This window comes from Atractosteus spatula, unplaced genomic scaffold (assembly GCF_055471065.1).
Source record: "Atractosteus spatula isolate fAtrSpa1 unplaced genomic scaffold, fAtrSpa1.hap1 Scaffold_18, whole genome shotgun sequence".
Lineage (NCBI taxonomy): Eukaryota > Metazoa > Chordata > Actinopteri > Semionotiformes > Lepisosteidae > Atractosteus > Atractosteus spatula.
This window is the reverse complement of record NW_028296741.1, coordinates 50,899-195,077: the sequence shown is the minus strand read 5'-3', so window position 1 is coordinate 195,077 and position 144,179 is coordinate 50,899. Positions and strand designations below refer to the sequence as shown.

At 40.8% G+C, this 144,179-nt stretch overlaps 2 protein-coding genes and 11 non-coding genes across 13 annotated transcripts; 7 read left to right on the top strand and 6 right to left on the bottom strand.

Moving 5' to 3' along the window:
- Nucleotides 1-2,290: 2,290 nt before the first annotated feature.
- Nucleotides 2,291-2,362, bottom strand: trnat-cgu (transfer RNA threonine (anticodon CGU)). Its single transcript has one exon. It is a non-coding gene; the product is annotated as a tRNA-Thr (tRNA).
- Nucleotides 2,363-11,512: 9,150 nt separating this feature from the next.
- On the bottom strand, nt 11,513-11,600 carry trnay-gua (transfer RNA tyrosine (anticodon GUA)). Its single transcript is given in 2 exon segments — nt 11,513-11,548; nt 11,564-11,600. It is a non-coding gene; the product is annotated as a tRNA-Tyr (tRNA).
- Nucleotides 11,601-30,268: 18,668 nt separating this feature from the next.
- Nucleotides 30,269-30,340, top strand: trnaa-cgc (transfer RNA alanine (anticodon CGC)). Its single transcript has one exon. It is a non-coding gene; the product is annotated as a tRNA-Ala (tRNA).
- Nucleotides 30,341-31,672: 1,332 nt separating this feature from the next.
- On the top strand, nt 31,673-31,745 carry trnak-uuu (transfer RNA lysine (anticodon UUU)). Its single transcript has one exon. It is a non-coding gene; the product is annotated as a tRNA-Lys (tRNA).
- A 2,547-nt stretch (nt 31,746-34,292) lies between these two features.
- On the top strand, nt 34,293-34,364 carry trnat-cgu (transfer RNA threonine (anticodon CGU)). The gene has a single exon. It is a non-coding gene; the product is annotated as a tRNA-Thr (tRNA).
- A 3,939-nt stretch (nt 34,365-38,303) lies between these two features.
- Nucleotides 38,304-38,397, top strand: trnai-uau (transfer RNA isoleucine (anticodon UAU)). The gene is made up of 2 exons: nt 38,304-38,341; nt 38,362-38,397. It is a non-coding gene; the product is annotated as a tRNA-Ile (tRNA).
- Nucleotides 38,398-61,469: 23,072 nt separating this feature from the next.
- On the top strand, nt 61,470-61,541 carry trnaw-cca (transfer RNA tryptophan (anticodon CCA)). Its single transcript has one exon. It is a non-coding gene; the product is annotated as a tRNA-Trp (tRNA).
- A 17,959-nt stretch (nt 61,542-79,500) lies between these two features.
- On the bottom strand, nt 79,501-91,134 carry LOC148808995 (uncharacterized). The gene is made up of 2 exons (XM_088909335.1): nt 90,539-91,134; nt 79,501-81,981 (listed from the first exon to the last, which is right to left on the bottom strand). Exons 1-2 carry the CDS (start codon nt 90,831-90,833, stop codon nt 79,871-79,873), a joined length of 2,406 nt encoding a protein of 801 aa, XP_088765461.1. The 5' UTR covers nt 90,834-91,134; the 3' UTR covers nt 79,501-79,870.
- A 13,939-nt stretch (nt 91,135-105,073) lies between these two features.
- Nucleotides 105,074-105,167, bottom strand: trnai-uau (transfer RNA isoleucine (anticodon UAU)). Its single transcript has 2 exons — nt 105,130-105,167; nt 105,074-105,109 (listed from the first exon to the last, which is right to left on the bottom strand). It is a non-coding gene; the product is annotated as a tRNA-Ile (tRNA).
- Nucleotides 105,168-112,828: 7,661 nt separating this feature from the next.
- Nucleotides 112,829-112,886, bottom strand: LOC148808993 (U7 small nuclear RNA). The gene has a single exon (XR_016087721.1). It is a non-coding gene; the product is annotated as a U7 small nuclear RNA (small nuclear RNA).
- Nucleotides 112,887-122,052: 9,166 nt separating this feature from the next.
- Nucleotides 122,053-122,730, top strand: LOC148808992 (uncharacterized). The gene has a single exon (XM_088909333.1). It carries the CDS (start codon nt 122,053-122,055, stop codon nt 122,728-122,730), a length of 678 nt encoding a protein of 225 aa, XP_088765459.1.
- Nucleotides 122,731-125,929: 3,199 nt separating this feature from the next.
- Nucleotides 125,930-126,023, bottom strand: trnai-uau (transfer RNA isoleucine (anticodon UAU)). The gene is made up of 2 exons: nt 125,986-126,023; nt 125,930-125,965 (listed from the first exon to the last, which is right to left on the bottom strand). It is a non-coding gene; the product is annotated as a tRNA-Ile (tRNA).
- A 794-nt stretch (nt 126,024-126,817) lies between these two features.
- Nucleotides 126,818-126,889, top strand: trnat-cgu (transfer RNA threonine (anticodon CGU)). Its single transcript has one exon. It is a non-coding gene; the product is annotated as a tRNA-Thr (tRNA).
- The last annotated feature ends 17,290 nt before the right edge of the window (nt 126,890-144,179 follow it).

The following is a 144,179-nucleotide window of genomic DNA, read 5'->3' as shown; positions in this document are numbered from 1 at the left end:
TAAGGATTCCCAAGTGTTTCCATTACAGTTGCCCACTCTACCAACTGAGCTACCGAAAGGATATCAGGAGCTTCTCTCTGGCACATACTGCCCAATGTAGTGAAATGTTCCGGATGAGTAAAATCCCAGATCGACATTGTTTCCAACTCATTTCCTTAGTATTTTTTACCTTGAATTTAAGCCACAAACCAGGATTCTACTGTATAAACTTCCGGGGATATTAAAACATGTTTGATGGGGCATCAATCATTCCAGGCGGAAATTTACTCCTTTTTTTTTTCTTGGGGGAAATGAGGAACAAAACTAAATGTCATTCTGTGTTTCTTAGAAGCATTATCGCAGCTAATGCATGTAATGCCTTTAGTATGTGAAGGTGAGAGTTCAGTTATGCCAGGGAGTAAAGAGAACTGAAATTTAGAAAATTCATATTTAAATAGATTGCAAATCTTCAAAGTGTTCTGTCACTGCAAAATTATTACAGGGGTCTACTAGCTGCCAGACGTGCTTGTTTTGGGACTATTTCCAATAAGTATCCCATTGTTGTGCTAATTAGAACCACAACAATGCTCCTGAGTCCTGAGCACCTGAGCTGGGCTCTGATTTTGTTCATCACGACTTCTTGTTGCAGTTGAGCTCAGAGCTAGAGATGATCTCCATATTCTACCGCAATAACTAGTCTGAAACTTAGTAAACAGTACACAGTTTTTAACTGAAGTCAGGTTGTTAAAAAATTAAACCAGCACCCTGTCACCGAAACGTACCCCGGTCTTCCGCGCGACAAGCGGGGGTACTCAACACTGTACTAACAAGGAACGCTTGTCCGTAGTTGAGCATGAGTTATGATTACTGTCAGCAGACATTTCTTAATTTCCAATGACTTTTTCTTCTGCTCTCAGCTTTTTAACGGTCATAAATGCTCAAGAAGTAATTCATTTGAGTTTGAAGTCTGTCTCTGTTACCTTCGGTCCTGATAAAGAAAAGCCGTGCGTGGGAGACTCCCTCTCTGAAGAAGTTTGCCGTCACCCTGCAAGAGAAGAGAGCCAACATTCACCGAAACAACCACTAAGACAATTAACATTAAACACGTGAAATGCGAGATGTTGTGGAAATGTTTTCTACTTAGAGATTCTGTCGTTTCTACTCTAACGAGACAGGCTCTTTGTCGGAAGTAAGATTTGAACAAACGTCTCCAGGGGAAACTGCGATCTTAACACAACGCCTTAGACCACCAGCCATCCTGTCTGTAGTTTTTATATTGTATTATGTTTTATTTATTTCTACTTGTTGATAGGGGGAAAAAAAGTGAAATCATGTAATTTGGGAACTGTCTTTTTTTCATGGGGAAAACTAGTCTGAGCAAATGTTCAAAAGTTAAGAGCAGCGCTCAATAAAAACCATCAGAAGCCGAAAGCGCTACTTATGTGGATCAGTATATTCTGATGCCGGTGCTTCTGCAGAAGAAATAAGAAAAGCTGAACTCCCGCGGTGTTGCCATTACGGCTACTCTGGCTGCAGCTGCTTTAAGATCTACTCAGCGGGCACAGAAAGTTGAAGGAGGTCAGACTGGTTTGCGCTGTCTAAATAACAGTGTGCGAATTTAGACTTATTTAAATAAGATTGTTTACAATGTAATACAAGCTCCAAAAACGTTAATACTGCACTGACTGCTATTTGAAACGCCTTCAAAAAATGACGCGTAATAGAGATTGATGCAGCTGGCTTTTATGCTTCACAATACATTGCAATCAGGAAAATAAACCAATTAGAAATATGCAATACAACGTCTTTCAGTTCGGCTATTCTTATTTCTTCTGCAGAACAACTGGTATGGGAATGTACTGATCCGCATAAGTAGCGCTTTAGGTTTCTGATCGTTTTTATTGAGCGCTGCTCTAAACTTTACATTTGCTTGTGCTAGTTTTCCACATGAAAAAAATAGATTTCCCTAATTACATGATTTCAGTTTTTTTCCTCATCAACGAGTAGAAAGACATAAACCATATAATTCAATATAAACACCACAGGCAAGTTGGCTGGGGGTCTAAGGCGTTGCGTTCACGTCACAGTTTCCCTTCGGGTTTTTTGTTCGAATCCCACTTCTGAAAAAGAGGTTTTCTCGTTTTTCTCTGTGAAAAGCCAATCAAGTTCTTAACAAATTTCATATATTAGATTTCCGCAATACGTTCTGGCTTTAACAGGAAACTGTGCGCTTCCACAGAAAGAGTAACAAGAAGAGACGTTTCCATGTTACTTGTCGACTTAGATAAAGGAACGTGGCGGTGAATAAAAGAGGCACGGACGGGGTTCGGACCCGCGATTTTCGGTTTACGAGACCGACGCCTTACCACTTGGCCACCGTGCCGTCGCTGGGAGGGGGTCAGCTTACTATATGTTGAATCAACCCTAGTAATTTTACTGTTGTAATAGAGGAACAAGAGGCGCAGTCGGTAAAATCGTTCAAAATCGTTGATTCATGGGTTGTTTGTGTCCTTTCTGATCCCTCTAATCTTTTAGTAGGACAGTGCAAGCAGGACGTGATAGGGTACAGTGACTCCCAATGTCATATGAGCTTTGTGTAATTTAGCTTTCTTAACGCTATGGGGCTCGATTCAGATATCGCTGTGAAAGCAAGGGACGAGCAAAGGTTTTTTTCTAAATTGAGGGTGATCTGCTCCCGAGTAATTATAAACACCTAGCGTTTACTGTTTACTGTTGTGTTACTGTGATAAAGGAACACCGCACTTTATCAAAATACTGCTGCTTCCTAATTTTACATAATGGTATTTAGACCGGGGAGAGTGACTGCATTCCAAGAGGCTAAAAGTTGATTTCACAAAGCCCCCATTTAATAAAATACATTAGAAACCGCAAGGAAAACAGGATGTTTTAATAAGTCTTCTCCTGGTTTTACATTATTATAGTCTTTCACATTTGAATGCATACCTTACCATAAATCTTACCTAGATTACAGGCAACGCAAACAGTTCTTAATGCACGAAGTCTATTTATAGTTGACTTTCTGCTAATCACATCTAATAGTTCATGAATCTTCCTGCCCATCATGTGTCTGCTAACCAGTTTCTCCGTTTTCTTTCTCCTGTCATTGTCAGCGAGCACATCAAGGTGGGAAAAATGTAACAGGGAAAAAGAGTAGCTGGTAGGAGTGGGATTTGAACCAAAACCTCGATCTGGAGACAAGATTACCCGTGAGAGCTAGAAAAACACAAGTATTTTATCATGGTGCTTTGGTGGTGGTGGAGGGGAGTCCCCATTACCTGTAAAGCGCTTTGAATGATGCTTTAGAACACTCAACCACCCTGACAAGTGATGGATGAATGGAGGTGCATTGAATACACCAGTAGTTCACTAACCTGAGTTGCTTTGCTGGAGAAGTGCCATGTTACCTGTTGTAAACGTCAAACGTACAAACGTGTTGTACTTTCCAACCTTTGAGTAATATTTTCCAGAGCTAGAGCGCAGTTGTCTTCAAAATCTGGATTACCTCAAAAGCAATGATGTCTGTGTAAAACAGATTGTATTTTCGGGAACCGACGTTGTATTGCATATTTCTAATTGATTTGTTTTCATTATTGTAATGTATAGTGGAGCATAAAAAAAACATCTGCAAAAATCTCTATTACGCGTCTTTGGCATTTCAAACAGTAGCGAGAGCGAGGATTAAACCCCCCTCCTGGCGATAGTTGCCTCACACTCTGAACAACCAAGTCCTGCTTATTCCCGCTGTGGGTCGCGGATGGTGTGTTTTGGTATTTACTCGAAATTACGGAGGATACATGGGACTGCATTTACCTGATAACATACCGTGATCTCTAGTACCTAATGAGCTTTGATAATTCAGCTTGCTTATCGCTTTGGGCTCAATTCAAAAGTTGCAGTGAAAGCAGGAGCTGAGCAGGATTCTGTTTAAATGGAGCCAGATCTGCTCACGACCGGGGAAACACTTCAGCATTTACTAATTGAAGACCACAATCCGCTAAAACACCCCTGTTTCTTAGACTAAAAGAAGCTAAAAGCATTTTTGAACATGGGTTATATTGTAAATACTGTTATTAAAAAGTTTATTTGCATACTGTCGGTTATTTAGACGGTGCAAAACAGGCTGCCCTTATAAAACTTTCTGTGCCCGTTTTGACCAAGGAGAAAGTATTTCTGATGGAGCGCTATGCGAAAAGATTTAATAAGCTTTACCCCTGCCAATGATTCAGCATGAAGAAGTAAAAGTTTAAAGGGAAAAGCAGCTCGCTAACACAGCCAATATTAAAAGTGATCTCGGCAGATGTTGTTCCCTACATAAAGCTAAAAGTGCCAAAGAGAATTTCTGTTGAGAAAACAAAATATTTTTTTTGCCTTGATGTCAAGCTGACGGCCTGTCTTTTAGAAAGTCTATTTCTAAACACCTCACGCAGCCTCTCAACAGACTAACAAAAAGAGCTTTTACTGATCGTATTGCATGTCTTAAAACACTAACATTTGGCAGTGGTGGGATTCAAACCCACGCTCCCAGAGAGACTGGAGCCTAAATCCTTTACCTTAGACAGCTCGGCCACGCTACCTTCCGCCATGCCCATCTTCCTCACATTGCTGGCTTGGACTGGGGGGCTTCAGCTCTTGTCGTCGGATCTAATGATATCATGACATGTGGAAGTGACTGCACCTTCATTTTCCAAGATGCTTTCAATAGCACAAACGCTACTTTCACCGGCACAAACGTGGCAATAACAAAGGAGGTGGGATTCATCCTTTGTGCTGTTTGTAGGGGCGCAACTCTACGGCGATTTACTGACTTGAAGAGCAAAAATCAAAATCCTTTGCTACTACTGTTGCTTTTTTCATAGTTTCTTCAAATCCTTCATTTGAACGTCGATTTTGAAGGATATTGATGATAATACCACATAAATTGTGGTTTTCTTGTGATCGCCAAATTTATTCAAATACCAGCCTTTTTTACATTTCCTTGCGTGTTTCACAAGGTATAATAGCCCCCCTCGCATCCTCAGCTAACATATTTTAAAATTACAATAGATTATACAGCATGTATGTTTACATTTAGATTAAAATTAAAGTAAATATACCAGAATACATACAGTGCTAACCCAATAATTCTTGTCAGGTTCTTCAACAAATCTGCATTGTTATTTTAACATGTTTCAGCTGAGGATGCAACAGGAGTATAAATGAATTTTCCCGCCAGCCATTCAAAGACCAAATTCCATGAGTGAACATTATTTTCTCAGACATTGCCGGCATTGGACTTTGCCGGTGGTATTGAATTATGTCCACAACTGTTGTAGTAGTTCCTTCTTGAAGTTCGACACGTGCAAAGCACTCATAATATCATAGGTGTTAAAGTTTGCTGAGTCTATTTAAGTCATGGTGTGTATCCCTGCCTATCATTGGGAGACGGGTAGCTTTTTTACACTCAGATTCCAATCTTCAATGCTTTGTGTGAGAGCTTACATAACTTTCATTTTCTCACATTTTCTGACGACTGTTCCAAAGGGGCACCGTGTCAATTCTGAATACTTTTAAAAAATCTGCCTGCATGTTTGATTATTGTCATTTAATTTAGAAAAAGTTCAATATTGATCATAACTAAAGAAAATAATGATCACGAATAAAAAAGGGATAAAGATGCCAGTTGATCTTGAATCACAGCTGGGTAACACGGGCTTCTGTTCTGATATGGTTATACGAGAAACAGGAGGAATCGCCAATCTCCTATAGAACATGAGTTGAATCAGGAGTGAGACATGTCGTATACTCGTGCATATGTCAATGCCTGACCTACATCATAAAACTAACATTAAGTTGTCAGAGACATTCATTTACATACAAACAAGAGACAGACCAAGTAATAATTCTACATTAGTTCAGGTGGGTAAACCTGAACTAACTAACTAATAAACCTATTAATAATTCTACATTCTACAACTAACTAATAAACCTATTAATAATTCTACATTAACGTGTCCTACACTGATCAGACTAATTGACATGGTCTGATTCAGAGCCTGTGCAGTTCGTGCTAATTACAACAACGACAGTTCTGAACCCTCATCACCGAACTGAGCACAAGTTCAGCTGTTCTCCAGTTTTGTTACGCAAGTTTTTTCATTGCAATTGAGTTCAGAGCTGGAGCTGATCTCCAGATAGTGCAGTGTTTTGGGTAAGTTGTCGAAATTCGCATGAGGCTGCAGACAACTTACCCAAAGTGTTTTCTATAGCTTTCAGGTGCAGTTCATTTATATAAAAGAATGTAAGTGGTATAAACGCAACAAGGCAGACGGCAGTCCAACCTATAATTTTCTAACGCGAGGCCTGACGCATTATTCATTACGCCACTGACCCTGCTATTGTAGTGCTAAAAAAACACGTTTTCTACATTTATGTCTGTTTAAAAATCACTCTCTAAAAAAGACAAAGGGTTTGTGTGTTGCGCTAAAATTCCACTTCATTTCGAATGCAAATAAAAACCGTTTTGTTCCAAGAAATCATAAATTTGTCACATCCTTCGTACTATACTTCTCTCTTGTATTAGTAAAGCATTTTGATTTAAACTGAACAATATATGAAAGGTTTCATTTATACACTTACACATAATAAGTATACGAATAAATACTTGGAAGAAGCCGCAGCTCAGGTATTAGAGAGATTTAAAATCGGATCAGATGATTTAGAGTCCAGACTGCAAACCAACAGCTGACACAGGTCTTTTATAGAACCGTTTTGATTTCCTCTACTTTGTCCCCGTGACGTCATTGTCCTGCTCGCAGCCGAGCCTGACACACGTCTGGTTTTTGTCGCTGGGCGCACACCCTGCGGTCCATGTGGGTCCTAATACCCCAGTACAATGACGGAACACTAAACTGTAAACAGGTGCCGTCCTTCGGCTACGACGTAAAACCGAGGTCCTGACTCTCTGTGATCATTCAGAAGAATGGTGGTGGTGGAGGGGAGTCCCCATTACCTGTAAAGCGCATTGAGTGGAGTATCCAGAACAGCGCTATATAAGTGTAAGCAATAATGATTATTATTATTATTATTATTATTATTATGATGATGTAAAATGCAATAAAAAATATCAAACTTTGATTGAAAATAGGTTAATGTAAAAACTGAGAAAGCTAATGGTTTTATAGGGTTATATCTACTTTTTTTTTTAAAAGCGAAGTCTGTCGCGATTGTGAAAGTTAGAGAAGGTGTACCAGCGGGTGCCTTCATATCGCGAGCATCAGTCTCGCCCGTAGCTGCGAGAAAGTTAAAAGCGCCCAAGTGAGCTGTCTTTCGTCAAAGTAATTGCCGGAGCAGTAAGACGCAGAACACCATCCAGCAGCTGTAGACGATGCTCGGGGAAGAGTAAATTCTGTTTTTAGCACAGGGAGTGAGAATGAGCTCAGTCCGGCTCCCAGCACAATCCATCCTGGTTTGGTTACAGTGCGTCTGAGGCTCTTTGGATCGTAACGTAAAAAAAAACAATTGCTCATATCGTGTGACTTCCACGACAGGAAGGAAAGGTACAGATGCAGCCATTCAAAATGCGCGGGCGATACCGCATTATTTTCCGGTACGCTGTACGCAGTCTACCGCAAGCTACCGGTAAATACCGCGAGTTACCGGTAAATACCGCTAGCAAAATAATAGTATCCGGAATTTCCGCAAGGTGGAGCTAATAAAGCTCAACCTCTCATGTTTGAGCTGTAGCCATCAAAGTCTTTAACGAAGATATTAATAATAGTATTAATAATAAATGACCTTGGACAAGCTGTAAACTCAAAGTATTGCCCTGGTCCACATTCTTTTTTTCATTGACCGTCTTTGTAAAAGTAACGCCACAGCATTTCGCAATCACGCATTTTTTTCCAATCATGCAAAGTACAGTGATTCACCATGCCTTTCACATGCTCATAAAAGAGATTGATTTAGGGACATAAACATATTACCGTATGCAAACTGTACTGTATACAGTATGTATATGTATATTTGGATTGATTAGAGATATCAAGTACATACAAGTCATTTTTTAAATGTTGTAGTTCGTCTTGAAAAAATGTTACGAGTACATCATCTATCAACAATTACACAGGTTCTGTTTCCATATTGCGGATTTTGGTTACGTAATATTATTTTCTAGATTTCACGTTGTGAATATATGATTTGGGCAAACAGAGCCGCAAAGAAGTACATTATGGGTTGTTGTTTTTTTTTGCAGTTTTATCTAGAACAAGCGATGCTTAAACCTTTGTCTGATTCTTGTGAAACTATCCACACGACAGTTACAGTACCTAGGAGTTGACTTCAGTGATGTCACTGATGGGATGTTTCTAAAAATCCATCCTCTGTAAAACGTCTTCTCTAGTTGTCCTGCATATGTATTCGCTAATGAAGCTGTGTGTTCTGAGCCTGGATCTCTACATTTCTGTATGAACCACCTTAGAGGGCTAAAGACAGCTTGTGTTTAAATTGAGTGTAAGGCAATTTATGCTTCTAAAGTCATGGTCAGCATTTTTGTACTGTGCTGTAAACTTGTTCTGTGCCTAGTCACATTATTTTATAGCGTTTTCATAGCGTTATCAAATCTGGTGGCGCTGTGTTAGTTTCCTGACTCCCATGTCACATGGTCTGTGATTGTAACCTGTAATACCGGTTTAATTCGTCACAGCCAGCACTCCGGTTGTAAAGTAGAAGCAGGCGAGATTTCCAGCGAAAAACACCTCCCCCTTCTTCAGGTGTGAGGGTCTTCTGCTCAGAATGAAACGCTAAAATGTAATGTAGGCTCTGAATGGGTTCTGACTTGCTTTAACAAAATATGTTTACAAATCCTTTCACCTGGCATTTTCGTAGTTAGAAATTATGGAACGCTCTGTTAAAAGCAAGGGAGTTTTTATGTCCGTTGCAGTTCTTTTGCAACATGAATATAATTATATCGTTATTAATTTCTTGAGATACGCGATTCCATATTATATTCCCTTTTAATCAAATTCTAAAAGTATGCTTGTTGACTCCGGTATCGCGTTAGTTAAAGACTTCGATGCTTAAAATGTTTAGGAGAAATGGAATACTGGTGTGTATGTTTTCTTTAAAGTACCGAGACCAGCCATATACTGTATGTTTAAGTTCCAAAATTAATATCGTTTATGGACTTCACACGCGTTGCAGTATGCTCCTATTCTTTTTATGCTCAGGCACTAAGTAAAAGGAGATGCTTCATATTGCTTGACTAATTTTAAAAACTAAGTTAGAAATGCAGACGCTCCCTCGGTGCGCTGCTCTGGTGCGCCGGCTCTTACACAGTGCCTGTCTGCCGTAAGCGTTACAATATACATACCCAACACTGCTTGTACCCATCTGTCATGCAAATAAAACACCTTGAATTGAATTGAATTGAGGGGAGAGGGGGGAATACTAAAGGCAATACTGGCTCAATACCCTCGATGGGCTTTGACGTGCTAATGCGTTGGTTTAACAGTCCGGGTGTGGCAGGCTTCCAATGTCAACTCGACTCGATTGGAAGACAATGAACGTATTTTGTGATATTTAGAAATATAAATTTGTTTGGTGCGAGTGAGGTTTTATTTAATCTCTGACCAAGGGAAACGTTTCATTTTTTCAAAGAAATGTTTGTTAAAAAATAAAGTCATAGTTCTATGGGATTCAATCACAGACCATGTGACAAGGGAGTCAGGAAACTACTCTAACACACACCGCCACCGGATTTAATAACGCAATAAAAACGCTATAAAATAATGTGACTAGGCACAGAAAAAGTTTACAGCACAGTACAATAATAAATGCTGACCATGACTTTAGAAGCATAAATTACCTTACACTCAATTTAAACACAAGCTGTCTTTCTGTATGAACCTCTAAGCTGGTTCATACAGAAAATGTAGAAATGCATTAGCCTGATTATGATTAAAAAACACATAATTAAACACGCGTTTGCGATTTAAATCAGAACACGATTTAAATCAATATAAATGTTTATATTGTAACGCATACTGTCCAGCCTCCATTTCTCTATAAAAATTTACTCTGTTGCACACACACACACAATAGAAGGAGGAACCGCTGTCAGAAGGGAAGATATGTTCAAAATATCGCAAATATCGTTCATGTTGCGATATTTTGAAATATAAAAGTCAATTTATTGTCCATAATATCGCTATTCTATTTTTTCGAAGAAATGTTTGTTAAAAGAAAAGTCCGGCACCAGCTGGATTCGATCACACAACCTCCCAGTTGCTAGTCACGCACCTAGACCAGTCGGCTAGAAGACAGCTCGCATGAACAGGCAGGCGAAAAAGCCCTACACAGCCCTGTCGCAGCACACGAATACCGTTATTAAATTCTTTAGATACGCGATTCCATATTATATTCCCTTTTAATCAAATTCTAAAAGTATGCTTGTTGACTCCGGTATCATGTTAGTTAAAGACTTCAAAGCTTAAAATGTTTAGGGAGAAATGGAATACTGGTGTGTATTTTTTTCTTTAAAGTACCAAGACCAGCTACAGTATATACTGTATGTTTATGTTCCAAAATTAATATCGTTTATGGCCTTCACACGCGTTACAGTATGCTCCTATTCTTTTTATGCTCAGCTACTAAGATTTCCCTTCAGTGGTAAAATTCAATATCTACAACGGGCACAGCAAAGACGTTTTTACTGTAAGTCTTTCTACGACAGACCAACGGACCACGAGTGCCCCTGTCGGTCAACCAATCACGTACTGCGGTGCCACGCGTCATCTTGCGTCATACTGAGCGACGTCACCTGCGGTACGTGTCTGTGACGCGCACTTTGAATGGCTGCATCTGTATCACTTAAAAAAATCAGAACTGAAGATTTGGATCCTGGGCCTCAATTTGATCAAATTATTAAAATAATAATTATCAAAATATCAGACTGTGTTTCTGCAACATTTCGTGCACAGTACGCCATTTTAATCTAAAACAGTCACAACGAGGGCTTTACACGCAGTCTGGGGTATTTTCCCCTTTTATATTTTTGCCACTTTATATCGAACCTGTTATACTCCCAGAAGGGCACAGTAGCTTGTACTTAATAAAAATGTACAATTCACCACTGGTATAAACAGATGTGTGCCGTGTTTGCCTTTGTAAGCATTTGTTTAAAAAATAAGTTCACAATACGATAAAAACACAGAAAGCATAAACTTTATAGTACAACGATACAAAATCAATACCAAATCATTATGCCAATTAAATACCTATCCTTTGAAAACAGAGAACACCTTTATATCTACAAAAAAACTTGACATTGGTATGCATTTTTGGATTACAAAGCAGACAGTGTAGTCCCTTAATTCAAAGATCAGATCTTGGCCAAAACAAGACAATCAGACGTGGGCTGAATTCGGAACAGGAACCTCTACATCGTCGTTTATTGAGCTTTTGATCAATGTCTGATTGAAACAGATTCCTTTTTTAAAGAGCTTAACTCTTTGATTAAAGTACACAAGAAACACCTTCCTTCGAGCCGGAATCGAACCAACGACCTAAGGATACCCCGCTGATTTCTTTACAGTCCTCCGCGCTACCAACTGAGCTATCGAAGGAATATCAAAAATTACTCTCTGGCACATACTGCCCAATGTAGTGAAATGTTCCGGGTGATTTAAATCCCACTTCAACATCAAGTTTCCAATTCGTTTCCTTAGTCTTGTTTACCTTGAATTTAAGCCACGAACCAGGATTCTACTGTATAAACTTCCAGGGATATTACAAAATGTTTGATGGGGCATCAATCATTCCAGTCGGAAATTGACTCCTTTTTTATTCTCGAGGGATCATATTAAACATTTCATTAGTATGGAGAGGAGGATCACCATGAGACACAAAACAGTTTATTTCTGTCTATTAGAAAGTAGCGTTTGTGCTACATTAATAATATTTTCGTGGAAATAAAGAAGTTGTAAATTTTAAAATTTATATTTGAATCGAAATGTGGTTTTGAATTAAATATTAGCGCGTTCATGTAATTAGTTTGTGTTTGTCATTACTATATATATATTGCCATGTTACTAGGATTTGTAACTGAAGTTTACTAGTTGTGTTTTTTATGATGATTAGACATTTGTTGATTACAATATTGTATATAATCTATAATTTGAACTATATTTTTCATGTGTGAATATTTGTATATTTTAAGAATACATTTCTAAAATAAATCATTGGCTTTATTTACTAGTTTCTACACCTATAAAAATCTTTCTTTGATGTATAATAGACCTTTAACTATATATGTATTATAGTCTTCTAAATTTATCCGTATAATAGAACTTCAACCATTTATGTATAATAAACATATAATCATAGATGTCTAATTGACGTATAACGATATACGTATATTAGAATTTCATTCTAGACCAGTTACGGAGCACATTTACACGTCTAAGGTATGCGTTTAATAGTCGTATATTCTATATCTTTTGCCCACTGGGATGTGCCGATTTTAACTTAGCAAACCAAGATACACATTTTCTAATGAAGCCTTAATTAAAAGACAGTTTGTTTCTCGAAAGCGTGTTATGTAAAAAAAGAGAAAAACGAAAATATATGGATGACAATCTTTCAAAGCTGAAGATGTTACTTTTGAAAAATTGACATTTTATGTATGCAGATGCATTCGCTGGTTTTAGAACTTTGCTGTACTTCCTGAATCATTTTCAGTATTATAAAGTGGGTGTAGATTTTTCTTTCAGGTTAGGACGCGAGTGTGTACATGTGTTTGATTTTCGTTTCACTGATTCTCATTGAAGATTTGGGAATTAACGACGAAAGAATCAGTTGCCTCGGAAAGCAGAAGGTTTGGTTCTCAACGATATTGAAGACACGCCCATGTAGAGCAGCGGGTGATGTTTTGTACTATAAAAGACCAAGTGCTCAAAGTGACGTCTGCATTTACCGTTTAGACTTTTCATCTCGGGCGCACTTTTAGAAAGCAAAGATAGAGCAGTTGTGTTGAATCGCCATATGACAGCTGTCAGCAAAGTGGCGCAGCGGAAGCGTGCTGGGCCCATAACCCATAGGTCGATGGATCGAAACCATCCTCTGCTATGTACGATTGATAAGCACACCAGCAGTTTAATGAAGTGCATTAAAACTGATTTTTTCTCTCGTGTGTATGCAAGCTTTACACTTAAGGTACTCTTTCATCTTTACCAATAGCAGATGCCCAAGTGTATCTTTGGTTGTTCTGCGATCCTTCATAGTTTCCTCAATTCCTTCAAATGAACATCCATATCAAAGCAATTATGTATATATATATATTACAATTAAGGTACATATTAAAAATATCAACGCACATTTGTATAATGTTAATTAATAATGATTAATAATGATTGTCAAGGATTGTCAAGTTCTCCAACAAATCTGTGTTCTAATTTTAAAATATTTTTGCTAAGGATACAACGGGTGTATAAATGAATTCTCCCAACAGCCAGTTAAAGAAAAATTCCACACGTGAAGATGGTTTTCTTGGACATTGACTTAGGTACTTAATTGTTTACTTGTTGTAGTTGCACACGAGTAAAACACGAATATTTCCTGCAACATTCAAGAGGGTTTGCGAAGAAATCCCTTCAATTTTAAGCGGAGATTATGTTTACATCATCACAATCTGAAGCGCATCCCTGAGTGCGTTTGACCCACCTGCCCTTTGTTTAACAGCTGCACAAGGACACATTCACGTTGCTTTTCACAAATCACTGGCATTTTTTTTGCAGCATTTCTTCTGTCCTGAGAAGCAAGATTTGTATTTTATCTTTCAGAAGTTGTATGAATTTCTTGAAGTTCAGAAACAACTTGTTCCAGAAAAGAAATGAACACTTGCTTCAAAGTAAATCAAGACGTATATGTCTCTTGCTGTATGTGCTCTTATCTGTCCATCTCTCTCTCCTCTTCTCTCACTCTGGCAGTCTGTGCAGAGTATCTGAAGGAGATGTAACACCACTTGGAAAAGAAGAAAAATTCTCAGGAAAAATTCTCAGGAAAATTCTCAGGCAGAATAAAAAATCATTATTCTCTTCTCAGTCAGATTCACAGCTCAGACTCACACTCAGACAGGATCTCAACTCCGTACTGCTCTCTATCCTCACAATCCAGAACCAGAAGATATTCAGACAATCAGTGCTGCTACATGAACAATATCAGACAGAACAGCCTTGACTCATGTCACATTTCCCTTTTTTATCCTTCCTCCCAGCCCTCTTAGAGACATAAAAGAGCTCCTGGTTCTCCTCTCTGTGAACTGGGCTCAGGGGTCACTGATCTGGCAGTTGTGGGCTCTGATCCAGGTCGAAAGCAAAAAGGTTCTATTAACGCTTTCCAGGACTTCCAGCCCTTCAGTATTATTTTCTTTACTGTATGTCAGCCTCCCAAAATGTTTATAAATGTTTTATAACACATATGAGTGTGGAATTATCTTATTATTTATATATAGTATTTATGTAATAAACACCAATAGTGACTCTATGATCAGTATATTGATTATTTGTAGCCGATGGTCCGATGGTCGTGTCTACAATAGTGACCATTTGACCAGTCTGTAGCTCTGAGCAGTGGGACTCAGATCACACAGAAGACCTGTCTGTGTGTGATTCCATACCAGCCCTGGGATTCAGCTACTCTCACAAATGTCTCATAGACCGTCTTATACATTTACAATTAGATGAAGTCATGTAACAGTTTTACAGATTATTTAAATAATCAGACAGCAGTTTTGGCAGTGGACACATCTCCACATGGGGGAAAGAAACTGAAATATATGTGCTCACTGTAAAGTAGGAAGAGGTGGTCAGACAAGCAAAACAACTTTGCAGATAATGTGAAGTGACATTGTTTTGTGTCAATCAGCTCACAGATTTCACTTCATGTGCCTTAAGCTGTGCAATTTGTATGGTTGTTGAATGAGATTGATTTCTTCACAAGCCCAGTCAATTGCCAGTGGAGAGCTTGCCAACGCACACCTTCATGAAGACTCTCTTTAAGATTTCATTGTCACGTCGCCTCCGTTGCATAAAATAGTAGCTCCGACACTAAGAGAAAGGATGAGAAATGGCGTTTATCAAGCGATTGCAGTGTTTGTTTGACTGAGGATCCTTGTGTGCTGAACTGGCCTCTGGAGAAGTGTAGTGCAGTAAAACAGAAGGTTTGTGTCACTCAAGATTGTTACAGAACAGAACAATACAATTACAATACTTTTATAAGAGTAAATATTACTGGTGCATCACAGTTCTTATAATGGTGAAAACAGGAGCACCTTCTCTACATTTTTGACTGAAGTATTTAAACAGAAAGAAATACTATCACTATGCAATTCATAAATGCAATTGAGCTCCTCTAAATGTTCTAGTCTGATGAAACAATGTATAGAATTAGGTGACAATATCGGAATTCATTCAAATGCACAAGATTAATTTTCAGCAACAAAAAAAGGGCTTGGAAATATTTTACAAGAATGAAACCTTACATTCACCTAAATAAACATTCACCCTCTACATTAGCAGAGAACAGTAGGACAGAAGGTTAGTGTCACTGGACACTGTTAGAGAGGCCAATCTCTTCTCCCTCATTATGCAGGCTTACCCACTCATGATGAACTGTCCTCCAGCGATACTCAGCTGCCATAATCGACACAGACATGACGTTCATGTACATATTATACCTTAATATGGCACTTATTTACAATAATTTGATCAAAACAACTGGTGAAAAAATAATAATCAAATATATCTTTCCTTCTTTTAGTAGATAAAGAATTAGTCCAAAAAAGAAGCATTTATTCCTTTCCTTTCCTACCAGCCCTTACAAGTCACCCAGTTTTTAATTTAGAGCTGGATTAAAGCTCTAGTCTCTTTGGGGGTGTGAGTTGGAATCCCACTGCTGCCAAATATCTCCAACTATCTCAGTGTTAAGAAGCAAAAAACACACATTTGCTGCAGAAGGAACAGGAGAATTTGTGCCATTCAGCCTTATAGCGTGATGTCATTTTCTCATGCTCATTTTTAGATGCTTGTGATCGAATCTATTATTATTATGAGTGTGCTCACCCTCCATAAAGGTAGCACAGATATAATGTGCCACGTTTTCAGAGAATCGCATTAAGTGCAGGTCAGAAGAAGGCGACAAAGTGTCCGCTAGGCAGTTCAGCAATTTCAACGGTGTTCTCTGTTGTTTAGGTCCAGAATGACACCTGTTACAACCAGGAAACACACAGTGTCAGGCATCAAGAAGACTTCCCAAAACCATGATCCTCTCCTTGATCTGGTGATGGCATCCAGACATTTCCTGCAACAAAGCCAGGATATGGTCTTCAACAACACGAGTGAAAAGCTAATTCCCAACCTTTGCAATCCTTTGCAAAGAAGGACCGCATGTGCTCAATGTTAAATGCACTGTTCATTATTAATAATAATAATCTTTACTTTATATAGCACCTTTAAAGCTGGCTTTTCAAAGCGCTTTACAGAATCACAACAATAAAGTTAAAAAAATACAAAAGATAAGCAGGATGAGAATACACAGTTAGAGGAGACAATAGATGGTGGTATTAAATACAGTAGGAACAGAGGGGTAAAGAATAGTTCATTAAAGGCTCTTCTAAAGAAGAGGGTTTTGAGTCTGGATTTGAAGGAGTTTAGAGAAGGTGACTCTCTGATATCCTCGGTGATAAAGATCCAGAGCTTTGGGGTAAAACAGGAGAAGGCCCTGTCACCCATAGAGTGTAGATGGACGGGGGAACAGATAGGAGACCAGAATTAGAAGAGCGAAGGTTGTGAGGTGGGGAGTAGGGCGATAACCCAGACAGGTACTGAGGTGCCAAGCCATGGGGAGCCTTATAGGTGAACATGAGGATTTTGAAGTTGACAGGAAGCCAGTGCAAGGACTCCAGGACAGGAGTAATGTGATCACAGTCCGCTGCTAATTTCTTTCTTGTGGCTGCTGGTTCATTTTCAACTGTGGACTCTTAAGAAGTCCTTTATTTGACTTGATCAACACCAATCCCTAGAGGATTTTGAAAGGTTGAATCAAAATGATACATGACTCTGGTGGGACTCGAACCCACAACCTTTGAATGACTTCATTCAATCAAGGCCTAGAAGTCCAATGCACTCACCATTGCGATATAAAACAGCTACAGAAAGCTGTAACTCATGCTTCTCCTGTTGTCTTTAAATTAAGCTCCATAAATATTGACAATGAGTGACCTGTTGTCTACGAAGAGATACTGCTGGGATTCGCACCCAGGGTCTCCTGGTTTTTAGTGAGGCATCTTAACCAGCTAAGCAACGGTGACAAACCTGCTAAATGTTATCCACAACTTCAAACACCTGTGAGAAACAGGCACCTGCAGTGTTTCGTCTGCTGGCTCAACAGATAATCCTTTTCGAAGTTTAAGGAGAGGATTTCTTTGTCAATTCAATTAAACATTTTAGAAATGCTGAACGATTGATGTGTTTCACGCGCAGAAATATTTTATTGTTACGTACTTTTTCTATGCAGTTAGTTCTCCTTCAACTCCGCCCAACAACAGAGGTCGTTTTTAATACAGGAGTAAAGGCACATTGCACATCTGCAAAACATCACGTACAGGTTTAGGGAGAGAGAGCGACATCAGTTATTGGAAGGTTGGAAGTTTCGGGTCACTTTTTTATTATAGATTCAAGCAGCCCTGAATACCTTTTCAAGAAACATTTCAGAATCCCAGTCACATCCTGTATGATTGCTACACAGGTCTACAGTATACAATCAGAATACTGTTTGTGCATTATATAAAACACACCGCCCAAAGCATTTCTAAAACAGGAATTACATGTTCCTGAATGCGCCCTCCTTTATAAATAAAATAAAAGGTCTGGAGCCTGCTCCAAAGAAGCACTATATTCAGAGCTGACAAAGATGTGATAGGAAACATCTCGGAAAACGAAGATGCAGTCATTTCCACGCGTCGCACAACAAGAGCTGAACCCACCCGACGTTCTCCAAAAGAGTAAGGTGTTGGGAGTGTGGCTGGGTGGTCTATGTGCTGGGTTTGTGCTCCATTTTCTTCGCTGGGTTAGGTTTGAATCTTGCCGCTGCTAAGTGTTGGTGGGTTAAGACCTTCCTTCTATTGCGACTTCAATGGGTAAAAGCTTTGCTTGACAGTCTGTCGAGAGACTGAACTAGATGTTTCAAGATAGTCTTTGTCAGCTTAACATCAAGGCATGAAAAAGCCTCATTTTGTGTTCCCAACAGCAATGCTCTTTGGTCCCTTCAGCATTATGCAGGGAACAACATCTGCCGTGATCACTTTTGAGTCAGTGTGAGTCGTAGTGTGCCGCAATTGTTTTTAAAATTGGTTTTGTAGGCATGGTGCATTTGTCTGTGAAACTTGAATGCTGTGCTTTTTCACGCAGAATCATCGGCAGGAGCAAAGCTTATTCAATCTTTGCGCACAGCGCTCCATCAGAAATACTTTGTCCAAGTTTTGAAGAGATTGTGGGATTCTCTGCACACGTTCAGATCTCGTACCTCAGACAATACCACCATTCGATGGGAAATTGATTCTGCTTCTTGCAGTTGTTCCTGTGGTTGCAGTAGTTACAAAGTCTCACTTTCTTCCACCTTCTGCTATAGTATTCACTGGGTGAGCTTCATCATTTGGCTCAGAAAGGTCAACTGTGCTTCGGAAAAAATCAGCTGCAGTGTCGTTATTTTGTCGGTGAGTATGGCTGTCTTTTAAAGCACATGAAAAACACGAGTTTGTGGATTTCTCCAAATAGCAACGAATTCAGTTGTGCAGTGCTTTACTGCTTTCAGAGGGTCTTTTATCGACGCTGCTATAGTAGAGAAGTGACATAATCACAAACGCAACCATTTGTGCTGGCTGTTTCACTAAGTATTAAGCTTTTTCAACTATCACATGATTTTAACTAATTTAACATCATCTCCAGGAGAGCACCTCGCACTGCTCACTGAGCTGATGTACAGTATGTGCCCATTTCTCAAAAATTAAATATCATCTGAACTGATTTTTTCTATTTTAAATGCATTCCTACTCTTTTAATATTTCAGTTAAATCTTGAAGTTCTTTCCATTGAAATTAATCCTAGTCCCGATGAAATATTCCAGGACATGGTATACCTTGAATAATGTTCTTATAGGTTTCAGTTTGGAAAAGTGCGCTTTCCAGAAGCTACCGAAACCTCTAACGGTCGCACAAAGCTTAATGCAATAGCAACGTTTGGGGTTGAAAAAGAATATCACTTGCTATGAATACGAACACTGTTACGGGAGGCGCGTAAGGACTATTTTAGCTCAGATCATCAATTTATCTTACATTTCTACTCCATTAATATCACTATTGAGTGCTGAAGGTAGGTCCTGGCAATACTTCATGAGATCTTCTTAAGAAAACTTAAAAAAATATATTTCCAGTGCTGCACAAAAAGTAAAAAATACTGATTATGTGCAACTGATAAAATCTCTCTTCCAGGGCTGTTGTAGCCACATGCAAATTACTTTATCAGCTTTAAAAGTTTCTTTTGCATTTATAAGACGATCAGCATGACACTCAAAACATACCTGTATTCAGTAAGCGCTGAGTCTGCTGGCTGAGCTAGTTGCCTCCTCACACATAATAGCAGCCCTGAAGCTAAGATAAATGAAGAGAAATTGCTTTTAGTGGGCACTTTTCATATCCGATGAGCTTGACATCTCCCAAGGGTGACGGAGTTCTTTTGCGACACTGCTTTTCCCTTTTTTCTTCTTTCTGTACTCTGATGGAAAAAAAACGAGAAAGCATGTAAGGGGAAAATGTATTTTTTTCATGGAGAAAACGTGCACCAGGAAATGTTTGGTTTTGAAGAAGTGATTTAACATGATATATGACCTAATTAACTGTAGCAAATGCTCACACTGCAAGGTCTGCTTTACTACAAGAGAGAAGTAGAGTGAAGATGTCATAATTTCACTGCGTTGTTGAAGAAAACATATTTTTCTTTAATTCTAAATAAATCAGAATTTCAAAGTGACACACAAACCCTTTGTCTGTATTAAAGAGATGATATTTTAAAACTGATAAAAATGTAGAAAACACGTTCCTCACTTAGAAATTTTAGATGGGATGGTGTATTACTAGTTGCAACGCTGAACTCACCATGGTGCAATTCAGTTACATGATTGGCCAGTGGTTTAATGGATAACGCGTCTGATTTTGCATCATGAGATTGTAGGTTCGACTTCTTGTGTGATTTTAAATCATTTTAAATCAGGCTCCTCAGAAATAGATGTCCATTATGTGAATGAACCGCACCTGAAAGCAAACGTTGGTCAGGTTTCCTTCTTTCCAGCATGAAATAGCAAATCGTTACAAAAAGCACCAGCTAATGGCCAATAGCATTTGTCATTTTAATTAACATGAATATACTGTAAGGTCTTGGTACATGGGATTGGATTTCATCCACAATTTAAAAAAGGGCAAATTATATTTACAGGCTTCAGACACTTTTACAATACAAAAGTGACCTAAAACTCTGTAACTTTCAAGTTAGTTTGAACCTGTAATGAAAAAGGGGCCTGAAACTTCCATTCTGTGATGTAACTGTCTCTAAAGTCGGACGTGATGTTTCACGGATGTGCAGTGTGCCCTTTCTCTTGTCGTGTTCAAAATGACTTGCTGTGTAATTTCTTGAATGCGTGTTCTGTACTGCTCTGTTATTTCATTTAGATTATCTATGTGGTGTACAGATAAAACTGGACTGCATGGTGTAATTTCTGGGTTCGGCACCAGCTGAACCTGAACATACATCAGCCGATCTCAACATGATTTGAACAAACAACTTTCTGATGGGGTAGCAGATGCACTACTGTTGCACCACGAGGTCACGCCCCATAAGTGCTTTTAATTCCCCCAAGGAGAAAAATCAGCGTCCCTGAAAAAATTTTTTTTTCATTCTCTCCTGTGAGAAGCGCCGCTCTTCCAACGAGGGTCTCTTCTTCCCAGACCACAGATTATTCTTCCTGTCCAGCTCTCATACAGAGAGCAGACACACTGTCTCCACTAATGTGTTTACTACATTTATAGATCTGACCCCCTTACAGCCCTGATATTCCTGGACAGGATCCCATATTGAGCAGTATTTCTCGCGTTGTGAACTTACAGTGTGTACACAATGTACTTTATACACAAAGTAAGTGTTTTCGTAACTCTTGGACGTTTTGTGAAAATATTACTGGCATGCCAAAATCGCCCCCTCAACTGAACAGTCCCACCCCCCTCAGTTTTGGATAAAAGGTTTGGACAAAAAGTTTTTGAACACTTTCACTTACTTAACTTGTGCCATAAAAAAATAGTTGTACTTTGTCAATAGTCAGATAACTATACTAACCCCGAATTCACAGTTACTACATCAGACTGTTTGATGTGCAGGAGGGCTATCCATCCAGGAACAGCACGTTACATAGTGTCTATGTTTTGGGGTGTCAACATTATTATGACCTTATTTGCTCAGGTGGACCAATGGCTTGCAGTAGTTTATCCTTATACTTACAATCGTTATATAACTAGGACTGTAGTTATAGAAGTTTGTACTTTCTGTTGGTTTTACAATGATTTCTTAATGATTCAGATCCTCGTTACCGTTGATCTTGTTGCAAAAATGAACACATATGGTTGATGCTCCAGGCAAAAATAATCACTTGAGTTCTGATGAACGTGGAACTGTTCTTCATCACTAAATACCAGATTGCTTGTCGTTATCTTCTAACATAAAATACTAATCAGTGGCATGCTTGCAGGAATTCACTTGGATGGTTGCAACGGCTCCGTTTAAACCAAAATATCACTGCCCCCCTCAGGATTTCAGACCCCCCCTACAGATCATTCCCCTGGCGCCAGTCCTGGGTATAATGATGAACATAGCTGCCTTGCAAGCAGTGAATACGGGTGTGATTCCCACCTGACCCATCGACAAACCTTTTCCAATGAATCTTTGATCAATTTAAAAAAGTCTTGAAGCTGGTAGGTTAGGGAAGAAGCACTGTTTGAGTGCACTGAGAAAAATGTGCTACTGTGCTGTGCTGCTCCAGTAGCGCAATTGGTCAGGTTGTGGTGCTTTTGTAGTGGAGTCATACCAAGGTTGTGAGCTCAATCATCACGTGGAGTAGGTTCCGTTTTCAGCTGCAGAAACGTGCTGTTGAATTTAAGTTGGTTCTTGTGTTACTTTTTTCCTCTCGATGGAGCTGTATTAATGCAGGCACACCTGCTTCCATGTCAAGTTATTTTATCGATGCTCACAAAGCAACACACTGCAGACACCTCTGATATTGTCACTGCTTGTGGGCCACATGTTCCTGCTGTCAGCCTACCATGATCATACACCTATAGAAATATTACTGCTGTAGAAAGGAGCGAACAAACGAAACAAAAGCACACCAAGTTTAAAAAGGTCAAAATATGTCAAAGCCCTTTCTTGAAGAGGGTGGGGTTCGAACCTTTTTGTGCAGAGTATAATGTATTAAGAGGTTATTGCCTTAACCACTAGGCCACCTCCGTACGCATTTTGCCCCCCTCCGGACATGAGTTGGCTTCTTTCCCAATACTCAAGGGTAATTTTCCTCTTCCACCTACAATTTCAACATTTACCTTGGGAGATGTCAAACCACAGAGCCTGTGCTGCGCTTCAGTGCCGGCTGTAGTGGACATAAAAAGCAAATTGAGCTCCTTGGACATAAGCCATTTCTCGTCACTTGCTCAGCGAGCAGGCTCAGCGCACACTGAATGCAGGTGTCTCAGAGCAATTGAGATGTGTCCAAGTGGCTGTTAAAGGGAAATCTGATGCCAGTGCCATGGCTTAGTTCTCCGACAGCAGGCGAAGCGGCGCGCCGGTTGGAGTATTCTCGGTCGCATTTAATGGGAACGTCATGGCAGCGTCAGCTCAAACCACCAAATGGAGACAGGCGTGCCGACAAGCTGACCCTGCTGATGTGGGATTAACAGTAAGGTAAGAGAATGCTGTGGCTTAGTTGGTTAAAGCACCTGCCTAGTAAGCAGAAGACCATGGGTTTGAATCCCACTGGTTCCTGTCTTGCCGCACATTTTATCATTATGGACAGCAACATGCTTCTACATTAAATTTAATGGAAGTGTTCATTTAATTTTTGGAACAACTTATTTTAAAAAAAATCCATACAAATTGCGAAAGATAAAATACTCATCTGTTTTGTCAGTGCAGAGGAATTGCTGCCAGCTGGCAAGGAAACGAAAACGATTTTTTTGTCTTTAGCCAAAAACCTGTGAATGTAGAAAAAAGGTGACGTGCGTTAGTTTCTATGGCACAGTCAGTCAGCGTATCCTTCAGTTAAACATAACATTGGTAAATCAAAAGTCCCCAGAGACGCATTTCAAAATAATCCGACCTCAACACCGTCTCCCCTAAATGTGATGGGGTTTCTTTGGATGTCCTTAAGCATCCTGATAGTTGCACAGATTTCAAACTTTTGGCACAAGTCAAACTACAAGAAGTTACTAATTGAGCGCCTAAGTCAATATCACCGGGAATGTGACTATGTAAACTTAAATATTATTCAAAATATTGCAATTTTGTTGTAGTTTAAAAAGATACTTTAGCTGGGGATCCTCAAATGATGAGGGTAGAAAAGAGAACTATTCGACGCCATCAGGAGTGCTTAATGTGTGATAAAAGTGTTTTTTAATCACAAAGTGAAAATAGTGAATTTGTCTTTCACTTAGGCGTTCATCAAAAGCTCGTTAAACAATGAAGGAGAGGCTCCTGTTCCGAATTCTCTTCGTGTCTCATTGTCTTGCTTTGATTTTTAAAATGTACACTGTTGACTATTCACTTTTCCTAACACGATTAAAGAGCCAAGTTTAGTTCAGAGGTAAAGCATCTCATGCATCGTATGAAGCTCTGTTTTCTATCACCAGCGTCTCCACTCTAGATTTCTTTTTAAGCGCGATATCTTTTCTGTGATTTCTTTCATTTGAATTCCCTCATGTGTGAATTTCAGCGTTTTAAAGAGATGCAATTTTTAAAACAGACAAAATGAAAGACTTATTAACTAAATACACATAGAAAACCTGCACCTAATTGAGAAAATTTGGACTGGGGCGATGTATTATTGTAGCGGCGCAGGCTCACAGTGGTGCACTTGAGGAATGCGGTACAAGGTTCCAGTGACGCATTGGATAATGCATCTGATTACGGATCAGGAGACTGTAGGATCGTAATGCTCTTAAACCCAATACCATAACCACAGTGTGTTCAGTCCTACACAACCTTTCTATCGACTGAATAAGCCTCCTGTTCCATCTCCATCTTCTTCCCGCACATTCCGGCTATTTTACCACCGTTATTGTTGGACCACAGTCACAGATACATAAGGGACACTATTCTGAAGAACTGTCTTAAATAAATAACATTGCAAAAGGTAACAATAAGGGTTTCTTAACGTAACCTTACATTTGGCCGTACAATACAATTTCTGTACCCTCAAGTTAAAAAAAAATCGTACTGCTTTCTCCTGAAAAGTGTAGTGTAGTGTCAAATACAAGTGTAGTGTCAAATCACAATAAATAATACATCAAATATACTAAATTAACACCCAGATATGACAGATATGACAACACACAGCTATTACAGAACACATTGAAGACTTAAGCCCTTTAAATTTGTATTTCCTTAATTTCCATTCTCTTCCCTCCCCAGGATAACTGAAAACTAACTATAATAAAGACGATATATGCATTACTTGTAATACAGCTACTAATAAAGATATACATGGAACTTAATTATTAGTAAATAACACTTTTATTAATAAAAATGAGTATTGATAACATTCATTGTCAATACTTGTGGTATCTGGAAAGCAATTTTAGTTAAATATAAAAATAATTTTCAAGCAAGTGGTGCATAAGCTTGTTACTTAATGAGTACATTATTTCCATTACATTCAAGACAGTTCTAATGTGATCAATTGTTCTGCTTAGTCTGCTACTGAGTTGCTTAAAACCTATGAAGAGGTGGTTTAAGCTAGACTCCTAATGCAGTAACATCTAATGGGCAGCAGCTGTTATTTTAGGTTTGATGCAATTGAGAACAGGTTTAGTACAGAGCTGCTGACAAATTTCAGCGGAGTTTATTGCAATTGACCCATTGTAGCTACCAATCAACAGCAAGGAAAAACAGACTTCACTTGTGCCTTTTAAAAAAAGGGAAACAGAGTAGTAGTTTATGTGGTAATTTCAGGTACAATGTAAGAACTAAAGTTAACTAGTCCCACAGTAATGCGTGGGGTCCTATCAATAGAAAAAAAAAAATGTTGTAACCCGAAAACACAACAAACACAAAACGTGAAGTCTTCCAGGAACCTAGGTAAATCCCTGTAGTAGTCTAACAACTATGAAAAAAAAACAAATGCAACAACTTCAAAAGAAAAAGAAAACAAAACATTAAAAACAAATCTGGGGAACAACAAAAACACAAAAGCACAAACACAAAAGAGTCTAATGCGAGAGCTTTTTCAAGTCTTCAGTGCTCCTCTCGTCATATTTGTGTACAGGTCAGCTGGAGGTACACAGCTGATGGTAATTTAAGTAGGGAGCTGCGTCAGCATGCATGGGCTTCAAAGGAAAAAGTCAAGGTTTATTCCATGCTGAAAAGAGAAGGAAACACAATGTTTTAGCTGTGGAGCCTTATTTGATTATGACTCGAAGTAAACCTTTACTTCTTCGTTTGATGTTAATTTATCTCCATCAGATACCTAAGATTATCTCAACTCGAAAGTTGCTTTCAGTAGCTAAAGACACATACAACCAACATACAAATTACACATCTTAAGTCACATGAAGAGAAATCCTTGTACTAAATAACATAAAACTGTCGCTGCAAATTATCACCAAGCTGTTTTATGTGTCTGACCACCTCTTTCCTACTTTGCAGAGAGCACAATTATTTCTGTTTCTTCATCGCTATTTTACTGTCTCTTTCCCCCACGTGGAGATGGATCCACAGCAGAAACTTTTGGTCCGTTCCTGTTACTCTGTCCGATTGAAAGAGCTGTGTTAAAGGCACTCCCATCTCTGCAGGAAAGTTATTGCTGCTCTCAACACAATATACTGCAGCCAAATGTGATAGCGATACTGTCACTGCCTGTGGGCCACGTGTTCCTGCTGTCAGCCTATTATGTCATGTCCATCCACACCAAGAAACATTACTGCTGTAGCACAAGAGTTATATAGGCGCAGTCAATAGAGCATGAATCTCTTAATCTCAGAACTGTGGGTTCAGCCCCCACATTGGGTCCCTCTGTGTCAATTTGATCCCCCCAATCCTCCTAGCATGACCTGATGGCGTAACAGTGATACCCAGTGCCTTCTATGACCTTTGCGTAATTCAGCTTTCTTTCCACTTGATTGAGATTTTCATCTGAAATCATCGGCCAAACAAGAGTTTGTCTAAATCGAGGGAGATCTGCTCACAAGTAAGTATTAAACACTTCAGCATTTACTGTTCGAATACAACACTTTGTCAAAACACTGCCGCTTCTTAAGCTAATAAGTAATGGTTTTTGAGCACGCATTGTATTGTTAATGCTTATATTAAAAAAGCATAAATTCACATAATGGAATTTGGAATGAACAAAGTAGTCCAGCCCCTTTACAACATTACATACCCACTGATTAAAGCTTAAAACTACAGCAGCAGGAGTAACAATAATGGCAACAACATGTTTGGAGTTCGGCATTTCATTTATTCTGCGGAAACATCGTATCGGAATGAACTGCCCGAGATAAAAGAGTAATTGCGGCTTCAATTCGTTTTTACAGAGCATTGCGTTGTTCTGTTCATACTGACTATACGCTTTAAATTTGTCATTTACTGCAAGCGTTGCTTTTCCAGGCTTTTCGGAAATTCCTCGCATTTGAGCCAGCACTAAAATATTTCATTCCCGTCGTTGAATACATCGTGGAAACGGTATTTGCAACGGAATGTTGACACACATGAAACCTTTTTGTTATTCGGTTTGAAGTTTCAAAATGAAAATAAAACGGGGGTCACTTCATAGGCTTGAAAGAAGTCCAAGCAGCATAAAAACCCGCGAATTCTCACAAAGGCTGCACCTTTCTTCTGCTGCTTTTATAAATCAGCCTTAAACATTTGAATGGACACCTAACTGCCTTACTGCTGCTAATCACATTCACGTGTTTACGAAGCTTTTTTCTGTCCGTTATGTTTTTGCTAAGTAGATTCTCCGTTTTCCTCGTACTGTGATTGTCAGCGAGCACAACAAGACTGAAACAGTGTAAAGGCAGGTAAAAAAGACAGGGTAAAACGCCTGACTGTCGGGAGTGGGATTTGAACCCGTGCCTCTATTTGGACAGCGAAACACAAAGCTTAAAAGACACGAAGTTGTGAATTCGCTGTTTTAAACCGCTCGACTATCCTGAAGAAATGGGTGCTGATTGTACCAGTTGCATCCGATTTTCCGTAGCTTTAGGACGATTGATACAACTGGACGAAAACAATTTGTGGCGTTTAGCATGACATGGAAAACGGTACTGGAGCATTCGGGTCCGGACTACCAGACTCAGAAACAGTTTTTACCCCCGCACTATCAAACTATTAAACTCCCAGCCTCTCTCACTCTCACCTATGATCTGAACCTCACAGTGCCTTCTTTCTTACCAAAAACCCAAACACACATTGAAAATCTACCTCTACCATATATGTCAAAAGCTCACTCCCCATAATTTCTATCCCTTTATTTCATTCTTTTGATGCATGTTTTTGCACATCACCTGTTACCTTTTTGTTGTTTTGCACACTGCCTGTTGTTGTTTTTTGCACATCGGCTGTTGTCTCTGTCTTTCTTTTGTATTACAATTGTATTGTTGTTGTGTTGTTGTTTTTTTTTTGTACTACTTATGTCCGAGAGCTAGCTAAATAGCATTTCGTTATACCATATACCTGTGTATAAGTATAATGACAATAAACTTGAACTTGACATAGTCTTGCAGGCAGTATATTATTTTATCGTTTACTCGTTTAAAAAAACACGGTCTTCTCGTTCCTAAGTCATTTAGTGCTTTCGAACGTTACTTCTAACCTGGACTGACAGCTCACCCGATCTGTTTGTGATCAGACCATGGAGTGCGGGGCTGTACCAAGCGCACGTTCCTTCCCAATGCTGAGGCGATCATTCGGGAGATGGGTGTGAAGAGAAACAAGCTTTGTCGACTAAAAAACAAGGCAGGATATGCAAGAATATTAATCACTGGCGACAGTTACGTTCTCTTACTATTGAGACTCCTACATTGCGAGTTTTTTGAAGACTTTGAAACTAAAGGAAAGCCGAGACAAATAAAACAGGCACAGGTGGGGTTTTAACCCAAGATCTTTGATTTACGAGACCGACGCCTTACCACTTGGCCACCGCGCCTTCGAGCAAACATGGGAATAATGTTGTTCAAATTATTTTTTTCTGAATCTGGTTTACATCGCCTGGAGGCAGCAACAACAATAAAAGGGATACTTAACAAGGAGATATGCTGTAGCAGTGTCACTCCAACAGATGCTCCTGAAGAGACTGGAGGTTTAAGTCAGCTCCTTAGAGCGCTTGGCCGCGTTGCTCTCAACAGCGGCTCTTCAGCTCTTGTTGTTTGACCTAGTGGTTTTATAACGCGTGGAAACGGCCGCAACTTCATTTTCTGAGATGCTTTCTCTCACGTGGTGAAATCTCGACCTCTTTGGCATCTCTGGCTATAGTTCTTCTGTAGAGCAGGCTTTCACACCTCTGCTTATAGTGCCCTTGAAGTCATTTTATTTTTACAGGAAGACGCATTCCCTAACGATCTCTCCTGTTTTAGAAATGCTTTATAAGGCGTGTTTGATTCAACGGACAAACAGTATACTAACTGTACAATGCAGATCTATGCGGCATTCGTACTGGATTTTAGTGGGATTCTGAAATACTTCTTGCAAAGGTATTCAGACTTTCTAGAACCTATAATACAACCACAGACCTGAAACTCCCTAGCTTCCAATCTCTGATGTTGCTGTCCTTAAACTCGGACGTGATGTTCTGCAGACGTGCAGTGTCCCTTTACTCTCATTGTTTTCAAAACGACCTCCGTTGTCGGGCGCAGTTGAAGTGGAACTGGCCTGACTGCACAGGAAAGTACGGAATGATAAAATGTTTCTACGGCTCAAAATGTCCCTTTAGACCCTCGTCATGTCTCTGTGAGGAACGGGCAGGTAGAGAGGTTTAACAGATGCTCATGATGTTTCACACGGGGTGTTACCTGTTGTAGTGTTTCAAAAGATGTGTTAGCGGACCACAGATTATCTTGAAAAGATTTGGGTTTGTACTGGCTGGGATTCAAACCCGACTCAATTATTTGGAAGGCGCCTGTACCACCAACGCACTTCCGAGAAGCACCTGCAAATTATCACAATCCTCTCTCTCACCTACAAAGTTATGGAGACACAGACGTCCAATGAAAACTAATTTTATTCACTCAAGGCTACACTCTTTTGTTGTGATGTCATTTTAATTAATATTAGCTTTGATAAGGTATCGTTTTTGCCTCTTAAAGTTAAAGCTCCTTTCTTCCTGGTATAGAAATAACATGTTCCGTCTTTGTTTAAAAACACCACTAAAAGTAAATTATTCAGCTCTAACGCCGTTGTGCATTGACAAGACATCTCAAAAGGACTTATCAAATAAGAACACGATCCTTCCGGTTACCATTCCTGTGGTTGGGGCGTTGTTTCACCCTTTTATGTTCTTCTACAATATTTGCAGACAGGGCTTTATCACTCGGGTTGTACAGAACAAGTGTGCATCGGTCCATGAAAATCATCAGTAGTGCTGTTTTTCTATGCATAGTTTAATCAAGAGCACTTAAAAGATGCAAAAAGCTTTCAAATAAAACAGAATTAAAAGACAGTCGAGTAAGTTGGTAGAAAAAAAGCACTCCCCCGTCTGGGAATTAACCACCGTCGCACGTGTGACTGAATACAAAAATAGTAGATTAATTTGTGCCCAGTCTCTTGAAGCTTCAATGTGATTATTTTTCCTTCCTTATTTCTTCATTCCCATGAATTTACTCTGTAGTAGAGGAAACGCGAAAGTGGGAAACTGCATGCATTCTTCGTGAGTGATGGATTGTGATCAGTGAGCATCTGCACATGCCTAAGTCTCTTCCATTTCCCTTCGCATCGGGGATGTAGCTCAGTGGTAGAGCGCATGCTTCGCATGTATGAGGTCCCGGGTTCAATCCCTGGCATCTCCAGGTGCTTTATATTACAGTACTCACGTCGCAATCTTCTGTTGAGTGAGAACTCTTTGCTCGTGTTCAGAGAGAGCCAGGTTTACACAATTAAATGCAGGCACACTCGACGTGCTGCAGAGTTGCGCTGCTGTTTTAAATGTACCTCATTTAGTTCTGTTAAATACTAAATTATTTGAACTAATAATTTAGTTCAAATTCAGGAAATCCAGAGATTGCTTCACACTTGTCGTGGCTGTTGCAGAAAACACCTGTTGAATCTCACCCGGGATTTCTTGAGAGATCATTCATCGAGCGAATCCTCCTTCTGAACTCCTCACTAAACTGAAAGCTTCACGAACTTTTCACTACGTGTCCTGTACTGTTACAAGTGCTCTCGTGTAGATGTGAAGCACAGCCACAAACACGCTTTGAACTTTTTCCGTTTGTTAAGCAAAATGCAAAAGAGCATGACAAGTATTGATTGTATAAAATATCCATGGCACAACTCGAGAAAGTACTGAAGGACTACACATCGACTTTTGATGATTACAAGAGATTCAAGAAACACAACGGTCCGCACCTGGGTTTGGATCCTGAACGCTAGAGTTAAAAGAACATAAGCGACGGATATGACCTATAAACTCTCTTAATTGTCTTATAGTTTATGAAATAAAACAATTTCTTAATAATTTCTAACTGTTGATAGACGATTTATTCAATTTTAACAAAATCACAATTGCAAACTTTTTCGGTTAAACTGTTATTCACATACTCTAACGTAGATAAACGTTAGTGTCTTCCGGTGTGTGAGCCAATTTCTCCCAAAAATATTTGTTAGTCTGTCGGGAGGCTGTGCAAGGTGTTAAGAAATACAATTTCTAAAAGACTTTAGAATTTCTAAGCTTAACATCAAGGCAGAAAAAATGCTGTTTTCTCTACAGAAATGCTCTTTAGATTTCAGCACTGTTGCAACTCCCTTTATAAAGGGTGTGCACACATATACAACCAAGGCATTGAAAGTTTTTTTTTAATTATTGTTCCAAAAAATGTTCCATTTGTTTTCTTTTTAATGTTGTTGATTAAAAGATTTTATTAAATGTGAAAAAAATCTGAATGTGAAAAAAGGTCAAAATGCTATTGAAAAAAAAACAGTAATGTGAGGAAAGATGGATTGTGGGAGCCCCTTAACTACCCATGTCATGCTGTATTTCTCACTCATTCTACTGGGAGTGGTGCCGTCGCTTCTGGATAATGTCTGTCAGTGGTCATCCCAGACGGGTCAGGTATGACTGCTCTTCGGCACAAGAGACACGTGACTTGCGAGGATCCCGACAGTGTCGATTTTCGTTCAGAGCCCGGATAGCTCAGTCGGTAGAGCATCCGACTTTTAATCTGAGGGCCCAGGGTTCAAGTCCCTGTTCGGGCGGTTGTGCCGTTCTTAAGTCTCATGTGAATCTCATTCTAAATAGTCTTTTATCTTTCACTCTTCTAGCTGTACTGTGGTTATTTTAAATGTCCATTACTTGTATTTACTGTAGTGTATTTAGTGTTTCATTTCACAAACCGAAAATGTTCAATAGATCTTGTCACTCTACTCCACGTAATCATCTAAATTAAATCACAGTAGAGTACAGAACACGCAGTGAGGAGCTCACACAGTGAGTACTCTTGAATACGACGAGAGGAAAGGCACACTGCACATCTGCAGAACATCACGTCCGAGTTTACAGCGACAGCAGAGGTTAGAAGCGAAGTAGTTTTTTATTACTCGCTCGCTGAACGATCTCTCAAGAAACCTCGGTTGAGATTTAACGGGTGTCTAACGATCACGTTCAAAAAGGTGACGATAAGTTTTTTTTTAATTAGGTAGCCTTAATGGCAACACAGTGTGAGTAATCTTAAAGCAGCTGCAGATGGAGTAGCCGTAATGGCAACACAGTGCTTTGAGTTCGGCTTTTCTTATTTCTTCTGCAGAACCAGTGGTATCGGAATATACTGATCCGTATAAGAAGCGCTTTCGGTTTCTGATCATTTTTATTGAGCGCTGCTCTAAACTTTACATTTGCTCGGGCTAGTTTTCCCCATGAAAAAAAGACATATCCCTAATTACATGATTTTTCATTTCATGATTTTTCTTATCAACGAGTAGAAATAAAATATATACTTCATTATAAGTACCACAGGCAAGATGGCTGGTGGTCTAAGGCGTTGCGTTCAGGTCGCAGTTACCCCTGGAGACGTTTGTTAAAATCTCACTTCTAATAAAGAGGTCTTTCTCGTTAGAGTAGAAACGATAGAAGCCTTAAGCGGGAAAAAATATCACAACATCTCGCATTTCACGTGTTCAATGTTAACTGTCTCAGTGGTTGCCTCGGTGATTGATGGCTCTTCTCCCTCGCAGGGTGACGGCAAACGTCGTCAGAGAGGGAGTCTCCCACGCACGGCTTTTCTTTATCAAGAGCTGAGACAACAGAAACAGACTTCAAACTGACATGAATTACTTCTTGGGCGTTTATGATCGTCTTTAAAACCTGAGAGCAGGTGAAAAAGTCTTTGGAAATGAGGAAATGACTGCTGACAGTAAACAGAGATGACGCTCAGCTGCAGATAAGCGCTCCTGGTTAGTATAGTGCTGAGTACCCCCGCTTGTTGCGCGGGAGACCGAGGTACGTTTCTATGACAGGGCGCTGGTTTAATTTTTTAACAACCTGACTTCACTTAAAAAGTGTGTACTGTGTACTACGTTTCGGACTAGTTACTGCGGTAGAATATGGAGATCATCTCCAGCTTTGAGCTCAACTGCAACAAGAAGTCATGCTAAATGTAGTATAGTGAGTAGAAATCGCGAGACAACAGAACGAGAGAGTAGAAGGCGGGGATATATGGTGTAAGGGCGTGATCTGTGTAGTTAATAAAGTAGTTAAAATAATATAAAAACGTCTCTTTATTAAAATACACATTTATGGCGACGAGAGATGAGTGCTTGACGGACTCAAAGCGAGCAGAACACTGCAGATTTTAGTTCTCTTGCTGGTAGAAACGAACTTTTGAATTTTCGGACTTTTCGTTTAGCTTGCGCCATGGAAGATATGGCAGCCGCGCCGAGAAGCTTTGCTTATGCCCAGCTTTTTCCACCGCTTCCACTGAACCTCGGAGCTCCAGATTTGTATACGGAATACAAGATATGGATGGAGTCGTACAGATTTTTTTTTAAACAGCCAGTGGATATACAGAAGCTCAGGATGCCGTGAGACGTGCTACATTACTGCACTGTATCGGGGCTCCCGTGCAGCGGATTTTCGCCAACCTCCCTGGAGAAAAAGGTACATATGAACAGACTGTAGCTGCCTTAGACGCGTACTTTACACCGCGGAGAAATGTGGTTTTGGAACGGCATAAATTTAGGCAGAGAACTTAGTCTCAGGACGAATCTGTTGATGTTTTTGTGACTGCACTAAGAGGACTGGCTAAATCTTGTGACTTTGGAGTATTGGAAACTGACATGTTAAGAGATCAACTTGTGGAAAATGTGCACATAAGAGACTATAAATTGCTGCAGGAGGAAGGGCTGACTTTAGAAAGAGCTCTTACAGTCGCTAGATTCATGAAGCAGCTCAAGCAGAATCAAGAATGCTTTCTGACTACAGTGACACTGAACGGGACGCTCGCTCAAACTTTACAAATAAAAGCCGAGCAGCAGGACGCAGTCATGCTAGAGAAATAGAAGAACAGGGGACGGCTGACATTACATGTTACAGGTGCGGACTAACAATGCACAAAGCAGATAAATGCGGAGCGTGAACAGCAAAATGTCTACACTGTAAGAAAACAGGACATTATGCACATGTCTGCAGAACATCACGTCCGAGTTTAAGGACAAGTATCCCTTTTATTGTTGTTGCTGCCTCCAGGCGATGTAAACCATATTCAGAAAAAACTAATTTGAACAACATTATTCCCTTGTTTCCTTGAAGGCGCGGTGGCCAAGTGGTAAGGCGTCGGTCTCGTAAACCGACGATCGTGGGTTCAAACCCCACCTGTGCCTGTTTCATCTGTCACTGCTTTCCTTTAGTTTCAAAGTCTTAAAAAAACTCGCAATGTAGGGGTCTCAATAGTAAGAGAACATAACTGTCGCCAGTGATTGGTATTCTTGCATATCCTACATTGTTTTTTAGTCGACAAAGCTTGTCTCTCTTCACACCCATCTTCCGAATGATCACCTCAGCATTGGGAAGGAACGTGCGCTTGGTACAGCCCCTCACTTCATGGTCTGATCACAAACACATCGGGTGAGCTTTCAGTCCAGGTTGGAAGTAACGTTCGAAAGCACAAAAATTCTGACTTAGATACGAGAAGACCGTGTTTTTTTAAACGATAAAATAATATACTGCCTGCAAGACTATGTCAAGTTCAAGTTTATTGTCATTATACTCATACACAGGTATATGGTATAACGAAATGCTATTTAGCTAGCTCTCGGACATAAGTAGTACAAAGAAAAAAACACAACAATACAATTGTATAACAAAAGAAAGACAGAGACAACAGCCGATGTGCAAAAAACAACAACAGGCAGTGTGCATAACAACAAAAAGGTAACAGGTGATGTGCAAAAACATGCATCAAAAGAATGAAATAAAGGGATAGAAATAATGGGGAGTGAGCTTTTGACATGTATGGTAGAGGTAGATTCAATGTGTGTTTGGGTTTTTGGTAAGAAAGAAGGCACTGTGAGGTTCAGATCATAGGTGAGAGGTGAGGTGAGAGTGAGAGAGGCTGGGAGTTTAATAGTTTGATAGTGCGGGGGTAAAAACTGTTTCTGAGTCTGGTACTCCGGACCCGAATGCTCCGGTACCGTTTTCCATGTCATGCTAAACGCCACAAATTGTGTTCGTCCAGTCGTATCAATCGTCCTAAAGTTACAGAAAATCGGATGCAACTGGTACAGTCAGCACCCATTTCTTCAAGATAGTGGAGCGGTTTAAAACAGCAAATTTACGGTTTTGTGTCTTTTAATCTTTGTGTTCCGCTCTCCAAATAGAGGCACGGGTTCAAATCCCACTCCCGACATTCAGGCGTTTTACCTTGTCTTTTTTACCTGCCTTTACAGTATTTCAGTCTTGTTGTGCTCGCTGACAATCACAGTACAAGGAAAACGGAGAAACCGCTTTGGAAAAACATAACAGACAGAAAAAAGCTTCGTAAGCACGTGAATGTGATTAGCAGCAGTAAGGTATGCATTCAAATGTTTAAGGCAGATTTATAAAAGCAGCAGAAGAAAGGTGCAGCACAATGCAATTTGTGAGAGTTCGCTGTTTTTTATGCTGCTTGGATTTCTTTCAAGCCTATGAAGTGACCCCCGTTTTATTTTCATTTTCAAACTTCAGAACCGAATAACAAAAAGATTTCATGTGTGACAGCATTCCGTTGCAAATACCGTTTCCACGATGTATTCAGCGACGGGAATGAATTATTTTATTTAGTGCTGGCTCAAATGCGAGGAATTTCAGAAAAACCTGGAAAAGCAACGCTTGCAGTAAATGACAAATTTAAAGCGTGTAGTCAGCATGAACAGAACAACGCAATGCTCTGTAAAAACGATCTGAAGCCGCAATTGCTCTTTTATCTCGGGCAGTTCATTCCGATACGATGTTTCCGCAGTATAAATGAAATGCCGAACTCCAAACATGTTGTTGCCATTATTGTTACTCCTGCTGCTGTAGTTTTAAGCTTTAATCAGTGGGTATGTAATGTTGTAAAGGGGCTGGACTACTTTGTTCAGTCCAAATTCCATTATGTGAATTTATGCTTTTTTAATATAAGCATTAACAATACAATGCGTGCTCAAAAACCGTTACTTATTAGCTTAAGAAGCGGCAGTGTTTTGACAAAGTGTGGTATTCGAACAGAAAATGCTGAAGTGTTTAATACTTGCTTGTGAGCAGATCTCCCTCGATTTAGACAAACCCTTGTTCGGCCGATGATTTCAGATCAAAATCTGAATCAAGTGGAAAGAAAGCTGAATTACGCTGGGTACTGGGTATCACTGTTACGCCATCAGGTCATGCTAGGAGGATTGGCGGGATCAAATTGACACAGAGGGACCCAATGTGGGGGCTGAACCCACAGTTCTGAGATTAAGAGATTCTTGCTCTATGGACTGCGCCTATATAACTCTGGTGCTACAGCAGTAATGTTTCTGGGTGTGGATGAACATGACATAATAGACTGACAGCAGGAACACGTGACAGTATCGCTATATTTGGCTGCAGTATATTGTGTTGAGAGCAGCAATAACTTTCCTGCAGAGATGGGAGTGCCTTTAATACAACTCTTTCAATCAGACAGAGTAATAGGAACCGACCTCAAGTTTCGGCTGTGGATCCATCTGCACATGGGGGAAGAGACAGTAAAATAGCGACGAAGAAACAGAAAGAATTGTGCTCACTGCAAAATAGGAAAGAAAGAGGTGTTAGGACACGTAAAACAGCTTGGCGATAATTTGCAGCGACAGTTTTATGTTATTTAGTACACAGATTTCTCTTCATGTTCCTTAAGATGTGTAATTTGTATGTTGGTTGTATGAGAACAGTTTATTCTAAAGTCCTGTCAATTAACAGTGGAGAGCTACCTGGTGCACGTCTTCAAGAAGACTCTTTTCAAGGTGATTACAAGTTTCTCGAACAAATCTGCGTCATATTTTTAAAATAGTTTAGCTAATGAGCAACGAGACTATAAATGAATTCTCCCACCCTCCATTCGAAGATAAAACTCCATGTGCGAGTCGAAGTTTCCTTGAAGCTACAGATGTTCGTCATTATTGGATATCCCCGGTGATATTGACTAAGGAGCTCAATTCTTACGTGCTGTAGTTCAACGTGCGCAAAACACTCATATCCCCTGCAAATATCGGCAAAGTCAGTGATATTCTCAACAATTTGTGCCATTGCAATTCGTGCAATTCGTGCCATACTTTTTCGCAATGTATTCTGACAAGCCAAGATCAGAGGGTCATATTTGAAAATTGGTGCATTAAAATGTCTTGTACTTCAGGATTTTGAAAGTCTATTACATTGTCTCTCACACCTCGGTGTCAGAATTGTGAGACGTTTTTATAATCAGGGGGGAGGGCCGTAGCAATAAGCAGAAAGCACAATCACCTTTTTCCCAGTGCAAGTCCATGTTATGGTGAGTTTTTAAAATTGGTTTGCGATTTTTTAAAATATATTCCATACAAAAATATAATTTGGACAGTCGCTATTTATTTGGATATTCCCTTTCACTGAGGATGTCTACAGTATTCCAGCCGAATTAGTACTGATCAAAGAGAGCCATCTACAGGCGAAAGGCGACATAACATCACAGCAGCAGCATTTAAGGCGGAACGAAAAACGCGAATAAGAAGCCATCTTCAGCCTTGTAGCAGACCCTGGGAGGCACGCTCAAAATATTCATCTTTCCCAGTACTTCAGAGTCATATTTAGAGCGCTTTACTGCAATTTTATGTGATTGATAGGAGATGTGAAGCCATCGAGCCTGTACTGCCATTTCTCATGCTTTCTCTCAGTGTCGGAGCTGCAATTGCGTGTAAAGGAGGCGACTTGAAAATGAAACGTGTAATCACCTTACAGAGGGTCTTCACGACGGAGTGCGTCAGCTAGTTCTCCATTATTGTCAATTTACTGGACTTCTGAAGAAACCTAGCTACAACGAAAATACAAACTGCACAGTTTAAGGCACATGAAGAGAAATCAGTGTGCTGATTGACTCAAAAAATGTCGCTACAAATAATCTGCCAGGCTTATTTACTTGTTCGACCACCTCCCTCCGTCCCCCTTTGCTGTTAGCACAATTCTTTCAGTTTCTTTTCTTGTATTTTCCTTGCTTTTTTAGTGTTCCCCATGTGGAGATGGATCCACAACCGAAACTGTTTTCACCCTGTGTTTCTGCAGCGTCAGTCTGTATAAGGATCAGAACTTGCCCAGCTCCAGTGGCGCAATCGGTCAGCGCGCGGTACTTATACAGCAGTGCATAGCGGAGTTATGCCGGGGTTGTGAGTTCAAGCCTCACCTAGAGCAGTGTTTTCAGCTACTGAAAGCAACTGTCGAGTTTAGATACTCTTAGGTATTTGATGGAGATAAACTAACATCAAATGAACAAGTAAAGGTTTATTTTGAGTCACAATCAAAGAAGGCTCCACAGCTGAAACATTATGTTTCCTTCTCTTTTCAGCATGGAATAAACCTTGACTTTTCCTTTGAAGCCCATGCATGCTGACGCAGCTCCCTACTAAAATTACCATCAGCTGTGTACCTCCAACTGACCTGTACACAAATATATGAGAGAGGTCTACTGTGATGAGAGGAGCACTGAAGACTTGAAAAAGCTCTCGCATTAGATTCTGTGTTTTTGTTGTTCCCCAGATTTGTTTTTAATGTTCTTTTTCTTTTGAAGGTGTTGCGTTTGTTTTTTTTTCATAGTTGTTAGACTACTACAGGGATTTACCTAGGTTCCTGAAAGATTCTCGTTTTGTGTTTGTTGTGTTTTCGGGTTACAACATTTTTTTTTCTATTGATAGGACCCCACACATTACTATGGGAGTAGTTAACTTTAGTTCTTACATTGTACCTGAAATTACCACATAAACAACTACTCTGTTTCCATTTTTTTAAAAGGCACAAGTGAAGTTTGTTTTTCCTTGCTGCTGATTGGTAGCTACAATGGGTCAATTGCAATAAACTTATATACAATAAACTCCGCTGAAATTTGTCAGCAGCTCTGTACTAAACCTGTTCTCGATTGCAACAAACCTAAAATAACAGCTGCTGCCCATTAGATGTTACTGCATTAGGAGTCTAGCTTAAGCCACCTCTTCATAGGTTTTAAGCAACTCGGTAGCGGACTAAGCAGAACAATTGATCACATTAGAACTGTCTTGAATGTAATGGAAATAATGTACTCATTAATTAACAAGCTTATGCACCACTTGCTTGAAAATTATTATTATATTTAACTAAAATTGCTTTCCAGACACCACAAATATTCACAATGAATGTTATCATAACACATTTTTAGTAATACAAGTGTTATTTATTAATAATTAGGTTCCATGTATATCTTTATTAATAGCTGTATTACAAGTAATGCATATACAGTCTTTATTACAGTTAGTTTTCAGTTATCCTGGGTAGGGAAGAGAATGGAAATTAAGGAAATAAAAATTTAAAGGGCTTAAGTCTTCAATGTGTTCTGTCATAGCTGTGTGTTGTCACATCTGTCATATCTGGGTGTTAATTTAGTATATTTGATGTATTATTTATTGTGATTTGACACTACACTTGTATTTGACACTACACTTCTCAGGAGAAAGCAGTACAATTTTTTTTTATTTGAGGGTACAGAAATTGTATTGTATGGCCAGATGTAAGGTTACGTTAAGAAACCCTTATTGTTACCTTTTGCAACGTTATTTATTTAAGACGGTTCTTCAGAATAGTGTCCCTTACGTATCTGTGACTGTGGTCCAACAGTAACGGTGGTGAAATAGCTGGAATGTGTGGGAAGAAGATGGAGATGGAACAGGAGGTTTATTCAGTCAATAGAAAGGTTGTGTAGGACTGAACACACTGCGGTTATGGTACTGGGTTTAAGAGCATTACGATCCTACAGTCTCCTGATCCGTAATCAGATGCGTTATCCAATGCACCACTGGCCCTTGTACCGCATTCCTCAAGTGCACCACTGTGAGCTTGAGCCGCTACAATAATACATCGCCCCAGTCCAAATTTTCTCAATTAGGTGCAGGTTTTCTATGTGTATTTAGTTAATAAGTCTTTCATTTTGTCTGTTTTAAAAATTACATCTCTTTAAAACGCTGAAATTCACTGTAGCGGCGAGGCTTAATAATAAGGCAGAATTAAGTGTTTCTGAGCTTCCCAAATGAGGCCCCATTTCTCTGTTCAACTCTGTGGTGCAGCCACAGAGAGACCATTAGTGCAGGGTGATTTAAGGTCCTAGGACAGCTCCCAAAGGGGGATGCACTTAGCTAAGCCTGGCTGTCATGATCAATGGTCATCCATTGGCGCCTATCTGTCTAGGGAGTGCCAGATGGACATCTGGACTGCATTCCTAGGTGTCAGGAGTAAATGACTCATATCTCACCTTGATCAACCAATCAGGGACTGGTAGGGCTGAGTAACCCACGTGGAACTCTGATGCCCATGGAACTTTCAGCCAATCAACGAGCTGAAGTTCCTCCAGGTAAAAACGAGATTCAGTAAGATTCAGAAGGGATTCTGGAGAGGATTCTGTGGACTATTCTAAAGGGAATTCAAAGGAGAATTCCAGGGCAGGACAGCCCAGGAGCAGAAGGCTCCCAAGGGCAGGACATTCTCGCAGCGCGCCTCCTGACCATCCTGAGACTCAGCCCAGACAACCACGGAACGGCCAGTGTGTCCGAGTGCCAGAACTCTCCTTTGTTCTAAGAGTCTAGAGCGGAGGTTGCCAGAGAATAACCAGAGGATCCACCCGAGGTTAGCGCCAGCAGCAGGCCTCGTGAACAGGTCGGAACTGTGGACAGCTGAATCACTATTCAGAACTAGCTCTTCATCAGGACCGAACCGGTCCTCTTCCTGACTTGCTGGGACCCACAGTCATCTTTTCTCCTGTGCGCAAACTTTGCTAGTTAAAGCCAACACTAACTAGCCGGTCAGTGAGCATCAGCAGCGCACCGTCGCAAGCCGCGCAGCACAGCATGGCACACAGCCAGAGAGTGCGGATTGGACAGTAACAGCCTGCAACTGTTTCTTTGAGCCTGCAGGAGATATGAATCCCCAAAGAAATTGGATGAGTATTCAACTTCAATGCATTACAGCTCGAGAATTCAATTGTTATCCAAACCAGTTGATATCAATTTAATTCCTAAGAGTTATGTACTTGTTTTGAGTATCTAATGTAGAAGTTATAACCAAGTTCATTTACGAAACGGTCTAAATGAATGATATACTGATCGTATGTCCTCTTGATGTGTAACTCTTCGTAACTAAATGAATATATATCTTTTGTATTCTGATAACCCTCTCGATAAGATCTGTTAGGTTATGCATATTCTATGTATTAATAAATGTATCCTCGTGTATTAGTACCTGTGTGTGTGCGTTGTTTGAGTTATGTCGCATGGTTGGGTTCTAAAGCCATCAAAAGAATCAACTTTGTGATTTACTGCTACAATTAATAATTGTCTCAGTAAATGCCCAAACCCTACAGAACTGGTGCCTTCAGAGAGCCACAACGTTACATATTTGGCGTCCCTGAGCCGGTTTTCTCTTACATCACACATGAGGGAATTCAAACGAAAGAAATCACAGAAAAGATATCGCGCTTAAAAAGAAATCCAGAGTGGAGACGCTGGTGATAGAAAACAGAGCTTCATACGATGCATGAGATGCTTTACCTCTGAACTAAACTCGGCTCTTTAATCGTGTTAGGAAGAGTGAATAGTCAACAGTGTACATTTTAAAAATCAAAGCAAGACAATGAGACACGAAGAGAATTCGGAACACAAACCTCTCCTTCATCGTTTAATGAGCTTTTGATGAACGTCTAAATAAAAGACAAATTCACTATTTTCACTTTGTGATTAAAAAAACATTTTTATCACACGTTAAGCATTCCTGATGGTGTCGAATGGTTCTCTTTTCTACCCTCATCATTTGAGAATCCCCAGCTAAAATATCTTTTTAAACTACAACAAAATTGCAATATTTTGAATACTATTTAAGTTTACATAGTCACATTCCAGGTGATATTGACTTAGGCGCTCAACTATTAACTTCTTGGAGTTTGACTTGTGCCAAAAGTTTGAAATCTCTGCAACTATCAGGATGCTTAAGGACATCCAAAGAAACCCCATCACATTTAGGGGAGACGGTATTGAGGTCAGATTAATTTGAAATGCGTCTGTGGGGACTTTTGATTTACCAACGTTATGTTTTACTGAAGGATACGATGACTGATTGTGCCATAGAAACTAACGCACGTCACCTTTTTTCTACATTCACAGGTTTTTGGCTAAAGACAAAAAAATCGTTTCATTTCTTGGCCAGCTGGCAGTAATTCCTCTGCACCGACAAGAAAGATGACTATTTTATCTTTTGCAATTTGTATGGATTTTTTAAAAAAAAGTTGTTCCAAAAATTAAATGAACACTTCCATTAAATTTAATGTAGAAGCATGTTGCCGTCCATAATGATAAACTGTGCAGCAAGACAGGAAGAATGGCACCACTAGGATTCAACCCAGGATCATCTGTTTACAAGGCAGGCGCTTTAACCACCTAAGCCACAGCACTCACTCATCCTAGTGTTAATCCCACATCAGCAGGGTCAGCTTGTCTGCACACCCGTCTCCATTTGGTGGTTTGAACCAAATCTTTGAGCTGACGTTGCCATTAAATGCGACCGAGAATACTCCAACGGGCGTGCCGCTACACCTGCCGTTGGAGAACTAAGCCACTGCACTGGCATCATATATATCCCTTTTACAGCCACTTGGACACATCTCAATTGCTCTGAGACACCTGCATTCAGTGTGCGCTGAGCCTGCTCGCTGAGCAAGTGACGAGAAATGGCTTATGTCCAAGGAGCTCAATATGCTTTTTATGTTCAACGGGGTGTCCAATAAGCCTGCACTGACACGCAGCACTTGCTCTGTGGTTTGACATCTCCCAAGGTAAATGTTGAAATTGTAGGTGGAAGAGGAAAATTACCCTCGTGTACGTGGAAGCAGGTGTGCCTGCATTAATACAGCTCCATCGAGCGGAAAAAGTAACACAAGAACTGCCTTAAATTAAACAGCAAGTTTCTGCGGCTGAAAACAGAAACTATTCCCTGTGATAAGTGAACTCACAACCTCAGCATAACTCCACTATAAAAGCACCACAACCTGACCAATTGCGCTACTGGAGCAGCACAGCACAGTAGCACATTTTCCTCAGTGCACTCAAACAGTGCTTCTTCCCTAGCCTACCAGCTTCAAGACTTTTTTAAATTGATCAAAGATTCATTGGAAAAGGTTTGTCGATGGGTCAGGTGGGAATCACACCCAGATTAACTGCTTGCAAGGCAGCTATGTTCATCATTATACCCAGGACTGGCGCCAGGGGAATGATCTGTAGGGAGGGGGGGGTCTGAAATCCTGAGGGGGGCAGTGATATTTCGGTTTAAACGGAGCCATTGCAACCATCCAAGTGAATTCTCGCAAGCATGCCACTGATTAGTATTTCATGTTAGAAGATAACGACAAGCAATCTGGTATTTAGTGATGGAGAACAGTTCCACGTTCATCAGAACTCACGTGATTATTTTTTCCTGGAGCATCAACCATATGTGTTCATTTTTGCAACAACATCAACGGTAACGAGGTTCTGAATCATTAAGAAATCATTGTAAAACCAACAGAAAGTACAAACTTCTATAACTACAGTCCTAGTTATATAACGATTGTAAGTATGAGGATAAACTACTGCAAGGCATTGGTCCACCTGAGCAAATAAGGTCATAATAATGTTGACACCCAAAAACATAGACACTATGTAACGTGCTGTTCCTGGATGGATAGCCCTCCTGCACATCAAACAGTCTGATGTAGTAACTGTGAATTCGGGGTTAGTGTAGTTATCTGACCATTGACAAAGTACAACTATTTTTTACGGCTCAAGTTAAGTAAGTGAAAGTGTTCAAAAACTTTTTATCCAAACCTTTTATCCAAAACTGAGGGGGGTGGGACTGTTCAGCTGAGGGGGCGATTTTGGCATGCCAGTAACATTTTCACAAAACATCCAAGAGTTACGAAAACACTTACTTTGTGTATAAAGTACATTGTGTACACACTGTAAGTTCAGAACGCGAGAAATACTGCTCAATATGGGATCCTGTCCAGGAATATCAGGGCTGTAAGGGGGTCAGATCTATAGATGTAGTAAACACATTAGTGGAGACAGTGTGTCTGCTCTCTGTGTGAGAGCCGGACAGGAAGAATAATCTGTGGTCTGGGAAGAAGAAACCCTCGTTGGAAGAGCGGCGCTTCTCACAGGAGAGAATGAAAAAAAAAATCTTTTTCAGGGACGCTGATTTTTCTCCTTGCGGGAATTAAAAGCCCTTATGGGGAGTGACCTCGTGGTGCAACAGTAGTGCATCTGATACCACATCAAAAGGTTGTGTGCTCAAATCATGTCGAGATCGGCTGATGTATGTTCAGGTTCAGCTGGTGCCGAACCTGGAAATTAGACCATGCAGTTTGATTTTATCTGTACACCACATAGATAATCTAAATGAAATAACAGAGCAGTACAGGACACGCATTCAGGAAATTACACAGCAAGTCATTTTGAACAAGACAAGAGAAAAGGCACACTGCACATCCGTGAAACATCACATCCGACTTTAGAGACAGTTACATCACAGAATGGAAGTTTCAGGCCCCTTTTTCATTACAGGTTCAAACTAACCTGAAAGTTACAGAGTTTTAGGTCACTTTTGTATTAAAAAGTGTCTGAAGCCTGTAAATATAATTTGCCCTTTTTTAAATTGTGGATGAAATCCACTCCCATGTACCAAGACCTTACAGTATATTCATGTTAATTAAAATGACTAACGCTATTGGACATTAGCTGGTGCTTTTTGTAACGATTTGCTATTTCATGCTGGAAAGAAGGAAACCCGACCAACGTTTGCTTTCAGGTGTGGTTCATTCACATAATGGACATCTATTTCTGAGTAGTCTGATTTAAAATCACACGAACCCGGTAGAAGTCGAACCTACAATCTCATGATGCAAAAGCAGACGCGTTATCCATTAAACCACTGGCCAATCATGTAACTGAATGGCACCATGGTGAGTTCAGCACTGCAACTAGTAATACACCATCCCATCTAAAATTTCTAAGTGAGAAACGTGTTTTCTACATTTTCATCAGTTTTAAAATACCATCTCTTTAATACAGACAAAGGGTTTGTGTGTCACTTTGAAATTCTGATTGATTTAGAATTCAAAGAAAAAGATGTTTTCTTCAACAACGCAGTGAAATTATGACATCTTCACTCTACTTCTCTCTTGTAGTAAAGCAGACCTTGCAGTGTGAGCATTTGCTACAGTAAATTAGGTCATGTATCATGTTAAATCACTTCTTCAAAACCAAACATTTCCTGGTGCACATTTTCTCCATGAAAAAAATACATTTTTCTCTTACATGCTTTCTCGTTTTTTTTCCATCAGAGTACAGAAAGAAGAAAAAAGGGAAAAGCAGTGTCGCAAAAGAACTCCGTCACCCTTGGGAGATGTCAAGCTCATCGGATATGAAAAGTGCCCAATAAAAGCAATTTCTCTTCATTTATCTTAGCTTCAGGGCTGCTATTATGTGTGAGGAGGCAACTATCTCAGCCAGCAGACTCAGCGCTTACTGAATACAGGTATGTTTTGAGTGTCATGCTGATCGTCTTATAAATGCAAAGGAAACTTTTAAAGCTGATAAAGTAATTTGCATGTGGCTACAACATCCCTGGAAGAGAGATTTTATCAGTTGCACATAATCAGTATTTTTTACTTTTTGTGCAGCACTGGAAATATATTTTTTACGTTTTCTTAAGAAGATCTCATGAAGTATTGCCAGGACCTACCTTCAGCACTCAATAGCGATATTAATGGAGTAGAAATGTAAGATAAATTGATGATCTGAGCTAAAATAGTCCTTACGCGCCTCCTGTAACAGTGTTCGTATTCATAGCAAGTAATATTCTTTTTCAACCCCAAATGTTGCTAATGCATTAAGCTTTGTGCGACCATTAGAGGTTTCGGTAGCTTCTGGAGAGCGCACTTTTCCAAACTGAAACCTATTAGAACATTATTTAAGGTACACCATGTCCCGGAATCGTTCATCGGGACTAGGATTAATATCAATGGAAAGTACTTCAAGATTTAACTGAAATATTAAAAGAGTAGGAAAGCATTTAAAATAGAAAAAATCAGTTCAGATGATATTTAATTTTTGAGAAATGGGCACATTCTGTACATCAGCTCAGTGAGCAGTGCGAGGTGCTCTCCTGGAGATGATGTTATATTAGTTAAAATCATGTGATAGTTGAAAAAGCTTAATACTTAGTGAAACAGCCAGCACATATGGTTGCGTTTGTGATTATGTTACTTCTCTACTATAGCAGCATCGATAAAAGACCCTCTGAAAGCAGTAAAGCACTGCACAACTGAATTCATTGCTATTTGGAGAAATCCACAAACTCGTGTTTTTCATGTGCTTTAAAAGACAGCCATACTCACCGACAAAATAACGACACTGCAGCTGATTTTTTCCGAAGCACAGTTGACCTTTCTGAGCCAAATGATGAAGCTCACCCAGTGAATACTATAGCAGAAGGTGGAGGAAAGTGAGACTTTGTAACTACTGCAACCACAGGAACAACTGCAAGAAGCAGAATCAATTTCCCATCGAATGGTGGTGTTGTCTGAGGTACGTGATGTAAACGCGTGCAGAGAATCCCACAATCTCTTCAAAACTTGGACAAAGTATTTCTGATGGAGCGCTGTGCACAAAGATTGAATAAGCTTTGCTCCTGCCAATGATTCTGCGTGAAAAACCACAGCATTCAAGTTTCACAGACAAATGCACCATGCCTACAAAACCAATTTTAAAAACAATTGCAGCACACTACGATTCACACTGACTCAAAAGTGATCACGGCAGATGTTGTTCCCTGCATAATGCTGAAGGGACCAAAGAGCATTGCTGTTGGGAACACAAAATGAGGCTTTTTCATGCCTTGATGTTAAGCTGACAAAGACTATCTTGAAACACCTAGTTCAGTCTCTCGACAGACTGTCAAGCAAAGCTTTTACCCATTGAAGTCGCAATAGAAGGAAGGTCTTAACCCACCAACACTGAGCAGCGGCAAGATTCAAACCTAACCCAGCGAAGAAAATGGAGCACAAACCCAGCACATAGACCACCCAGCCACACTCCCAACACCTTACTCTTTTGGAGAACATCGGGTGGGTTCAGCTCTTGTTGTGCGACGCGTGGAAATGACTGCATCTTCGTTTTCCGAGATGTTTCCTATCACATCTTTGTCAGCTCTGAATATAGTGCTTCTTTGGAGCAGGCTTCAGACCTTTTATTTTATTTATAAAGGAGGGCGCATTCAGAAACATGTAATTTCTGTTTTAGAAATGCTTTGGGCGGTGTGTTTTATATAATGCACAAACAGTATTCTGATTGTATACTGTAGACCTGTGTTGCAATCATACAGGATGTGACTGGGATTCTGAAATGTTTCTTGAAAAGGTATTCAGGGCTGCTTGAATCTATAATAAAAAAGTGACCCGAAACTTCCAACCTTCCAATAACTGATGTCGCTCTCCCTAAACCTGTACGTGATGTTTTGCAGATGTGCAATGTGCCTTTACTCCTGTATTTAAAACAACCTCTGTTGTTGGGCGGAGTTGAAGGAGAACTAACTGCATAGAAAAAGTACGTAACGATAAAATATTTCTGCGCGTGAAACACATCAATCGTTCAGCATTTCTAAAATGTTTAATTGAATTGACAAAGAAATCCTCTCCTTAAACTTCGAAAAGGATTATCTGTTGAGCCAGCAGACGAAACACTGCAGGTGCCGTTTCTCACAGGTGTTTGAAGTTGTGGATAACATTTAGCAGGTTTGTCACCGTTGCTTAGCTGGTTAAGACGCCTCACTAAAAACCAGGAGACCCTGGGTGCGAATCCCAGCGGTATCTCTTCGTAGACAACAGGCCACTCATTGTCAATATTTATGGAGCTTAATTTAAAGACAACGGGAGAAGCATGAGTTACAGCTTTCTGTAGCTGTTTTGTATCGCAATGGTGAGTGCATTGGACTTCTAGGCCTTGATTGAATGAAGTCATTCAAAGGTTGTGGGTTCGAGTCCCACCAGAGTCATGTATCATTTTGATTCAACCTTTCAAAATCCTCTAGGGATTGGTGTTGATCAAGTCAAATAAAGGACTTCTTAAGAGTCCACAGTTGAAAATGAACCAGCAGCCACAAGAAAGAAATTAGCACTGGACTGTGATCACATTACTCCTGTCCTGGAGTCCTTGCACTGGCTTCCTGTCAACTTCAAAATCCTCATGCTCACCCATAAGGCTCCCCATGGCTTGGCACCTCAGTACCTGTCTGGGTTATCGCCCTACTCCCCACCTCACAACCTTCGCTCTTCTAATTCTGGTCTCCTATCTGTTCCCCCGTCCATCTACACTCTATGGGTGACAGGGCCTTCTCCTGTTTTACCCCAAAGCTCTGGATCTTTATCACCGAGGATATCAGAGAGTCACCTTCTCTAAACTCCTTCAAATCCAGACTCAAAACCCTCTTCTTTAGAAGAGCCTTTAATGAACTATTCTTTACCCCTCTGTTCCTACTGTATTTAATACCACCATCTATTGTCTCCTCTAACTGTTTATTCTCATCCTGCTTATCTTGTGTATTTTTTTAACTTTATTGTTGTGATTCTGTAAAGCGCTTTGAAAAGCCAGCTTTAAAGGTGCTATATAATGTAAAGATTATTATTATTAATAATGAACAGTGCATTTAACATTGAGCACATGCGGTCCTTCTTTGCAAAGGATTGCAAAGGTTGGGAATTAGCTTTTCACTCGTGTTGTTGAAGACCATATCCTGGCTTTGTTGCAGGAAATGTCTGGATGCCATCACCAGATCAAGGAGAGGATCATGGTTTTGGGAAGTCTTCTTGATGCCTGACACTGTGTGTTTCCTGGTTGTAACAGGTGTCATTCTGGACCTAAACAACAGAGAACACCGTTGAAATCGCTGAACTGCCTAGCGGACACTTTGTCGCCTTCTTCTGACCTGCACTTAATGCGATTCTCTGAAAACGTGGCACATTATATCTGTGCTACCTTTATGGAGGGTGAGCACACTCATAAGAATCATAGATTCGATCACAAGCATCTAAAAATGAGCATGAGAAAATGACATCACGCTATAAGGCTGAATGGCACAAATTCTCCTGTTCCTTCTGCAGCAAATATGTGTTTTTTGCTTCTTAACACTGAGATAGTTGGAGATATTTGGCAGCAGTGGGATTCCAACTCACAACCCCAAAGAGACTAGAGCTTTAATCCAGCTCTAAATTAAAAACTGGGTGACTTGTAAGGGCTGGTAGGAGAGGAAAGGAATAAATGCTTCTTTTTTGGACTAATTCTTTATCTACTAAAAGAAGGAAAGATATATTTGATTATTATTTTTTCACCAGTTGTTTTGATCAAATTATTGTAAATAAGTGCCATATTAAGGTATAATATGTACATGAATGTCATGTCTGTGTCGATTATGGCAGCTGAGTATCGCTGGAGGACAGTTCATCATGAGTGGATAAGCCTGCATAATGAGGGAGAAGAGATTGGCCTCTCTAACACAGTGTCCAGTGACACAGTGTCCTACTGTTCTCTGCTAATGTAGAGGGTGAATGTTTATTTAGGTGAATGTAAGGTTTCATTCTTGTAAAATATTTCCGAGCACTTTTTTTGTTGCTTTAAAAAAATCTTGAGTGACACATACCTTCTGTTTTACTGCACTACACTTCTCCAGAGGCCAGTTAAGCACACAAGGATCCTCAGTCAAACAAACACTGCAATCGCTTGATAAACGCCATTTCTCATCCTTTCTCTTAGTGTCGGAGCTACTATTGTATGCAAAGGAGGCGACGTGACAATGAAATCTTAAAGAGAGTCTTCATGAAGGTGTGTGTCGGCAAGCTCTCCACTGGCAATTGACTGGGCTTGTAAAGAAATCAATCTCATTCAACAACCATACAAATTGCACAGCTTAAGGCACATGAAGTGAAATCTGTGAGCTGATTGACACAAAACAATGTCACTTCACATTATCTGCAAAGTTGTTTTGCTTGTCTGACCACCTCTTCCTACTTTACAGTGAGCACATATATTTCAGTTTCTTTCCCCCATGTGGAGATGTGTCCACTGCCAAAACTGGTGTCTGATTATTTAAATAATCTGTAAAACTGTTACATGACTTCATCTAATTGTAAATGTATAAGACGGTCTATGAGACATTTGTGAGAGTAGCTGAATCCCAGAGCTGGTATGGAATCACACACAGACAGGTCTTCTGTGTGATCTGAGTCCCACTGCTCAGAGCTACAGACTGGTCAAATGGTCACTATTGTAGACACGACCATCGGACCATCGGCTACAAATAATCAATATACTGATCATAGAGTCACTATTGGTGTTTATTACATAAATACTATATATAAATAATAAGATAATTCCACACTCATATGTGTTATAAAACATTTATAAACATTTTGGGTGGCTGACATACAGTAAAGAAAGTAATACTGAAGGGCTGGAAGTCCTGAAAAGCGTTAATAGAACCTTCTTGCTTTCGACCTGGATCAGAGCCCACAACTGCCAGATCAGTGACCCCTGAGCCCAGTTCACAGAGAGGAGAACCAGGAGCTCTTTTATGTCTCTAAGAGGGCTGGGAGGAAGGATAAAAGGGGGAAAAGTGACATGAGTCCAGGCTGTTCTGTCTGATATTGTTCATGTAGCAGCACTGATTGTCTGAATATCTTCTGGTTCTGGATTGTGAGGATAGAGAGCAGTACAGAGTTGAGATCCTGTCTGAGTGTGAGTCTGAGCTGTGAATCTGACTGAGAAGAGAATAATGATTTTTTATTCTGCCTGAGAATTTTCCTGAGAATTTTTCCTGAGAATTTTTCTTCTTTTCCAAGTGGTGTTACACCTCCTTCAGAAACTCTGCACAGACTGCCAGAGTGACAGAAGAGGAGAGAGAGATGGACAGATAAGAGCACATACAGCAAGAGACACATACATCTTGATTTACTTTGAAGCAAGTGTTCATTTCTTTTCTGGAACAAGTTGTTTCTGAACTTCAAGAAATTCATACAACTTCTGAAAGATAAAATACAAATCTTGCTTCTCAGGACAGAAGAAATGCTGCAAAAAAATGCCAGTGATTTGTGAAAAGCAACCGGAATGTGTCCTTGTGCAGCTGTTAAACAAAGGGCTGGTGGGTCAAACGCACTCAGGGATGCGCTTCAGATTGTGATGATTTAAACAAAATCTCCACTTAAAATTGAAGGGATTTCTTCGCAAACCCTCTTGAATGTTGCAGGAAATCTTTGTGTTTTACTCGTGTGCAACTACAACAAGTAAACAATTAAGTACCTAAGTCAATGTCCAAGAAAACCATCTTCACGTGTGGAATTTTTCTTTAACTGGCTGTTGGGAGAATTCATCTATACACCCGTTGTATCCTTAGCAAAAATATTTTAAAATTAGTACACAGATTTGTTGGAGAACTTGACAATCCTTGACAATCATTATTAAATGAGCATTGTACAAATGTGCGTTGATATTTTTAATATGTACCTTAATTGTAATATATATATACATAATTGCTTTGATATGGATGTTCATTTGAAGGAATTGAGGAAACTATGAAGGATCGCAGAACAACCAAAGATACACTTGGGCATCTGCTATTGGTAAAGATGAAAGAGTACCTTAAGTGTAAAGCTTGCATACACACGAGAGAAAAAAAAACAGTGTTAATGCACTTCATTAAATTGATGGTGTGCTTATCAATCGTGCATAAAGTGTACATAGCAGAGGATGGTTTCGATCCATCGACCTCTGGGTTATGGGCCCAGCACGCTTCCGCTGCGCCACTCTGCTGACACCTGTCATGTGGCGATTCAACACAACTGCTCTATCTTTGCTTTCTAAAAGTGCGCCCGAGATGAAAAGTCTAAACGGTAAACGCAGACGTCATTTTGAGGACTTGGTCTTTTATAGTACAAAACATCACCCGCTGCTCTACATGGGCGTGTCTTCAATATCGTTGAGAACCAAACCTTCTGCTTTCCGAGGCAACTGATTCTTTCGTCGTTAATTCCCAAATCTTCAATGAGAATCAGTGAAACGAAAATCAAACACATGTACACACTCGCGTCCTAACTTGAAAGAAAAATCTACACCCAGTTTATAATACTGAAAATGATTCAGGAAGTACAGCAAAGTTCTAAAACCAGCGAATGCATCTGCATACATAAAATGTCAATTTTTCAAAAGTAACATCTTCAGCTTTGAAAGATTGTCATCCATATATTTTCGTTTTTCTCTTTTTTTACATAACACGCTTTCGAGAAACAAACTGTCTTTTAATTAACGCTTCATTAGAAAATGTGTATCTTGGTTTGCTAAGTTAAAATCGGCACATCCCAGTGGGCAAAAGATGTAGAATATACGACTATTAAACGCATACCTTAGACGTGTAAATGTGCTCCGTAACTGGTCTTGAATGAAATTCTAATATACGTATATCGTTATACGTCAATTAGACATCTATGATTATATGTTTATTATACATAAATGGTTGGAGTTCTATTATACGGATAAATTTGGAAGACTATAATACATATATAGTTAAAGGTCTATTATACATCAAAGAAAGATTTTTATAGGTGTAGAAACTAGTAAATAAAGCCAATGATTTGTTTTAGAAATGTATTCTTAAAATATACAATTATTCACACCTGAAAAATATGTAGTTCAAATTATAGATTATATACAATATTGTAATCAACAAATGTCTAATCATCATAAAAAACACAACTAGTAAACTTCAGTTACAAATTCTAGTAACATGGCAATATATATATAGTAATGACAAACACAAACTAATTACATGAACACGCTAATATTTAACTCAAAACCACATTTCGATTCAAATATAAATTTTAAAATTTACAACTTCTTTATTTCCACGAAAATATTATTAATGTAGCACAAACGCTACTTTCTAATAGACAGAAAGAAACTGTTTGTTTTGTGTCTCATGGTGATCCTCCTCTCGATACTAATGAAATGTTTAATATGATCTCTCGAGAATAAAAAAGGAGTCAATTTCCGACTGGAATGATTGATGCCCCATCAAACATTTTGTAATATCCCTGGAAGTTTATACAGTAGAATCCTGGTTCATGGCTTAAATTCAAGGTAAACAAGACTAAGGAAACGAGTTGGAAACTTGATGTTGAAGTGGGATTTAAATCACCCGGAACATTTCACTACATTGGGCAGTATGTGCCAGAAAGTAATAGTCGACATTACTTCGATAGCTCAGTTGGTAGAGCGGAGGACTGTAGAAAAATCAGCGGCGTATTCTTGGGTCGCTGGTTCGTTTCCGGCTCGCAGGAAGGTGCTTTCTGTGTACTTTGATCAAAGAGTTAAAAAAGCGAATCTGTTTCAATCAGACATTGATCAAAAGCTCTATAAACGACGAAGTAGAGGTTCCTGTTCCGAATTCAGCCCACGTCTTATTGTCTTGTTTTGGCCAAGATCTGATCTTTGAATTAAGGGACTACACTGTCTGCTTTGTAATCCAAAAATGCATACCAATGTCAAGTTTTTTTTGTAGATATAAAGGTGTTCTCTGTTTTCAAAGGATAGGTACTTAATTGGCATAATGATTTGGTATTGATTTTGTATCGTTGTATTATAAAGTTTGTGCTTTCTGTGTTTTTATCGTATTGTGAACTTATTTTTTAAACAAATGCTAACAAAGGCAAACACGGCACACATCTGTTTATACCAGTGGTGAATTGTACATTTTTATTAAGTATAAGCTACTGTGCCCTTCTGGGAGTATATCAGGTTCGATATAAAGTGGCAAAAATATAAAAGGGGAAAATACCCCACACTGCGTGTAAAGCCCATTTTAGATTAAAATGGCGTACTGTGCACGAAATGTTGCAGAAACACAGTCTGATATTTTGATAATTATTATTTTAATAATTTGATCAAATTGAGGCCCAGGATCCAAATCTTCAGTTCTGATTTTTTTAAGTGATACTTTTCCTTCCTTTCGTGGAAGTCACACGATGTGAGCAGTTGTTTTTTTTTTACGTTACGATCCAAAGAGCCTCAGACGCACTGTAACCAAACCAGGATGGATTGTGCTGGGAGCCGGACTGAGCTCATTCTCACTCCCTGTGCTAAAAACAGAATTAGCTCTTCCCTGAACATCGTCTACAGCTGCTGGATGGTGCTTTGCGTCTTACTGCTCCGGCAATTACTTTGACGAAAGACAGCTCAATTGTGCGCTTTTAACCTTCTCGCAGCTACGGGCGAGACTGACGCTCGCGATATGAAGGCACCCGCTGGTACACCTTCTCTAACTTTCACAATCGCGACAGACTTCGCTTTTTTAAAAAAAAGTAGATATAGCCCTGAAAAAAACATAAGCTTTATCAGTTTTTACATTAATCTATTTTGAATCAAAGTTTGATATTTTTTTCATTTTTTATTGCATTTTACATCATAATAATAATATTAATCATCATCATCATTTACACTTATATAGCGCTGTTCTGGATACTCCACTCAATGCGCTTTACAGGTAATGGGGACTCCCCTCCACCACCACCATTCTCTTGAATGATCACAGAGAGTCAAGACCTCGGTTTTACGTCTCAGCCGAAGGACGGCACCTGTTTACAGTTTAGTGTTCCCGTCATTGTACTGGCGTATCAGGACCCGCATGGACCACAGGGTGTACGCCCAGCGACAGGAACCAGACGTGTGTTGGGCTCGGCTGCGAGCAGAACAATGACGTCACGGGGACAAAGTAGAGGAAATCAAAACGGTTCTGTAAAAGACCAGTGTCAGCTGTTGGTTTGCAGTCTGGACTCTAAAAAGTATAGTATGTAGGATGTGACAAATTTATGATTTCTTGGAATAAAACGGTTTTTATTTGCATTCAAAATGAAGCGGAATTTTAGCGCGACACACAAACCCTTTGTCTTTTTTAGAGAGTGATTTTTAAACAGACATAAATGTAGAAAACGTGTTTTTTTTTAGCACTACAATAGCAGGGTCAGCGGCGTAATGAATAACGCGTCAGGCCTCGCATCAGAAAATTATAGGTTCGACTGCCGTCTGACTCCTTGCGTTTATACCACTTACATTCTTTAATATAAATGAACTGCACCTGAAAGCTATAGAAAACACCTTGGGTAAGTTGTCTGCACCCTCATGCGAATTTCGACAAATTACCCAAAACACTGTATTGTCTGGAGATCAGCTCCAGCTCTGAACTCATTTGCAATGAAAAACCATGTGTAACAAAACTGGAGAACAGCTGAACTTGTGCTCAGTTCGGTGATGAGGGTTAAGAACTGTCGTTGTTGTAATTAGCACGAACTGCACAGGCTCTGAATCAGACCATGTCAATTAGTCTGATCAGTGTAGGACACGTTAATGTAGAATTATTAATAGGTTTGTTAGTTCAGGTGTACCCACCTGAACTAATGTAGAATTATTACTTGGTCTGTCTCTTGTTTGTATATAAATGAATGTCTCTGACAACTTAATGTTAGTTTTACGATGTAGTTCAGGCGTTGACATATGCACGAGTATACAAAATGTCTCACTCCTGATTCATCTCACGTTCTACAGGAGACTGGCGATTCCTCCTGTTTCTTGTACAACCATATCAGAACAGAAGCCCGTGTCACCGAGCTCAGATTCAAGATTGACTTGCATCTTTATCCCTTTTTTGTTCGTGATCATTATTTTCTTTAGTTATGATCAATATTGAACTTTTTTTAAATGAAGTGACAATAATCAAATATGCAGGCAGATTTTTGAAAAGTATTCAGAATTGTCAGGGTTCCCCTTTGGAACAGTCGTCAGAAAATGTGAGAAAATGAAAGTTATGTAAGCTCTCACACAAAGCATTGAAGATTGGAATCTGAGTGTAAAAAAGCTACCCGTCTCCCAATGATAGGCAGGGATACACACCATGACTCAAATAGACTCAGCGAACTTTAACGCCTATGATATTACGAGTGCTTTGCACGTGTCGAACTTCAAGAAGGAACTACTACAATAGTTGTGGACATAATTCAATACCACCGGCAAAGTCCAATGCCGGCAACGTCTGAGAAAATAATATTCACTCATGGAATTTGGTCTTTGAATGGCTGGCGAGAAAATTCATTTATACTCCTGTTGCACCCTCAGCTGAAACATGTTAAAATAACAATGCAGATTTGTTGGAGAACTTATCATCAATATCCTTCAAAATCTACGTTCAAATGAAGGATTTGAAGAAACTATGAAAAAAGCAATAGTAGTAGCAGAGGATTTTGAATTTTGCTTTTCAAGTCAGTAGATCACCATAGAGTTGCGCCCCTACAAACAGCACAAAGGATGAATCCCACCTCCTTCGTTATTGCTGTTTGTGCAGGTGAAAGTAGCGTTTGTGCTATTGAAAGTATCTCGGAAGATGAAGGTGCAGTCACTTCCACATATCATGATATCATTAGATCCGACGACAAGAGCTGAAGCCCCCGACATTTTCCAAGCCAGCAATGTGAGGAAGATGGGTGTGGAGGAAGGTAGTGTGGCCGAGCAGTCTAAGTTGCTGGATTTTAGGCTTCAGTTTCTCTGGGGGTGTGGGTTCGAATCCCACGGCTGCAAAATGTTAATGTTTGAAGACCTGCAATACGATCAGTAAAAGCACCTTTTGTTAGGCTGCGGGAGGTGTTTATACATAGACTTTCTAAAATACAGGCTTAACATCAAGGCAGAAAAAATATTTTGTTTTCTTAACATAAATTCTCTTTGGCATGTTCAGCTTTATGTAGGGAACAACATCTGCCGAGATCACTTTTGAGGCAGTGCACATGATAGTGTACTGGCAAGTACATTTAATATTGGCTGTGGTGGTGAGCTTCTTTTGTCTGTGAAACTTTTAATTCTTCACGCCGAATCATTGGCAGGGGTAAAGCTTATTAAATCTTTGAACATAGCGCTCCATCGGAAATACTTTGTTCATGGTCAAAAGATTTCAGAGGATTAACTTCATGAATTCACATAGCATAACTTACAGGAAAGATTTAAAAGGGGAATTGATTGTGCTTCCTGATGTTGTTCCTGTGGTTTCTTTGGATACAAAGGTGAATGTTCTTTGACGTTCTACTAGAGTATCCACTGGGTGGGCTTTATCAATCAGCTCGGATAGGTCATCAGTGCTCCGTCTCTGGAAAATAATCAGCACTGTCGTTTTCTCCTGTACTGTCTTTTAAAACATATAAGATCACGAGTTTACAGATTTCTCCAAATAACAACTATACATTTTAACCCAGCGCTTAGCATTCCTTCAATCTAATAGTTTTACTCTGGGTAAAAAGCAGCGCAATATACAAAGAGATGATATTCAAATATTTCAACGTTCTTATTGGATTACCTGTATGGAGATATCGCTCAGAATTCCTAATATGATTTTGAGTTCAGTTTTGCTTTACTACTTTCAGAGTCTTTTATTGACCTTGCTGAAGCAGAGAAGTGACATAATCACAAATGCGACCTACCTGTGCTGCTACCTGTTTCTGGTTAATAATGATTATTGCGAGGAAAAAAAAAACAGCTCCTTGCATTAAGAGCAAGAGCAACAAACGCGCTCGCTTGTTGAGTTGGTTTTTTTCCGTGGTGCTCTTCCTCAGATGCAAAGTTATTTGGCGAGCAAGGACCTCTGAGAAGGAGCCTGAATCCGTCAAAAACTCAGAAATTCTAATATCGCACTACCGTCTTGTGTACAGAGACCTGCTTCTTCCTTTTTGAGTGTTTTGGTGTTTAAGAGCATGCTTCTTACCTCGAATGTTAGTTTCAGGAGATGTGTTACCGGATCACAGATCATCTTAAAAAGAATGGGGGATGCACTGGCTCAGTTATTTGAAGGAACCTATACCACCAACACACTTCTGAGAAGCACCTGCACATTTTCGCAATCCTCTCTCTCACCTACAAAGTTATGAAGACACAGACGACCAACAAAAACTGATTTGATTCACTCAAGGCTTCACTCTTCTGTTGTGATGTCGTTTTAATTAGTGTTAGCTGTGATGAGGTGTTGTTTCTGTCTCTTAAAGTTTAAGAGTCTGCTCCTTTCTTCCTGGTATAGAAATAACATGTTCCATCTTTGTTTACAAACACCACTGTAAATTATTTGTCCATCTCTAAAGCCTGCGTGTATTGACAAGGCAATTCAAAAGCACATATTAAATAAGAACACGATCCTTCTTGTTACCATTCACGTGGTTGGAGCGTTGTTTCGCCCTTTAACGTTCTTCTACAATATTTACAGACAGGGCTTTATCACTGGAGTTGTGTGCATCGGTCCATGAACATCAATTGTACTGCTGTTTTTCTATGCGTAATTTAATCGCAAGCACTTAAAAGATGAAAAAAGGTTTCAAAGAAAACATAATTGAAAGACAGTGAGGAGGTAGAAAAACGCACTCCCCCGTTGAAGAATCAACCACCGTCGCCCATGTGACTGGATATAAAAATAAATTATTCATTTTGCCCAGTCTCTGGAAGCTTCAATGCGATTATTTTCCCTTCCTTATTTCTTCATTCCCATTGATTTACTTTGTAGTAGAAGAAACTCGAAAGTGGGAAACTGCAGGCATTCTTCATGAAGGGTGGATTGTGGTCAGTGAACATATGCACATCTTTAAGTCAGTTTCACTATCTGTGCCATAGGGGATGTAGCTCGGTGCTAGAGTGCATGCTTTTCGTGTATGAAGTCCCGAGATCAATCGCTGGCATCACCAGGTGCTTTATATTATTGTGCTCACATCGCAATCTTCTGTTGAGTGAGAACTCTTTGCTCGTGTTCATAGAGAGCCAGGTTTACACAATTAAATTCAGTCACACACGAAGTGCTACAGTGCTGCTCTGCTGTTTTAAATGTACCTTCAAAGCATTTCGTTCTGTTAACTACCAAATGATTTGAACTAATTTGACGTCATATTCAGGAAATCCAGAGAAGGTCATCAGACTTTTAGTGGCTGTTGAAGAAAACACCTGTTGAATCTCACCGGGGATTTCTTGAGAGATCATTCAGCGAGCGAGTCCTCCCTCTGGACTCCAAACATTTTGGGTTAAACTGTTATTCACATACTCCAACGAAGAGAAACGTTAGTGTCTTCCGGTGTGTGAGCCCATTTCTCAAAAAAAAGTTATATAAATTGAATTGTTCTACTTTTTAGGCTTGCATAGTCTTATTAATATTTCAGTTAAATCTTTTTTTTCTGTAGTAACACCAGTTGATATTAATATTAGTCCTGATTTATAATTTTTTGTCATGGTTGATCTTAAGTAATTTTGTAATTAGTTTCAGTTTTAAAAAATCGCGCAGAGAAGCTACCAAAACAGGTAATGTTCATATAATGTGTAATGCAATAGCAGCATTTTGGGTTGAAAACAAAAAGTATATCTTGGTATGAATCCTAACACTTCATAAGCGGCGTTCTAGGACTTCTCGCTTCAGATAAAGTTGTCAATACATCATCGATTTCTACTCAATCAATATCAGCAGTGTTATCGCTACCGAGCGGTAATATAGATCCTGGCAATACTTCGTGAGATCTTCGTAAGAAAATCCAAAATACTATGGAAGCAATCAAATTTATACGTTTCTTATACAAATTGTGGTTTTCTGTTAATTGCCAATTTGACTGTAATTACATCTTAGTTTACAGATGTCTTGCATGTATCACAAGGTATAATAGTCGTGTGCGTCATCAGTTAAAATGTTTTAAAAAGTACGAGAAAAGTACAACATGCTTAAGAATATTTATGGTTACATCCATATTACAATGAAGGTAAATATACCAAGATATTAAAATACAATTGTACAGTCCTAACTTAATAATGCCTGTGAAGTTTTCCAACAAATCCGAACTGTAATTTTGAAATATTATTGCTGAGACTGATAAGAGAGTACAAAGATCAAATTCAATGAGTGAAAATGCACCCGTAGTTCTCTAAACTGAGTTTCTTCCCTGAAATGACTTGCTTGCGAAGCACCAAGCAGCCTTGAACGGATCGCGGAAATCAAATATACAGTACAGATGGATTCAGAGTGTGCTTTCCAACTTTTGTGCAACATTTTCCTTTGATAGGGCAGAGTTGTCTTCACAATCTGGGTTAAATAAAAAGGAGTGACGTCAGTGTTAAACAGCTTTCCTTTTTGGGGAACAACGGTTGTGTTCCATATTTCTAATTATTTTGGTTTCAAGATCGCAATTTAGTGTGAAACATAAAAGCCAGCTGGATAAGCTTTATTAATTTCCCTCACGGGATCAATAAAGTATCTATCTATAAATCTCTTACACGTCATTTACAATGGCCTTTCAACTAATAGCCCGTGCAGGGACCAAACTCTAGCTGTTGGTACAGTACGAGTTGCGTAAGGCTCTGTAACGCGCAGATGAGAAACCAACCTCTGCTTTTTCATTATATACACAGTGAGCTATATATGCGAGCTTACTGCCTCCTACGGGCTCTGTATTTGATTGCGGTACAAGACCGGCCGTGGAGATAAAGTGAGACTGCTTTGTACCTTAAAAGGCTCATAGCGTCCCTGGGAGGGCTCAAACCACCACCCTTTCGGTTAACAACCGAGCCACAAAGACTCATGTACAGCTTAACACTTCTCGGTCTCGGTGAAAGTGATACACTCCGTAAAATTTCCAGAGATTCATTTATTTTTAAAGGAAAATCACCAACAGCGGCCGAGAGCTACTGGAGTTTTTTCATTCTATACTGCGATTTCTGAAGGGTACCCTGTGAAAATACGAGTTTTGACGAGAAGGGATGGACATATAAGGTCAGAAGGCTTGGGGAACTGAACTTTAAGGTGAAGACTGCGGGTTCAGTAGCAGCAGAACCTGATCAGTATCAGTTGACTCCGATATACCTTGAAAATGAACTTGGGGATTTAGAGTCAGACGTGCTACCGTTGCACTATGGGGTACTTAATTTAAAAAAAAAATAGGAAAACAAATCAGTGTTCCTGGATCTGTAATTGAGAACAACACCTGCACAAGAGCTGCGCAGGAAGAATAAAATGTTGTCTGGGAAGAAGAGACTCTCTTCGGAAGAGCAGCGCTCTTCACAGGAGATTTTTTTTTGTGAGGCTGATTTGTCTCCTTTGAGGAATTCAAAGACGCTGATGACCGCGACCTCGTGGCGCAACGGTAGCGCGTCTGACTCCAGTTCAGAAGGCTGCGTGTTCAAATCACATCGAAGTCAGCTGTTAGTTTTTCAGGTTCTGCTAGTCCTGAACACCATGCAGTTGAGTTCTATCTGAACACCACATAGATGATCTAAACAAAATAGAGCAGTACAGGACACGCAGTGTGGAGCTCACACAGCGAACAGCCTTGAACACGAGAAAAGGCACCGTTCACATCTGCTAAACATCACGTCCAACTTTAGAGACAGCTACATCATAGAATGGAATCCCGGAAGTTTCAGGTAACTTTCTTTTTAAAAAATACAGGTTCAAGCAAACCTGAAAGTTAGGGAGTTTCGGACACTTTTCTTTTATTAAATAGTGTCTGAAGCCTGAAAATGTAATTTGAAAAAAAAAACGCTATTGGACATTAGCAGGTGCTTTTTGTAACGATTTGCTATTTCATGCTGGAAAACAAAGGAAACAGACCCAACGTTTGCTTTCAGGTGCGGTTCATTACATAATAGACATCTATTACTGAGGAGCTTGAATAAAATGTACACGAGCCAGGTAGAAGTCGAACCTATAATCTTATGATCCGAAATCAGCTGCGTTATTTATTAAACCGCTGGTATTTCACATAACCTGAATTCCCCCATAGTGTGCTCAGCGCCGCTGCTAGTAATACACCGCCACGTCTAAAATTTCAAAGTGAGAAACGTGTTTTCTGATTTTTTATGTTTTAAAATATCATCTCATTAAATCAGACAAAGGGTTTATGTTTCGCACTGAAATTCCGATTGATTGAGAATTCAAAGAAAGACTTTCTTCCACAACACCGTATAATTATCACATCCACCAGACTCTCCAACCTCTCCAGACCTTGCTGGGTGAGCATTTGCTCCGATAAATTAGGTCACGTATCATGTTAAATCACTTCTTCTCAACACAACATTTCCTGGTGCACGTTTTCTCTATGAAAAAAAAAATACATTTTTCCCTTGCACGATTTCTCGTTTTTATCAAAGCGTACAGAAAGAAAAAAGAGGAAGAAATAGTGTTGCAAAAGAACTCTGTCGCCCTTGGGAGATGTCAAACCCATTGGACATGAAAAATGCCAGATAAAAGCCAGTTCTCTTCGTTTCTCAGTGTCGGGGCTGCTACTGTATGTAAAAGAGGCAATTTGCTCTGAGAGCAGGTTCAGCGCTTACTGAACGCAGATGTCTCAGAGCGGTGTGTCCAAGTGGCTGTAAAAGGAAACAGCTGTCCTGTCACCATAGCTTAGTTGGTTAAAGCGCCTTTTTATTAAACAAAAGAACCTAGGTTCAAATCCCAGCTGTGTATTTTTTCCTATCTTGTAGTACAGAACGTACCATTTTGGTCACTCACAAAGGGCTTGATTTCGTTAAATGCATGTGTTCATTTCCTTTCTGGAAAACTTGTTTTTGATGAAATTCACACAGCTTGCGAAAAATGAAATTCAATTCTTGGTTATCAGTGCAGAAGAAATATTACCGGCTGGCAAAAAGAATGGTAAGAGATTTTTTTTAACCGGAAACTTGTGATTCGAGAAAAAATATCCAGCAGTTAGTCTCTGTGGCGCAATCGGTTAGCGCGTTCGGCTATTAATCAAAAGGTTGGTGGTTCGACGCCACCCGGGGAAGGGCTTCTTTGGCGATGTAAATATTGTCTTCGCATAGGTCAATTGGATTTCTCAGCGAAACCATAGCCATTTTAATATTTGCAGGAAATGCGAGTGTTCAACACGTGTCAAAAATGTCCAATAATGCCCAACATCGCAACTCCCCAGAAAACCATATTCTCACAAGAAAAATGATCGTCGAATCATTTATACTCCCGTCACATCCTCTGCTGAAATATTTTAAAAATACAATGCAGATTTGTTTGAGAACTTGACTAGCATTGTTACGTTAGCACTGTGCAGTTGGATTTTGATATTTTGACATATTTACCTTAATTTTAAACATAAATACAATCTATTGTAATTGTGTTGTAATATTAAAATATGTTAGCTGAGGATGCAAAGGGGTGAAAGGGAAAGGTCAGAGGGTATAGTAACAACAAGGTTAGGATTGGTGGAGGTGGCAGGGGTGTTGATGGTTTTTCTCTGTAGAGGATGATTGAGTTTTTTATCCTTCTCTGAAGTGAGAAACTGGAAGAGTTGGGAGTTGAGAGATCTGATGAGGTTAGATATAAAAGGAAGATGATGTTGAGCTGTTAGCGGTAAAAAATACTTAATGTCTTTGATGTTGTCATCAAAGATAAACTGCAGTAAGCAAAGATAAAAAGAAAATTATCTTTGCTTACTGCCCTGTCTTTCTCACACCTGAAGAAGGCTCCACGGCCAACAAGTTGTGTTTCCTTTCTTCTCTTTTCAGCATGGAATAACCCTTTACTTGTTCCTTTGCAGCATACGCATGCTGACGCAGCTACTCACCTGATATTTAAATTTCCTATAATCACAAATATGAATGTCCACTGTGGGTATTTTTTCCATGATTATTTATTCTGTCATTGAAGCATATTTTATGTCATACCGAAGTGTCATAATCACTGAATTTTTTTTTTTTCATTTAGAAAGTAAGAAAGTGATAAATCACTATGAATTGCATTTAGCCTGTTCTGATCTAGATTGTCTATATACTTTAACATGCCATGTTCACAATGTCACAACTCAGAAATGCAACAGTGAAGTGTTGTAATTACCAATGTACATAGTGTCGGAACATTGAGATGTTTTGGTAATGAGGAAGGAGGGACATGCCAGGTTCACAGGGTCATATTTAAAAAAATAGCACAGTAAAATTTCCTAAAGTTCAGGATTTTGATAGTCTGTTCCATTGTCTCTCACACCTCAGTGTCAGAATTTTTAGATGTTTTTATAACCAGGGGGTAGGTTTATAGCAAGAAGCAGAAAGTGCCATCACCCGTTGCTCATCCTCGGTTAACCATATATTCTCATATGCCATGTTCTAGACGTCCCATTTATATTAAAAAGTTCTTGTAAAATGCAAGATTTTAAGACTTTTTATGGTCAGAAGGCAAGGTCGTGGTAAATATGCAGAAAGTGCCTGTGAACTTCTGTTTTGTCTTATTTACTTATTGTGTTTGTGTTACTGTGAGTTTTGAAAATTGGTTTACAATTTTCTGAAATGTGTTTCACACAAAAATGTTATTTGGATAGTCACTACTTACATATTCCCATTTACTGAGGATAAATACAGTAATCCATCCCGATTAGTACTTTTAAAAATTACTGTAAAGAGCCATCTACAGGCGAAAGGCGGCATAACATCACAGCAGCAGCATTTAAGGCAGAAGAAGAAGCTGGCGAATAAGAAGCCAGCTTCAGCCTCGTTAATGCAATACCATTGGGTGAAGTGGAAAAATATTTCTTGCTCTGAATCCTAACATTTTTATAGGAGGTGTTCTAGTACTTCTTGCCTCAGATAAAATTGCCAATACACTTATTTCTACTCCATCAATAGTAGCAGCGTTATCGGTACTGAGTCCTAAATGTACGTCCTGTCATCATATAAAATGTCAAAAGTTTCAACTGCATTCAACTGATCAAAGTTCTCTTCGATGACAGTTATAATTTTATCCAAAATACATCCGAAACAAATTCGCACTGTTTTTTTTTATCCAGAAGAGCATCATCATGAGACTCAAAACATACCTGTTTTTTCTTCTTTCCAGGAGGAAGGATTGTTCAGATGCAAACACTGGTCCAAAATCAATGTACTCTCCTATCGCTGTTGCTTCTTTAAATCCTTCATTTGAACGTCGATATTGAGGGATGATATCGTACAAATTGTGGTTTTCTTTTAAAGCAAATTATATTAAAGTATGAGCCTCTGTTATACTGTAGTTGTCTTGGAAGTTTCGAAAGGTATAATATACCCCCTTGTGCCCTCAGCTAAAATATGATAAAATACAACAAAATTTATTTACATAGAACAGCACTTATGGTTACATGTATATTAAAATTAAGATAAATATACAAAAGTATTGAAATACAAATGTACAGTCCTAACATAATCATGCTGTCCAACTATCTTTTTTGCTTGTCAAGTTCTCCAACAAATCTGTGTTGTAATTTAATTTTAAATATTCTAACTAAGGATGCATCAAGAGCATAAATGAATTCTTCTGCCAGCCGTTCAGTCCTTGGCTGAATATGATGTCCTTGAATGTTGGTCATTATTGGCCATTCCCAGTGATATTGACTTACGTACTTAATTGTTTAACAAAAACATTCACATGTCTTGCAAATATCAAGTGGGTTAAGGTTTTGCTAAGAAATCCGAATAAGTAGAGATGAGGTTTACATTGCAATAATGAGAAGTGCATTTCTGGGTGGGCTCAAACCACTAACCTTTCAATTAACAGAGACTCACATGTGTCCCTTTTCTCCATTTGCAAGCTTAAAAAAAGAAAATAATGCTTTTTTCTTACCAGCCTGCGATATACAAGGCAAGATTTGTATTTCATCTTTCACAAGCTGTATGAATTTCATGAAAAGCAAGTTGTTCCAGAAAGAAAATGAAAACTTGCGTTAAACAAAATCAAGCTGTACGTAATCATCCATAGTGATTCATTTTGTAAGACAAGCACTGCTGGGATTTGAACTCAGCATCTCCTGTTTTAAGAGGAAAGCATGTTAACCAAATCAGCCAAAGTGCCATCAATGGATCAACACCATGTCTGAGTCAGTGATTGCAGCTGACAGTCACTGGAGGACAGTTCATCGTTCAACAAGTCAGCCTGCATAATGAGGGGGAAGAGACTGACTTCTGTGATGCAGTATCGACAAATACTAACCTTCTGTCCAACTGTTCTCTGCTGCATTCTGGATTAGCAGGTAAATATTGGTTTCCATGAATGTGTAGGGGTTTTGTGTATTTACTGGGACAATTATTAATTGTAGCAGTAAGTCACAAAATGATTCTTTGATGGCTATTAGAAAACCGACCTTGTGAGTTAACTCATTAACGCACACACACAGATACTAATACACTTATTAATACATAAAATGTGCATATAAACATAACAGATCTTAAGAGTGTGGGTTAGCAGAATACAAAAGGTATATATTAAATCATGAAGAGTTCCAAACCAAGAGGGACATACATTCCGTATACCATTCATTTAGACTGTTTCGTAAATGAACTGGGATTACAACTTCTACACTAGATACTCAAAAGCAAGTACATCACTCATAGGTATTAGATTGATATCAATTGTGGTTGAGGTAACAATTGAATTCTCGAGCTGTAATGCAGAATGTTGAATACTCATCCGATCTGTGTGGATTCAGATCTCCCGCGGACAAAAGAAGTAGTGGCAGGCTGTTGCTGTGTGCAATCGGCACTCTCTGGCTCGGTGCCAGGCAGTGGCCGGTGCGGCTGGCGAGAAGGAGAGGAGGGAGAGATTCCTGTTGCGATGCGCTGCTGATGCTCTTTGAAGACCGGCTAGTTAGTGTTGGCTGAAACTAGCAGAGCTTGTGCACATGGAAAGTGACTGCGGGTCCAAGCCAGTCACACTCTTTAGATGGGAAGAAGACCAGTTCGTTCCCGATGTAGCGCTAGCCCTGAATCCTGAGATTCAGCTGTCGACAGTTCCGACCGTAGTTCACTCGTTGATCAGGCAAGCTTTGGCGGTGGAGTACCGGTGGTTCACGAGGCTGTCAGCTGGGCTAACCTACGGTAGTTCAGTGGCTAAAAGTTCCGCGGGCATTCGAGACCCATGTGGGGTTACCCTGCCCTACCAGTTCCTGATTGGCTGATTGAGGTGGAGGATGAGTAACAATGACCTCTGTCCTTAGGGTTGTAAACCTTGGGATGAGACTCTCCCATGGAATCTCCCAGACAGTAAGGTGCCAGAGATGACCATTTATTAGGGTGGCTGGTGAATCTCAGCCCTGGGAGCTGTTCCTTATCAGGAAACTCTATCAGCTAGAAAAACACCTTAAATGTGAACCAGATGGAATGGCCTCTCTGTATCCAGCTGCACTGAGATGAGGGAGAGAGGGACTGGCAAGGGAGCAGCAAACTTAATTCCTGTATTTTAAATACGCCTTGCTGCTACAGAAGTGTCCATAGACAGAGAGATCGCTGAACCTCACTGTTCTGGCATGTCCGTTAGCCTCCATCCTGCTTCAGCAATGAATGCAGCGGGGCACATTCTGAGAGAGATGCGGTCAATCAGGTTGCAGGAAAACCACGCTATGCTTTTTTTTGAGATCCTGAAAAGGCCAGAGAGGCCATGTATATGTGTGCAGCTGGATGTGTATTTGCAGGTGGCGTAGCAAATTCTGCTGAAGCCCCACTGCCTGGTGTGGACGGTAGCTGTGCATGTTGCAGCAGAATTGTGCATGTGAGATCAAGGGGGCATGTCATGTGTTTCAGCACTTCACTCCCTTCAGTAGCACGTGATTCCCTGAGTCCAAAACAATTGTGAGTTCTTTAGATGACCTGTGGACCAATCTTTCACGATGAAGAATTCCTTAAGAAGAATAGATCTCGGCCCACCATCCCAATGCCCCCGTCTCAAAACAGCAACCTCCCACTGCCCTTAGTCTGCAAGGCAGTCCTTTCAAGTGCGATGACAACGCCGGGACCTTCATTGCCTATTGTACAAGCTGAACTTTTGTGCTCATCAATACAATGCTCTTTCCATCAACTCATCTTGTCTTTTGACGCTTCGTGTTTTGCGCTCCTTTGACCATCGGCATATCGGGTGACTGCAAACACTGAAGTTCTTGCTTACGGAGTGTGGAACATTGTTTTGAAAGGATCGCTGTTCTGTCATGTTGACGCCGAGTGAATCTTTCTTTGGGCAACATGGGCAGCCTGACAGCAGCGCGAAAGAAAGTAATGGCAAATTTCTTGACTTATTTCTGAATGTGAATGTTCTTCAGGAAAGGGATGCGGCGTTGCTTCTCCCCCATGTAAAGGTCACACGTTCCAGACGTGGTTATGAGAGAACAGTTGCCGCAAGTGTCTGAAAAGAGCAAGAGAGGAAGTGGCCCTGCCCCGAAACTCACAACTTTCTGATGATGAGGTTATGAGGATGCGAGAGGTCCCTCATTTGTAAGGAATCCACTGTAACAGCTGCTGCCCTGTAGTCGTTGGTGCAGTAGGTGACTAAGCAGAACACCAGATGATATTAGAACGTTCCTGAATATAGTGGAAATAATATCCTCAGTCAGAAATGAACTTGCATCAGTCGCTTGAATTTTATTGTAATATTTCCCTAAAATTGCTATAAAGACACACCAGAAATATACACAGTGAAGTTTAATTAATTCTTGTTTATTAATCAGTGCAATTTAACAATGTATTTTAATGTCTATAAGATTCGATATTTCAGCTAATAGATGTAGAGCCTTAATATGCAATAGTGAATTTTCAGAATTCCTGGGGAGCAACAAGAACAAAAATTAAATACATATTTAAATTCAGTGTATGTCTTAAATGCGATCTGGCCCCTCTGGCTGTTAATTTAATAGATTTGTTGAAATTTTCATTAGGATGGTACTCTACACTTTTGAGAGTGAAAAGGGATAGGATTTGGGGATTCCGAGTATAACGTTTGTAGGCCAGTGTAAGGACATGTCCTCTTTTTAAAAGTCATTATTTAAGACAGTTCTGAACACTCTCACTTCTCTCACTCACTCACAAAGTCAGAGGAGCAGATTGTTTCAGGTCATTTTAGTTCACTGTAGTTACAGAGGTCTCTCCTCTGTAGCATTTTTGACTTATAAGTAAAACAGAAATTATATTTGCAAATTAATTGTATTTGCAGCTCTAAAAAGATAAACTTCAGAGACTTCTGTAACAGATCTTTTCAGGTCATTTCAGCTCAGTGCTGCTCCTCTGACCTTGGGAATGAGTCTTAGGAAATTCAGAACAGCGTGTTGCTCGCCTCTGACTTGCTCTGCGGACCAGTCCAGTAGGAGCTGCACAGTCACTATGACGTGTGCAGTCCTACACCGCCTTGATATCAACAGGATGAACCTCCTCTTCCATCTGCAAGACTATCAGCACTCTGGCTGTATATTACTGGACCACAGCCACAGGACAGAGAAGGGGCAGTGTTCCTACGAACTATCATGAATAATCACTTTTAAAAAGACGTAGAAGGTTCTTTCCTTGAACGTACCCTTACATTTGCCACCACAACTTAATTCTCTGTACCCCCAAATCCCCAATATCCCTGCTTTCCCCAGAGAGTCCTGGGACCCTCTCAAACTGCTAGGCGGTGCGGTCAGTTACAAAATAAAAGAAATTCCTTTATTTAGGCATCGTCATTCCCCGACATTTCCTTGGCCCAGTGTACAACATTGGACACACACCTTCGGAAATGTCTAAGAGGACACATTTTGTGGATATCAGAGATGAACCGCTGTTAATAAAGACCCTGCCCTTCACAAGCACTTGAATATTCATTCAACCTCTGGGTGAAGCCATTTCCAATTGGGGCTCCTTCTCACCAGTTACTTCCCACAAGTAACTCCAGTCGTTGGGATGTTGGAATGACAGATGACCCAACTGGTGATGTGCTTGTGTGAGCCTCAGTTAACTGGTGTCATGGGATACCAGATTACAGCGAACAACAGTCCCTCGGTAACAACAACATAGTGAGAGCTATTACAGCAATCTACAGCTAGTCCATATTAGGAGAGCAGGACGAATGACCGGAGACAGTTCATCACATCCTTTTACAGAATACATTTGGTTACAAAACAGATCATGACCCTTTTGCCCTTTCTATTTCCACATAAGATACAAGAACAGTGTTAGATTGCAAGGCTTAAGGAGTTGTTTCAGACCTTGCACAGGGAAATGTAAATATAATTAATATGAATATATTTAGAGGTCTCAGGTTTTGCAGTCTTATTTTCCAATAATAGAAAAACACAGTGACAGCAGTTAATTAGTACAAGTACACATCTCATTTCATTTCAAGTACACCTGTACTTCACCGGGTGCCAACAGCGTCCGAAAGCGATGGTCGAACGGGGATTGATTTCTGTTGTTTAAGTTGTGGTACGTGTTGCCAACTAAAGTTCAAACGCTTTCTACAATCTTTGGCTGAACGTGGATCTTGTAGGTCAAACAAATGTGTCGTGACTGAGGATGCCTCTTCTTCGTGTCTTCGAACAGCTTCCAGTCCATTTCGTCCAGCAATTTCCCTCACGGGATCAATAAAGTATCTATCTATCTAGCCAGCCCGGCAGAAGAACATGCTGGATTCTAGGGAGATGCGCGATGGCCCTTACACAGGCGACGACCAGGCAGGAAGAAGGTTTCAGCAGATGAGACACGGGTCTGGAGATGTCCACCTTCACCAGGTTACTCAGGCGCCCCAGACAGTGGAATAATTCCTGCCAACCTCTTTCTGTGGTGTTGATGCTGTGATCTATAATGAGTTTATGAAGTCCAAGGAAATGGCCATTTTGAGTTGCCTTTGCTAAAAAAAATATTTATATTTATTTATTACATGGAATAAGATAACATAAGATCACTTTATTAGCCATATACAATTTCTTGCATTAGGAATTTGTCTTTTCGCATACCACAGCTTGCCTTCCATGAGACAGACAGACAGAGAGAATCTTGGGGTCAGAGCCCAGGGTCAGCCATTGTACAGCGCCTCTGGAGCAGTTGGGGTCAAGGGCCTTGCTCAGGGCCCCAACAGAGTAGGATTCCTCTGCCGGCCGCGGGATTTGGACCAGCAACCTTCCAGCCAGAGGCAAAGTCCCTTAGCCACAGAGCCACCGCTCCTCCCATAGGCTGAATACAGTTGTGGTATCACAGCTGTAGGTAAGGACAGCTAATCAAGCATTTTAATTCATTTGGATGTCATTTCCAGGAACGTTTCAAAACAGTAGTATCAACCAAGATAATGTTTTCCTGATAGATAGGTTTAAACAATATTATTTTTTGAGAATACTAATGCTACTAAGTTTATATATATATCTAATAAAAAAAACTTCAATTGCATTGAAAAATGAAATGCACTATTGTTAGAAATAGAACTACTGTTTTCTTACAACACAGTCCTAACTTAATAGGATAACAATTCTGGCATGCAGCTTATAAAAAATTAGAAAAAGCTCTATTTTATTTTAACCAGGATATCCCACACGGGGTCGGAGGGGAGCTGGAGCCTATCCCAGCAAGTAACAGGCATAGGGCAGGATACACCCTGGATGGCACACCAGTCCATTACAGGGCAGACGAACACACACTCACAAACAGCAGGGTTAATTAACCTACCAGCATGTGGGTGGAAGCCCACATCAACACAGAGAGAACATACAAACGCCACACAGATAGCATCTTAGGAACTGAACCCAGGGCCCCAGCACTGACAGGTTTGATTTAGTTCTTATTTTTACACCATTTGAAAATCATACAGTAGACTTGTCATAACAAGCACTTATTCTGTTCTAGATCTATTCTAAACATAAAGGATCTCTGTACAACTTACCAAATGTGACAAGACTGTCATCTTTCAAACAGGAGTGCATTCGAAGGGACCTCAAGCACGGCAGTTTGACAAACTTTAATAATCATCTCAGCTGCCTTTTTAATGCCTTTTCCAAACGGCAGATGCAAGACTTCAAGGTTTTTAAGTTTCTGCAGTGCACAAGGTGAGAACACAGATAATTAGCAGCACTTATTTACTCAGCTCTATCCTATCCTCCTCAGCCTATCCCTTCAGGACATTCAGTCTCTTTACTATACATACTGTACAAATATGTGCAAGAGGGGAGTGAGTCAAGACAAACTTGAGGTTCTTGTCTGGACCGCATTTCCCAGAATGCTGTGGGGTGTGAGCTGCTGCCCGCTGTCACAAGACCTGCTGGTGGAAGATTATTGGTCAGGTGTCAGATCACAAAGAAGGAAGCTCAAGCTACCAAAAGTCACATGTTTTTTGTGAAGAGTCACAGAGAGAGAGAGACTGGAGTTAAGAGTTGTTCAGTTAAGGCTGGCAATTAGCTTAGCTGCCCACTCCTGATAGTGAGAGACTGAAAAGGAGCTAGATTATTCCTTTGGAGTTTGTTTTTTATTTCCCTGCACTATAAATAAACAGTCCTGTTTCTGAGCCTTATGCCTGTATTTGTGCATGTCTGTTTCTCTGCATTAGCCTGTGTTTAAAGACTGTTACAGCAAGTCCAATGGACAGTCAAATGTTTTCATCATTTGGTTTTCCATCACAGGGCACATATAGATGCCAGCTGTAGATATTTTAATGTTTTATAGACACACATACAATACAATATCTATGCAATGTATTTGAAAAAACTGATAATTCTGTCAACCAAATTCATCCATCCATTTTCTAGCCATGTTATCCAGTACAGAGCTGCATGGCAGCTGGCGTCTATCCCAGCAAGAAACACGTGCCTGGCAGATACATCCTGGATGTATCTAGATGTGCACATACCTATATAACCTACCACTGTGGGAGGACTGTGGGAGGAGACCAGAGCATCTGAAAGAAACCCACACTAAATCGGAGAGAACATGCAAACTCCCCACAGACAGAACCCAGGACCGGAATTAAACCCAGGGCTCCAGAACTGCTAATGCAATGACAGGCAATGCCAATGTCCCAGCAATACACCCCAGGGAGCCACCGTGCCACCCATGGACAGAGCAAGCTAATTGGTTTTAGGTCAACACAATCATGCCCAACATCCCAAAGAAATTGGAGCTGAATTGCAGAGCAAACAATCATTTCGCCTATATTAAAAAACTCAAAGAACTTTTGATCAAATCATAAATATGTTACAGTCACATTGTCAATAAGACGAGTCGTTCACATGAAAGCTTCAATAACTCAGTGAGAAGTGCCTGGCTTTTTAGAAGTTAGTTTCCACCTACCGAAAGCTGGCGTTACTTCCACAGTTTCAAACACTTCATTACACAGCTTCAGCACTTTCAGATTTGTGAATCTTCCAAGCTGTGCAACTGAGAAAAAAAACAAAACATTACAATTAGCAGAGATCACAACTACAACTGTTAGAGTGATTGTTTACTTGATAAAAGACCTCTTACATTTTCTCTTCTATTATGTCCAGAAATAGAATACCTTCTGTACAGTTTGATCTGTGAAAAGGTTGTGCAAGGGAAATAAACCTAGAATCACAATTTATTTTACTTTTATTCACACACTGTAAAATACGTCCTCCAAGTGAAAAACAAATGGTCAGACACTCTAAACAGTAATTTCAAATGAAAATGAGATAGAAACACTGGCTGGACATCTTCAGAATGAACAGTGAAATGTGAACCAAAGAGGACAGAAGGAAACTATGAGAGTGCAGAACAAGATACCCAGGCATGTTGTTGAGGGTAATGCCCTGGATTCAAGTGTTTCATAGCAAAAGCAGTGAACTACTCATGCAAGTTACATTCTGTCTTAGATTTCTAATTGATTTGGGATGAGCTGTAGACTTTTGTTATTTTGACATTATTTTGTCAGTAATATGTGAAAAAGTCTAGGCCAGGGTTACTAGTTTTGATAAACTCTTTAAAACCCGTTGGTGTGGATAAGAACTGCTAGAACAACAATCTGGAATATGATCCATCAGAACATGGCACAGACTCATTGGCAGAAGGAAACGGCTCACCAAAAGAGCTCAGCTGAGAACCGGTGAACGCTATGCAGCCCAGTCTGAGCTCCTGCAGGCTAGCGCAAGGCAGGGGGCTGATGATGCCTTCCAATGCAGGACAGGAGTCACTTTCCAATACAAAGCTGGACAAGAGTGGGAAATGTGTGAAAAGCCACGCTGAAACAGAAACAAAAAAACAAAAACCACCCATCAGCAGCTTCATACTGTTACTGGTGCAGACGATGACTGGTCACTCCTCCTGAAAACCACAGCCTCTTGTTCTTTCACCAAGAAGGGCAGTGCAATCACATTGCAATAATACAGTAGGAGTTTTCCCAATAATAATTACTGTATATTGATTTGACCTCAGCATTGTCCTTACCTTGATTCATTTTGGTATTGGTATTCTTAATTTATCTGCTTGTGCCTTTTCAAACAATGCTGTGACAACTCCCAAAGTGCGCTCTATTCCTTTGTCCTTTAACTTTCCATCAGTACTTTTGTAAGACTTACATTTTGGTTATTTGTAAGCATTAATGTAGCTTCTACTTGTCACACACTATCGCATTTATAAAGGGAAATTTGTAGTTGATTACATAAATAAGTTTGGAAATTTAAGATGGAATGCAGTTAAGGCAGATATTTAGATTCATGCAGCAATATTTTTTGCATTCGTATTGCTCCAAGGAACACATCTGTTCGGTCATGTTAAGTGTTTTTAAAGATAAAATGGTTTGATGTTTTAGAAGAAAATGCAGTCCAAACACCCATATTTGTTTGCTCTGGCACAATATTTCTGGAATCATGTTTTGATCACCTAAAAACTGCTTCCCAGTCTTGGTCAGGAGTAGCCATTCATTCCAATAGATCTTTGTTAGTCTGACTCATCCATCCACCCTTTTTCTAACCACTTATTCCAGTTCAGGGTTAGGGTTAGCCTTGTAGCGCAGTGGCCCTGGGTTCAATTTCAGTGCTGTCTGCATGGAGTTTGCATGTTTTCCCTGTGCTCATGTGGGTTTCCTCCCACATTCCACTGGCAGTGCTGGTAGGTGAACAGACCCTGATCTGAGTGTGCATGTATGTTTGTATCTGTCTGCTCTGCAGTGGGCTGGCATCCCATCCAGGGTGTATCCTGACTTACCCCTGTTACTTGCTAGATAGGCTCTGGCTTCCTCATGACCCTGTACTGTATAAAGCACTTTAGAAAATGGATGGATGGATTAATCTGATATTACCTAATATAGCGTCTTCCTCTTGTATGGTAATATTCAAGTACAGTTTCCTTAGAGTAACCACCTTACTGAATCCAACTGGTAGGGCACACACAATTCCTGGAGATGGACCCAGTACTAATTTCAGTTCCTGGCAGAAAATTAAAATTCAGAAAATTAGAAAAGGCGGTTTATTCATTAAACTCTAAGCTACTAACAGCCAACTTTCTGTAGTAAAACCGTGTTCAATATTCATGATTTCGCTTCTTTGCACAAAAGTGTTATAAGGTTTTACAATGTTATAAGGCACAACTGCATTAACATGACTTAACATGATTCTGGAGCAGTGCATCCTGGGTAATGCTTCAGTTGTTCAGTTTCCTTCAGGAAAGCGTAAGAAGTGGCTTGTATGTGGACCTGTTACCAGAGCAGTGCCTGTGCGCGACTCAGTGTTGTGTTGCCAGATAAAAGAAATATTATTAAAACAAATATCTTCCATGAATCCCTAAACTATCAATTTCAATTTACTTTCCTGTCAGTTATTCCTGTGAGGTAATAAACGTCATTACAAGACGATAGTGCTGCATTTTTTAACAATAATAAAAATAAGATCTAAAAGGAAAGAAAATGCACACAACAATGAAAAGAAAAACTTAGTCCAGTACATGGTAATCTGTTATATAGCAGTGATCTTATTAGTTTGCACATACAATAATTAGAATTATAGGGAGGACGGAATGCTTTTCTGAAGTTTTCAGTACTAATTTTCTTTAAAAATACTAATAACTAATATCACTTATTTCTGATATAGTTATAACAAAAATAATTATGGTTTTGTGAACTGTGGAACCACACATATTTTCCCGCAAGGCATTAAGTTCCATGTTTGAAAATTCACCATCTGAGGAGACCTCAAGGCACCTAACCCTCATAAAAACCAAAGTGTTACTGTACACTGTACTAGTACACTAGAGGGCACAAGTGAATTTCAAATTGGCTTCTTTACGAAAGCAGCTGTAGGTGTGTGGAACATGCTGCCCAGTGATAGTGTTGAAGCCGATACCCTGACTTCATTCAAGACAGCTAGATGAGGTCCTCCAGTCAGGAAGGGAGGCACTCCTTTACACAAAGGGATGTGGGAGCATGGAACAAGCTAAATATCCAAGTTGTTTCACAAATGGAAACCACAGGGAAGTACATTTAAAAATGAGCATGGGAGACAGTAGCTCACACAAAGGGTGGTGGGATAGTTTTCTTTCAGGAAACAAATGGATGACATCCTGGGATCAATTCAGTACTAGCTACCAAATAAAAAAAAGGTCAGAATGCTGTTGTAGTGTGCTCTCATGAGGCACCAGTTCTGTAGGGGTTTGGGCATTTACTGGGACAATAATTAATTGTGGCAGTAAATCGCAAAATGATTCTTTTAATGGCCTTAGAATCCAACCATGCGGTATAACTCAAACAACGCACACACACAGGTACTAATACACTAAAATACATTTATTAATACATAGAAGGTGCATGTAAATCTAACAGATCTTATCGTGAGGGTAAGCAGAAAACAAAAGGTATATATTCATTCAGTTACAAAGAGTTACACATATCAAGAGGACATACATTCAGTATATCATTCATTTAGACCGTTTCTTGAATGAACTTGGTTACAACTTCTACATTAGATACTCAAAACAAGTACATAACTCTTAGGAATTAAATTGATATCAACTGGTTGGGATAACAATTGAATTCTCGAGCAGTAATGCAGTGAAGTTGAATACTCATCCAATCTCTGGGGATTCAGATCTCCCCCGGACAAAGAAACAGTTGCAGGCTTGTTGCTGTCCAATCCGTGCTCTCTGGCTAGGTGCCAAGCGGTGCTCGGTGCGGCTGGAGAGATTCCTGCTGCGCTGCTCTCTGAAGACCGGCTAGTTAGTGTTGGCTTTAACTAGCAAAGTTTGTGCACAGGAGAAAACTGACTGTGGGTCCCAGCTGGTCAGGAAGAAGAACGGTTCGTTCCTGATGAAACGCTAGTTCTGAATACTGATTCAGCTGTCCACAGTTCCGACCTGTTCACGAGGCCTGCTGCTGGTGCTAACCTCGGGTGGATCCTCTGGTTACGCGCTGGCAACCTCCGCTCTAGACTCTTAGAACAAGGAAAGTTCTGGCACTCGGACACACTGGCCGTTACATGGTGGTCCTGGCTGAGTCTCAGGATGGTCAGGAGGCGTGCTGCGAGAATGTCCTGCACTTCCCAACTGTTCTGGCCTGCGGGCCGTCCTGTCCTGGAATCATTCACACCCCTGGAATTGTTCTTTTTGGAATTCTTCTTCAGGCCCTCTGTGTTGCCTGTTTTTACCTGGAGGAACTTCAGGTCGTTCATTGGCTGAAAGTTTAATGGGCATCAGAGACCCACGTGGGTTACTCGGCCCTACCAGTTCCTGATTGGTTGATCAAGGTGAGATGTGAGTAACTCACCCCTGACACTTAGGAATGCAGTCCAGATGTCCATCTGGCACTCCCTAGACAGATAGGCGCCAATGGATGACCATTGATCATGATAGCCAGGCTTAGCTAAGTGCATCCCCATTTGGGAGCTGTCCCTTATCAAAGAAACCTTAAATCAGCCTGCATGAATAGCTTATCTGTGGCTGCACCACAGAGATGAAGAGAGAGATGGGGCCTCACTGGCAAGAGAGCGCAAAACTTAATTCCTGTATTTTAATAAGCCTTGCCGCTACAGGTGTAACAGTAATAGTATCATGAAATCTTTATTCCTCCCTGCAGTCTCACTCTCTAACAATGTAAAATAAATGCATTATGACATTATCCATAAACAAATATTTCTGGTAGTAGCTGATACATTAATGCTGCACACTGGTATCTTTCCGGGAGTGAATAGGATGTGCATATAAACTGTGCATCATGTGATACCTGTCAGTTACACCTTCAACAGGCTGACAGGGTTAGCTTGAGAATACCAGCAGAGTTAGAAGATGAGTGTTAGTTGTTGTGAAGCAGGGTTATGGAGTGGTGTAGCTTCTTCTACACTCTGTTGTGTTAAATCCTGCTTGACCTTAAAATGCCTTTTGTCTTGTGTTTTTGTGTGTGTGAATTACCTGAGTCAGGGTAGTGTCAGCAGGGTCTTGTCACAGTAGATGAGTGTATATACAGTGCCTTCAGAAAGTATTCACCCAGTGGAATTTTGTTGCATTTTGTTCCCATTACACCTCCACATTTTAACATTTTTTCCTCGTTTTAAGAACACTAAATTCAACACATTTATGAATCAAAAATATTTTTTATTCAAGAACATTTGTTTTTCAAAATGAAAGATTTACATTTCTCATTTACAAAAGTATTGTATTACAAGAGATTGTTTGTGTCTGCAGTTTCTCCCATTTCAGCCAAAAAGCTCTGCAACTCTGTCAGTGTTGGAGCTGGCCACTTTTGGTCACTTTTCTGACAATCACCATTCTTGTCCGGTTGCTCAATTTGGTAGGAGGGCCTGATCTTAGTAGTGTCTGGGTTTTGCCATGTTTTTTCTATTTAGTTACAATGGGATTTAACGGTGCTCCTAGGAAGGTTCAAAACTTTGCCAATCTTTTTATAACCTTCTCCAGTTTTTTTTCCTCCTAACAACTTCATCTCAAAGTTCCAAAGGTAGCTCCTTGGTCTTCATGACAGCAGGACTGATCTGATCTGCTGTTTCAGTGAGACCTCACAGTCAGTGATATCTATTGTGCAATCAAGCAATTGAACACCGGTGAATTTGAAATGAACACAGGTGTACCTTGTTAATGTATTTAGTGTGATCTCTCAAGATAATTGACCCAAATTAGGTTGTTGAAACAAAGGGAGTGAATACTTATCAATTAAGTAATTTTCCATTTTTATTTTTAATAGATGTCTTCAGAATTATAAATACTTAATTTCATTTGAACATTATAAAGAATTGCTTCTACAGGAGTGGAGAAAAACATTTAAATATGATTTAATTTGACTTTGCAACACAGCAGAATGAGAAATAAACAATGGGGTGTGAGTACTTTCTGAAGGCACTGTTTATATAGCTTGTCCTGTCTGCAGTTGCATTGAAAAAAAAATTGAAGTATTACTAACGGTGCCAAAATAGATTTTCTTATTAAAAGAGATTCATACAGTATCTTATTCTTTATTATTTACCCTTTATTGCATAAATATTTCTTGTATTTGATATATATGCTCTCTTATCCACATAAATTAAACTCTGTGACAAGAACTATTTCTGTTTTAGTCAACTGTAAATAAGAGTATAGTCAAAATTTAACTGACCAGACGAACTCAAAATTGGGTGACTACAAAGTGACTATGACTAATAGACATTTTGGGAACAAGTAAAGGTTTGTTCCATGCTGAAAAGAGAAGAAAATAAATGTCTCGGCTGTGGAGCCTTCTTCGGATGTCACATGCTGACGCACCTACCCACTTGAACTAAAGACATTTTAGTTGACTTGACTTAGACTATGATTAAATAAAAAACCTGGTGACTAAATTGGTTTTTTTAAGTCACCTGACTGGAACTCTTCCCACACTGACTGTAGCTGAATGGTCTGTCTCCTGTGTGAATGCGCTGGTGCTTTTTTAAGTCATGCGATTGAATAAAACTCTTCCCACACTGACTGCAGATAAACGGTCTCTCTCCTGTGTGAATGCGCTGGTGGGCTTTTAAGCTACGTGACTGACTAAAACTCTTCCCACACTGACTGCAGCTGAATGGTCTCTCTCCTGTGTGAATGCGCTGGTGCTTTTTTAAGTCATGCGATTGAATAAAACTCTTCCCACACTGACTGCAGCTGAACAGTCTCTCTTCTGTGTGAATGCGCTGGTGGGCTATTAAGCTACTTGACTGACTAAAACTCTTCCCACACTGACCACAGCTGAATGGTCTCTCTCCTGTGTGAATGCGCTGGTGGGTTATTAAGCTACTTGACCGACTAAAACTCTTTCCACACTGACTGCAGCTGAACGGTCTCTCTCCTGTGTGAATGCGCTGGTGTGATTGTAAGTGGCTTTTCTGACTAAAACTCTTCCCACACTGACTGCAACTGAATGCTCTCTCTCCTGTGTGAATGCGCCGGTGGGCTATTAAGCTACTTGACTGACTAAAACTCTTCCCACACTGACTGCAGCTGAATGGTCTCTCTCCTGTGTGAATGCGCTGGTGGGTTATTAAATTACTTGACTGACTAAAAGTCTTCCCACACTGACTACAGGTGAACAGTCTCTCTCCTGTGTGAATGCGCTGGTGGGTTATTAAGTTACATGACCAACTAAAACTCTTCCCACACTGACTGCAGCAGAATGGTCTCTCTCCTGTGTGAATGTGCTGGTGGGATTTTAAGGCATGTGACTGACTAAAACTCTTCCCACACTGACTGCAGCTGAATGGTGCCTCTCCTGTGTGAATGCGCTGGTGGGTTATTAAATTACTTGACTGTCTAAAAGTCTTCCCACACTGACTGCAGCTGAACGGTCTCTCTCCTGTGTGAATGTGCTGATGTTGTTTTAAGAGCTGCAAGTGACTAAAACTCTTCCCACAATGACTACATCTGAAAGGTCTCTCTCCCGTGTGAATACGCTGGTGTCTTTTAAAGTCACTTGACTGAATAAAACTCTTCCCACACTGACTGCAGCTGAATGGTCTCTCTCCCGTTTGAAGGTGCTGGTCGGGTTTTGATTTGCTAGACTGACAGAAACGCTGCTCCTCTCTGTGCCATAATGGCAGTTTGTCCACTCCATCTGAGCAAGGCCTTGAGTGATTCTTCCTCATTCTCTGATTGTACTGGGGTCTCTTATTCTGCCAATGCTCCATGGAATGGTCTTGCTCCGTGTGCTGAGATTTGTTTTCTCCACCATGTCCTTCAGTGTGCTGCTCAGCAGTGTGAATCATCCGGGGCTCCTTCTCCAGCTCTCTGAGACTAAAACTGTCTAGTTCATTCAGTTGTTCTCCTCTTTGCCCAAGAACAGACCTACTCTCCAGTTCATTAAAACTTTTAACAATTTTCTCAGTAACCAGATTAGTAAACCTGTGTGTAAAGCCATCAGATACTAAGGGATCATATGATTGTTTGAGTCTCTGCAATGACAGTCTCTCCACTTGAACAGAACAAGGCCTAATTATCAAGCCCTGTAGGAGCTGCTGTTGCTCCTCCCTGTACTGACTCCTCTCTGTGTGCTGTGACTCAGTACTGTTCTCTTCACCAGGTACATCAGTCTGCTGCTCTGCAGCGTCAATCAACTTGGACTTCATGTCCTGTTCTGTAAGATTTAAAACATCCAGTTCTTCACTGTGCTCTCGTACAGAGACACAGCCCAGTTCATTACAACCTTGTGTAATATTGTTCGAGTCCAGATTATTAATCTTATCTATAAAATCATCACATACTAAGAGCCCAGGTGTCTCACTCTCAGGCTCTGTCTTCATCATGGTCACAGAGTCCAGATCCTCGACACTCTGTCTGCTCTCTGTGTGCTGCTCACTGAGTGTCTCTTTCCCTTCTGCGACAGTGAGCTCTCTCTCCTGCACCAAACTGGAGCCCCACTCCTCCTCACTGTGCTGCTGTTCAAGAGGAGCCATGTCCCCAGCATCAGAGAGAGCACTGGTCTCTGTGCCTGTAAATACAGGAAAAGAAAACAATAACTTTATAATAATAATAAACTTTATTTTATATAGCACCTTTAAAGGTGGCTTCTCAAAGCACTTTACAGAAGGCCAACAACAAAAAAGACACAATATAAGCATGATGAGAATATAGTTAGACGAGTCAGTAGATGGTGGTACTAAGTCCAGTAGGAGCAGAGGGGTAAAGAACAGATAAATAAAGGCTCTTCTGAAGAAGAAGGTTTTGAGTCTGGATTTGAAGAAGCTTAGAGAAAGTGACTCTGATATCCTTGGGGAGAAAGTTCTAGAGCTTGGGGCAAAACAGGAGAAGGCCATGTCACCCATAGAGTGTAGAAGGACTGGGGGACAAATAGTTGAACACAATTAGAAGAGTGAAGGTTGTGAGGTGGGGAGTAGGGCGATAACTCAGACAGGTACTGAGGTGCCAAGCCATAGAGAGCCTTATAGGTAAGCAGGAGGATTGTTAAGCATCACAAAACTTGACAGGAAGCCAGTGCAAGGACTCCAGGATAGGAGTAATGTGAATACTTGCACTAGACAAACTGGAAATTACAGCATATTAACACTGCACTGACAGAGATGGGTAAATACAGACACACTGACTGGACACTGCAGCATATTAGCACTGCACTGAAAGGGGTTAATATAGACATGCTGACTGGACACTACAGTACATTAACACTGCACTAAGAGAGGGGTTCATACAGACACACTGACTGGACACTACAGTACTTTAACACTGCACTGAGACGGAGGCATTTATACAGCCATGGACTGCTCAGAGAAGGGGGGTAAATACAGACAGACTGACAGACAGGACACTACAGTACATTAGCACTGCACTGAGAGAGAGCGGTTAATACAGACACACTGACTGGACACTACAGAACATTAACACTGCACTGAGTGACAGGTTAATACAGACATGCTGACTGGACACTACAGTACATTAACACTGCATTGAGAAAGAGAGGGATTAATACAGACACACTGACTGCATATTATAGTACTTTAAAACTGCACGGAGAGAGGTAGGTTAATACATAGACACTGACTGGACACTACAGTACATTAACACTACACTGAGACAGAGAGGGGTTAATACAAACACACTGACTGGACACTCCAGTATATTAACACTGCACTGAGAGAGAGAGGGGTTGATTCACACACACTGACTGCACACTACAATATATTAACACTGCACTGAGAGAGAGGGGTTAATACAGACACACTGACTGGACACTACAGTACATTAACACTGCACTGAGAGAGAGGGGTTAATACAGACACACTGACTGGACACTACAGTACATTAACACTGCACTGAGAGAGAGGGGGGTTAATACATACATACTGACTGGACACTACAGCACATTAACACTACACTGAGAGACAGTGTTCAATCAATCTTTATTGACAGAAAAAATAAAGAAAGTATGAATCTTGATTCTTAGGACCCCACCTTAAAAATTATTAAAATAAAATCATAATTGGAATATTAATTTTTTATTCACAATCCTGCACGTTTCCAAAACACCAATGCTTTTCAAATGTTCCACAGTCATTATGAGATAATATAAAACATATATTTTAACGACATCCTGCTCTTCACCAACCCTTCAAACATCCTCACCAAGTCTACAGACCCGGAACCAGAGATCTTATTTTTCAGAGTCTTGTAGATGGTGAGTTTGGCCTGGCCCAGTAGAAAGTTGGCGAGGAGGGTCTGAGTTTTTTGTTTTTTCGTATGACCCACCCCGAACATGAAAATAATGTAATTGAAGGCCAGGCCAAGGTTGATGAAGAGCCAAATCAACACGGCAAACATGGGCGACAGGTGGGGGCAGGCACTGTAGTAGTGGAACACCGTCTCCCTCTGAGCGCAGAAGGGACAGGCCCCTTTTGTTGAGGGGAAATCTGTAGAGGCTACCCCAGGCAGGCCGGACACCATCTGGCACCCCCAGACGAGCCCTCCAGGGAGTGTCAGGGAGTGCAGACAGCTGGGCTTGGTGTCTAGATGTTACAACTAGTCTATATAGACACTTCCCCCCAACACCAGCCAGAGACCTCTCCTCTGAAGCAAGGGACTCAAGGAGAGATCCTGTCGGCCCGGGACTGAGTGCAGGAGACACTAGCAGACCAGGGAAAGGAGGCTGTGTGGTTGGAAGGTGGCGTTCCTCAAACAGATCCTGGACTAGCAGCATCTCCTCAAGAGGCAGAGCAGAGCAGAGCAAAGCTGAGTAAGAAACCCGTCCACACACCGCCGCGAGTGTAGTCCCAGAGCGTCACATGCCCACTCCATGCTGCGCCAGCAGTCCTGATCCACGTCAAGCAGGTGGTGGAGTTGTGTGACATTGGCGCGGACCAGTCTGCTGGTAAAGTCCAAGGAGCGGCCCAGTTCTGTGTCCATTCACGGATTGTGTACTAGTGGCTCTCAGAGTGTCCAGTATAGACTGGGCCGCTCCTCCTCTCTCCGCACGTGCAGATGCCGCCAGGCTTTCAGGAGACTACGCTGGAAAGGCTGCAGTGGAGACAGGTCAACCCTGCTGGTGTCCATCAGGAAGAGAACAGAGTCGATCCCGAAGTGTCCTGCTAGACGCAACAGGGTGAAGGTCAGCTCCTTCCAGGACAGCGAGGCCGGGCCATACAGCAGCTTCTGTACTGCCTGCATACGAAAGGCGTCCACCCGGCTCCGGATGTCAACGAGTCCTTGTCCTCCGTCCTCTCTGGGCAAATAGAGGACACCCCTCCACAGCCAGTGCAGTCCATCCCAGAAGAAGTCGAGAAGCGTGGCCTGCAGCTCCTCGATCAGTCCAGCTGCTGGCTCCAGGCACAGCAGGCAATGCCACAACATTGAAGCCACCAGGGTGTTGACAATCAGAACCCGGCCTTTGTAGGAGATCTGGGAGAGCAGCCAGCGCCAGCGGTCCAGCCGACCTTTCACTTTTTCGAGGAGCCCCTCCCAGTTCTTCCTCACACTGGCCTTGTCCCCCAGGTACAACCCCAGGTATTTGAGTCCTCCTCTGGTCCAGCTGAACCTCTCTGGCAAGACTGGGGGACCCGTCTCGCTCCACTCTCCCAGGAGTAGGGCGCTACTCTTGGCCCAGTTTACTTTGGCTGATGATAGCCACTGGAAATCATTCAAAGTTGTCTGTAGCGCCCTGACATCCTGTTCTCCTCCGACCACGACCATGATGTCATCAGCGTATGCCAACATCTTGACAGTAGAATTGGGGCAGCCCGGGATGGACAGCCCCTTGATGACCCGGCGCAGCTGATGTAGCAGAGGTTCAATGGCAAGGGAGTAGAGCATTCCTGAGAGTGCACAGCCCTGCCTGACTCCCCTCTGCACTGGAAACGGAGCACTCAGCCCTCTGTTGACCTTTAGCACACTGAAGATGTCACTGTACAGCACCTGAATCATGGCAACAAAGACAGAGCTGAATCCGAAAAACCTCATGGTTCTCCACAAATACTGATGTTCAACCCTATCAAAGGCCTTTTCCTGGTCTAACGAAATGAGACCAGTATCTAAACCCAATAGTCTGGAGGTGGCCACAACATCTCAAATCAGAAATATATTATCAAAGATTGTCCTTCTGGGTACACAGTACGATTGTTCGGACTGCACCACTGATCCCAGCACCACCCTCAGCCTGTTGGCCAGAGCTTTGGACAGGATTTTATAATCCACACACAGCAGGGCAACAGGTCTCCAGTTCTTAATGTCACACAGGTCCCCTTTCTTAGGCAGCAGGGTGACAACAGCTCTCCTGCAGCTCAGTGGCAGGTCCCCGTGCTCCAGACTTTCCGAGAACACATCCAGCAGGTCAGGTCCCAGCACGGCCCAGAAGGCACAGTAGAATTTGGCCGGCAAGCCATCAAGGCCAGGGGTCATACCATTACTCAAGACACTGAGTGCAGTGGAGAGCTCCTCCAGGGATAGAGGCCTCTCCGGCCATGCCCCCTCCTCTTCGGGGACCTGTGGAAGGTCTTCAAGGAACCTGCGTGTGCAGACCAAGTCCTCACTTGCCTCGCTGGAGAAGAGTGTCTTGTAGAACTGCATGGTCCTCTCCTGGATCTGCCCAGCCTCGTGCAGCTCCTGCCCTGTCTCCGAGCGCAGGCAGAGGTTCTGCCTGCTCTGGCCCGGTTTCTTCTCTAGGCCAAAGAAGTAGCGAGTCGGGGCGTCTACCTGTGATGCACTCTGAACCCTAGATTTTATTAGAGCTCCCTGTACTTTTGTGTCCAGAAGGCCAATGAGTGATTCTTTTTGAGTGTGGAGGTTATCAATTAGCCTCCTGTCTGCACAACACTCCAGAGCCTGGTGGAGCTCCAGAATGTCTCTCTCCAGAGCCTTCATGGACTCACGGATACCTCTCGTGACAATTCCAGTGTACTGCTGGTGGAACTGGCGAATCTGCACCTTCCCAGTATCCCACTACTGCCTCAGGGAGACAAAGTGGGCTTTCTGACTCCTCCACTGCTACCAGAAGAACACGAGGCAGTCACAGAAGTGAGCATCGTCAAGCAGTTGGGTATTAAAGTGCCAGTAGGCACTGCGGGACCTCACTGATGGGACGACGACTGTGCAGATGGTGAGACAGTTGTCCGACAGGCCCACTGGACAGATGGGAGTACTGCTTGACGATGCTGTAATGATGTTTACGGCAGTAGATGCGGTCAAGCCTGGCCAGAGAGAGGGTGTTCCCTCAGACCTGGGCCCAGGTGTACTGCCTCGTGTCCCCATGACATCTCCTCCAGATGTCAGTGAGGTCAGATTTGACAAGGATCCTGCGCAGCTCCCTGGCCGACAGGCCATGTGGCTCTCCGTGATTCCTGCATAATTCCTGTCCAGTGTGCTGCTCTCTGTGCAGTTAAAATCATCCCCCAGGAAGACCAGCTCTTCAGGCTGGCAGGTCACCAGCGCATTTTCAAGCTCCCTGAAGAAGGTGACCCTCTCTCCGCCGTCTGTGGATGCGTAAATGTTAATAAAAACAAAGGTTTTCTTCCTGTAAACTACTCGCATGAGTCAAAGGCGACCTTTCACAACCTCATGGACGGCGATAGAGAGGGGCTTGAACCCCACAGAGAACAGCACCGTGATCCCCGCGCTCACAGGGGACCCATGATTGTACACAATGTCCCCCTGCCACTCCCGCTGCCAGGCAATGATGTTGGAGCTGTCGGTGTGGGTCTCCTGCAGGAACGTCACCTGCAGGCTGTTTTCTTTGATGACCTCCAACACCGCAGCTCGCTTCAAAGCCCTCCGGCACCCATTGGTGTTCAAACTCCCTATTCTAATGCCGCCCATGTTTGCGGAAAAGAAAAAAAGAAACAACATAAAACACAAACAGACACATAGCACGCAGACGGATAGTGATGTGATGTAAGAGACGGGACTCATTCGTGCTGAGGTGCATTCCGCGGTCCTGCCCTGATCTTACCCAATAAGCTCTTCAGGCACCATCTCTCTTGATCGCTGAAGTCATTCGCACCTGAGCCTTTTCAGATGGTGGGTCGCGGAGAGGACAAAGAGCTCAGTGTCGGGAAAAAAGTCCTCGACCACAGTTCCCCTCTTACCTTTAGTCTTCTCTAAGAACTCCCTGATGCTCTGGAAACTGTAGCCTACTCTGCAGCTCTGCCGGGCCGAGGAGCCCGAGGCGAGAGAGGAGTCTGGGAAGCCGCCCTCGTCATCGTTGCTCCCGGACTCCGAGGAGCTCCGGGCGGCGGCGGCGAGGACACTCCAGCGCGTCCTTACTCTCCCAGTGTCGGAGTCACTCGCGGCCCCTGGGCCGGCGACAGAGCCGCCCTCCACCGAGCTCTCTGTGCTGTGCTTTTTCTGCACCGCACTCTGCATAGATTTTTTCGTGCGCTTTCTCCACGGTGTCTTAAAACCATTGTCTATTTTTCTGGATGTTAATTAATTTCCTCCCCACACTGTGTCTACAGTTTTCGCTGCCACTTGTGACGAGTTTTCCTCCGTCGGTGTCACTGCCTGCTCTCTCTCCCTGACTCTCCTGAGCAGCGGGGCTCTGCAGCTCCCCTGCTCCGCCAGCGCTCGTATCTTGCTCCCCGGTGTGGGGAGCTCCCATCTGAGGGCTGAGGTGGTCCACTCTTTGCTATCTGTTCTCCTGCATGGGACACCACCAGCTCGGGCTCACCTGCCCCCTCCAGCGATCTCCTCTCCTGCACCCCGGCCGTGGGCTCTGCCTCCCTGCTGCCTCCCTGCACTGCTCCACTCCCCGCTGCCTGACACTGTCTCCTGGCCTCCTGGCAATTCTTCACCACATGCCCCTCGCTCCCGCACCTGAAGCACTTCGTCAATTCCAAAGTCACGAATACAACATAATCACAGGTGTCAATCCGAAATTTAAGATCCACATTGATCTCTTCCATGGGGTTTTTTTAAGATCACGTAGACTTGTCTTCGGAAAGAGATGACATGCTTCAGTTGAAGTCCCCTGCAGCCCAGAGGGACCCTCCTGATCGGAGAGACCACCTGTCCGTAACAGGACAGCTCCCTCTACAGCAGCTCGTTTCTCATGAACGGAGGCACATTGGAGAGGGTGATCTTCCGAGCTGGGGCTGTGAACGGCAGCACCGGGGTGAAGGTGCCGTCCAGGACAACCCACTTTACCACCAGGGCATTTGCCAGATCAATAGATTGCAGGAAAATAACTATCCCTCCACTCATGCGGGAAGCGGACTTGATGTTCCTGCAGCCCACAACCTTCCCAACCGCAAGAACGCACCTCTCCAGCGGTTCATACAGACACACTGACTGGACGCTACAGTACATTAACACTGCACTGAGAGAGGTTCATACAGGCACACTGACTGGAAACTCCAGTACATTAACACTACACTGCAATCAGAGAAAGGGGTTAATACAGACACACTGACTGACTGGACACTACAGTGCATTAACACTGCACTGAGAGAGAGGGGGGTTAATACAGACACACTGACTGGACACTACAGTACATTAACACTGCACTGAGAGAGAGGGGTGAATACAGACACACTGACTGGACACTACAGTACTTTAACACTGCACTGAAAAAGGGGTTAATACAGACATGCTGACTGGACACTACAGTACATCAACACTGCACTGAGGGGGGGGGGGTTAATACAGACACACTGACTGGACACTACAGTACATCAACACTGCACTGAGAGGGGGGGGGTTAATACAGACACAGTGACTGGACACTACAGTACATTAACAATGCACTGAGAGGGGAGGGGGGGTTAATACAGACACACTGACTGGACACTACAGTACATTAACACTACACTGAGACAGAGAGGGTTTAATATAGACACACTGACTGGACACTACAGTACATTAACACTGCACTGAGAGAGAGAGGGGTTGATTCACACACACTGACTGGACACTACAGTACATTAACACTACACTGAGACAGAGAGGGTTTAATATAGACACACTGACTGGATACTACAGTACATTAACACTGTACTGAGAGAGAGAGGGGTTGATTCACACACACTGACTGGACACTACAGTACATGAACACTGCACTGAGAGAGAGAGGGCTTGATACAGACACACTGACTAGACACTACAGTACATTAACACTGCACAGAGAGAGAGGGGGGTTAATACAGACACACTGACTGGACACTCCAGTACATTAACACTGCACTGAGAGAGAGAGGGGTTAATACAGACACACTGACTGGACACTACAGTACATTAACACTACACTGAGACAGAGAGGGTTTAATAAAGACACACTGACTGGACACTACAGTACATTAACACTGCACTGAGAGAGAGAGGGGGGTTAATACAGACACACTGACTGGACACTACAGTACATGAACACTGCACTGAGGGGGGGGGGGGGTTAATACAGACACACTGTCTGGACACTACAGTACATGAACACTGCACTGAGAGAGAGGGGGCTTGATACAGACACACTGACTAGACACTACAGTACATTACCACTGCACTGAGGGGGGGGGGGGGGGGTTAATACAGACACACTGACTGGACACTACAGTACATTAACACTGCAGAGAGAGAGGGGGGTTAATACAGACACACTGACTGGACACTCCAGTACATTAACACTGCACTGAGAGAGAGAGGGGTGAATACAGACACACTGACTGGACACTACAGTACATTAACACTACACTGAGACAGAGAGGGTTTAATAAAGACATACTGACTAGACACTACAGTACATTAACACTTTATACAAACAAGGACAAACTGGAAATTACAGCATATTAACACTGCACTGACAGAGAGGGGTAAATACAGCCATACTGACTGGACACTCCAGTACATTAACACTGCACTGAGAGAGGGGTTAATACAGACATACTTACTTCACAGTACGGTACATAAACAATGCACTAAGAGAGAGAGGGATTAATACAGATATAGTGGATTAATATTCCAGAGGAGTTAATACAGACACAGACCTCACCAGTGAGGAAGTTATAGACACTGGTTTTAAACACACACACATACTCTGACTTCATACACGTCACCACACTGACCTGACAACAGTTTCATGTCCATTTCTTCTTTTATTTCTGCAGTGACTTCACAGGGAAGCGTCTGGGTACCCTGATCTCCTCTTGCTCCCGAATCCTCCTCCCACAGCTGCAATCTCCACTTCAAGCTCTCGTTTTCCTTCTTCAGCTGCGCCATTTCACTCCCGACAATGTCCTGCACACACTGTGTGATTTTAAACACGGCCCGTCTCACCAGGACCTGGGAGACGCTGCGGAGTTTGTTTTCAAACTCGTTCTGAGTCAGACATCCTGTTTCCAAAAACTTCTGACACTTCATACACGATCGATTTGAGCAAAACGTGCATGAACGAGTCAAGCTGGATTTCCAGATTTAACAAGTACTCCGCCATCCTTCTTCAGAGTCGATCAGAAACAAAGGCTGACTTGCGATGTTTAAACAGAACAGCTTCTTTATTTTTATTCTTCACAGATTCTGTTGTCAGGGCTGTGCTCTGTTCAAGCATAAACACAGCTGACAAGATGCTACGTTTTCAGAAACTGAAGTTATTAAAAAAAACAACTTTCTTCTTTATAGAAAGAAAATCATTCAAGCACCCACAGCTATGTTGTGTAGCGCCGTGTGATGACGTCATTCGTTAGCGCGGCCGCGACTTCAAAACAATCGAGAAGCGGAGCTGAGAAAGAGGAGTTTCTGCAGCCTGATATAAACTTAACTGCACCTCCTAGCGCCACCTAGTCAAGAGGAGTGAATCACCTGCGACTTGCGCCGTTCGTAAGTGTGAATTTTGTGAAACGGAACATATTTACTGTTTTGCCCTTCCACAACGAAAACGTCTCCCTTTGCAGGTTTTTGGTTAAAGAAAAAAAATGCTGTCATATTCTTCCCAGCTGGCAGTATTTATTCTGCAACATAAGCAAGATTTGTATTTCATATTTCGCAAATTGTATGAATTTCTCGAAAAACACGTTGTTCCAAGAAAGGAAATAAATACTTCTAGTAACAAAATCAAGCCATATGTGATTGTCCTTAATGATACATTCTGTATGACAAGACAGGAAGAAAGGCACCTCAGGATTTCAGACACAGGATCTCCTGTATATTGAGAGAAGTTTATACCATCTGTCAGTTTTCATGTCCAAGGAGCTCAATTTGCATTCCATGTACAACAGCGTGTCCTCTACACCCGCCACTGAAGCACAGCACAGGCTCAGCATCTTGACATCTTCCTAACAGAGACACGTAGAGACCTTTTGGTGGGCAGTGGCTCAAAAGGGGAGAAGAGACCATTTCTGGAGCAGGATTTGTTACGTTGGAGTATTCTGGACACAAATCAGTGCCCGCTTTTATTTCTGTTTTTTTTTTAATTTTACAGAAAGTTTAAATGTGACTTTGAAGGCATTATAATTCACAACCATGGCAAAAAATGGTTGTCCATAATTGTTGATTATGTTTGATTAACAGACAAAATATGACAACCCCTCTACTGAGCATATACTTTATTTTCCTGATGTAACACATCTTAACAAGAGGGCAAAGTAAATAAAATAATTAGCATCTAATTGCATGCAATACCAAATGCAATCTCTTTCCATCTTAAGAGCAAGGGTTCACATGATACATCAATTCAATTTTTTTTTCCCAAAAAAGTGTCTATTGTGGGACGAATACTGCTTGAGCAGCCTCTGTTCCTCAACCACCTGGCTCAGGTCTCGATGGAGTACATGTTTCTATGAGGCTGAATTGTCTTAGTTCAGGGATCTTCTTTACGAAATAAAGGATGGCTTTCTACCTGCTCAAGCTATTGTCGACACTGTGCGGGAGGTTGACGATGAGCTGTCTGGCAGTTAGATCCTGCAGGACTTTGAGCAACTCAAACTCAGCCTCCTGGACAGCTGGCTGGAGAAGCTGTGACAGGTGCATGGCTCAGGGAGATGACAGTGAAGACGGGGGACCATGGGGTGAGCCTTCTGGGGTGCACCACCATCGTGTTCCACAGGCTGGTTGTGGCAAAGCAGTTCAGGGCACCGGTCTTGGATGTGGTTTGGGGAAAAATCTTTCCCCACTTCGAGCCGGCATGGCTGTGGGTATGTCTGAGGCTGCCTTTCCTGCCCCAGAGGTTGAAGCAGCTCGACAATTTCATCCAACATAATTGCATTTTATGAAAATGGTGCTGCAGCAAATTCTGTATGTCTGTTGTGTCCCACAGCTTGTGAGAAGAAGAGAGAGACCCCTATCTCTTTTGCCTTCCGTTACTCCCACTCAGGGGTCTTTCCACTGACTCTGTGAGGGGCAGGTGTGTCCAGTAGATTATCGAGTGGAAGTTAGGGATGTTGGAGATGCAGCTCCTTGCATTCACAACAAGAGTCACCAGCAGCAGCAGCAGTAGTGCCTGCAGCTTTCCATTCTGTAGTGGTTTCGCCTAAACGAAAGGTTTCCCAAGCGGAAACAAACCACCTTTATTCGCATGCTTCTCAACTGCATAAAGGTCCCTAGCGACAGGCCATCTTTTCTCAATGTATTTCTGGTGTTTCATGGCATCTCGTACCAAATGCACTTTCCTTCTGTACACGGAGCTGATCACTTGAAATTTGGCTGTGCAGAGAGACCAAGATGAGCTTTGTCGACTCCAAAGCAGCTCCTTTGTAAAATGCTGTTTGTTCACATCACTTATGTGGGGCTTATACACGGCGGTCTCTAAAGGTCTTTGCTACCTGATAGTGGGGCATTGCAGTAGTCTAACCTGCTGTATGCAAGAGCATGCATTAATTTCTCTGTGTCTTGAGTGGAGAGAAACTGCCTTAGTTTTGCAATTTTTCTCAACTGTAGGAAGTATGTTTTGATACTCTTTTAACATGAGAGTTAAACGAGAGCCTTGCGTCTAATATGGTTATGTGCTGAGTCTTTGAGGCAAATTTTTGAATGCTCTGAGTAAAGTGCTGAAGTTATAGTAGTCCTATCAGTATTGTAGCCACCAAACAACAGAACCTGTTTTATCAGAGTTGAGGAACAAAATGTTTTCACACATCCAAGTCTTTACTTCATTAATGCAATTAGATACTTTATTGATCCCTCACGGGATCAATAAAGTATCTATTAAATAAAGTGATAATAGACGAGTTGTTGTTAGGTGTAAACAAAATGTTTATTTGAGTGTCATCAGCATATGAATGAAAGTTAATATTATGTTTTCGTATTATCCTACCTAGCAGCAGCATGTACAGAGAGAACAATATTGGCCCCAGCACTGATCCCTGTGGTACCCCAAATTGACATTGAGGAACCAGTTCAATTATTAGATATTGGAACATTTAAAAAGCATCAGATATTTTTTTCTTGATATTGCATTTATACTTTATGTTACTCTTTTCTATATATTAACTGTAGAAGTCCTTCCCAATTTTTTTCAAATATCACAATTTGTAGGCATGGAACTAAGGCATGTTATATCAGAATTTATTTTACCTTCATTTACACATTATAACACTCAACCTCTAAGTAAATAACAAATGCTCAAACATTTCGAACAGTAATTATAAATCCTCTCAGTCAATAACTTTGGAAAATCAAGTTAGAAACATTTAATCTCTGTCTGTAATAGATTCTTGTAAATCTTGGATTTTAAATAAGTCTACTGTAGCTGAATATATTTCATGTAAAAGCAGAAATGTTGCACATCCTTAATCGCTTTAATTACCTCTCTGCTACATAAAGCATCTCAGAGAAAAGTATTAAGGGGGTGGTATAAAGAATCTCCACTTAATCTCAATCTCATCTCTACTTAATTGGATTTCTTAGCAAAATCTTAACCCACTTGATATTTGCAAGAAATGTGATTGTTTTTGTTAAACAATTGAGTACGTACTGTACAGCCTTTAATATGCAATAGTGAATTTTCCCGTATTCTGGGGAGGGAAGAGAACTGAAATTAAGGAAATACATATTTAAAGGGGGTGAAAGTCTTAAATGTGTTCTTTCATATCTGGGCGTTTGAATAGATTTGTTGTATAATTTATTGTGATTCCACTCCATACTTGTGTTTCTCAGGAGAAAGTAGTAACATTGGGGATTTGAGGGTACAGAAAATACATTGTACTGTACGGGAAAATGTAAGGTTATGTTAAAAAAGAAACTTTTCAGCACCCTTTTGAACGTGATTATTAGACACCTGTTGAATCTCAACCGGGGTTTCTTGAGACATCATTCAGCGAGCGAAGCCTCCCTCTGGACTCCGCACTGAGTTGAAAGCTATGCGAGCTGCTCACTGCTTGTTCTGTACTGTTACCAGAAATCAAGATAAATCATGTCAGACATTTTTCCATCTTTAATGTGACCTTGCAACCAACAAAATTCAAGAGAAAACAGATAATTATTAGGAAAAATAATTGAAATTAAAAAACCTACTGTCATGGACATCCAAAAGGACTAACCGTGGAGAGCAGGAGAGCGGAAAAAGACCCATATGCGTAGCGGCGGAATGGGGAGCTAGCCCGGGCTCGTTCGTGCAAAGAGTTCAGGAGTGCCGTATAGAAACCAATGCCCTCAGGTAGCGGACGTGGGGCGACCTGGTGCTAGGCGGGTCTCAGGACATCTGAACGTCAATGCTGAGCCAGGGCAGAGTGCAAGACCCGGAAATATATAGCCCCAGAGAGAGAGAAATACCGGAAGGACAGCAAATAACCGGAAATGAGAGACAGAACAGAGAAGGAGCACCCTCTGGCTGCAGAGGGCATGACACCTACAACACTCTGGTTGCATAAGTGTGCACACCCTTTTATTATGGGGGCTGTAGCTGTGTTCAGAGTTAACCAATCACATTCAAAATCATGTCTAAAGTTAAGTAGCATACACCTGCCATTAATGAAAGTGATTCTACTGGGATAGCCATGGTCCTCAAGGAGGTGATTAAAAATATAAGGGATCTTATTGTTGAAAGGTACTGATCAGGAGAGGGGTATAAAAGAATATCAAAGGCATTGGATGTACCATGGAGCCCTCTGAAGATTATCATCAAATGTGGCACCACAGGGACATTGACAAGATCAGGACAACCTTCCAAAGTTAATGACGGGACAAGGAGAAAACTTATGAGGGAAGCTACCAAGAGGCCTACAGAAAGCTACAGAGGCCTACAGAGCTGCAGCAATTTTTGGTGGGTATTGGTCACTCCTTGCATGTGACAACAATCTCCCGTATTCTGCACGTCTGGGCTATAGGGTAGGAGGCAAGACAGAAGCCATTTTTCACAAAAAAATAAATCTAAATTTTGCAATAAAATGCATTCAGTCACCCTAAAAAATGTCTTATGGTCTTATAAGACAAAGGGTAAGCCTTTTGGCCTTAAGTTTAAAAGATATGTTTGGTGCAACACAGCCCATCATCACACACCACTTGGTGGTGGAAGCATCATGCTTTGGGGATGCTTTTCTTCAGCTGAGACAGGGGCTCTAGTTAAAATAGATAGGATAATGACTAGCTCCAAATATCAAGATATTTTGGCACAAAACCTGCTGGCCTCTGTCAGAAACCTGTCATCTAGACACTATTCCCAGAGCTGGATAAGTGACTCCAGATTCTACAGATCTCTAGCAATAGAGAAAGTCAGGCTACAGAAGTGGAGAAATGGAGAAAATCTGCTCTTCACAATGTGGAAAAATATTACCGAGACGAGTAAATTTCTTGAAGTTCAATACTCTATACAAGTTACCCCTACCCACCTGGCAAAATTTAAGGGCTTCAGTACAAAAGCTGGCTGAAACAAGCGATCGCTATTATTACACATTTTTGCAGACCTCACGGTGCTCTACACTGCTCTTTTCTAAACTGAGCTGCTCATTTGGAAACCAAAAGGCAACAGAGAGGCGTTCTTATACTGGGAGCCGAACCCAGGCCACCTGGGTGAAAACCAGGAATCCTAACTGCTAGACCAACATAGTCATTCTGTGCATAATGCAGGCAAATTGTAGTTCCTGTCTCTATGCCGTGCTTCCTTGAGAGCTAGCTGACAACCAGAGCGCTGCAGAGTCTAAACAGAAGGCCACACCTGCATTCAACATATTCACACCAGGACTTGAACACAGATACACCTGATGAAAATCTTCCCACATTATAAACTTGCAGCCCTGGGTCTCAGTTCGTTTTTGGTAGCCTTAGCCAATCAAAGCCTGTATGGCTCCCAATTATTTACAAAGAATTGTCCAATCACAGTCTCAGCTCTCATTCTTGGTAGTTTTCACCGAATCACAGCCCTCCCTGCTTTCAATCAACTGGGGAGTTTATCCATTTGTGTGCTGGTTAATCAATCCGGTTTTTCAAACTAGAAGTACGAGAAACTGTGGGCTCCTTTGTTTCTTTGTCCTTTTTAAAATATGTTTCTGGTTTGTAAAATAACTGTTTTTGACATTATTGACTCAGCTTTCTCCGGTGCTGTTAGAAATAAATATAAATAGGTATGTGGTATTTTAACTAATCTGGTGTTTGAATCAATTAAGGGGTGGCTCCATCTGCTTTGTAGTTATAAAAAAATAATAAAAAATGTAAGTGAAGCTTGATATGAGGGTATTCTGTGTTTTTACAAGTTCGGTACTTAATAGACTTTTGGGTTTGGATTTTGAATCATTATTGTCATGCTCAGGGTGGGACCAGCTTCTTTCTTCACAGTAATGTTCACACACAAGTAAACCATGTACACTCAGGAAAAAATCTCAATTTCAATTTCTTATCTAGTCTATTTTGATCTTACAGATTGATATTATTGATATATTATCTTATCTGTATTATTGATAGAGCTCATGTATTTGTTGTAGAGTATTTATATTATTGAGAGAACAACTGTATAACTGTAGTATTAACAGGGACTCTGCATTAAATACTATCTCCATTGTTGTAACTGCTTCAATCAATTCAGAGTAGCGGGGTAGGCAGAGCCTATCCCAGCATTAAATGGGCACAAGACAGGATACACCCTGAATGGGACACTACAGACACACACTTACACCAGGGCTGGTTTTCCCAGAAGCTAATTAACTAAACCCAAGCGAACAAGGGTACATGCACATACCCAGGGAGCAGATTGAATGCACGAAATGAACCCAGCAATGCTAACCACTGCACTGCCTCGTCACCCTGACAGAGATTTAATATAGAATAATCCACAACATAAGTCATTGATCTCCCTTCTTCCTTTATTTCTTATCTACACTCTGGTTTATCGATTCTCTCTTCCTAGTGTAGTGACTCCTTTCCGCTTGATTCTCAACTTTATTTCAGAATTTTTTTCAGATCCCTTCTTCTCTTCATTCTAGTCTGGTGAGAAGTCAGGCTCCAAACAATACCTTGAGCAGTTTCTGCAATTTTAAAATAATAATAATAATTAATTCTGCTTCTTCTACTAATGCTAACTGCTGCTGCTTACAACAGTAAATTCCCCCCTTATGTTTATAGTACTGATGACACTACTAGTGCTCTGAATAATATCACAGCTGTATCTACTGCTGTTCCTGCTAAACCTACAGTCTGGACATACCTAGAGGCTGCTCTTCTCTTCCTTCACTCTCTTCTTCTGAGCTTTCATTTCTCTCTTCTTTTTCTCCACTTCCCATCTCCTCTTCTCGACCTCCTGCTTCATCTGTTCCATCTCCTTCTTTTTCAAGATTTCCCCCCTCTTCTCCTCCTCTTTTTCAAAAAACTCTCCTCCTCTTCATCTCCTCCTTTTCCATGATTTTACCCCTCTTCTCCTCCTGCTTCATCTGTTTCTTTTCCTCCTTTTTCCTCCTAGAGTCTCTACAGTTTGTACAGATGAGACTATACAGTGTGTCCAATAAGAGTCTGTCCAGGTGAGACTATACAGTGTATCTAGTAAGAGTCTGTCCAGATGAGTTTATACAGTGTGTCCAATAAGAGCCTGTACAGGTGACTCCACACAAGGACAGAGGTTCTGTTCACTTCTCACCTGTCTCTGAATCTCAGGAACTCTGAAGTTCCTAAAAGGAGGGGGCTCCTCCAGGGGTTGATGGGGGCGGCATGGCACAGTCACCAGGGGTTTCTCTGAGCTCAGATGATTGAGGAGGGAGGGCCCAGGGGCTCCGAGGTCCAGGAGAGGGAGGGATGAACATCTTGTTTTCTTTAGCAGCCTCGCCCATCTGGATCGTGCGTCTCCTTGGCTGTGGAGACTGAAGACACACAGAAGACCTTTCTGTTCCTGCTGAGTCCCACAACAAGTCAGACTGTCCTAAGACTACTACAAAGAGAAAAAATTAACCTGCTATTCACAGACCTCAGCTACAGGGACTCCCAGGTAGTTCTGCAGGATGAGGTAGAGCTATGCTGCACACTGGCGGAAGCACTTGTCCACCTCAGAGAAGTCACACCTGACCTTCATGTTTTCTAAGTAGGACTTCAGTGTCTCCTTCGCCTCCTCCTAGTCATCCTGCTTCATGATTCCTGTGCCCTGGAAGGGAAAATCCTAGGAAAAAGGGGAGAGAGAATCAGGCAAGATGTCCTGACCATGTCTGCTGCTGTCAAACCAAACCTCCATTATCAGAGCTCCCGTTGTGTTGCCCGTTGTCTTCACTGTTTTAATTTTGGGATTTGGTAAAATTTCTTATCATATCCTCTGTGAAACTTCACTAACTCAGTACCAACTCCTGTACCAGAGAGAGAGAACAAAGACAGTGAATCATCATCATACCTCCACAGCGCCAGACAGGAGATGCAACCTAGGGGTGGAACTGTGGTATCTCTAAAGCCAAAAGAGAGAGGGAGGGGGGTCACCCCCCTGTTAATAGAGCCAATAGAGAGACAGAGACACCCCACTGTTAATAGAGCCATTAGAGAGAGGGGGAGTAACCCCACTGTTGCCATCAATGACCAAGAGTCTCACCACCCACTCTATGATGCCTGCTAGTGGTGATCTATAAGCAGTGTGTCTTTCAGCCAACCACTTGAAATAACAGCAGGCTGGTGTCCCAGCCCAGCTCCTGTCTCTCTCCCCTTGGATCTGGGAGATTTCCAGGTTGAGTGGGGTGACGCAGGTATCTTGGAAAGCTGAGGGGGTCAGGAGAGTCGCCCCAGCCCCTGTACCGCCCTGATACCACAGTGTAAGCTGGACAAGGGGAGGGGTTTCAGGGACTCACCAATCCCACATATGCTGCCTCTGATCCAAACTTGGCCAGGACCTCATCGTACAACTCCAGGCAGTCCAGCTGGATGGAAGACATCGCATTCTGAGCCCAGGTCCGCACCCGGCTCTCCTCAACCTAGAGAAGCCCCTCCAGTTTGACCCGCAGGCCCTCCCCGAGCCACCACAGGGCAGCCGGGGCCTTACCTACACTCTTACCTACAGTTACACTATAACTAACACTTACACAAATACTGCCAATATTACAACAGTAACACTGCAATTAAGGCTTACAGTATCATTATTACTAACAATAACACAAACTTAGTAGTACACTAATAATACCAATAATAACAGTAATACTATCAAAACAACTAACATGACAATGAATATTAATATTCTGACACTAACACTATGATTATCACTAATATTAACATGAATACTAGCATTAAAACTAAAATTCAAAGTAGCTCTATCATCACTAATTCTCACATGAATATTAGTTTTCAGTAGTGCTATCATCATTAATACTCACATAGACAGACAGACACTACACATACTCATGGACACACACCCACACACATCAAACACTCACAAACACCCACACACCCACAGACACCACATACGCTAATAGTGATAAAAACACAGCACTCACAGATTTCTGTTCGTTGGTCTGGACTCTAGAAAGTTCTAAAGTGCTCTAGAAATTTGCAAGCGACTCTGGACCTCGACACCTGTTGATGGGTCACTTCTGTCAGACACAGCATTGGAGCCCAAGCCCACCTACACACACATTCACACACACTGACAGATATACACCCACACAATCACACACATTATGACATACTGACAGCCACACACTCACAAACACACACACAGATAGAAACTCACAGACACACATTCACAGACACACACATAGACACAACACACACTCACAAGCACCACACACATTTATACACACAATCAGACACTCACACACATACTTGCACACATTCACAGACACACACATAGACACTACTAATACTTACAGACACACACCCACACACTGATACACACCACACACTTGCAGACACACACCCACACAGTAACAGAAACACACCTGCACAATAACAGACATATCACACTGACAGACACACATTCAAACACACACACACCACACACTCACAAACACCACAAACTCACAGACACACTCTACAAACACTTATACTTATAATAACAGTAATGCTATCACTAAAACTAACACTACTGCTACTGTTAATACTGTAACAGTAACTCTATAATTAAATGTAATATTAACATTAATATGACCATTAAAACTAAAATTATCAGTAGTGCTATCATCATTAATACTCACATGAACACTAGCATTAGTATTAAAACTACCAGTTGTACTCTCACTAATATTAACATAAATACACTAGCATTCGTATTAGTTGCTGTCCGTGACGTCACACCACTCTTTGTGACGAAGGCGAGACACCTAGCCAGGCATAGTGACGTGCCGCGTGTCGCCATGGTTACCATACTTATGATTTGTAAACAAATGGAAAATGCATTTAAACTGTTACTTACACAAATTTATTAACTTTGAATGTAATTTTCTAGCTCTAGGATACAAGTCCTAAATAATAATTTGAATAAATCATTCTTTAATTTCAGATTGAACATTATTAACACTAAACGCATGTTAATTAATCGATATTGACTCTTTTCTAGATTTTAAAATGGGTCAAGAACGGGAAAAGAATCAGTGCTCACCAATCGGTGAAGTTAATCGATTATTCTACGTTTTTTTAGTTGAATTAATTGCTTGTCGATAGATAAGTGATCAATAACTCTCCTCCGTGCGCTCTGCGCGTCTCCCGCGGTCTCACTCTCTGATCCCGGCCCTCTGCCTGGTGTCTGTGACATCACAGCGCTCTTTCTGACAGAGCAGAGCACATCTCCGCTGGAGGAGACTCCTGTCCGGAGCCTGGGGGGCTTTTCTTACAGATATAACATCTCCAGAAACAAAACACACTGGGCTGTTAAGAGAAGCGATTCATAACAGCAGGAGGAGGAGAATGACAAACCGAGAAATGAAATACATTAAACACCAACAGAAAAAATTGTTTACTTCACAGAATAGTGCGTTATAAAGCATACTCCTGTGGAGCAGAAGAGAAAGAGAAAGAGCACACGTCTCTATAATAAGCGCTTTTAAGCGTTTTACACGAATCTCCATAGAATAGAAGCCAGGAGGATCAGACTCCTGATCCTGGAGGTTGAAGAGCAGCTCTTGGTTTTATTTCTACCCGAGCTCTCAGTTCCTCAGCCAGTTTGATTATTTAATTAACTGTATAACTGTTATCAGACTCTGTTTAACTGTATATTTATAAGACTCCCCATGAGAGACGTGTGGGAGACGCTGAATCCCAGGGCTGGTGTGGAATCACACACAGACAGGTCTTCTGTCTGATCTGAGTCCCACTGCTCAGAGCTACAAACTTGTCAACTAGTCACTATTGTAGACACGACCATCAGTCTGCTGCTGCTGATAATCATATTACACTTATAAGAGTGGCAATACTGCTGTTCATTAAATAAGTAAAAATAATAATAAGAGATAATCACATTTTGCTCAATTGTCAGTCAAACACTTCTGACAGATAGGTTTATTCCATGCTGAAAAAAAGAAGAAAGAGAACACAATGTTTCGGCCGTGGAGCCTTCTTCAGGTGTGAGAGAGACAGGGCAGTAGGCAAAGGTAAAGTAGTGGGAGAACAAAGGCTGGGAGGGAGGAGGAGTGAGAGGTGGGAGCAGGGGACAGAAAGAGAGGCCAATCAAGAGGTGTGAAGTCAGAATAGATGTAGAGAGGTGTGACAGAAAGAGGGTCTTGGAACAGCTGTGAAGAGACGGAATGGTGGTTTAGTGAGAGAAGCGGGCAAGTGGCCCAGGGAGGAAGAGATTTAATCTGTTTCTCTACTGTGCATGTTTAAATCCACTTAATGTTGAATATTAATATGGAATTTTACAACTAAGGCTAAATTTTGGTAGCTGAAACAGAAGTACTGTATAGTACAATTTTGTTTTGATTTGAACCGATGTTTGCACCTCAATAATCCATTCGTCGTCGAAAGAAGCAAAGGCAGATGTGTATTGAATCTCACGACGATCCTGTTCTCAATCCAAAAGAAAGGTTTAATGTGATCCCACTAGAAAAAGAGTCAATTTCTATATCTAATGATGTCCCTCAAACATTTTGTAATATCTCTGGGAGTGTATACTGTAGAAGCCTGGTTATCTGCTTAAATTCAAACTAAACAGGACTATGGGAATGAGATTTGATTTTGAACTGGGATTTAAATAAATAGGAACGCTGCACTACATTGTGCTTTATGTAAGACAAAAGGTGGGCTTCCTGTGTTTTCGATTACTCAGTTGTAAGAGCGGAGGAATATAGTGGAAACAGCTGGGAACTCTTTGTTCTCTGGTTTGAATCTGGCTGGAAGAAAGGTGTTTTTTATGTTCTTTAATCAGAAAGTGAAAATTTGTCATTCACTTAGTTGTCCAACGAAAGCTGAGTAAACGGTGAAGCAGAGCCTCTTGTTCTGAATTCTTCTAACATTTTCTAGGCTTGTAGACTCCTCACTCTTCCTAAAACAAAGTGCCGCAGATAAAGATACAGTAGTTGTCGGGAGTTTAGTTCAGTGGTAGAGCACATACAGTACAGTACCTCGCATGTATATGGCTGTTTTCAATCGCCGGCGTCTCCACTCTGGATTTCTTCCTAAACGCGATATCTTTCCTTACTTGTGTGTGAATTTCACAGCCTTTGTCTGTTTTATAAAGATTCTATTTTAAATCAATTAAAACAAAAGAAATACTAATTAAATACACATAGAAAACACATGTATCTAATTAGAACATTTGGGCAATGTATTACTAGCAGTGGAGCTGAGCTCAAAGTAGAGCAGTTGATATTGTTAAACCACGTATTGTTTTTGAATGACGCTACTAAGCACTGGCACGGTGTTTGTGCAGTCCTTCCCAACCTTTCTATCGACTGGATGAGTCTCCTGTTCCATCTCCAATTCTTTCCGCACATTTCGCCTGTTTCACCATTATCATTAGACTATAGCCACTAATACGAGAATACTGTTCTGAAAGACTGTCTTAAATAATAATGTTGAAAAGGGTAATGATAAGAGTTTTTTTTCATTAAGGTAACCGTACATTTGCCTGTATAGTACAACTTATTATCTGTATCTGCAAATCCCCAATATTAATGCTGTCTCCTGAGAAACACAAGTGTAGAGTCAAATCATATTAAATCATACAACAAATCTATTCAATTAACACTCCTATGTGACAGAACACATTTAAGACTTACACCCCTTTAAATATGTATTTCCTTCATTTCAGTTCTCTCCCCGGGATACCTGAAAATTCATTATAGCATAATAAACTCTGTGCATGCATTACCTGTAATACAGCTACTAATAAAGATAACATTAAACTTCATTATTAAGATATCACGCTTTTATTAATAAGATATGTATTGATAAAATTCCTTGTGAATAATTGTAGTGTCTGGAAAGCAATTGTTCATTACTTAATGACGATATTATTTCCACTACATTCAGGACAGTTCCAATGTGATCTATTGTTCCGCTTAGTCTGCTTAGTTTCCTACTTTAGTAACGTCTAATGGGCAGCAGCTGTTATTTTAGGTTTGTTGCAATTGAGAACAGGTTTGGTACAGAGCTGCTGACAAATTTCAGCAGCCAGTTTGTTTCAACTGACCCGTTGTAGCTACCAATCAGAAGCAAGGAGAAACAAACATTAGTTTTGCCTTTTTTTAAAAAAAAAGGAAAACAGAGTAGTAGTTTATGTGGTAATTTCAGGTACAATTTATGAACTAAAGTTAACTAGTCCCACAGTAATGCGTGGGGTCCTATCAAGAAAAAAAATAGTTGTAACCCGAAAACACAACAAACACAAAACGAGAAGTCTTCCGGGAACCTAGGTAAATCCCTGTAGTAGTCTAGCAACTATAAAAAAACAACCAAACGCAACAACTTCAAAAGAAAAAGAACATTAAAAACAAATCTGGGGAACAACATAAACACAGAGTCTAATGCGAGAGCTTTATCAAATCTTCAGTGCTCCTCTCGTCTCAGTAGACCTCTCTCATATATTTGTGTACAGGTCAACTGGAGGTACACAGCTGATAGTAATTTAAGTAGGGAGCTGCATAAGCATGTGTGGGCTGCAAAGGTTTATTCTATGCTGGTTTATTCCATGCTGAAAAGAGAAGGAAACACAATGTTTCAGCTGTGGAGCCTTCTTTGATTGTGACTAGAAATAAACCTTTACTTGTTCGTTTGATGTTAATTTATCTCCATCAAATACCTAAGAGTATCTAAACTCGACAGTTGCTTTCAGTAGCTGAAAACACTGCTCCAGGTGAGGCTTGAACTCACAACCTCGGCATGACTCCGCTGTGTACTGCTGTATAAGTACCACGCGCTGACCGATTGCGCCACTGGAGCTGAGCAAGTTGTGCTCCTCATACAGACTGACGCTGCAGAAACACAGGGTGAAAACGGTTTCGGTTGTGGATCCATCTCCAGATGAGGAAAAGGAACAGTAAAATAGCAAGGAAAATACAAGAAAAGAAACTGAAAGAATTGTGCTAACAGGAAAGGGGGACGGAGGGAGGTGGTCGGACAAGAAAATCAACCCGGCGGATTATTTGTAGCGACATTTTTGAGTCAATCAGCACACGGATTTCTCTTCATGTGCCTTAAGCTGTGCAGTTTGTATTTTCTATGTCGACAGGTTTCTTCAGAAGTCCAGTAAATTGACAATAATGGAGAACTAGCTGACGCACCCCGTCGTGAAGACCCTCTGTAAGGTGATTACACGTTTCATTTTCATGTCGCCTCCTTTACACGCAATTGCAGCCCCGACACTGAGAGAAAGCATGAGAAACGGCTTCAATTTCAATGTGAATCGCAGTACAGGCTCGATGGCTTCACATCTCCCATCAATCAAATAAAATTGCATTAAAGCGATCTAAATATGACTCTGAAGTACTGGGAAAGATGATTATTTTGAGCGTGCCTCTCAGGGCCTGCTACGAGGCTGAAGTTGGCTTCTTATTCGCCAGCTTCTTATTCGCGTTTATCGTTCCACCTTAAATGCTGCTGCTGTGATGTTATGTCGCCTTTCGCCTGTAGATGGCTCTCTTCGATCAGTACTAATTTGGCTGGAATACTGTAGACATCCTCAGTGAAAGGGAATATCCAAATAAATAGCGACTGTCCAAATTATATTTTTGTATGGAGTATATTTTAGAAAATCGCAAACCAATTTTAAAAACTCACCATAACATGGACTTGCACTGGGAAAAAGGTGATTGTGCTTTCTGCTTATTGCTACGGCCCTCCCCCCTGATTATAAAAACGTCTCACAATTCTGACACCGAGGTGTGAGAGACAATGTAATAGACTATCAAAATCCTGAAGTACAAGACATTTTAATGCACCATTTTCCAAATATGACCCTCTGATCTTGGCTTGTCAGAATACATTGCGAAAAAGTATGGCACGAATTGCACTGGCACAAATTGTTGAGAATATCGTTGACCTTGCCGATATTTGCAGGGGATATGAGTGTTTTGCGCACGTTGAACTACAGCACGTAAGAATTGAGCTTCTTAGTCAATATCACCGGGGAATGTCCAATAATGACGAACATCTGTAGCTTCAAGGAAACTTCGACTCACACATGGAGTTTTATCTTCGAATGGAGGGTGGGAGAATTCATTTATACTCTCGTTGCTCATTAGCTAAACTATTTTAAAAATATGACGCAGATTTGTTCGAGAAACTTGTAATCGCCTTAAAGAGAGTCTTCTTGAAGACGTGCACCAGGTAGCTCTCCACTGTTAATTGACAGGACTTTAGAATAAACTGTTCTCATACAACCAACATACAAATTACACATCTTAAGGAACATGAAGAGAAATCTGTGTACTAAATAACATAAAACTGTCGCTGCAAATTATTGCCAAGCTGTTTTACGTGTCCTAACACCTCTTTCTTTCCTACTTTGCAGCGAGCACAATTCTTTCTGTTTCTTCGTCGCTTTTTTACTGTCTCTTCCCCCATGTGCAGATGGATCCACAGCCGAAACTTTAGGTCGGTTCCTATTACTCTGTCCGATTGAAAGAGCTGTATTAAAGGCACTCCCATCTCTGCAGGAAAGTTGTTGCTGCTCCCAAAACAATATACTGCAGACAAATGTGATAGCGATACTGTCACTGCGTGTGGGCCACGTGTTCCTGCTGTCAGCCTATTATGTCATGTTCATCCACACCCAGAAACATTACTGCTGTAGCACAAGAGTTATATAGGCGCAGTCGAGAGCGCATGAATCTCTTAATCTCAGAACTGTGGGTTCAGCCCCCACGTTGGGTCCCTCTGTGTCAATTTGATCCCTCCAATCCTCCTAGCATGACCCGATGGCGTAACAGTGATACCCAGTGCCTTGTGACCTTTGCGTAATTCAGCTTTCTTTCCACTTGATTCAGATTTTGATCTGAAATCATCGGCCTAACAAGAGTTTGTCTAAATCGAGGGAGATTCGCTCACAAGCAAGTATTAAACACTTCAGCATTTACTGTTCGAATACCACACTTTGTCAAAACACTGCCGCTTCTTAAGCTACCAAGTAACGGTTTTTGAGCACGCGTTGTATTGTAAATACTTATATTAAAAAAGCATAAATTCACATAATGGAATTTGGACGGAACAAAGTAGTCCAGCCCCTATACAACATTACATACCCACTGATTAAGTTTAAAACTACAGCAACAGGAGTAACAATAATGGCAACAACATGTTTGGAGTTCGGCATTTCATTTATTCTGCAGAAACATCGTATCGGAATGAACTGCCCGGATAAAAGAGTAATTGCGGCTTCAGATCGTTTTTACAGAGCATTGCGTTGTTCTGTTCATGCTGACTACACGCTTTAAATTTATGTCATTTATTGCAAGCATTGCTTTTCCAGGTTTTTCTGAAATTCCTCGCATTTGAGCCAGCACTAAAATATTTCATTCGCGTCGCTGAATACATCGTGGAAACGGTATTTGCCATTTTGTTATTCGGTTCTGAAGTTTGAAAATGAAAATGAAACGGGAGTCACTTCGTAGGCTTGAAAGAAGTCCAAGCAGCATAAAAACCCGCGAATTCTCACAAATTGCACCTTTCTTCTGCTGTTTTTATAATTCGGACTTCAACATTTGAATGCATACGTTACTGCTGCTAATCACATTCACGTGTTCACGAAGCTTTTTTCTGTCCATTATGTTGTTGCTAAGCAGTTTCTCCGTTTTCCTCGTATTGTGATTGTCAGCGAGCACAAGACTGAAACAGTGTAAAGACAGGGTAAAACGCCTGACTGTCGGGAGTGGGATTTGAACCCTCGCCTCTATCTGGAGAGCGGAACACAAAGCTTAAAAGACACGAATCTATGAATCCGCTGTTCTAAACCACGCGACTATCCTGAAGAAATGTACACCGAATGCACCAGTTGCATCCGATTTTCCGTAACTTTAGGACGATTGACACGACTGGACGAACACAATTTGTGGCGTTTAGCATGACATAGTCTTGCAGGCAGACAATGTTTTGTCCCACTAATTATATAATTTTATCGTTTACTCGTTTTAAAAAAACACGGTCTTCTCGTTCCTAATCAGATTTTTAGTGCTTTCGGACGTTACTTCCAACCTAGACTGACAGCTCACTCGATCTGTTTGTGATCAGACCATGGAGTGGGGGGGCTGTACCAAATGCCCGTTCCTTCCCAATGCTGAGACGATCATTCGGAAGATGGGTGTGAAGAGAGACAGGCTTTGTCGACTAAAGAACAAGGCAGGATATGCAAGAACACTCATCACTGGCGACAGTTACATTCTTTTACTATAGAGACTCCTACTTTGCGTGTTTTTTAAAGACACTGAAACTCAAGGAAAGTGGTGACAAACGAAACAGGTGGGGTTTGAACCCATGATCCTCAGTTGACGAAACCGACACCTTACCACTTAGCCGCCGCGCCTTCAAACAAGCAGGCGACTAATGTTGTTCAAATTATTTGTTTCTGAATCTTTTTTACATCGCCTGGAGGCAGCAACAACAACAAAAAAGGGATTCTTAACAAGGAGATACGCGGCAGCGGTGTGATTCCAACAGATGCCCCCGAAGAGACTGGAGCTTTAATCCAGCTCCTTAGAGCGCTCGGCCGCGTTACTCTCGACAGCGGCTCTTCAGCTCTTGTGGTCTGACCTAGTGGTGTTATGACACGTGGAAGCGACTGCAACTTCATTTTCTGAGATGCTTTCTCTCACGTGGTGAAATCTCGACTTTGGCACCTCTGGATATAGTTCTTCTGTGGAGCGGGCTTTCAAACCTGTGCTTATAGCGCCCTTGAAGTCATTTTATTTTTACAGGAAGACGTATTCCAAAAGATGCATTCGTACTGGATTTGACTGGGATTCTGAAATACTTCTTGCAAATGTATTCAGACGTTCTTGAACCTATAATAAAAAACAGACCTGAAACTCCATAGCTTCCAATCTCTGATGTTACTGTCCTTAAACTCGGACGTGATGTTCTGCAGACGTGCAGTGTCCCTTTACTCTCGTGTTTTCAAAACGAGCGCAGAAGAAGTGGAACTGGCCTGACTGCACAGGAAAGTACGGAATAATAAAATGTTTCTACGGCTCAAAAATGTCCCTTTAGACCCTCGTCACGTCTCTGTGAAGAACGGGCAGGTAGAGAGATTTTACAGATGCTCATGATGTTTCGCACGGGGTGTTACCTGTTGAAGTGTCTCCCCAGTGGGCAAAAGATGTAGAATATAAGTCTATTAAATGCATACCTTAGAATTATAAATGTGGTCGTAATTTGTCTAGAATGAAATTCTAATATACGTATGTTGTTATACGTCAATTATACATCTATGATTATATGTTCATTATACATAAATGGTTGGAGTTCTTATGTACGGATCAATTAAGCAGACTATTATACATATATGGTTGGAGTTCTATTATACAATATATAGTTCTATTATACAATTAACTGTAGAGGACTATTATACACATATGGATAGAGATCTATTATACATCAAAGATTTTAGTTTTAGTTTTAGTTTTAAAAGTTTTATAGGCAGAGAAACAAGTAAATCAAGCCAATGATTTGGTTTAGAAATTTATTCTGTAAATATACAATCATTCACACCTGAAAAATATCTAGTTCAAATTATAGTACATTATATACAATATTGTAATCAACATATGGCTAATCATCAACTGCTACTAGATCTTCACTAATCAACCAATCAGACATACCCATTACACATTTTCAAACATTAACTGCACTTTTCTGCAGTCTTTGCTCAGTCCTAGAATACAAAGTGACCATATTTCAAAGTTCAAAAGTTGTAGTAACTTTTTAGAACATGGAGCTTTTTGTAAAACACTTTATTTTGGCATTAAAAGATCAGCAAGATTATACATTATAAACTAAAAATAAGAAAGTATGCCAGAGACGGATCCTATTAATCAGATGTAAGCTGTCATATAATGACCTATCTGTAAACTGGAATACTAGTAGTGGATATTTTCCACACCACAGAGAGAATATAATATCATACAAGTAGGTTTTGATTGTCCATATTGTCAAGGACTCGCTTGTGTGTACAGAACTCTTCCATTGTGCTCAGCCTCTTGATGTGGAATTGGGAGTCCACCTGTTCTGTACACTTTCCCACACAACTCAGTTCATCCTCTGATCTCTATCAGGAGACCCAATACCCAAAACTCTGAAATCATTCACATTTTGTATCAGCATTTGAAAGGAATTAGGTCAGGATTTTCTTACACTATTGTTACATTAGCATAACTGTAGTGTTGCTAATGTGCTACATGGAATTTATAATCCTAAAAATGTTAAATTTCCACATTTGTAGTTGATTTTGTATGCTCTGCACCTTCACACTATTTTTATGTGCCATTTATTGCTTATTAACATACTATTTTTAATCAAAATAATATTAAGTAAGACCTGTATGTATTCAAATAGTATTATTATTATTTATACTTACTCATCAAAAGAGGATTGCTCAGAAAAACGTATTTAACCAAAATGGCAAACAACGAATATCAGCAATGCATTGTGGTATATAACCAGAAAAGATGCTGTGTTAGATATGTTTTCAATTTCAATTATATATGCATTTATTAATGTTTTTGATATTACGGTTGCAATTTAACCATGGTGAGAATCCCTCCCTATCATACAGGAGAGTGGGGTTTGATTCCTGACAGGGAGCTAAGGAGCTTTTTCTACAACCTGTTTACAATTTAAACTGTAGTGTGAGACACCTTTCTTCCTACTGAAATCATTTTTTTTAAATGAGATGAATTTGTTATAACAACACAAAACATCAAAGTGAAGCTGCTTTTCAGCAACCCCTTGGCTACATGGGAATTTTGTTTTTTTGACAACAGGGTCATTTGCAAAATTAAACAAGGAATTGATTCACTCCTGTGAAATACTGTATAAAATGGAAGATGGGTTTGACATGGAAACAACTACACACATTTTAGTTTTTTTTTTTTCCAATTGTACTCCCATCAAAGTGACATAAGAAAAGTCATTGTCAGAAGTGGGATATGAAAACAGGCCACCAGGGGAGACTGATGTAATAAGTGCACCAGAAATATATTGAAAACAAATGGGCTGTCACTAAGAGAAATACAGGTCCCACCATAAAACACCATAAGGAGTGCAAAACATGTTAAGTTATTTCTGTACTTCATCAGCGTCGGTAAAAGAGGGACTCAAGGACACAAAGACTCTAGTTTGGGATTCAGGCTGAGAAAGGGAAGTGTGACTTTGGATACAGGGCATGGTAGAGAGGAACAAATGGCGCAATGAAATAAAATGCCAAAACCCCAGATTGAACCAGGGACCTTTAGAGCGTCAGTCTAAGGCTTTCTCAGCCGAGCTATTTCAACCTCCGTGTATGATCCAACCTCTGCTGTCTACAGTAGCCTCCTAAAGTTCCAGCATGAATGCATGAAGAGGAGTGGTAGAGTGTTACTGCAACGTCATTCAGAAGGGAAGTGATCCGGCTCAGCTCTCTGAGGTCTGGTAGATACATCTTCCTCATGAGTAATGTAGGATCAACTTCTTCAGGCTGGAGGAAGAGCTTGCATTTCGGCAGCAGTGACTGACTGAGTAGTGACTTCTAGGACCTGGTCTTATCAAGTTGCTTTGCCAAGTTTGTCAGTTCTGCTGAAATGACCTGTCTCTTGGAAATTTAGGAAGCAGAAGAATGACTATCTGAAAGGTGACATGATCTGCTGGCTGTTTGACGTGATCATGAATGACACAGGAAATGCGAGTTCTTGCAATAAGACAAAACAAGATCCATAAAACACTGGCAGAAGTGCAAAATGTGAGAGGATAAAAGACACCTGTTTCTGCCCGATTTCAAACAGGGGATCTTGCGCATGTGTGATGAACATGATAATCACAATATTACAGAAATGACAGCAGCATTGAACGTGTCAAGACGTAAAAGATTGTTAATTCTCTTCAAATACTCACAGTGTCTTTATTCTGCTGTATTAATTTACTGTGCTCATCAGGCAGTAACAAACCTGTTACCTACACTGTTCCCAGAACTGGATAGGTGACTCCACATTCTATAGCTCTCTAGCATAGAGGAAGTCAGACTACAGAAATGGAGAAAATCTCCTCTTCAGAAAGTGGAAATATATTCCTTAGAAAAGTCCTTTTCTCAAAGTTCAACACTCTCTGCAAGTCACTCATTCCCACCTTGCGCAGTGTAGTGGTTATCACCTTCTCTTAACACATCAAAGGGTTTCTTTTTGAAAGCAAGCTAAAACAAGTGATCACTTTTCTCACATTTTTCATTGCTGACGTTGCTTTATGGGTCTATTTTCTATACTGTGCTGATCAATTGAAAACGAGAAGGCGAAAAAGACATGTTCCCACACCTAAGGTTGAACCCAGGGAATCACAGTCAAATACCAGGAACCATAACTACTAGATTGTATGGAATACAGCTTTATCATGATATCAAAGTGCAATATCTTTTTTCACCAAAAATGGGCTTCCTGACTTCAGAAAGCCTTCGAGACAAATACTAAAAGAGCAAAAATTCCACTTGGTAAAGGAAATGAAAACACATGTACCTTACCAAACTTTGAGTACAGGCAGTCAGGGTGATAATACAAGACGATTTAAAATTCAACAAATAAAACCTGTCAACCGGTAATCCCAACTACTCATAAAAAACTGAAGTGGCAATACACAGTAGGTGACTCTTGGGTGTACATTAAATCCATGTAAGAAGAGGGTTTAGTGTTATATTTCCAAATCCAATATGCAAATGAGAGACCTGGCCCAGCCAATCACAAGTCTCCCGTGGTCTGGAATGGAGCTGATCTCCTCTTCTAGTTATTCATGCTGGAGTTAGGTTACATATTAGCATAATTAATATGACAGCTACTCCAGAAACAAAAAATGTAAACAAATACACTGGATTGTGACTGCAACTGTTAGATTGTAGCTCTGGAGATGACCTTGTAATTCTCCTTCTAAGGTAAGGAAGAGGAGGAGCTTCACCAATCTGTTTTTCCACCAAATAAATTGGCTTTCTGACTTCAGAAAACCTTCCATTTTTTTATTTTTTTTATTTTTAAGAACTTTATTTTAATTTCACAAACAAATACAAATATTCACAAAATAGGAAACTGTAATAAATACAGTGGTGTGAAAAAGTATTTGCCCCCTTCCTGATTTCTTATTTTTTTGCATGTTTGTCACACTGAAATGTTTCAGATCATCAAACAAATTGAAATATTAGACAAAGATAACACAAGTAAACACAAAATGCAGTTTTTAAATGAAGGTTTTTATTATTAAGGGAAAACAAAAATCCAAACGTACATGGCCCTGTGTGAAAAAGTGATTGCCCCCTAAACCTAATAACTGGTTGGGCCACCCTTAGCAGCAACAACTGCAATCAAGCGTTTGTGATAACTGGCAATGAGTCTTTTACAGCACTGTGGAGGAATTTTGGCCCACTCATCTTTGCAGAATTGTTGTAATTCAGCACCATTGGAGGGTTTTCGAGCCTTAACTCCTTTTTTAAGGTCATGCCACAACATCTCAATCGGATTCAGGTCAGGACTTTGACTAGATAGATAGATAATACTTTATTAATCCCATAGGGAAATTGATGTGTTACAGCAGTCCAGCCCAAGACAAGCAAAACAGACATCAGAATAGTTATAAAACAAAAGACAAACAAAATAAATAAAAATAAATAAATACATAGGTGTGTGCAAAATGTGCTGATCATAGTCGCTGTAAAAACAATAAAATATGTGCAAAATGTGCATAGGTTTATACAGACTGATTGTCCAAAAAGTACAATGGAGTAAACATGCTGTCCATAGAGGAGCAAATGAAGGGCTAACAGTCCTAGCCTAGGGCAGCGTTATACACCCTGACAGCCGCCGGGAGGAAAGACCTGCGTAAACGTTCCCTTGAACACCGTAGCTGGAGCAGTCTATTGCTAAATGTGCTCCGCTGCCCAGTAACAGTCCCATGAAGCGGATGAGAGGTGTTGTTCATGATGGCTGTGCGCTTGTTCAGCATTCTCCTCTCAGCCACCACCTCCATGGGGTCAAGGCTCATCCCCAGCACAGTGCCAGCCTTCTTGATGAGTTTATTGAGCCTATTTGCATCTTTTGTCATGATGCTGCTGCCCCAGCACACCACAGCGTAGAAGATGGCCGCCGCCACCACTGATTCATAAAAAATGTGTAGCAATGTTCCACACACACCAAAGGACCTGAGTCTCCTAAGAAAATAGAGTTGGTTCTGACCTTTCTTGTACAGGGCATCAGTGTTACCAGACCACTCCAGCTTATCATCCAGGTGTACCCCTAAGTACTTGTAGGAATGTACGCCCTCTATGTCCTCACCCTGGATGGAAACAGGGTTCAGTGGAGACTTATTCCTTCGAAAGTTTAAAAAATCATTTCTTTGGTCTTGCTGGTGTTAAGCTGGAGATGGTTAAGATGACGCCACTCCACAAAATTGGTAATCAAGCTCCTATATTCCTCCTCCCTCCCCTCTCTAATACACCCCACAATTGCAGAGTCATCCGAAAACTTCTGCAGATGACATGTCTCAGAGTTGTACCTGAAGTCAGAGGTGTAAAAGGTGAACAGGAATGGAGCAAGGACAGTCCCCTGTGGAGCCCCAGTACTGCTAAAAATCTGTTCGGACACACAGCTCTGTAGCCGTACATACTGTGGCCTGCAGGTCAGATAGTCTATAATCCAGGACAGCAGGGGAGTGTCCACCTGCGCCGCCCTTAGCTTATCTCTCAGTAAAGGTGGATGGATGGTGTTAAAGGCACTGGAGAAGTCAAAGAACATAACTCTCACAATGCTCCCCGTCTTCTCCAGGTGAGAGTTAGCTCTGTGTAGCAGATAGATGACTGCATCCTCCACTCCCAGGTGTGACCGATAGGCGAACTGCAGGGGGTCCAGTGCTGTACTCACCAGGGTTCTGAGGTGGTCCAGTACAAGCCTTTCCAAAGTTTTCATTAGGTGTGATGTAAGTGCCACTGGTCTGTAGTCATTCAAGACTTTAGGGTGCCCCTTTTTGGGTACTGGCACCAGGCAAGATGTCTTCCAGAGCATCGGAACCTTTTCTAATCTCAGGCTGAGGTTGAAGATGTACTGCAGCACTGAACCCAGTTGGTCCGCACAGATCTTTAGCACCCTGGAGCTGACACCGTCAGGACCCGCTGCCTTCCCTGCATGGAGTCTCCTCAACTCCCTTCTGACCTGGTCAGCTGTGATGGATAGGCCGAGGAGGGCAGGGGAAGATGGAGTAGGAGTAGGAGGGATCACATGATGGGGTGACTGAGGACATGAAGAGGGTGTCTGGGGTGAAGGCCTGTGAGGTGAATGGACAGTGGACCCTGTATCGAATCTGTTGAAGAAAAGATTCAGCTCATTGGCCCTCTCCAGGCCTCCCTCACTCTGTTGGCCGCCGGACAACTTGTATCCGGAGATCTTCCTCATGCCATTCCACATTTCTCTCACATTGCTCTCCCTCAGCCTGTCCTCCATTATACAGCAGTGTACCGCAGAGTCATGCTGAGGTTGTGAGTTTGAGCCTCAGCTGGAGCAGTGTGGCCTGTGTATTTAGCTACTGAAAGCAACTGACGATTTTCTGGAGATCAGGTCTCAGTTAACATGAAAAGAAACAAGTAAATGTTTATTCTGTATTACACCCAAAGAAGGCTCCAGAGCCATGATTCTGAGTCTGGTAAGAGTAACACAGTTAAATAAATCATCAGTCCAGCTGTGGAACTGAGTGCCGGGTGGAAATAAAACCAATAACAAATAAAACAAATCAGACAGGGCCCTTTCAGTCTTCTCCATATATATCAGAGCCACATCACTGTTTCTTCCACTGTGGCAGTGAGGTCACTCAGGTCAGCCCAGGAATACAGAAACAAGGTGGACTGAATAAGAACTGGGTGTCCTGTGGATGTGAACAGAGCCAAATAATTTAAATGAAAAAGAAAGAAAAGCCCAGCAGTGACTGTCCCCTCTGTACTGAGCCTGGTGGACAGCAGCTCTTCCAGTTGAGTCCCTCAGACTCTGAGTCTGTCCCTGTGCAGCTCCAGTCCACACAGATGTTCCAGCCCCTTCAGCTGTGGCCCCAGTCTCTCTGAGTGGAGCTGACTGTGAGGAAGAGACTGAGACTCTCTAACAGCACAGTGGAGCTGAACTAATACTTATACACTGATACACCCCCAGTCTGAACAGAGTGAGGACACAGCTCAGCTCATCCTCCTTATTCTTATCGGTAGTAGTAGCAGTAGCAGTAGGAGGAGCAGTAAAATATTAGTAGTAGGTATAAATAGTAATAGTAGGTAGCAGTAGTATCAGTGGCAGGAGTAGTTGTAGTAATAGCTGTAGTAGTATTAGTAGTTATGCTGTATTTAAACTTTCCTGTTCAATATAGCAGAGCTCCTGTGTTACAGCCTCACCATAATAACTGCAGCAGCAGGAGCATAAGTGCAAGAGTCAGTCTGAAAAAGCAATGATATGATGATTTCTTTTAAAAATCTTTCCTTGTTTACACAGCCTAAAAGCGGTGATATTAGACAGAGCTTCACTGGAGCTGCAGGTCAGACTCTGCAGTGAGTCTGTGGTTTGTGCTCTTCTGAGCTCCTCCAGCACAGGAAGCCAGGCTGTACTGTGAGGCTGTGGCTGGTTCCCCTCTCTGTGAACTGGGCTCAGGGGTCACTGATCTGGCAGCTGTGGGCTCTGTTCCAGGTCAGAAGCAAGAAGCTTCTATTAACCCTTTCCAGGACCTCCAGCCCTTCAGTATTACTGTAGTGATTCATTATTTTTACTGTAAGTCAGCCTCCAAGCATCTGTCAGAAGTGTTTGACTGACAATTGAGCAATATGTGATTATCTCTTATTATTATTTTTACTTATTTAATGAACAGCAGTATTGCCACTCTTATGAGTATAATATGATTATCAGCAGCAGCAGACTGATGGTCGTGTCTACAATAGTGACTAGTTGACCAGTCTGTAGCTCTGAGCAGTGGGACTCAGATCACACAGAAGACCTGTCTGTGTGTGATTCCACACCAGCCCTGGAATTCAGCATCTCCCACACGTCTCTCATGGGGAGTCTTATAAATATAAAGTTAAAGAGAGTCTGATAACAGTTATACAGCTAGTTAAATAATCAAGCTGAGGAACTGAGAGCTCGAGTGGAAATAAAACCAAGAGATGCTCTTCAACCTCCAGGATCAGGAGTCTGATCCTCCTGGCTTCTATTCTGTGGAGATTCGTGTAAAACGCTTAAAAGCGCTTATTATAGAGACCTGTGCTCTTTCTCTTCTGCTCCACAGGAGTATGCTTTATAACGCATTAGTCTGTGAAGTAAACATTTTTTTTCTGTTTAATGAATTTCATTCCTCAGTATGTCATTCTTCTCCTCCTGCTGTTATGAATCGCTTCTCTTAACAGCCTGTGTTTTTTGGGGGGAGATGTTATATCTATAAGAAAAGCCCCCCAGGCTCCGGACAGGAGTCTCCTCCAGCCGAGACGCGCTCTGCTCTGTCAGAAAGAGCGCTGTGACGTCACAGACACCAGCCATAGCGCCGGGATCAGAGAGCGAGACCGCGGAAGAAGCGAAGAGCGCACGGAGGAGAGTTATTGATCACTTATCTATCGACAAGCAATTAATTCAACTAAAGAACAGTAGAAAAATCGATTAACTTCACTGATTAGTGAGCACTGATTCTTTTCCCGTTCTTGACCCATTTTAAAATCTAGAATAGAGTCAATATCGATTAATTAACATAGTGCATTTTGTGTTAATAATGTTCAATCCGAAATTAAAGAATTATTCATTCAAATTATTATTTAGGAATTGTATCTGAGAGCTAGAAAAATATATTCAAAGTTAATAAATTTGTGTAAGTAACAGTTTAAATGCATTTTCCATTTGTTTACAAATCATAAGTATGGTAACCATGGCGACACGCGGCACGTCACTGTGCCTGGCTAGGTCATAAAGAGTGGTGTGATGTCACAGACAGCAACTAATACTAATGCTAGTGTATTTATGTTAATATTAGTGAGAGTACAACTGGTAGTATTAATATTAATGCTAGTATTCATGTGAGAATGATGATAGCACTACTGATAGTTTTAGTTTTAATGGTCATATTAATGTTAATATTAAATTTAATTATAGTGTTACTGTTACAGTATTAACAGTAGCAGTAGTGTTAGTTTTAGTGATAGCATTACTGTTATTATAAGTAGTTTGTGTCAGTGTTAGTCATAATGATAGTGTAAGTCTTTTAATTTTAGTTTTAATGCTAGTATTCATGTTAATATTAGTGCAAATTATAGATTTACTGTTAGATTATTTACACTAGTGGTCATGTTAGTTTTAGTGATAACATTACTGTTATTATTAGTATTAGTAGTGTAGTAGTAGTTTGTATCACTGTTAGGGATATTGATAGTGTTAGTCGTAGTGATAGTGTTAGTGTTGTAATATTAGTGGTATTTGTGTTAGTGTTAGTTATAGTGTATTTGTGGTTATTAGTGTATGTAGAGTGTGTCTGTGAGTTTGTGGTGTTTGTGAGTGTGTGGTGTTTGTCAGTGTGTGAATGTGTGTCTGTCAGTGTGATATATCTGTCATTGTGTACGTGTGTGTCTGTTAGTGTGTGGGTGTGTGTCTGCAAGTATGTGGTGTCTATCAGTGTGTGGGTGTGTGTCTGTAAGTATTAGTAGTGTCTATTGTGTGTATCTGTGAATGTGTGCGAGTATGTGTGTGAGTGTCTGATTGTGTGTATAAATGTGTGTGGTGCCTGTGAGTGTGTGTTGTGTCTATGTGTGTGTCTGTGAATGTGTGTCTGTGAGTGTGTATCTGTGAGTGTGTGTAGTGTCTGTATGAATGTGTGTGAGTGTGTGGTTGTCAGTGTGTGAATGTGTGTGAGTGTGTGGTTGTGTCTCTGTCAGTGTGTCATAATATGTGTGAGTTTGTGGGTGTATATCTGTCAGTGTGTGTGTAAATGTGTGTGTAGGTGGGCTTGGGCTCCAATGCTGTGTCTGACAGAAGTGACCCATCAACAGGTGTTGAGGTCCAGAGTCGCTTGCGAATTTCTAGAGCACTTTAGAACTTTCTAGAGTCCAGACCAATGAACAGAAATCTGTGAGTGCTGTGTTTTTATCACTATTAGCGTATGTGGTGTCTGTGAGTGTGTGGATATGTGTGAGTGTGTGGGTGTTTGTGAGTGTGTGATGTGTGTGGGTGTGTGTCTGTATGTGTAGTGTCTGTGTGTCTATGTGAGTATTAATGATGATAGCACTACTGAATACTAGTATTCATGTGAGAATAAGTGATGATAGAGCTACTTTTAATTTTAGTTTTAATGCTAGTATTCATGTTAATATTAGTGATAATCATAGTGTTAGTGTCAGAATATTAACACTCATTGTCATGTTAGTTCTTTTGATAGCATTACTGTTATTATTGGTATTATTAGTGTACTACTAAGTTTGTGTTATTGTTAGTAATAATGAAACTATAAGCCTTAATTGCAGTGTTACTGTTGTAATATTAGCAGTATTTGTGTAAGTGTTAGTTATAGTGTAACTGTAGGTTAGAGTGTAGGTAAGACCCTGGCTGCCCTGTGGTGGCTCAGGGAGGGCCTGCGGGTCGAACTGGAGGGGCTGCTCTAGGTTGAGGAGAGCTGGATACAGACCTGGGATCAGAATGCGATGTCTTCCATCCAGCTGGACTGCCTGGAGTTGTACGATGTGGTCCTGGCCAAGTTTGGATCGGAGGCAGCATATGTGGGATTGGTGAGTCCCTGAAACCCCTCCCCCTTGTCCAGCTCACACTGTGGTATCAGGGCGGTACAGGGGCTGGGGCGATTCTCCTGACCCCCTCAGCTTTCCAAGATACCTGCGTCACCCCACTCAACCTGGAAATCTCCCAGCGGAGAGAGACAGGAGCTGGGCTGGGACTCTATTTCAAGTGGGTGGCTGAAAGACAGACCGCTTACAGATCAACACTAGGGGGCATCACAGAGTGAGCGGTGAGACTCTTGGTCATCGATGGCAACGTGGGGTTACTCCCCCTCTCTCTATTGGCTCTATTAACAGTGGGGAGACTTCCCCTCTCTCTATTGGCTCTATTAACAGTGGGGTGTATCTCTCTCTCTCTCTATTGGCTCTATCAACATTGTGGTGACCCCCCCCCTTCTCTTTTGGCTTTAGAAATACCACAGTTCCACCCCTAAGTTGCATCTCCTGTCTGGCACTGTGGAGGTATGATGATGATGATTCACTGTCTTTGTTCTCTCTCTCTGGTACAGGAGTTGGTACTGAGTTAGTAAAGTTTCACGGAGGATATTATAAGATATTATACCAAATCCCAAAATTAAAACAGTGAAGACAACAGGCTACACAATGGGAGCTCTGATAATGGAGGTTTGGTTTGACGGCAGCAGACATTGTCAGGACATCTTGCCTGAATCTCTCTTCATATTTTCCTGGGATTTTCCCTTCCAGGGCACAAGAATCAAGAAGCAGGATGACTACGAGGAGGCGAAGGAGACACTGAAGTCCTACTTTGAAAACACGAAAGTCAGGTGTGACTTCTCTGAGGTGGACAAGTGCTTCGCCAGTCTGCAGCCGACGTCAACGTCAACCTCATCCTGCAGAAGTACCTGGGAATCCCTGTAGCTGAGGTCTGTGAATAGCAGGTTTATTTTTTCTCTTTGTAGTTGTCTTAGACAGTCTGACCTGTTGCAGGCCTCAGCAGGAACAGAAAAGTCTTCTGTGTGTCTTCAGTCTCCACAGCCCAGGAGACGCATGATCCAGGTTGGTGAGGCTGTTGAAGAAACCAAGCTGTCCATCCCTCTCTCTCCTGGATCTTGGCGCCCCTGGGCCCTCCCACTTCGATCACCTGTGACCCCGCTGAACTCAGAGAAACCCCTAGTGACTGCGCCATGCTGCCCCCATCAACTCCCAGATGAGTTCCCTCCTCTAAGGAGCGTCAGAGCTCCTGAGCTTCTGAGACAGGTGAGAAGCGAACAGAACCTCTGTCCTTGAGTAGAGTCAACTGTACAGATTCTTATTGGACACACTGTACAGACTCACCTGTACAGGATCTTATTACAGTCACAATGCATATATTGAGGGTATATTAAGAATAAGAAGTCAAGAACTGACCCCAGCAGCAAAGACCTGTGTCTGCCTTCAGTGTCCAGGTGCAAAGAGGCGTGCTTTCCAAGTCAGCCCTGAAAAAGATGAAGAGGACAACATGTCCACCTCTTCCAATCCTGACACTGACCCGCCCCAGGTCACTACCCAGCCAGCTACCTGTCCCCAGACCCCTCCCTCACCTCCCTCCCATCACCTCCCAGGAGAAGACTGAGGTGTAGGAGACTAAGAAAAAGAGGAAGAAGAGGCAGAGGAATCAGGAGAGTCAGGAAGGTCCAAGTCCTGAAGACAGGCCTCCAGAGTTGCTGAAAGTCAGAGCACAGGTGCTGAGACACCTAGAGGACCCTGTAGCTCCTGTGATTCTAGGAGAGGTGAGGAGTGAACCTTTACTGTAGTGTCCAGTCAGTGTGTCTGTATTAACTCCTCTCTCTCTTGGTGCAGTGTTAATGTACTGGAGTGTCCAGTCAGTGTGTCTATATTAACTCCTCTCTCTCAAAGCAGGTCAGCTCCTCCCATTCCATCACCAAGATGCTGTGCTGTTCCGGGGTCGATGAGGATAAGAGCAACACTACAGAGCTGAAGAGATGGAAAGAGCCGCAAGGGGGCAAGAGGACAACGGCACCAGTGGAGAAAGTCAGGAGTGTCCGGGTCGGGAGGCACCGGTCCCTGAACACCCAGGAGCGGGATGAGGAGAGGAGGCAGAAGCAGGAAGGGTGGTTGATGGATCGGAGACAGGAGGTGCAGGAGGAGAAGGAGAGGAGGAAGCTGGAGGAGGAGAGGATGAAGGTGGAGGAGAAGAGGAGGAAGGTGTTTGAGAAACAGGAGAGAAGATGGGAGAAGGAGGGAGAGGACAGGAGGCAGATGCTGGAGAAGGAGAAGAGGAGACGGAAGAAGGAGGAGGAGCAGAGGAGGAAGACTGAGGAGAAGCAGGAGAGGAGATGCACCAAGGCAGCAGATGCAATTAGGAGGACCGTGAACAAGGAGGAGCGGAGACGTGCCCAGGAGGCGGAGGAGAACAGGAGGGAGCAGCAGAAGCAGGAGGTGAGATGGGAGAAGAAGGAGCAGAAGAGGTGGAAGGCCTACGTTCGGGGGCTGGAGAAACCCCTGCAGCAGGAGGAGGAGAGGAGGCAGAAGGAGAAGGAGGAATGGAGGCGAGCTCAGGAGGAGGAGAGGAGGAATCAGCTCATGGAGGAGAATAAGAAATGAGCAAAGGAGGAAAAGGAGAGAAGGAGATTTTGGGAAGAGGAGGAGAGGCAACAAGCAAAGAGGAAGAAGGAGAGGAGGAAACTGTTGGAGAAGCAGGAGAAGAAACAAGCAAAAGAGGAGAAGGAGAGGAGGAGAGTTTGTGAAAAGGAGGTAAAGAAACAGATGAAGAAGGAAGAGGAAAGGAGGAGAGTTTTGGAGAAGCAACAATTGAAGGAGAAGATGGAGAGGAGGAGAGTTTTGGAAAAAGAGTGTGCCCCAGAGTCCAGACTCTGTCAGGTGAGTTATTATAAATAAGATGCAGGAGTACACCCTGTACCAACTATCCTGTAAAACTATCAATTAAAAATGAAGGAGCTCTTGGCAACTCACAATGAAAATATCAACCCCAATGGAAAGGGAAACTTAAATGTTTGTTATCAATATGTATACATTGGACCACACAAAGGAGAAAAGCCACTGTGGACAAATCCAGACACAACATGAGACATTCTGACTGTTATTTACATTTCCCTACAAATCAAGAGAAATTAAGGGTCCTCGTCCTGCAAGAAGGGACGGCTTGTCGAAATATACAGCATCGCTACCTCACTTAAAACTGCAGAAATATTAACTACAGATTGTTACAAAGGCATCTGGGTTCACATGACAGGAAAGATGAAAGTTCAAACAATTCACACTTTGACAGGTGTGACAAAATGACATTAGAAAACTTATGATCATGAAATTCACTTCCTAAAATGATATCACAATGTTTTTGGACTGTGGGAGGAAACTGCAGCACCTGGCGGAAACTCCAAACAAACATGGGGAGAACATACAAACTCCACTCAGATAGAACAACAGGTCAGGAAATAAACACAGAGCTCCAGCACTGCATGGCAGCAATGTTAACCACAGTTGCACCTGTAAAATAAGTATACTTCCAAAACAGCAGCATATAGTGTAAAACAATATTTTGTAAACTTTCAGTCTGGATCTTTAAAAATTCATCTAATTTTTTGTCAGCTGAAAATGTTAGGCTGCCTGCTTTTAGGGGGGGAAATAATTTTTCAAATGTACATGTCGATATTAAAATAACATATTTCCACATATAAATACAATTATAATAAAATATACAAAAAAAGCCTTATTTTCTTTAATGATATGAGTTCTACAATACTGATACAGTATTGTACAAAATGGTATGATCTGAAGAATCGCCAGAGCACAATGTATCAATTTGGGTGATACTAACAGAAGAGGGACACAACATGTAAATCCACAAGGTTTATTTTCAACAACAAAAATGTGCTTGAAAATAATTTGACAAGGAGGAAACCTTACATGCATGGATACCAGTATTTCCCCAATAGGTTAAAATGCAGCAGGGAACGGTATAACAGAAGATCAGTGTCACTTGATATTGCATCACAGAGGCTGATCTCTTTTTCATCATATCCACCACTTCCAGAAAGCCAGTACACATAATTGTGAGGGTTTAAATTCAGAGGGAAAAATAATTCTCTAAATTAAATTTTATGCTGCACAGAGAGCCTCACATGTACGTGGTCAGGTAGCTCAGTTGGATCGATTGTCGTTCTAATAACTCCAGAGTTGTGGGTTTGATCCCTTACAGGCCAGGAGATCTCCTTATCTTTTGCCAAAACCATTTGATCTTTCAGTCCATGGTGAAATATATTGTGTTGAAAAGATGCCACAAACTGTAGACAAATGCTAGTGCTGCAGGTGAAGAGGAAAGCATTCAAAGATTTATGAGTTTCTTATGTGGAGCGAAGATAAAGTGTCACCATTTGCATATGTGAGGCTTCCAAATCAGCTCTCTGTAAAGACGCTCAAATCCAGCCTGATAAGTAAAAAATATTTTAGCTGGGGATCCTCAAATCAGGCGTGTAGAAAAGAGCACCGTTAAACACCATCGGGAGTGCAGAATATGTGATAAAAGTGTTCTTTAAACAAAAAGTGAAAATAGTAAATTTGTCTTTCACTTAGACGTTCATCGAAAGCTCAGTAAACGATAAAGCGTGTTTACTGAGCGAGAGACTCGTGTTCTGAATTCTCATCAGATTAACCGGTAATACAGCTACTAATAAAGGTTTACATTAATCTTAGTTATTAATAAATTACACTTTTATTAATAAAGACATGTACTGATCAAATTCATTGTGAATAGTTGTGGTGTCTAGAAAACAATTTTAGCTAAATATTTCAAGCGAGTGGTGAATACTGTATGTTCGTTACTTTGTGACCATATTATTTCCACTACATTCAGAACAGTTCAAAAGCGATCGACTGTTCCACTACTGAGTTACTTAAACCCTGTGAAGAGGTGGTTTAAGTTAGTCTCCTACATCAGTAAGATCTAATGGGCAGCAGATGTTATTTTAGGTTTGTTGCAGTTGAGAACAGGTTTAGTACAGAGCTGCTGACAAATTTCAGCAGCCAGGTTCGTAGCAATGACCCGTTGTAGGGACATTGCCAATCAGCCACAAGAAAAAAAAAAACATCATTTGTGCCTTTATTAAAAAAAAAAGGAAAAACAGAGTAGTAGTTTATGTGGTAATTTCAGGTACAATGTAAGAACTTAAGTTAACTAGTCCCACAGTAATGCGTGGGGTCCTATCAATAGAAAAAAAAATACTTGTAACCCAAAAACACAACAACCACAATGCAAGAAGCCTTCCGGGAACCTCGGTAAATCACTGTAGTAGTCTAACGACTACAGAAAATAAAATAAAAAAATACTTAACGGAACAACTTCAAAACAAAAATAACATTAAAAACAAATCTGGGAAACAACAAAAACAGAATCTAATGCGAGAGCTTTTTCAAGTCTTCGGTACCCCATCGTGCTCCCTTAGTCCCAGTAGACCTCTCGGCTAAGAAGATATCTCTCATCTATCTGTGTAGAGACCAGCAGGGGGTCCACAGCTGATGGGAAATTAAGTAGTGACCTGCATCAGCTGCAAAGGAAAAAGTATAGGTTTATTCCACGCTGAAAAGAGAAGGAAACACAACGTGGACCCTTCTTCGGGTGTGACGTGGAATAAACCTTTACCTGTTCCTTTGATGTTAATTTAGACCGGGTCTCCAGCAAATACCTAACAGGCTACAATCCCGTTAGATAAGGTGTTAAGGACGACCTATAAGTAGCAGTAACTAAAGTGGACAGTTGCTTTCAGTAGCTAAAGGCAGGCTACACTGCTCCAGGTGAGGCTCGAACTCACAACCTCGGCATGACTCCGCTGTGCACTGCTGTATAAGTACCGCGCGCTGACCGATTGCGCCACTGGAGCTGCGTACATTGCTTTCCCTTCACACACTGACGTTGCACAAACACAGTGAAAACGATTTCGGCATGTTTTCCGTCTCTCCGTGGGAGAAAGGGACAGTAAAAGAGCGAGGAAACTACAAGGGAAGAAAATGAAAAAATAGTGCTCACTGCAAAAGAGGGAGGAGAGAGATGGTCAGACAGGTAAATCAGCCCGGCGGATTTACACTACAAATTTGTCATTTGTAGTGACATTTATGAGTCTTCATCTGTCTGAAACTGTCCAGTTTGTATTTTCGTTTCAAAAATCCAGTAAACTTGAATAAGACAAGAAGGCACACTGCACATCTGCGGAACATCACGTCCGAGTTTACAGTGACATCAGAGATTGAAAGCGAAGTCGTTTTTTATTAAAAGTTCAAGGAAACCTGAATCTTTTCTCGAAGTATTTCAGAATCACAGTGAAATGTAGTACGATTGCTGCACAGATCTGCAGTCTGCAATTAGAATACGGTTTGTGCGTTGTATAAAATATGCCATTCAAAACTTTTCTAAAACTGCAGAGATACATTTCGGAATGCGTCTTCCTGTAAAAATAAAATATCTATTTTATTTGACGGGCGCTATAAGCAGAGTCTGAAGCCAGCTCCACAGAAGAACTATATTCAGTGGGCCAAAAAAAGTATTTCACTAAGTGAACAATTACTGTACATCATAATCATATTTGTTTTACTCCTGCCATTGCAATTTGTGCACAAAGATTTTTTTTATTTATTTTCAAAATATATTAGTCTTGATGGGAAAGAAAATTAAACTGTGGGCGCGGTGGCCAAGTGGTAAGGCGTCGGTCTCGTAAACCGAAGAGCGCGGGTTCAAGCCCCGTCCGTGCCTGGTTTACTTACCTTTATCTAAATCGTCAATTGTCTTGCAATGTAGAAATTTCTGTAATAATAAGAAAAGAACTGTCAGTAGTAGTTAATAATCCTTTGACAAAGCAACGGGCATCCTCCACTGCTTGTCAGGATGGCTGAGTGGTCTTAGGTGCCAGCCTCAAGAACTCAATCGTGTGTAGTGACAGTTGTTATTCACAACCCGGATTTCTATGGAAGCCCGTTTCCGCCAGGGAGTAAAAAAAAAACACGCTATGGTATCTCAGAATTCCGACTTAGTAAGTCAGAATTCCGACTTAGCAACTCAGAATTCCGACTTTATATCTCACATTTGCGACTTCGAAATAGCCCATATTTCATTGTCTGTCCTTTTGTTATTGTAACGGATTCGGGTTCTAGGGCTTGTGCCTTCGCCGCTCCCACCCTAGTTCGTGCCTCACTGCATTGGCTCGAACCCAGGTCTTATTAGCTGAGCTAAAGAAGACCTTTTTTAAGTAAAAAAGGACAGACAATGAGATACCATAGCGCGTTTTTTTTTTACTCCCTGGCGGAAACGGGCTTCCATAGATTTCCCTTCATGTTCATTAAGATGTGTAATTTGTATGTTGCTTATATAAGAACAGTTTCTTCAAAAGTTCTGTCAATTAACAGTGGAGAGCTAGCCGATGTACGTTTTCATGAAAACTCTCTTTAAGGGGATTACAAGTATCTTGAGCAAATCTGCGTCATATTTTAAAAAAAAGTTTAGCTCAAGATGCAACAGGAGTATAAATGAATTCTCCCGCCCTACATTCCAAGATATGGAATCTTATTTTTCTTGAAGTTTCTGATGTTGGTCGTTATTGGAAATTGCCCGGTGATATCGACTCAGGTAGTCAGTTGTTACGTGCTGTAATTCGATACATGCAAAGCATTTGTATTCCCTCAAATTATTAATAAGGTCAATAATGTATTAAACATTACATGCCACTTTTTCTCTAGATGATGTTCACGATGGAATAGTGAGAAAGGCGTGCCTAGATGTGCTTGAAACAGCACCTTACTATCATTTTAGTCCCGACCTGACCGCACTGAGCAATGGTACGACAGAGACTCCAACGGGTCGGTTTTCTCCTTTTACAGTTTTTGGGAAAAAAATAATCTGCACTTTTAAGCAAGTATTTTATTTCAAATTTTGCGTAAGTGTAAGTTTTTCTTGAAAAACGTTGTTTCAGAAAGAAACTGAGTTGACGGGAATAGCCCTCTCAGTAGAATATTGAACTTTTCATCTCAGCTAGTTCTTCTGTGGAGCAGGCTTCAGAACTCTACGTACAACGCCTTTGATGTCATTTTATTTTTACAGCAGCCGCATCCGGAAAGTTTTTTTTTTTACTTTTTATTTGAACAACAAAATAGATTCAATATAAACAAGAGCACTTATAACATCAGTAGAATCGTCAGGGGTACATAAAATAATACAATTACACTTTCTGAAAACGATTAAACTAGGTAAATCAAGATAAGGTCCGCACAGCTTTAATGTTCTTACATTTCGAAAGAGTCTGTAATTACCCCTTTTCGTCTATTTTGAACTATTCAAACTTAGGACTCGTACCAGACCATTTCACTCTACGTACAGTATATCTCATTTCGTAACGAAAATGTTTTTCCTGTCTTAGAAATGCTCTGGGCGGTATGTCTTACACAACGCACCTAAAGTATTCTAATCGTGGACTGCAGATCTGTGATATAGCCGAATTAGAGGGATCCAGCAATCGTACTGGATTTAACTGAGATTCTGAAATGTCTCTTGCAAAGGTATTCGGGTTTGCTTGAACCTTTAATAAAAACAGTGATCTGAGACTTCCTAGCTTTCAGTCTATAATCTGTAACTTAACTAGGATGTGATATTTCGCAGATGTGCAGTGTGCCTTTACGCTTGGCATGTTCAAGACTATTCGTTGCGTGAGCTCCTCACTGCGTGTCCTGTACTGTATTGTGATTTCGTTGAGATTATCTACGAGGAGTACAGCGACTAGAACGCCTTGAACTTTTTTTTCGGTATATAAAAGAAAACGCTAAAGCACATACAAAGTAACTAACATTTCCTATATGTAGGTTTTCTGATTATGTCTCTACTTCACTTAAATTCCTTAGTTACAGGCGATTTCTTTCCGATATTTGTTCTGGCGCGGTTATTGATCCCATACTAAAGATTATTTTTATAAAGAACATGTCACCTGCAAACTGGTATCGGGAAAGTTTTATAATATTACTTTTTAAATTTATCATAACCTATATGATTTCTTACCAGCGTGGAGCTCGAATTCACAACCCCGAGATTAAGTGTTTGGTACTAGTTGCGCCACAGAAAATTATTTTCTTATTTATATTAAATACTGCGGCTCCTGTCATTTTCTTCTCGTCAGAGAAGAGGTCGGTCTGGTCTCCAGATTATCAACTATAAGATCAGACCGTGCTCCTTTGTAAAGCAGTGTTGGTTCACATTACTTATATGGGGCAACACATCAACTCGATGATCGTTCGCTGTACACGCATGCCCCCCTTCACTGAAATAACATAGACGAAGGAAACTCTCTTGTCTTGGGCTGCTGTCACCCGGATTCAAAGCGCGGGTATTGCGGTCACAGCACAAAGTACTGACCACTATACCATCGCGGCAAGCTGGGACAGACTATCGTTAATTTTATTCAAATGCTCACAGTCTCTTTAATCTGATGGATTCATATACCGTGCTCATGAGAAAGTCACAAACCTGTCATCTACACACTGTTCCCAGAGCTGGATAGGTGATTCCAGATTCTACAGCTCTCTAGCAATAGTGGAAATCAGGCTACAGAAATGGAGAAAATCTCTTCAAAATGTGGAAATATATTCCCGAGACGAGTCCTTTCTCAAAGGTCAACTCTGCTTGCAAGTCACCCCTCCCCACATCGCGCAGTGTAGCGGTTATAACCTTCTATTAACACACCAAAGGGCTTCAGTGAGAAAGCGGGCAGAAACAAAGCGATCTCTTTTATTTATACGTTTCGCACGCCTGACGGGGTTTTACGTTGCTCTTTTCTACACTGAACTGATCATTTGGACATCGTAAGGCAAGAGAGACACATTTCTATGTAATCAGGAAACCAGGAATCCTAACCGTTAGCCCGTTAGTGCCACAGAGAAAAAAAAAAACGTTTCAACGAGATAAAATTGCAGGATTAACACATTTTTTCTTTTTCGTAGCGCTTGTGTTTTGTTTGATTTAGCAAATTTTATACACTTTATTTCTGACACATGACTAGAGTATATTTAATACAAGAGCGTGAACAACAATTTTCATCTACCGTATTGTAATGTTTTTTAAAAAAGCAAGTTAAATGCATATATAGTAAATGTTTTTTTTTCATATAATAGTGTTTATGGTCTGAAAAACGTCATTCATTATTTAACGGACATTTGGTACAATAAAAAAAATTCTCATTCACGAATGTTAACATTTTTTACAATAACGTGTTCTATTGTGATCTTGCGCCCCATGCAGCAATATCACCAGACAGTTTAATGGTCTGTCGTCCTTTTCTGGGTTTTATTCTGTCTTCAGATGCACCACATGTATTTTTAAAATACGTATTCTGACAATTCTGGTGCAGCGAGGCATTCTGATTAATTCAGATTCACTCTTCACGTGTGTTATAGATATCATATAATGTTTTTGTATCCACGCAAAACCTCGCATGAAAGTGAAGTTGATAAACTTTGCTTGTGACATATTTAACAAGGCACAGTGCCAAACTATTAAAATACATCAGAAAAGTACCCGAACTCATCTAATTCATGTATTTGAAACGAACGGATGGGAGACTTTAATATGGCGTTCTGGAAATTCACTTTACCGGGGTAAAGTTAGCTTGAAGTTCGAAAACGATTTTGGCACGCCTGTAGCGTTTACACGAAACCTCTTAGAGTTGCGAGAATACTACCTTTGTGTATAAAATACATTGTGAATGCTTTCTCAGCCTTTATTTTTTCGTTTTTATGACATTTTTTTGACCAAGCACGAATATTCTTTTGTCGATATCTTCGCAATGGAAGCACAGAACGCCTTCAAACCAAATGCATTTTAAAGACCACGACTTGTGGATATTTCCACAGCCTTTACACCAAACTATCAGTGAGCTAATTATCTTTTTTTAAACCTCCGGCTTTTCATCGATGCGTAATTACGCACTAACTGGAACCCGGGGTACCGCTGTGTGCACACGTTCACAACGCGAGAAATACTGTTCAATACGGCTTCGTGCGAAAAACCCGTATATGACCATACGAAACAGAACAGCGCAGTCTCCAATTACCCAGACTGTAAGCACGGGAATAAAGTTTTGTTTGATTTCTGAAACCCTTCCTTTACGTCCTGTTTTCATTCAGGTAAGGGTCAACTATATTCACAATACTACTGACAGCAGGAAGATTAAAATATTCTTTACTCAGCAGCTTATTAAAAACAGCTCCCATGATGTTCAAACCGACACTGACACAGCTAGGTGTTCTGAAACTCTTTTTCTCGTGCTTTTATTTAATGTGGCACAATGCACTGGGATAGCGGTATTCTGTTCACCAAAACCAGAATCACTTGGGACTCCGGGGGGATCGGTGTATGCAAAATATGAATTCCTTATGCAAGAATTTGTATATGGTCAATATAGTGATCATATCTTATCAGCAGATTGTCTCCAAGGAACAAGTAATAGGTTTATTCCATGCTGAAAAATTATCAAATGATTGATGAACCCAAGTGATTCTGGTTTTGGTAAGCTAAAGGACAATGAGCTTCACGATACCAGGGGGACAGTGGGTGGTCAAGTCTCCCCTAAACAATGTCTCTTGTCAGATTATGATGTCAGTGCATTTAATAATGTTGTTGAACTCTCTTTAGCCCAAATACAGAGGAGCCCAGACCCAGAATATTACACATACTGACAGAGAGTGATCTCATTATGTGTGTTTGGATTTTAACAACTATTATTATTGTTTGCTAGAACCAAAACAATCTATGTTAGACATTTTCATCTTCAGCCAAAAAATACAAACTTGTGTACGTAGTGTGGTTCAGGTTCTTGTCCCATCCTGCTCTTGGTCCAGGTTGAAGGGTTGCACCGATTCTGAGTCTTGTTAGCTGGTATGGATGGGTTTGGGGGTGTTGATACCAGAGTGGTCCAGGAGGGGGGTGCAGGTGTTTCGGGGGCATTCTTGTTTTTCTATGAGTTCAGGTTGATTCTGTTGGTTCTGTCACGAATCTCCCTCACGCAGGCAAGCGCTCCCGCATTCCCACGAGCTCTCCCCATACCAAACGTGCACACATCAATCAGTCGTCTACTTAAACCCTCATCTGTCCCCCGGTCATTGCTCACGATTGAGATTCTCTCCCGGAGCTTACCTACTAACTACGCCTTTGCCTTACTACGACTTCTCCCCTGGACCTCGACTCCGCTTTTCCGACTACCGCTTTAGCCACTCGATTTTGTACCTTCGCCTGTTTTAAGCTTTCTCTGATCCTGACCCCAGCCTGTCTCTTCGTTTACGCCTCTGCCTTCTGAATCCACACCGATGCAACTTCTACGCCTTCCCGGACTCCGACCCCTGCCAGTCCCTCAACTACGCCTTCGCCTGTCGATTCTGTGCCTACGCCTGTACTACGCCTTCCCGGACTCGGACCCCTGCCTGTTTACTCCAACTACGCCTGCGTCTCGCGCCAACCCTACCAAGGGCACCGCATTGGATCCCTATCCTCAGCAGTCAACCTTCAGAAAATCATAAAAACGGTTTGGGGGCCTGTCTGGTGTGTAAAACACTTGGTTTCAGCAGTGTGGCTGTTGTATTTGAAATGCTATTGAGCCATGAAGACGACCCACCTGTCCCAGTGTATTACCTGTAGTGTTCTCTTCAAAAAATCATAAAAAAATAAAGGTTCCACAACCCAAAACAAAGCTGGGAAAAGTCAGAGGACCTGCTTAGTGTGCAAAACACTTACTTGCAGCATTGTGGGTGCTGTGGTTTAAAAGCTATTAGTTTGTGAACAGAATACCTCTATCCCAGTGCATTGTGCCACATTAAATAAAAGCACGAGAAAAAGAGTTTCAGAACACAAAGCTGTGTCAGTGTCGGTTTGAACATCATGGGAGCTGTTTTTAATAAGCTGCTGAGTAAAGAATATTTTATATAAAGTGCTAGCTTAAGGCTCCAGTCTCTTTGGGGGTGTGGGTTTGAATCCCACCGCTGCCAGATGCTTCTGTGACCCTTTTTCTTCTGACTTGGAAAGCAATCAGTGGAATTTTGTTTTGACAGTCTCTTGAGAACCTAAGCAAAGTTTTTAGAGATACTTTGTCAGCTTGACATCAAGGCAGGAAACAAAAGCTGTATTGCGTCCTCTCAACCCAAATGCGCTTTGCCACCTTTAGCGTTATGCAGGGAACAACGTCTGCTGAGATCACTTTCCAGTCAGTGCAAATCGTACTGTGTTTTAATGTCGGTTGTGCTGGCGTACTGCTTCTGTCTGTGAAGCTTTAATGTTCTGCTAAGAGTTAAGAGGAGTGCTTAATGTTAAGAGGAGTGTATGAAGGTCATAATGGAGGGAGGACACGCGCGTTTTAATAAATCTTCTTCTGGATTTATATTTCGGTCTTTCACCTTTTAATGCATAGCTTGGCCGTAAATCTTTACTCGATTACAGGCACCCCAAACAGTTTTTAAGGCAGAAATCGAAGCCTATTTGACTTTCTGCTAATAACGTGTAAGTGTTCACGAAACATTTCCCTGCCCATCATGTGCCCTCAAACTGGTTTCTCCATTTTCCTCTTCCTGTCATTGTCAGTGGGCACAACAAGACGGGAAAAATGCAAGAGAGGGAAGAGAGAGCAGCTGTCAGGAGTGGGATTTGAACCCACACTGCTACTCAGAGACCAGAACACCCAAGCATTGGAAAGACAGGAGTCTTTGAGTGTGACACCTTAGACCACTCGGCTATCCTGACAAGCTCCTTACATCACTTTGTTAAAAGCACCAGTAGTTCACAAAACTGAGAAATGCTTTGCTGGAGAAGCGCCACGTTGTCTGTTGTTGCCTAAACAGATCGCGGAAATCAAATATTCGGATCGATTCAGAGTGTGCTTTACAGCCTTTGTGTAATACTTTAAATTGTTTAAAAAAAGTGTGCACTGTGTGCTACATTTAGGACTAGTTAGTGTGGTAGAATATGGAGATCATCTCCAGCTCTGAGCTCAACCGCAACAGGAAGTCATGCTGAACAAGTGAGAGCCTAGCTGATCGTGTGCTCAGTGTGGTGCTCAGGGCTCAGGAGTATTGTTGTGGTTCTTATTTGCATAAACTGCAGGGGCTCTAAATCAGCACATTTCAATTTATCTGTTCAGTAAGTTAAAATGCAGGACACGTTAAAATAGGATTATTACTTTGTCTCTGTCCCGTTAACTGAATGTCCCTTACATTTTTAAGGACACATACCTACTAATGCGATACTCATTGCAAATAGTCCCAAAACAAGCACGTCCGGCAGCTGTGGGGTTGAAGGTGAACATGTATCGTATTGTAATGGCTTCTATTTCCATTGGTGAATGAGACAGATTCACAAGGAGATCCTTCACGCGATTAAGCAAACACATTGCCTTTTCTGTCTGATGTAGAGGCTACATTTGTGTCAGCAGTACTATACAGGTAAGTCGAATACACTTTCAGGGGCTGCATCTGTAGCGCTTCATCTAAGAGGATTGTTAGAGCACAGTTACATTCACCCACCCAACTTATTCTTTGATCATTTAAGACGATTTTTTTACTTTCTCACACGGTTACATTCGCCCACACAACATATACTATTTGAATGTCCAATGGCTCAATAACCCCGTTTTCCCCTGGGAACCACCAGTGTACAGTCCCATCCCATTCAAAAATATAACAGATATACTCAATTGATATATTCAATTAACAAATATAAAAAGATATTATGAACAAGAGAACTCTTGTTCATATAGATCCAGGTTTACACAATTAATTTCATGCATACTCGAAGTGCCTGAAGTCTTGCTCTGCTGTTTTAAATATACCTCCAAAGCGTTTAGTTGTGTTAACTACCAAATTATTCGAACTAATTTAACGTCATATTCAGGAAATTCAGAGGAAGTCCTCAGACTTGTCGTGGCTGTTGAAGAAGCCACCGGTTGAATCTCACCCGGGATTTCTTGAGAGATCGTTCAGCGAGCGAGTCCTCCTTCTGCACTCCACACTGAGCTGAAAGCTGCATCGTATAAAATATCCATGGTACAACTCGAGAAAAAACTGAAGGACTAAACAACGACTTTTGATGATTACAAGAGATTCAAGAAACACAACCGTCCACACACGGGCTTGGATCCTGAACGCTTAAGTTAAAAGACAAAATGAAGGATACGAATTGTAAACTCTCTTCACGTCTTACAGTTTATGAAATAAAACAATTTCTTACTTTCTTAATAATTTCTTACTGCTGATAGACGATTTATTGCATTTGAACAAAATCACAATTACAAACATTTTGGGTTAAACTGTTATTCACATACTCTAACGGAGAGAAACGTTAGTGTCTTCAGGTGTGTGAGCCCATTTAAAAAAAAAATAAATAAAAGTTATATGAATTTAATTGTTCTACTTTTAGGCTTGCATAGCCTTATGAATATTTCGGTTAAATCTTTTTTTCTGTAGTAATTTCAGTTGATATTAATATTAGTCATGATTTACAATTTTCGGACATGGTTCATCTTAAATAATTTTGTAGTTTCAGTTTTGGAAAATCGCACCCAGAATCTACCAAAACTGGTAATATTCATATAATGTGTAATGCAATAGCAGCATTTTGGGTGGGAAAACAAAAAGTATTTCTTGGTATGAATCCCAACACTTCATAAGCGGCGTTCGAGGACTTCTCGCTTCAGATAAAGCTGTCAATACATCATAGATTTTTACTCAATCAATATCAGCAGTGTTATCGCTACCGAAAGCTAAATATAGATCCTGGTAATACTTTGTGAGATCTTTGTAAGAAAATCCAAAATACTACAGAAGCAATCAAATGTATACGTTTCTTTTGGATCAAGAAGAGGATAATTATGAGACTCAAAATATGCCTGTCTTTTCTTTTTTCGAGGACAAATGGATTATTGAGGTGTAAAGATGGGTTCAAAACCAAAATCATCTGCTGTTTCTTTGATAGTTTCTTCAAATCCTTCAACTGATCATCGATATCAATGAAAAATATTATACAAATTGTGGTTTTCTGTTAATTGCCAATTTTATTGTAATTATATCTTCGTTTACAGATGTCTTGCATGTAGTCCTCAGCTTAAATGTTTTAAAAAGTACGACAAAAGTACAATATGCTTAACAACATTTATGGTTATATCTATAATAAAATGAAGGTAAATAAACCAAGATATTAAAATACAATTTTACAATACTAACCTAATAATGCTTGTGAAGTTTTCCAATACATCCGAACTGTAATTTTGAAATATTATTGCTGAGAATGCAAAGAGAGTACAACGATCAAATTCAATGAGTGAAAATACAACAGTAGTTCACTAAACTGAGTTTCTTCCCTGAAATGATTTGCTTGCGAAGCACTAAGCAGCCTTGAACGGATCGTGGAAATCAAATATACAGATGGATTGAGAGTGTGCTTTCCAACTTTTGTGTAACATTTTCTTTTGACAGGGCGGAGTTGTTTTCACAATCTGGGTTATATTAAAAGGAGTAACGTCAGTGTAAAAAAGCTTTCCTTCTAATAATTTTGGTTTCAAGATCGCAATATAGTGTGAAACATACAGATGCAGCCATTCAAAATGCGTGCGTTATTTTGCGGCATACCCCGGTGGGCGTGTCGCGGCATCACGCAGTGTCACGCAGTGTGACGTGGTTAATCGCGCGTCATTTGACGCTCTGCCGGAAACTATCCGGCGTCACCTTGTAAAACCGCCAGGGGGAGCTTAACCTCTCATGTACAGCATTTGAGCCTTTAATTTTGAACAGTGTATTACAGCATGTTAATCTTCAGTCATTAAAATGTTGGTATATTTTATGAAAGCAAGATTGCTCAGTTGGACAAAAGTACACAACCTACCTTTATCAGAAATATTTATGCATCAAAGCCTTTACCGAAGATATTACTAATAGTATTAATAATGGATGACTTTGGACAAGCTGTATACTCAAAGTATAATTTCTTTAGCACATTTGTACAAGCACTTGGAATCTGTCCAAACCATACTTTGTCAGGCATTTTGTTTTACTTCAACGGGCATAAAAACTTCCTTGCTTTTAACAGGGCGTTTCATAATTTCTAACTACGAAAATGATTTAAAATGCGACACCTATCATTCAACTAGAGCTTAAAATATCACAAGGAAAAATACACACCGGTATTCCATTTCTCCCTAAACATTGTAAGCTTCGAAGTCTTTAACTAACGTGATACCGGAGTCAACAAGCATACTTTTAGAATTTGATTAAAAGGGAATATAATATGGAATCGCGTATCTCAAGAATTTAATAACGGTATGATTATATCCGTGTACTGCGGCAGGGCTGTGTAGGGCTGTTTCGCCTGCCTGCTCATGCGAGCTGACTGTAGCCGACTGGTCTAGGTGCGTGCCTGCCAACGGGCAGGTTGTGTGCTCGAATCCAGCTGGTGCTGAACCTTCCAGTTTTATTTATTTATTTTTTAATCGCGTAACATATTACCGTATGCAAACTGTACTGTATACAGTATGTATATGTATATTTAATGTCTTAACTGTGCCCGTTTAATTGAATTTTAAAAAATTATTTAACACGAACATTAAGCTGTTTACATCTTCCGCCTGAGAACAGTCACCCGTTGCTACCCAACGCAGAATGGTGATTGGCTGACACCATCTGACACCCCTCTGATTGGAGAAAAAAGACGTGCTAGTTTGCTATACATACTGTAACAGGAAGAGGATTTCTTTCTATTCAAAACGTGTATTTTAAAAGTTTAAGAAGTAAAAACCTTACAGCGTACACAGATTTCTAAACTGATCAGGATCGTTATCTTTGTCTTATGCATAATAATATTCACCGCTCTGTGCAGCAAATTAATAATAAACTTTATTTTATATAGCGTTTTAAACGAATAAGTAATTAGATTGCTCATAAACCTAATCACTTGCTTTTTCTTTTTATTTAGGCTCAGATTTCAACTATAGATCGTATTATTAATAACCATAATAACAACCAACCAACAAAAACAACCATATAAACATAATACCAACCAAAAACATAGATAACAACCACAATACAAAATCAAATATATCAAACCATTTTACTCTCGCAAAGTCCTCCAATTATCATAATCCCGCCCCTTATGCAAAACCAAACCTTCCTCCCATCCCAGTTTATCCTGTTTATCATAAACAAAATCCACCTCAATTTTCAACATAAAGCATTACACAAAATCAATACCTCAACACTCCATACTCAACAATGATAATTCACAAACAGCCAGAACATGTAACTACACATTCCCAAACAGACCTAATTTCCATAGCCCCGCCCCTTATGCAAAACCAACATCCCTCCCCTGTTCTCTCTCTCCCCTGGCGGTTGTAATTGTTTTTATTTTCAAATAAATTTTAGCAAAGTCATGCATTTTAAAAATCTTAAGATTTTTATATTTATGTCTTTATTTAGTGGTTTCATTAGTGACAAAGGCTAAACTTTCTTGGAAAAATGTCTTTTATGTAAACCATGTTTGCTATTTATTCATTCAGGGCTAAAATATGTTCATTGTATTCTAATGAAAGAAGGGTTCCTTTCGCCGTAGTCGGGAGCCTAGCCTTTAACTAGTAAGTACTGTACTTACTGGGTTTTTGAGGGGGGGGGGAGAAAAATCGTTTTCCCAGCCTAACAGTATTGTTTTTAACCTGTAAATTTGCTGGACAGAGAGGTGAACATTATCACACAGAAGACAAAGATAGCGATTTACGTTGCATTGTGTATCGTGCTGCTTTAATACAGTTTTAAATAATTGGAAGTCTAAACAGTATCAGCTTTATTTATGGGTTTTAAATAAAGGTGATTTAAACGCGATTTAAATCAATATAAATGTTTATATTGTAACGCATAGGTGACTATTCATTGTTATTAAAATGACTTAAATTCGATCATGTTGTGATATTTAGAAATATACATTTGTTTGGTGCGAGTGAAGTTTTATTTAATCTCTGAGCCATACTGATTCTTCTGGAAGCCAGTTTCCGCCAGGGAGTAAAAAAAAACACACTATGGTATTCTCTCCAATGCAGTGCAGTTAAAAACATACCTCTGATGCTGCTCCTAAATGAATATCGTTTATGACCATCAGAAGCTTTATGCTCCTTTTCTTTTTTCCAGTGGATTGAACAGGGAGAGGCATTTCATGATGTACTTTTCACTGATGAAACAACAGTGGCTCTGGAACAGTTTTCAACCATGTCGTTTTATAAAAAGGGGAGATATGTACACGTTACTGAAGCTAAACGTTTAGCCTTTGTCACTAATGTAAACACTAAATAAAGACGTATAGAAATCCCTACGTTACAGACTGTATATGGCTGGTATTGGTAGTTTAAAGAAAAAATACACACCAGTATTCCACTTTCTCCCTAAACATTTTAAGCATCAGAGTCTTACATGTGGTTATTTATTGCATAATTTAATTTTGAAAGCCACTGAGACATCAGGTACTACTGTTGTATGGTACAAGTGTGGTACTTTTAGGGGTACCACGGTACAGAACACTAGTTATTTAAATATGATTGATAGATAAATAGGCCCACTTTATTCATCCTGAAGAAGATAGAAGACATCCTGATGTCTTAACACAGATACTACAGTGCTTAAGTACTACTCACGTATATGTTTCTAGGTTTATATTATGCATTTCATACGGTCAAATTACTTTTGAGCAACTAATAAGAAGCGCGAAACGGTATGCGTTTTAGTTTCGTTTCGTGCTGGGACCCGTGGATTGATTAGAGATATCAAGTACATACAAGTCATTTTTTAAATGTTGTAGTTCGTCTTGAAAAAATGTTACGAGTACATCATCTATCAACAATTACACAGGTTCTGTTTCCATATTGCGGATTTTGGTTACGTAATATTATGTTCTAGATTTCACGTTGTGAATATATGATTTGGGCAAACAGAGCCGCAAAGAAGTACATTATGGGTGGTTGTTTTTTTTTTGCAGTTTTATCTAGAACAAGCGATGCTTAAACCTTTGTCTGATTCTTGTGAAACTATCCACACGACAGTTACAGTACCTAGGAGTTGACTTCAGTGATGTCACTGATGGGATGTTTCTAAAAATCCATCCTCTGTAAAACGTCTTCTCTAGTTGTCCTGCATATGTATTCGCTAATGAAGCTGTGTGTTCTGAGCCTGGATCTCTACATTTGTGTATGAACCAGCTTAGAGGGCTAAAGACAGCTTGTGTTTAAATTGAGTGTAAGGCAATTTATGCTTCTAAAGTCATGGTCAGCATTTTTGTACTGTGCTGTAAACTTGTTCTGTGCCAAGTCACATTATTTTATAGCGTTTTTATAGCGTTATCAAATCCGGTGGCGCGGTGTTAGTTTCCTGACTCCCATGTCACATGGTCTGTGATTGAAACCTGTAATACCGGTTTAATTCGTCACAGCCAGCACTCCGGTTGTAAAGTAGAAGCAGGCGAGATTTCCAGCGAAAAACACCTCCCCCTTCTTCAGGTGTGAGGGTCTTCTGCTCAGAATGAAACGCTAAAATGTAATGTAAGCTCTGAATGGGTTCAATTGTGATTTGGGCTTGATTAAGGTCGCTGCCTTTCATCTAAAACCCTACTTGAATCCTTCTAAACTAAAAATCAGTGTTAGTGAGTTCTAAATAAAGAGGTATCCAGGTAACAGTGAAACGGGCGGACAGTCTGGGGAGATCGCCCGTTTTCCATGTAAATAGTTCCCTGGTTCCGCACCCCTTGGTGTTTCTCTCGCTCTCTCTCGGGTCACCTGATCATTAGCTCGAAAGATTTGAGTGCTTTGTGTATATTCTAATGGTAGTGGGGGCAGGGTGTGTGGGAACAGGTTTGGTTGAAATTGCATTGGAGATCTATGTTCTTCACACCTGAAACATTTTCTCTGAAAGCATTTTCTTCGCTGTTTAACCGATCTTGTTACAGCATGTTACAGTTTACTATTATTAACCATATTAATTTTAAGTGCTTAATGTAAAATCTTGTAAAAATATATTTTCATTGTTCAAATATACATTAAGTCTGACTATCATATAATAAGTTAAATACAAAACTAAAGAAAAAATAGGGTTAAATATAATTCAAAATATTTTGCTAACAATGTTAACTGTTTATGAATAATAAAATGTATTAGCTAAGGAGTAGGATGGCACAGTTGTTAGTATGTTTTTTGTTTTGTTTCTTTTTCATAAATACAACAGTAGTACCTGATGTCTCAGTGGCTTTCAAAATTAAATTATGCATGCAAACCTGTGAACTAGAAAGATAACTAAGATATTCATCCATTTATAATGGTGGCAAAGTGGTTAGCATTGCTATCTTGCAGCACTGGGGTCCTAGGTTCAATTCCTGCCATCCTGTGTGTGTGGGGTTTACATGTTCTCTCTGGGTTACATGGTTTTTCTCCATATGTGTGATATGACTCCCTCTCGCACTCCAAAACATACTGGTAAGTTAATTAGTTTATGGGAAACCTGGCCCTGGTCTGTGTGTGTTTGTGTCTGTCTGTCCTGTGATGGACTGGCACTATGTCCAGGGTGTATTCTGCCTTGTGTCCGTTGCTTACTGGGATAGGCTCCAAATCCTCTGTACTGGATAAAGAGATTAGAAATGGAAGTAAAGGCACTGTGTGGATGGAACTATACACAGTGTTAGAAACCCACTATGAAATGGCAGCATCTCACTGAGAATAAAATATTTTATACTGCTGGCTTAAGGAAACAGCCTTTCCACCTCTCTTGCACATCAGTATCCATACCTAGTTATTTAAACAAATTGCCTCTAATTATAAACATCTTAATATGCTGGCTCTGTGGATCCGCATCAGCTATGTTTGCCCATTCCTTCAGTTCATGTGCATCCAACACACAGTTCAATGCCAGCAACTACACATAATCTAAAATACAATCCTTATTTCAGTATCTATGTAAACATATAGTCTGTTAACTTCATCATCTTCATCAAAAGTATGCCTAACCCCATTAGGAAGTGTTCTTGTTATAAGTGTATTCCTCAGCTTTCCCCAAACTATCTTCTTCTTGCCAACATCTCTAGTCTTTTATCCTGCAATAACTCAGCCAACACTTAAATCTCCAAAAGCTGCTTGTGTTAATTTCTTTAAATCACAAATATCATGTGTAAATACTGGCCATGTAATACTCTGCATTGTGGAATAATAGTTTATTTTAAAGGGAACTAGAGAAACTAAGAACTAGAGAAATCAAGAAAGGCTTTTTTTCTAGAATTAATAAATGCACATCCTGTTCACTGGGGAAATTAAATCCACACTGAGCAATCTTCAATATGTTCAGAATATGACAGCAAGAATCCTATCAGGGATGCATTACACCTGTTTTCAAGTCCTTGCACTGGTTACCTATCAGATTTCGAGTCAACTTCAAAATCCTTATCCTCCTTATATACTGTCCTACAACTGGTATTATTGATCTCCGAATTATTGTACTTGACATGACTTCATTCAGCCTTTCCTGAACGTCTATGACAGGCAGAGAGAGTGCTGTTTCTGGTGCGATCTTTTACAGCTGACATTTCACTGTTTTAAACGAACAAGAAATTAGATTGCTCATAAATCACCTATTCTATATAAACACAGCGTAATTGCCCTCCGAAAATCTTCTTTTTCTTGTTCGTTTTAGAGACCTTGATCGAAACTGATTTTAGATGTCAGAAAGGATTTATTTTCTCTGTATTTCCTACATTGCTTTGTCGAGATTTTAACTTTATATCTAACTTTATATCTAGGCTCAGATTTCAACTATAAATCGTACAGTAATTAATAGCAGTAAATACTGATGTTTATACATAAAAAAGTCATGCCTTGGAGTATAGACCCCCAAAGGAATGCCATAGACTCAAACTGCAAAATAAACACATACAGAAAGAAAGTATTTGTATTGTAATTGCAAATCCTGGTACTGTATGAGTGATTGGTATGACTTTCCTCATTACAAATCTCTTATTAGAATTTAAATTTCTCTGTAACTCCAGGTCAGAACAGAGAAAATGTAACTGCCTTAAGGAGTTTACGATTATGAAAAATAGAAGGATAAGCATGATACGTATGTCTTCTGTCATTTTCTAAGTCATGTTACTGAGCACCAAATCTTATTGAGAATATGAATCCATTTAAGGTTTATACCATTAAAGTAACGGTTTATTCCATGCTGAAAATGTTTGTACCAGACTTTTTTGAGGCCTGTTTAATTGTGTCTGAAGTCTGATGTTGTAAATTTTATTGTTAAAAAGATCCATGAAAATGTCACTACTAAAGTTAGCTGGTACTGTTGGTACTGTAAGTGGCAAGTAGAGCTCATATTTTAGATTTTGTGTAGTTGCTAGCGTTGAACTGTGTGTTGGATGCACATGAATGAAGCGACGGACACAAGGCAGAATACACCCTGGACATAGCGCCAGTCCATCACAGGACAGACACAAACACACACACACACACACCAGGGCCAGTTTAAATCTAACCTCAGAACCTTTCTTTTCAGAAGACTTAGTGTCTGTATCTGCTTCATTTTCTAATTTTGGTAGCACCTCTACCTGCTTGTCTTTCTTATATGCATTTACTTTGTAATCTGTGGTCCTTTTATCTGTTTTTACATCTACTGTATTGCTTTGAGATGCCACCTTTAATGGTGATATATCAAATAAAGTTTTTTATGATTGTTATAGGGAAACATGATCAGATTGTCCCTGGTTCAGAAAAAAAAGATCTAAAGTATACTAGTTTGTCACTCTTCTAATTCCCTTTGCTAAATGACTTTTCATACTAATCTGATCAATCTAACTGCCAGTTTTCTGTGCTTTCTCTATCCTGCTAGATTTGCAATTATTCTGAAAATTTTCATCTTGAAATAACTCATTTCTAAATACCTTTTTCACTGTTAACATCTTGCAGCAACTCTGCGACAAAATATACACTCTGACAGTTCATCCTGCTACCAACATTAAA

Excerpts from the sequence above, each read along its gene's own strand:
- LOC148808995 (XM_088909335.1), bottom strand. The coding sequence starts at position 90,833 with ATGAAGTGTCAGAAGTTTTTGGAAACAGGATGTCTGACTCAGAACGAG. Across the intron at positions 81,982-90,538 it reads GGACATGAAACTGTTGTCAG|GCACAGAGACCAGTGCTCTC; the intron begins GTCAGTGTGGTG and ends CTGTATTTACAG.
- LOC148808992 (XM_088909333.1), top strand. The coding sequence starts at position 122,053 with ATGCTGTGCTGTTCCGGGGTCGATGAGGATAAGAGCAACACTACAGAG.